Source organism: Myotis yumanensis, unplaced genomic scaffold (genome assembly GCF_028538775.1).
Source record: "Myotis yumanensis isolate MYYU_CA2020_CCGP unplaced genomic scaffold, mMyoYum1.0.hap1 SCAF_16, whole genome shotgun sequence".
In the NCBI taxonomy this organism is placed as follows: domain Eukaryota; kingdom Metazoa; phylum Chordata; class Mammalia; order Chiroptera; family Vespertilionidae; genus Myotis; species Myotis yumanensis.
The window spans coordinates 10,028,681-10,170,985 of record NW_027223767.1 but is presented as its reverse complement, the minus strand read 5'-3'; the positions used below and the strand labels follow the sequence as shown (position 1 = coordinate 10,170,985).

At 50.4% G+C, this 142,305-nt stretch overlaps 3 protein-coding genes and 1 long non-coding RNA gene across 7 annotated transcripts; 1 reads left to right on the top strand and 3 right to left on the bottom strand.

Moving 5' to 3' along the window:
• Positions 1–42,006: 42,006 nt before the first annotated feature.
• On the bottom strand, positions 42,007–49,536 carry TMEM238L (transmembrane protein 238 like). Its single transcript, XM_070394211.1, has 2 exons — positions 49,057–49,536; positions 42,007–43,001 (listed from the first exon to the last, which is right to left on the bottom strand). The coding sequence occupies exon 1, from the start codon at positions 49,415–49,417 to the stop codon at positions 49,178–49,180; it is 240 nt and encodes a 79-aa protein (XP_070250312.1). The 5' UTR covers positions 49,418–49,536; the 3' UTR covers positions 42,007–43,001; positions 49,057–49,177.
• Positions 49,537–59,337: 9,801 nt separating this feature from the next.
• PIRT (phosphoinositide interacting regulator of transient receptor potential channels) lies at positions 59,338–77,183 on the bottom strand. 2 transcript variants are annotated; one of them, XM_070393920.1, is made up of 2 exons: positions 77,066–77,183; positions 59,338–64,978 (listed from the first exon to the last, which is right to left on the bottom strand). In XM_070393920.1, exon 2 carries the CDS (start codon positions 64,943–64,945, stop codon positions 64,538–64,540), a length of 408 nt encoding a protein of 135 aa, XP_070250021.1. In that variant the 5' UTR covers positions 64,946–64,978; positions 77,066–77,183; the 3' UTR covers positions 59,338–64,537. The 2 variants fall into 2 exon arrangements, with proteins under 2 accessions (XP_070250021.1, XP_070250020.1); XM_070393919.1 differs by having other exon boundaries at positions 77,070–77,183.
• Positions 76,268–103,820, top strand: LOC138994189 (uncharacterized). Of its 2 annotated transcripts, none has more exons than XR_011468401.1 (5): positions 76,268–76,307; positions 89,765–89,853; positions 94,487–94,601; positions 97,351–97,423; positions 103,540–103,820. It is a non-coding gene; the product is annotated as an uncharacterized lncRNA (long non-coding RNA). The 2 variants fall into 2 exon arrangements; XR_011468400.1 differs by lacking the exon at positions 76,268–76,307 and adding an exon at positions 76,379–76,465.
• On the bottom strand, positions 90,037–99,790 carry LOC138994187 (ADP-ribosylation factor 2-like). Of its 2 annotated transcripts, XM_070393917.1 has the most exons (4): positions 99,643–99,790; positions 98,512–98,622; positions 94,541–94,665; positions 90,037–90,192 (listed from the first exon to the last, which is right to left on the bottom strand). In XM_070393917.1, exons 1-4 carry the CDS (start codon positions 99,788–99,790, stop codon positions 90,037–90,039), a joined length of 540 nt encoding a protein of 179 aa, XP_070250018.1. The 2 variants fall into 2 exon arrangements, with proteins under 2 accessions (XP_070250018.1, XP_070250019.1); XM_070393918.1 differs by lacking the exon at positions 98,512–98,622.
• Positions 103,821–142,305: the final 38,485 nt, after the last annotated feature.

The window sequence follows — 142,305 nt, the reverse complement described above, 5'->3', positions numbered from 1 at the left end:
CCTGATGTTAGGGAAGGGATACAACCCCTTAATTAAGTGCCAGGCAGGTAGTTAAGCTACATAATCTTTACTCCCTGGAATGGAGATAAGAAATGCCCTAACCTTTGTAATAGAAATTGACAGGATTAAAATCGGCTGGTATAAATACGGATGTAACAAGACAATAAACATCAGATCCTCATCAGTTCCTAACCAGAACTCCGACCAGAACTTTGGCTGGAGATCCTGGCTAGAGGTCCTGACTAGGCTGCTGATCAACTGAAGGCTGTCTTCGTGTCATTCCTTCTTCGCCGACTTCGTCCACACCTTTGGGGACGCCTGGACCTGCTGGGGTTGGACCCCAGCACTGCCACACCTCCCTTGCAGCAGTGATAACAATGGCAATCAAATCATTAATTGTGCAATGAGTTGTTTGGGTCCTTGTAGCCCACCAGCCTGAAAGCCCCCTGAGGTCTGTGCCTGTTTGTTTCCTGTTGTTTTCTCAGCTTAGGGAACACAGCGAGTGCTTGTTAACGATTGCTTCATGAATGAGCCAAGGCATGAACAAACAATTCTAATCCTCAGAAGCAATTCCCATCCTTTAGATCAGCGGTTCTCAACCTTGGCTGCGCATTAGAATCACCTGGGAATCTTTTTTAAATCCTGATTTCTGGGCCTCATCCTCCAGAAATTCTGTTTCTTTGTTACTAATGTTGTTGCCCCACCCCATAACAAAGAAACAGAATTTCCGGAGGATGAGGCCCAGAAATCAGAATTTTAAAAAGATTCCCAGGTGATTCTAATGTGCAGCCAAGGTTGAGAACCACGGCTTTAGATGTTTATATTCCCAATGTTCAGGTGCAGAAAGCAAGGCTCAGTGCGGCTAGGTACCCGGTCAGAGGTCACCCAAAGTCACAGTGGGGACTGAATTTGAAATCCAGAGTTTTCTGATTTCAAAGGCGAGGCTCCTAATAGCCATGACTCAGATCCAGCTCGTGTGAGATGGGAAAATTCTTATCAGAAAGGCAGAAGGGAATAACTATAACTTAGTTAAAGAGTAATTTTCTTTGCAAGACTAATGATTGCAGTCAACAGGAGAATGGGTAAACAATCAGTGATATATTCTCATAATGCAATAGGACTAGCAAAAAGGGGACATGAACTCCCAAGAACATGTTATCGCATTGATATATTGCGAAAACATTACGCTGAACCAAAGAAGCCAGGCTCAGACAAGCACACCCTGTGGGGTTTGATTGATGTGAAACTCTAGAACAGGCAAAAGCATCTCTGGTGAACAGCATCATGTCAGCAGTGGCCTCGGGTCGGGTGGAAGCGGACTGGGAAGGGGCAGGAGGCGACTTTCTGGGACGATGACAATGTTCTCCCCTGGCGGAGGTTTCAGTTACTCAGGTGTGTTTGTATTTGTCTGGGCTCAGCATATGTATGCATGAGATTCGTTAATTTCTCTGTTTGCAAACTTTATCTCAAAAAAGAAACTCTTAGGCACATATTGAACTCCAGTGAATGATAAACACGCCCAAGGGCTGGAGGTGACGTGCACTAACATCTGCATCTACTGCAGAGTGCGCCAGAAATAAGAGGGGTTGTTGACGGACAGAGGGATGAATCGATGGCCAGACATGTGATGAAGCAAGTGGAACACAATATTACATGCGGATTTCACTGCATAAGACTTTCAACTTTGCTCGGCTTGAAATTTTCATAAGAAAATGTTGAAAAAAAAAGTATGATAAGCTGAAAATGTATTTAAAAATAGCTAATGTTTATTGTAATCAAGAAAGCAATCTAAAGATGAAGGAATAAAAAAATCACTCGTTGTTGTGCATGGGTTTCAAGGGGATGACAGGCAAGGAGGATGGTCATAGGGGCTGGGAGAGGCGGGACCAGGTGGGACTCCATCTTGGCAGGCCCTGCAAGAAGGGGCAGCTGGTGTGGCTCTCTTCAGGCTAGAAGAGGCTCCAGGATTCGGGACCAAGCACCAAACAGCAGCCACCTCCTCCCCGAGGCATGGAGGGTGGCAGGGTTAGCCCTCGGAACTTGCTCACCCATGGTCTAGTGAGAAACAATGACATTTTTCTTTAGAGCAGTGATGGCGAACCTATGACACGCGTCAGAGGTGACACGCGAACTCATTTTTTTGGTTGATTTTTCTTTGTTAAGTGGCATTTAAATATATAAAATAAATATCAAAAATATACATCTTTGTTTTACTCTGGTTGCAAATATCAAAAAATTTCTATATGTGACACGGCACCAGAGTTAAGTTAGGGTTTTTCAAAATGCTGACGCGCCGACCTCAAAGGTTCGCCATCACTGCTTTAGAGCTAAGCAGAGAAAAGCCTAGAAAGTTTTAGGAGTAAAGACAATGAAGATGAAATGCCAGGCTTATGTTTTGAATTTGATCTAGCTACTTCCTGGGACTGCATGCTGACCCCACCCACTTGGCAGGAAATTCAAGGCTGCCTTCCCTCCAGGGGCCACTGAGTGTGGGCCTGCATGGCTCAGGCGTGAGGCCTGAGGGAGTGTTAACGCAAAAAAAAACCATTGAAACCTGTAAAGAATTTTTGTGAGTTTATTTGAGCCAAACTGTCGACATATGCCGGGAAGCAGAACCTCAATGAATTGAGATTGTGCTCCGGAGAATGGCAGGGTTACATCCGTATTTATACATGAAATTCATTGGTGACAGATTTAAGGAGGTGGGATTAAGCGAAGCAGGTGGGGGGGGAGGGACCTCTGTGATAGGATAAAAAGTAAAATGATGGACACATACTTAGGTGGGTGCAGGATCAATTAACATGATAATGAAGGAATTTGTAGTATCTGTCCTGGCACCCAGAACATTTGGTGGTGCCCCAGGGGCTCCAGAAAAAGGTAAGTTACAAGTTACCCAGACATTTCAAGGGTATGTTATCTTAGAGGCAAAAAGGCAAATGGGCTCAGTAAGGATCAAAGTTGATCTTGTCAGTGAAGATACTGGCCTAGGACATAACTGCCCACCATAACTGCTTTTAGTTCAAGTTTAATTTCAGACCATCCTTTGTGGTTATTTTAGGTCTCCGAGTCTGCAAAACTGCCATGCAGGCCTCTCCTGAGCTTGTCAGGTCAGCATGTGGCCCCTTTCGTCCACAGGAGGAATGGCTGCATACATCCGCATTCCAATCCTGTCCCCACCATTCGCTGGTCACATGGCCTTGGGCACGTCACAGAACCTCTCCTGGTTGAATAGACCTTCTCCATAACCGCCTTGTCATCTCCAAGGTGGATCCTCAGCTTCCCTGTGTATTGACTAGTGGCTCCTTCCATGGCCGGTCAGGTCTTCCTCCTTGAAATACTCGCTCCCTCAGCCACAGGACCCCGGTCCCTCACAGCTCACTCCAGCCACCCGGCCACTCTTTCCCAGCCTCCTCAGCTGCTGCTCCGCTTCCCAGTCACATGCCAAACTGCCCCAGGGCTCAGTCTTCAGCTCTCTCTGCTCTCCCTACACCCAACCCCCAACCCCCAGGCGGGATTTCACTGTGAGCCCCACTAAGCCAAATTCTAAATGGCACCACCAATTCTCCCAGTTACTCCAGTCAAAATCCTTGGAATCATCCTTGACTTATCTTTCTCTTCCTACTTCTCTCAGCAACAATCCTGTTGCTCCCACATTGGGAATAGATCCACAATGGGACCACCCCTGTTCACCCTCGTGGTTAGCACTAATGTCTCTCACGTGGACTCTTGCATTTGTGGCCTAACTGGTATCTCAGCTTCCGCTCTTGTCCCCCCAAACTCTGTTTACCCTACAGTAGCTGGGAATGTTAAAAAAAAAAAAAAAAAAAAAAAGAAATCAAGACTCTCTGAATCTCAAAACTTTCCAATGATACCAGAGTCAAGTCCCATGTCTGTATCCTTCCCACGAGGCCCATGACCTCTCTGATCTCATGTCCCACCTCTCTCCCCTTTGCTCATTCCACACCATCCCTACCGCGACCTGCCAGCTGCTTCTCCAGCCTCCCGGGTGTGCTCTCACCTCCCCCGAGATTTCCTTTGGCTGCACCGCTCTCTCCGCAGGTGGCTTGGTCTCTCACTTCCTGTAGCTTTCCTTCAAACTGCTCCCTATCCTAAAGACTGTACGACTCTCAGCAACTGCCCTTGTTCACTTCCTATCCCTTTACCCTGCCTTATGCTTCTTCTAAGCACTTCTCATTGCTTGATTTTGGGTATTTATTTGCTCATTTTAAAATTACGTCTCTTCCTACTTGAATGAGAGCCTCATGAGAACACAGACCTTATGTATTTTACTCATCACTGTGTCCCCAACACCAAGAACAGAGCCTGGCACACGGGGGCTGCCATGAAAGAGGTGGAGGAGGAATGAACACGTGAGCTGACACCTAGCTCAGTGCTGGCCTAGCAGACGCACGCACAGTGCGATGTTCAACCATCATGACGGTCCTTCATGGAGAAGAGGACGGAAGTGCTGGGGGGAGGATCCGATTCTGGGCCGGAAGCTGGGACCTGAGTGGGGAAAACCTCCATCCCTTGGGCAGTTTCATCCTGGCCCTAAGTCAGAAGTTGCTTTGCTGACCTGGAAGCTACCATGTGTCACATGATCCGGAAATGACTGCCCCTACTTCCTGGTAAACCCCTCTGCCCTCCTGCCTAAGCCCCTTCCCCACTTGGCTACTGAATCCATGTTTCTGCCTGGGGAGCATTTCTTTGGAATGACCCGAATGTGAAATGGCCCAGTAATGGCTCCCGGAACCCGGAGCTCTCGTGGCTGCAGGACCGGCTATTACCAACATTTCAGAAGAGCCAGTGAAAAGGCAGTTATCAGGAGTCCGCTCGCTCGGCTGCTCTGAAATCAGCTCAGCTTGGCTCTTGGCCCTTCTTATCTCTGCAGGCAAGTACATCCAGCCCTGGTACCACCTGCAGGAAGTGAGCCTTTGATCTCTATGGGGAGACCTGCTTTATGGCTCTTTTAAAAATTGCATTACATTCTAAGTGTTTTTAAGACATCACGGCCTATTCATTTCTGATAAAAGGAGCAGATTCATTCATCAGAAAAGACATTTTGTTGTTGTTGTTGTTAATCCTCACCCAAGGATATTTTTTCCATTGCTTTTTAGAGAGAGTGGAAGGCAGGGAGGTATGGGAAGAGGCGGGGGGGGGGGGGGGGGGGGGGGGGGGGGGGGGCGGGGTGGCGGGGGGGGGGTGGCGGGGGGAGACATCCTTGTGAGAGACACACATCGATTGGTTGCCTCCCGCAGCACGAGCCCCGACCAGGGTGCGGGGATTGACCTTGCCACCCAGCTATGTGCCAGCTCTAACCATTGAACCACCGATCAGGGCCCGAAAAGAGATTTTAAGTTCTACAAGCATACAACAAACATTGAGCCCTACGTGGTGGATAATGTAGTAACTGTCTGATGAAGTCCAAATACCAAGACGAAGAGGGAAGAAGATTGAGGAACACACACAGGCACACAGAGGGGAGTGGGGAGGGGAGAGAGAGAGGAGAGAGAGGGAGAGAGAGAAAGAACCGTTCGCTCTTGGGGAAGAGCAATCCCACGGGGCCCAGCTGATGGCTGATGGGCATCACTGTTGCTTCTCACCTGGTTGGGGAGCTGGGAGCTGAGGGCAGAGCAAGACACTTCCTTCCTTCTCTTTCCTTTTCTTGGGCTTCCGGGTTATCTGGGCAGAAGGTAATTTGCCAGACAGATCTGGGCAGCAGCCTGGCCCCACTCCCAAGCTGTATCCTGGGACGGGCAGAGACAGGTTGGTCCCCTTGTGAGTTGCAGGCGGTTACCCTGAAATCTGAGGTGATGTGACATGTCAGATCTCAGAGTGAGTTGGGGGGCAGGGTCCCCCAGAAGCCTCCGGTCCAGAAACTCAGCTTCTCTCCCCTCCCACCCTCACCCAAAGCAAACACTGGAGACTATCAAGCTCGCTCCCTGTGGGGAGTGGGGGGTGGTGATTCTCCAGGGATTACTGCTGAGGGGCCAGGGTGGGGGCACAGAAGGGATCAAGTGGCCGAGGTGGCTCGAACTCTGGGGGCCCCACCCCGTCTTCAACCAGAGCAGGTCCACTCAGTTTTGCTTCCCATCACACAGTATTTTACGAGGTTACTTGCCACCCAAAGAATCCCCACCGACATGACATCTCGCCAGCTAACATTTATGGAGCGACGGCCACGCGCCAGCTTCTCCCTGGTGGAGCTGGGCGTTGCCCACCCGAGGCTGAAACTCAGCGTCACAGGCAGACAATTGCGTAAACAATGCCAATAAAGTAAGGTTATCCTATTGTTAAAAACCGGGTGGGTGGTGGGATTGACCCTCCTTTTGAAAAAATATGTATTTTTATTGGTTTCAGAGAGGAAGGGAGAGGAGAGAGAGATAGAAACATCAATGATGAGAGAGAAGCATTGATTGGCTGCCTCCTGCACACCCCACACTGGGGATGATCTGAGCTCACAACCTGGGCCCCAAATTGGAATCGAACCATGACCTCCTGGTTCACAGGTCAACGCTCAACCACTGAGCCACGCCGGCCGGGCCTGACCCCCCTTTTAAGAGCTGGTACTTACAGATCTCTGTGTATGCCTTGGCACTGGGGAAAGTATGTTAGGCATGATCTCTGGGTGCCATGGCAATGTGGTCTGTTTCCTTTCCATTTTGATTTATTTTTGCAATGAACCTTAATTACTCTAATAATCAAGAGGGGAAATGCTATTAAAATCAAAATGATGAACCTGAGTGCTGGGAGAGGTGCTGGGAGCTGTTAGGAGCGCTCCGCAGGGACCTGCCTTGGGCTGCTGCTGATTGTACAGGGAGCATTAGGGAGGCCCCGTGAGGCTCTGCTGTGCTCAGAGGCCTCCCTGCCTCCGCCTCCATAGGCCCACCCTGTGCCAAGCTCGGGGAGTGTGAGCTGATCGGAGGAGCCGGCCCCGCCCCTTCTCCGGGCTGGTGGGGCGTTTCCCCAGCACATTCTTCTTTCTGCTTTGCCCTTGGAGAGCTGGTTACTGGCAACACAAGGCCCTTTCCTCTCAGGCTCCAGGAGCTGAGCATTAAGAAAGCCTTGCAAATGCAGTAATTGCTCAGAATGAGCATTAATGTCCTATTAAAAAGAGGCAGCTGTTGTGGCTGTAACCTCTAATTCAGCAGTTTCCTGAGAACCATGCTAATGTGATCTGAGCTAATTTCCTCCTTGCTACCTGGGGCCCAGAGCAGAGCTATCGTGGCTCCTGCCCTCCGGTCCCTGCAGAGGCACAAGAATCCTGGCCTCCCTTTCCTGACGGGGTGCTCTGGAGGCCCAGGCTGCCGCTGGCGTCCATCAATCAGCACTCTGCTGTTCACTTCCACTCTTGTGCTTGACATTGAACCAGGTCCCAAGAGGCGGGCTTGGGGAAGGGGATGGGCACTGACTACGTCTTGTTAAGTGCCTTTGAGGCATTTGACATTTGTCTAAAAAGCCAGGACAGCCCTAGCTGGTTCGGCTCAGTGGATAGAGCATCAGCCTGCTGACTGAAGAATCCTGGGCCTGATTCGATTCAGGGCGCCTACCTCGGTTGCAGGCTCCAACCCAGACCCTGGTCGGAGCACATGTGGGAGGTAACCAATCGATGTGTCTCTCTCTCTGTATCTCCCTCTCCCTTCCACTCTCTCTAAAAATCAATGGGAAAATATCATCGGCTGAGGAATTTAGAAAATAAAAAGCCAGGACAATTGTGCTAAGAAAGGACAGGATTGAAGGGGAATACCCTGCCGATGTCCTCATTCATTTATTCATTCTGGTGTTTGGGGGGTACACCTCGAATGAGACGGCGCTGGGTCCGCTGTCATGGAGCTTATATAAACCAGGGAGGCAGACACTGAATAAGCAACTGCACATGATTTATTTAACTGCCACGGCAATACCTGTGATGGATGAGAGAGTAAAAGGGGAGTGGTGGGTCTGACCCAGCCTGGGGCCCAGGAAACTTCCCGGGAAGGGAGGTGTGAGGGATGAGGGGGACCAGCAGGTACCGAGGAGGGAGAGGCTTGCAGCGGAGGCAGAGTCAGTGCTGACTAAGCCACGCGGGAGGCTGGCCTCGCAGGAGGCTGGCCGCGGAGGTGGCGGGTGGCGTCCAGGAGGCGTGCTGTCCCCTTGCCTGCGCAGTGTGGTGGGTGCCCCACGCCAGGATGGGACCGGGAGCGGGGTTCAAGTCCCACTCTGCCTCCCTGAGCTTTGTGTCCCCAGAGGGTTACTCACACGCCGTGCAGAACGCACTATGAGCATCTGGGCCTCAACTCTCAGCAGAAAACCCTGCAGATTGTTCAGGTCCTTTCCAGGGCGGAAACCCTGTGGGCACGTAAAGTCCAGGTCTGGGCCTCCAGGGGTGCGGGGGGCCACCACAAAGGGGCCACCATGGTGGGCGGAGTTGGGAGGGTGGGATGAAGCGAGGCCGAGGCAGGCCAAGGGCTGAGGGTGTAAAGGGTGACCCACATGTGGCCACGTGTTCCTTCGGGCCCGCAGCTGCGCTGCCCCGGCCCTGCCCTGCATTGGGCTTCTCACCCACCTCACCCTGCAGTTCCCTGGGTGGCACATGCACCTGAACTCTAGTCAGGGAGGCTGCTGCGATGACTGAAAGAACTAAGAGTTACTAGGGTCCTGGTGGCGGGACAATTTATAAAGATGCTTGTTTGTGTTCCCGAGGAAAGGGAGGGTCCTGCTGTCTGAGTAAGAGCTCCTTTGCCTCGGGGGTTGCTACAAGGTTTGTGCTTCAAGGAAGAGAACACATGGCCAGGCACCGTGGAGGGGACCCCAGGTTGCGTCTGATACTAGGGACTCAGGGCGAGGGTGACCGTTTCCCAGGGGGTGACGGGCTCCCTTTGAGAGGCACTGCTTTGGGGCAGGTGTCCCAGCCGGGCCCTGCTGACCTCTGGGCTGGGTGATTCTCTGTTGTGGGGGCTGGGGCGGGGGGATGGCTCCTGTGCATGGTAGGATGTTGGGCAGCATCGCTGGCCTCTACCCAGCAAGTGCTTCCAGCCATTGTGACAACCAATGCCTCCAGACATTCCACCTGCCCCTGGAGGTGGGGGCGGGGGGCGCTCACCTGGTTGAGAACCCAGCTCTAGAACGCTGTCCCAGGGGTGGGGGTGGGGACATTACTCTGTGGGGAGCTGGGCAGGTCCACTGCCCCTACTTTTGAGCCCACCACCTGTTTTTGTAAATACAGGCTGACTGGCCCTGGCCGGGGGGGTGGCGGGGGGGTGGGGAGGGGTCATTCGGCTGGAGCGTCATCCTGATAGGCCAAGGGTGAGGTTGTTGTTGTTGTTGTTGTTTATTGATTTCAGAGAAGAAGGGAGAGGGAGAGAGAGATTGAAGCATCAATGATGAGAATCATTGACCGGCTGCCTCCTGCACGCCCCTGCTGGAGATCAAGCCCCGCAACCCAGGCATGTGCCCTTGACTGGAATCGAACCCAGGACCCTTCAGTCCCCAGGCCAATGCTCTGTCCACTGAGCCAAACCAGCCCGGGCGCCAAGGGTGAGATTTTGATCACTGGTCAGGGCACATGCAGCAATCAACTAATGAATGCATCAATAAGTGGAACAATAAATCGATCTCTCTCTTTCTCTCCCTTCCTCTTTCTCTAAAATCAATGAAAAATGTAAATAAAAGCGAACTGGCACACAGCTCCGGCCATTCACTGATGTGTTGGCTATGCTGCTTTCTTGCTATGATGGCAGAGTTGTTTGCAAAATCTAAGGTATTTACTATCTGCTCCTTTAGAAAACATTTGCCGAAGGGTCTGGTGGGCTGTGCTGAGGTGTAAGGGCCCAGGCTTGTCCCCTCCCCCACAGCCAATATTAAAGAGGAAGAGTGGGAGCGCGGGGGGCTTCTGGCAGAGGCTGCCGCGAGGGGGTCCCCAGGCTGCAGCTGGACAGACGGAGGAGGGCTCCTGCTCTGAGCTCCGCCGGGTTTTCTCCGTGCCCGGGGCGGCAGGCTGCCGGCCAGGCTGGGGATTTTCCACATGACCCGCTGTGCTCACCTGGCTCATGACCAAGCTGTGCTCACCTCGCTCTGACCAGCCCCGGCCCTGGCTTATCTGCTGGGTAAACAAGGGCTCTGCACGCAACCCCGGGGGAAGGAGCCCAGCCGGCAGGTGCTGGGGTGGGCAGGCCACAGGATGCCCGGTGTACACAGCGTCTGGGTCTGCTCCTCCAGGGGGCACGGGGCCACGGGGGCCCTGGGAGGAGGGAGGACCGTTCATCCAGTCATTCACTCTCTCACTAGATGTCTTTGGAGTGCACCCCCTGAGTGCAGGCACTGCCTGAGGGGCACAGTGAAGACACCATCCTCGCCCTTTAACTCTCCCAGGTTTGGGGAAGTAACCAAGGAGGGAATGGTTATTCGAGAAGCACAGGGGAGATGGGAACACAAAGCAGGCCCCTCAGCTGGCCCTGGGGGCCAGGGAGGGCTCTGAGGAAAGACACTCCATACCTGCTGAGAGCCATGCCTCTCTGTTCCCTACCTCTGACAGGCCAGCTTTGAACCCCAGATCCGTTCCTAGGTGCTTGACTATGAATCAGTTCAAATCTATGCCTGATCTCCGCACCCCCTTGGGCCCAGCCCTCTGCCACCAGAGGGCCCCGGCCTTCTCCGTTTCTCATGCACAAACCTCCGGATGCAGGCTGCCTGCAGCCACTGGGTGGGCCAGCTGGGCTGCCGCTTCCATGACTCACTCCTGCAGCGCCCGGCCACCCTCACCTTTCTCCGGCCCCTTTGGATGCCAATCAAGGCCACGGAGATGCTTCTCTCGCCTGTGCAGGGCGGTGTGGGTGGCGCGGACTGGGACTGTTCAGGCCGCCTGTCTGTGTCTGGCCGCTTTCAGGGCCGCACAGCAATATCTCTGCGTCTTCACTGCCTGGTCCAGCACCGCGCTCACCTCGTCCAGCAAGAGTTCCAGAAGCGCAGGGACGGAGGGCCTCCTAGCAGGAGCACGAGGATGCACAGGGCCTGCGGAGCTGGCGGTGGCCATGCCAGTTCTTCGCGTCTGTCGGGCACCCGTTCACTGCGCGCTGGGAAGCGGAGCCTCGTCACTCCTCGCAGAAGTGGGGAGGCCAGCGGCGTGGGTGCTCTTCATCAGGCAGGGTTCTTTGGTGAGAAGCAACAGAAAGTGGCGTTGGCTCATTTAGCCAAAAGGACACCTAGAGGCAGGGCGTAGGGGAGGCGGTGGGAAACGGAAGGACCGGTTCTCTGAAAGCTCCGCCTTTGCAGGAGCGTGACCCTTCAGGATAGCCAGCGGGATGAGTGACTGGGATGAGTGACCTGTGTCCCTCTGCACGAGGCGCCAGTCTCGGGGACAGTGACGTCCTCTGGGTGCCCACCTCTCAGGCTGTCTGAGGACCCAGGCCCCTAGAGGTTCTGCAGGCTCACAGTGCCCAGCCCTTGACTCATTCATGTCACTCCCTGGGCTCCCCCACCAGCCAAATCCGCATCTCCCCCTGGTGCCCCAGTTCAGGTAGCGACACCATCGTGCCCTGGTCATCTCGACAGGACCAGGCAACCCTTCCTCTCCAAGCCTCCAGCTGAACTTCACGCCCACTTCCCGGTAGCTCTGCGGAGGAGGCAGGCCCTTCCCATCTCCTCTGACCGATCAACCGCAGCCTCTCCTGAGGGTCCGTCTTCAGTCTTGCCCACAGCCAGCCAGCTGCAGAGGGATGTAGGCTGAGATCTGATCACACATTCCCGCCTTACAAAGCTGCAGTCGGGGCCTGCCTGCCTGCCCACGACCAAGGCACTCAACCTTCATGACCTTGACCCGCCCTAAGAAATTTAGTCCACAACTGATTTTAGGAGGAACCTATTTCTATAACTGAAACAATTTTTCCCAGAATCAAAACCCGAGAATTTTCTATCACTTTTTAAAACTTCTGGCCAGACCCACTAACCTGATTTCATGACCACTAGTGAGTCTAGGTCTGTTTGAAAACCCTGGTTGACAGGATAGCAGAGCTCCTCTGGCCGTGGTGAGGGCCCGTGGTACCCAGCGTGCTCGTCCCGGGCCACACCTCCTCCCACTTCCCCCGGTGCCAGGTTCTTGCCAGTCTCTGTTTTCCGAGTTGCTTTATATGTCCCATGCTGGGCCTCACTATGGGGTTTTGCTCACCCCACATCCTTTGCCCAAACTGTCCTCTCTCCTTCCCCTCCACTTCCACCTCATTCTTTTTTTTTTTTTTTTTAATATATTTTTATTGATCTCAGAGAGGAAGGGAGAGGGAGAGATAGAAACATCAATGATGAGAGAGAATCATTGATCGGCTGCCTCCTGCATGCCCCCTACTTGGGATTGAGCCCGAAACCCGGGCATGTGCCCTTGACTGGAATCGAACCCAGGACCCTTCAATCTGCCGGCCGACGCTCTATCCACTGAGCCAGTCATTCTTCAAGACTCAGCTCATCTCCTGAGTTAGGTCCGAGTCTCCTCTGTGCCCTCAGGGCACTGGCATCTGCTTAGGTGCAGACCAGTGTGGGGACCGCCTGTCCAGCATCACGCGGTTCAGACCCAGTGTAGGCCGTTTGAATGGGAGTCTTTGAGGGCGGTGTGGCAAATCTTCCTTAACCCCCAGTTCATTCTTATTCTTAACATTAATGTTAGATCCTTCTGGTCTGGAAATTGCCTGCTCCTCCAAGCTACAGGCTGTGCCCTTTATTCATCTACACTGTGTGGTAATGTCTGCCCAGCATCTGGCCCACTTCCTATGTTTGGGGTTTCCTGCCATATTGTCCTGACAGGAGACAGAACGGCTTTCTCACTAAAGCTGAAAGGTCCGGTACTAACCTCCCAGTCCTTGAAAGGGGACATAGGCATGTGGCTTAGTCGCAGCCAAGCTGTCTCACCCTCATCAGGAGCTGGTGACCAGAGAAGCAGGGACAGGGAGAGTGGATGTGGTGGTGGCACCTGCAGGATTCAGTCCCCAGAGGCGACAGTGTGGCAGGATGAGCTGGGGAACCCAGCACGGGCGGCCGGAGCCGTGTGACTGGGTCCTGGCCTCCCTTTGCGCTGCCCATTTCTGAAACCTGGCTCCCCAGTGTTTGTGACCATCCAGGCACCTATTCAATGTCTTCTCAGTTAATGACTTTGCTCCTTAAATCAACCAGAGTTGACATCTTTTGCCACTTGCATGTACAAACCCTCACAGACACCTAGGACCTTGCAAAAATAGTCACTGTTTGCTGGTGCAATGGATCAATCTGTCTGAGGCTCAAAGCGGCCATTCCAGCTTTTACCTTCACCTCTTTTAAGTCCTCCCTTGGTCCTCACTCTGAGCAGCCAACCCTTGACCTTGGCCATCTTTCCAGCCAACGAGGCAGAGACATGACGTGTGTTTCTTCCTTAGGGAGACAAAGTTCACCCGGGCCCATCTCAGTGATGGCTGTGGTTCAGGGTGTGACAAGTAGGCGGGCTGGTGGGGGTGGGGAAGGCGGCTCCCCCTGGAACAGTCCCAGCCAAGCAGCAGTGAGCATACTTCCTGGCACTGGCTCACTAATGAAGTGTATCTGATTGTTCTCTGAGGGCAGGGATTCTTGGGGGGGAAACACATTTCCTCCTCATTGATGATCATCTCCCCGCTTCTAAGGATCCCAAGCCAACCACCTGAGATCAGTGAATTAGACTTATGGGTTCATCAAAAAGAGAAAGCCAATGGGCGGTGAAGCCCAGATGGCACCCCTCACTGTCAGTGGTAATGATGGAGGTGGTGAAACGAGAACATGGAATGACAGTAGCCTCCCCTGCAGGGTCTGGCCGCAGCTGGGAGGCGCCCTCCATGGAGCAATGGAGTATTGATTGTTAAAGCGACTGTTTGCTATGTGGGCACCAGTGAGATAAGCCAGTTAGGAGAGTTGATGAAGCACCGGGAGTGACAACAGCCAGGGGCAAGACCCCACCATCTGTAGGCCTGAGGGACAAGGAGATGGAGCTGACACTGGAGACCGGGGAGGATGGTTGTAGGAGGGCTGCTGACCGAGGCTGAGGCCTTCAGCAGAGGGACACAGCATGGCCACCAGGCAGCGGGGGTGGAAGATAAACACCCTGACCTCTTTGCCAGCCCTCTGGTCTCCCATCAGCGTTTCTCATTGACTGAACCCAGTTAGAAGCCAGAGGGCAAGGGAGGATCGATGTGGTCCATGAAGTCCACCTCCTGGAGGACAGAGGGGGGCAGAAGAGGTGGGCAGCGAGGGGAGGCCCAGCACCGTGGCCTGTACAGCACTTCCCAGGGGCTGCATGAGCACCTACACAATAGAGCAACTCATGCTGCATATACGTAACTCATGGACTTCTTGGAGGAAGCTTACGTACTATCATCACACTATTTCACAGGTAAGTAAGGTGAGGTTAAAGGGTTTGTCCAAGTCAGTGTGAGAGTAGCTCAATCCCAGGCAATCTGAATTCAGACTCTGTTCTTCACCATTATGTTGAGCTGTCCAGGAAGGTAGCCTTTAGCTTTACATGCCCTTTGAAATACAAATTAGTGGAAATTAAGTAGTATTAAAATCCACTAAGTCCCATGAGCCATATTGCAAATGCTCACTTCCTACATGTGGCTAGTGGCTATGGGCTACCATTTTGGATGACATGGATGTAGAACAGGCCTATCCTTCTAGAGAGTTCTACCGGCAGCTTGGCTCTAGACCTGGACCCTGGCACCTGAACCCTCTCAACATCTAATCCCTTAAAACACATGGACTCGCGCTGCGCTCCCATTCGAAGCTGCGGTGCTCCTGAGGTGGTCAGGACAGGGGTCAGGCCAATGTTGTGATTCTGGGGGCATTTCGTTGCCTTCTTGATGGCTGTCATATTGCGGTCTCCAGCGCAGCTCAGAGAGATAAACCTGAGATAGATTTATATATGCCATGCCCTTTTCACGTTCTAAAATTCCTTTACTGTCCTGCCTATCTTTACTTTATTGTCCCGTCTCCTATTTCAATACCAAGGGCATCCCATAATAAGCAGCAGCATGAAAAGGGAAAGAGACAGGAAGAATGGATGGCGCATCAGCATTCATCCGCACCCCGCGTTGGAGATGCTTGTCCTTGGGGCTCATGATGCCGGCGTCCTGTGATATACAGCATCTTTCCACCAGCTTCCACGAGACACTCCTCGGCTGGATTTAACGACTCCCCAAACCCTGACACCGATATATCATCTCCTAAATGCCCAGCGTCAGTAGATGAGATGAATGCTGAAGATGATATAAATCCCAACTATCAAATAGGCTAAAGGTGAAATCTAGCTCTGTCTAGACTGTCAGGACATTATAAAAAGGAAAAGGAGTCATTATCAGATGACCTTTCCTACACACGAGGAGATGCAGGGTCTTAGAAATCTATAAACCACTCTTGGAGAGGAAGAAAACAGTTATAACTCTAAACCACTTGTAATCCTACCTCCCAGCAAACACTCTTGCTGACATGTATGTGTACATTCCTTCACGCGCAGTCATTATACACTGACATGCAGAAGGCGACATTGCGTACGATCTTCTTTGTTCAGTGCATCCATGAACATTTGGCACCCCATTAAACAACAGCAATAACTCGCTGTCATTGTTGCTTATTACGTCTGGAGTTCTGTGCACTTCACGTGTGTTGTCTCAGTTCTCACAACAGTAACGGTAGGATGGGAACCATTGTTACTCTTACTTTACAGATGAGGAAACCGAGGCACAGAGGGAGCAAGCATCTTGCCTAAGGTCACACAGCTAGTTCAGTGGTCGAACGAGGACTCTCACAAATCTGTCTGACTCCCAACCCCATGTCCTTTGTGCTACGACACTATTTCCCACAATGTTTAACTGTTTCAGCTCTGGAACGCATTCTCTAAGGGAGTTTCCCCATAAGCCTAAAATGGAAGGCAAAGGGGTGGCAGCCCCCAGTGTCCCCGCTCTTGTTCCCTGGCCCTCTTTCTCTCCTGCAGTTCCCCCACCCACCACAGGCCACCACTGAAGCAGCTGACGGAAGCCTGGGTCGTGGGAAAGGCCAGCTTGGAAAACTCTGTCTCCACTGGCACAGGACTCACCCCGACAGGTACAGCATCATTAATGCAACCGACCGCCACCTGCTGTGATTCGCAACCTGGATGATAGGTTTTGTGCACATTCTCGATTTTTTCCTGGATAAACGTCTGGAAGTGAAATGTTTGGGTCAAAACTATGCCCGTTTTGACACCACACTCTCCTTTGGAAAGACAGCACCACAGAGATTGTCACCCGCAGAGCCGGGTTCGCACGTTCTGTCCACACTGGATATGAACAGCGTTTAAAATCGACTTTGCCATGGTTTTAACTTACTTTTTCAGTTACTAAAAAATAGACAGTGTAAAGTTTATTGACTACTTGCCTTTCTTCATTTGTGCGTATCATAGCCTTTGTTAAACTTTGAAGTTCCTACTCTTACAGTGGGGCCTTGTCTCTCTGCCGGGTTACGAGCCAGCTTCAGATACCCCACCGCTAGTTGGTGCAGCGAACGTCACAGTGAACGCCACAACATCAGCCCAGCATCACATGTCTCACTCGTTCACTTCTTGATTTGACATACGAGTAATTTGAGTTACGAGTTCTGTCACGGAACGAATTAAACTCGTAAGTCAAGGCCCCACTGTAGTTTTTTCTTTTTTCTTTCCAGGGCAGTGCTCTTTGATGACCTGTCTGTAAAATTTACTTATACTGGATGTCCATTAATCTTGATATGTGACTTGGCCTCCAGACTGTCATTTGTTCGTATGTTATACTTATGTGATGTACAATATGTCATTTGAATTTTCTTTTTTATTTATAACGCTTCTGATTTACAGAGTCTTAATTTTTAGAACATGGAGGGGCCAGGTAAACGTTTTCCTATATCCTTTACTTATTCTTAAATCTCTTTAATCCTCTCAATGGATTAAGTCCTTTAATCCATCTGAAATTTAATTTGGTGTATTGTGTAAGGAAGTGAGTGAGCGTCCTTATAAAACCATCTCCCTTATTTTATTTTCTTGTCTGATTGCAATGGCGAGACCTTACAGAATGATATTAACATTTAGCACAGTGGTTCTCAGCCCTGGGCGATTTGCCCCACCGGGAACAGTTGGCAGTGTGTGGAGATGCTTTTGGTTGTCACAACTAGTGGTAAGAAGGGAGGTGTGTGTGCCACTGGCACCTAGTAGCTGGAGACCAGAGAGGCTGCCGCACATCCTACAATACAGGACATTCCCCCACAACAAAGAATTTCCTGGCCCCAATGTCAATAGTGCTGAGTTGAGAAATGGTGGCATTAGCAAGTCCCCTTTGCTTCTTGTCCTTTCCCCACTGCAAACAAGAGCTTGGTTCACTGCGGACAGTTTGCCTGATGTCTCTGGGCCGATCCCTCTAGAAGAATTCTGCAAATGCATCGCTCTCACAGGCAGGCTGACGGGACAGTGCCAACAAGAACAGGTGCCGGGGTCAACATCGAATGGAGAGAAGGAAGAAAAGCAATGCAGACAACAGGTTGCACATCACAGTGTGGGTTGTCGCTTTTCCCATCCGAGGCATCTGTGCTCCCCTCCTATAAATTCTCTCCTGGAACTTAAAGAGCATCATGGGTCACCAGATGTATAGGGTGTCCCAAATTCACGCAAGATTTGAATTTTGCGTGAGCATTAACAACAACAACAACAACAACAACAATAACAAAAGCCTAATTTTACTTGGTTTATTGAATCAGATTCTAATATCTATTGCCCTTTGATTTCAATCCCTTCAATTTGATAAGCATTACCAAGTACCAATTATGGCCCAGGAGCAGGGACAATGAAGACCAATGAAGACCACGGCTTTGCGTATGTGCCAGCAAAGCCGTGGAGGCCATTTACCCGATGTGCTATTCCATACATAACCCTATACTGTATACTTTATGAATCAATAAAAAATTTACAATTTTTAATTATAAACCTTTTTTTTTTTTTATCAAAATTACTTCTTGCGTGAATTTTGGGACACCCTATACTTTGCAAGGACATGGACATGAGTCACGAAGACCTGGGTTCCGATTTCAGCCCCATCGCTTGCTGCTGCGGGAGGCCTGGCTGAGGTCCTTTCCTCCCTGGGTCTCTGAGCCTGTTCCCACATAACACAGACTCACGTTGGGGTTGTGAAGTCCGTGCAAATGCCTAGCTCAGTGCCCGGAGCATAGTAGGTGCTTATCACACAGCCCCAAGGAGTCCCAGCTCATGCAGCTAATGCTGCAGATATCTCCTGCTCAGGTCTGAGACAGCCCGGGGAGCCCAGAGCCAAGAGAGGTGACCAGCCATGGGGACTGGGCCAGGGCTCGATGCCAGTTGCCTTTTAAATGCTCACTGCAAGACTATGGGATGTATAATTTTATCTTTGTCTTTTTATAGATAAGGAGGCTGAGGGACAGAGAAGTTAATGCCCTACCCAAGGTCGCTCAGCTAGTGCGTGGAGGCTGGGTTTTCTAGCCCTGTGCTTACCCCCTCAGTCATGCTGCCCCCGACCCCCTGGGCCTCAGCCACCCAGCAGCTCAGCGGAAGGGCCCCAGTCTGGCCACCCCCACCTCCAAGTGTTTTTTCTATAACTCTTCTCAGCCAGGGCACTGAGCACCCACACTTTTAGCCTGAGCCCCACGGGCAGCACTGGGTGCTGGTTGAGAAGGGGTGGCCTTTCACCTGCAGCTTTTGCTCGAAGCAGCTGCCACCAGTTGGCAGAAAGAACCCTCTGCTCAGAGTCCGTCCCCAGAGGCCCTGACACTTTCCAGCATCCCAGCACTGTCCCCAGGGAGCCCTGATGGCAGCCCGACTGGCTTTCTGATGTGGGGAAATGTACTTAACCTCCCAGGGCCTCAGCTGGCGTCTGGGAGGAGATTCAATTACATGGTAATGAGCCCGAGTCCTGCAGAGCCTGCAGGCCTTCTAATCACCAGCCGGAAAGCACAGCCATCTAAGAAAGGGCAGGCCTCCCAGCCAGGCCCCATCAGCCTGATCCTGTGGGACTCCCGCTCCGGGCTCAGCTGCGGGCTGCGGGGGAGGGTGGCCTCTGGGACAAAGGTCTCTGCACCCAGGGAAGCTGAGTCTGGGTGAGCTGAGCCTTGGCCGTGCGCAGGAGTGGCCTGGCTATGACACAGGTGGGCAGGAGCTCTCATGACTGGATCTGAAGAGGGCGAGTGAGGCGCTGCGACCCAGGTGGTCCCAGCCTCCCTCTGGGCGGGAGTCCCACGGCCAGCACTGTTCTCAGAGCACCCTGGGCTCGGCCACATCCGGGCTGAGGCTGGGCCCTGTGCACGCAGGGCATGCCATTGATCCTCACAGCAGTTCCGTGCCTTCCACCTTTTACAGGCTGAGGGAACGGAGGCTCAGGGAGTCAGGGAGCTGTCCCACAGGGACATGCAGCAGGACCGGATCTGACCCCACTTTGGGGATAGGGTCAGAGGTATCAGGGCGCAGCTGTATGTTCTTGTGAGTGTCCATCCTTTACCTGTGATGTGTGCCGGGATGTCGCTAGGGACTGACGCCCTCCTCTGCAGAGGACGGAGGTGCCACTAACACCCATGTTGTTCTCCTGGGGCTCCGGCCTCCTGCGGGGCTGATGGTAAGAGTGGGTGTCAAGCTATCGGCCTCCTGGGGCCTGGCGTTGGAGGGACAGTCTGAGCAGTGGCTGCCACTTCGTGCATCTGGGCCCCCTCCAGACAGAAATCCCACCGTCTTCTCCTGTGGAGCAGATTGTATTTTCTGAAAATGGCCACAGCAATCTTCAGTTCCACAGATGCTTCTAGAACCTTGCCACTCCCCAGAGGAGGCGGGGGCTACTTCTCCTCCTGTTGAGATGGTTTCGATGGCTAGACTATGGTGAGAGAGAGGCGATGTGGCTTCCGACACCGGTCCCAGGAGGCAGCACAGCTTCTACCCGGCTCTCTCTGGATGCTTGGCTCGGAGCACAGCTGCCGTGCTGGGAGGGAGGAAGCCCAGGCCACGGCAGAGGCCACGTGGACGTGTCCTGGTGGCCAGCTCAGGCCTCAGCCAGCACACACAGGTCAGGATTCCAGCCTCTGCCTCCGGCTGCCCCAGCCGACGCAGAGCAGAGCAGAAAGAGGTGTCTGCCGAGCCCCGACCAATTTGCAGGTCCCCGAGCAAAATAAATGACGCTGTGCTTTTAAGCCAGTGAGTTTCCGAGTCGTCTGTTATGCAGCCACAGCCACAGCCACAGCCACGGGGACATCCTGAACTCCCTGCTTCCCGGGACAGCCCATCATGGCCACACACAGGGCTGCCCACGAGGACGGGCAGGTGGTGGCCGGCACGGGCCTGGGAGCAGCTCGCTAGCCTGCACGGGGGCCTTTTCCGTACGTGGCCTTTCCAGGGGGCACCTTTCCTTTTCTCCACAAAGGCACTCTATGGGCTAGCTGCTCCCTGCTCCCAGATCTTAAATTCCTGGACCATTTTTCTTCATGTTGAATAAAACCTCCACCTTTAAATATCCGCTCATTCGCTCTAATTCCATTGCCTGGGTCCACGTGGAATCAATCTCGTTTCTTCCTGGTGTTTGGATGGTGGGGGACGTCCCCAAAGGCCTGCCTTCTGCTTGTCTGGCTAAACCTCACGGTTCATCTCACCCCTCTCTCAGAAGGAAAGGCTCTGAGATTCTCTGCCACCCTGGCTGCCCTCCCGCTTCGCTCGATCTCCGGCAACACCTGGCTCCAAACTGGGCAGCTCTCCCTCGATGGGGTCTGCCTGCGTCCTAAGGGCAGGCTGCCGTGTTTTCCCGGTCTGCTTCGAAGTCGGTTCATCAGGGCTTGGTCACTGGCTGTGGGCGGGGACTCCTTGCTGCCCAGGGCACAGACGCACCCCCCGTGCCAGGAGGCCAGGCCTGAACTGGCCTAAAAGGCCCAACTGCAACGGCCAGTGTCACACTCAGCCACATTCCAGTTCCCGTATGTTTCCATTGCCCCCAAAGGAGAGGCGGTCCCCATTAGGCGGTTTTCCTTCGTTCCCCCAGCCTCTGGCAGCCACTGAACTGCTTTCTGCCTCTACGGACTTGCCTACTCTGAATATTTCATATAAACACAATGATCAAATATGTCATTTTTTTGGTGTGCGTGTCTGGCTTCTGTCACTTAGCATGTGTGTTTTGAGGTTCCTTCACTTTGTAGCATCTGTTGCCACCCCTGGTCCAGTCAGACTGGTGGGCCCTGGCCCGTGGTTGGTCCTGCCTGGCTGCCTTCTGCCCGGGAACTTCAGAACTGTTTGGGCCTGGATGTTGGGGTCGGGCCCCAAATCCATCTTTCCATTCTGGATGAGGAAGACGGATGGAGAGCAACTTTTCTGATCTCGGCTTCTCTCTTGGCTCTGAGAAGGGGCCAATGGGTGCTTGGGCTGGGGCTTGGGTGAGCCCCTGCTTAGAGGCGGGTGTAGGGTGAAATCCTTCCTGGCCTCCTCACTGAGCCTCCCAGGCGAGGCGGGAGCCAAGCTTTGGAACCCCGGCTGGGTCAGAGAAGACCCCTTAGTTCTTTTACTTCCTGGAATCTCTGCCTCCCACCCACAGCCAGCAGGATTGGCCCCTGAGAAGAAAGGTCAGTGCCCGTGGGACACGCCCAGCTCTGGGTGCGGCCGGAGGTCTCCTGGGCAGTGATAGGCGTTGCCGCAATGAGACGGGCCAAGCTTGCTCAGACATGCAGGCATCTGGTAGACCAGAAGCAGCAGAGAGGATAGGGAGGCCGTGGAGGGGAGACCGAGCACCACTGTGGGACTTAATGCCCTGGTCCCTTTGTTTGCCTCGCAGAGAGAGACCTCTTTCTACTTTTCTTCTTCTCTGTTTATTTTTCTCTCCGTTTCACTTCCCCCTTTTCCTCTGCAGGTCTCACTCTCACTCAGAGTAAAAGCCAAAGTCCCTAATGATCTGCTCTTCTTCCCTCTGACTCATCTCTTGCTGTCCCTTGAACCACCTCAGGACCTCTGCAGCTACGTTCTAGTCCTCCCTTCTCCCGGATACCTGCGCGCTGCCCTCTCACTGCTTCCCGCCTCTACTCAGCTGTCGCCTTCCCTTCCCTTCTACCTCAAGTTCCAATTCTGCATCCTGTCCTTTCCTCACTGTTTTCTCTGAGCATTAACTGCCAGCTAGTGAGTACGTGTATTATTTTTTATCTTGTTTTCAGTCTGTCCATCCGACTTGTCTGAAACTCCCATGAGGGCAGGAATTTTGTCTTTTGGTTCACTGCCCAGTACCTAGAGCCTGGCACGTAACTGCTGGATAAGTATTTGCTGAGTGAGTGAGTGAATGCTCTGCAATCATGCCCAGGGGACCTGAAGCGTTGATGACAGTGCTGTCTCCTCGCCTGGGTGTGGAGTTGAGACGAGGCTTGAACGCACAGCCACCCCGGCCAGCCCCAGCACCACTGGCTTCTATGCGGGGTTGGCCATAGCCGCTCCTGCTTGGCTGGGCAGGTCTGAGGGGGTGGGGCAGGTGTCTGACTGTAGTCTTGACTTTAACCTAGACTTTATCAAGTACAGAAAACATTTCGTGACTCGACCAGATGAAACTGGAAGTTCAGGAAATGCTGTCTCCCGGTTTCCATGTGGCCAGTTCTGGGGGCCACCGCCTCTGGCGGCATCAACTGCTTGACCTGAGACCTTTCTGGGTGCTTCCTCCTCTGAGAGGGAGGGCAGGGAATGGGCTGGGGTTTGGGAGGTTTTCCGAGTTCTTATATCTGATGTGAGTGATAAACAGCTTCTGATAAGCATGAAGGGGTCTTGTAACCCTGGAGGGGACTTCAGGACCCCGGGACTCCATTTAATGTTAGTAACTCCCTTAATTATTTAGAAAAGAGGTTTGGTCCTAATCCGGATAAACATGTGTTCCTAGGTACTGTGAAGTTGTCAAATACATGTGTGTGCCTGTGCCTGTGTGTGTGTCTGTGTATCTCCGTGTGCATGTGTCCATGTGTGTCTCCTCATGTATCTGTGTGTCACTGTGTGTTTGCATGTAAGCATGTCTGGATGTGTGTCTGCATGTATTTGTATGTATGCATGTCTGATATGTCCTTGCATGTGTGTGTATATATGCATGTCTGGATGTATCTGTGTATCCTGCATGTGTTTTTATGTAAGCATGTCTCTGTGCCTCTGTATATATTTGTATGTAAGCATGTACACGTGTCTCTGCGTGTATTTATATGTAAGCACGTCTCTGTATGTGTTTGCATGGAAGCATGTATGTTTGTCTCTGTATGTGTTTGCATGTAAGCATGTCTGTGTGTCTCTCTGTGTTTGCATGTAAGCATGCCTATGTATTTGCATGTAAGCATGTTTGGGTGTGTCTCTGCATGTGTTTGCATGTAAGCATGTCTGCGTGTCTCTCTGTGTTTGTAAGCATGTCTGCATGTCTCTGTGCATTTGTATGTAAGCATGTCTCTGTGTGTCTGTGTCTCTGTGTGTTTGTATGTAAGCATGTCTCTGTGTGCCTGTGTGTCTGTGAGTGGTCTGGGTGTGCCTGCATAATCGGGGAGATGGGCATCAGAAGGACAGTTCTGGATTCTCTGACATTCGAGCCAGTGTCTGGTGTGGGTGGTGTTTTAGTGGCAATACAGCTCCCTGAGACTCAAGTTTAATTACTTTATTCCGTTCTGTTTTATTTCTCTAAACAGTGGTTTTCATCCCTGTCTGCACATTAGCCTCCTCTGGAGAGCTTTATAAAATGCCAGTGCCGGGGAGTACCCCGCTGGTTAAACCAGAGTCTCTGGAGGTGGGATCTGGGCACTGGTCTGAAGCCTGCAGGCGACTCAGCTGCAGCCAGGCCTGTGCTCCACCTTCACCTCCTGGAGGTGTGCGCAGGAGGGGGCCGTGGGGACCTGAGGCACCTGCACTGAACTTGGAGCTGGTGTTAAACCATCTTTGACCTTGAGCAAATTACTTTGTCTTTCTGCTCCTCAGTTTTCTTTCTTGGTAAGATGAGGATAAGTATGCCTTTCTGCCTGCCTCCTGTCCCTGGTTTGAGGTCTTTTATGTGAAAGGGCTTTGTAAATTTTGAAAGGCTGCATGAATTATTAGCATTATTACCATTACTTGTGTTAGCCCTTTGTAGAGACCAAAAGCCGCTAGAGGTGGGTGCATAATTACAGCAAGGTCGCAGTGAAAGAAAAGCTGTGAGGCATGTTCTGTTGTGTGTCTGCTCTGACTCCTGGCGACTTTGAATGAGTGATGTGGCATTGTTACTTGAGGATTTAGCCTTGCAAAAGTAGCCAAACGCACTAATGCCTGTGCTTGTAGTTCCAGTATCGGACACTAGATGGCGTCTAATCCACGACATGGCCAGGTAAGGCAGCGATTTTCAATCTGGTGCTGCAAGAATTTTTAAAACCTTCAATACCTGACTATTTAGGCTAGAGCACTGGCCTCTTTTCCCTTAGATTGTTAAATTGAAAAAAAAATGACAACAGCCAACACAATAATAGCTGTCTGGTATGAATGATTCAAAATTATGCCCCCCCCCCCCCCTTTTTTGTGGTCAGCTTGGCAAAACATATTTTTTGGTGTGCCGCAGATGAAAAGGGTTGGAAATCGCTGGGCTAAGGTATCATTTGGGGACATGTTTTGGCCCCTTGATTAAAATATTACTTACTGACATAATCGTTTATATAACAAGGTAAGATTTAAATGCCCTCTCACGCTGCACAATGGGTGATGGTTTCCATTCTTATGTTCCTCCTCTGCTGCCACTTCTGGCTGCTGTAACATCAACCCTCCTCTGGGGCCCGGAGTGGGCTCTGCGCTGGGACTTCAGGGCAACATCAAATGCTCTGTGCGGCTGGCAGGGAGCCAGGGAGAGGCCTGCTCAGCTCCTGGGAGGCTTAATTAGCTTTGAGTTGCTCTTCTGTGAGTCTGGCCTTCTCTGCCCCGCCCTTCCCCTGGCTTAAAGGAGAGAATCTCGTTCTCTGCTCCCAGGGGCCCATTTTTTGCAAGTCACTTCAGCCTCCTTTCCTTTCTGTGACCAGGAAGGAGAGTGAGAAGGAGATGGCATGGCGGTCCCTGGAAAAGACGACGGACACTGTTTCTTTCTGCAATGAAGGAAGGGTGACTTTGGTAACGAAGCTAAATGATTCATTCCCGATGTCTTTGAGACTCACCCTGTTCGCACAAACAGCGGTTCTCAACCTGTGGGTCGAGACCCCTTTGGCGGCCGAACGACCCTTTCACAGGGGTCGCCTAAGACCATCCTGCATATCAGGTATTTACATGACGATTCATAACAGTAGCAACATTACAGTTATGAAGTAGCAACGAAAATAATTTTATGGCTGGGTCACAACATGAGGAACTGTATTTAAAGGGCCCGAAGGTTGAGAACCACTGGCATAAAATAACTCAGTACTTTCACAGAACCAACCCAGCAATTTTTATGAGGTTTTCTCCAAGAACCCAGGGTGTTTGGCTTTCCCCTCTTCCTCCGTTTGAAAACACATCTGAAACACACACCATTGTGGATGCTATGGCTCAAGGTGTGTAGGCACACACACAACTTTTACAGCAACACACAAGAACCAGCAGAGAGTGCCTCTGGGGAGGGGATTCGGAGTCTGAGCTGGTCCGTGTTCTCATGCAAACTCTTCAATGCAGGGCTGCTCGGGGATCCGTCAGCTGATTCACTGCAGGCTCATTCCACTCCACCTGACCTTAAAGAGCAGGTGTAGAGGGAAGGGGTCGCCACTCACCTCACTGTCCCACTGACAGCCCAGGCCCTCGCGGGTTTTTTTTGTAGGCTTGGGGGAGCTTGGGGGATGGAGTGTGTGTTTTCCAGATGAGGCACTTAGATAGGGAGCAAGGAAAGAGGTCACTGGGAACTGTGGGATGCTGATCAGGTGACGTCCTCACTGGCCCAGGGGGAGGACCAGCTTGAGTGGGGATTGGGTGGAGCTGGAGGCGGGAGAGCTGCTTGGTTTGAGTGGAGGAGGGGCTCCATCGTGTCTCTGCTGTGAACCTCTCTTAGGCTTCTGGACTCTAGAACAAAGGTCTTCACTGCTGTCCTTTATCAGGTTCCCCTCCCAGCTCTTCCCACCGCATCTCCTTCCCTGCCCTGGGCATGTCCCTGGGATTATCACCCCACTCCCTGCCAACCCCCTTTTATAACCCCATCCTCTCTTTCCTTCTTCCCAGTACCTCCCTTTAAATCTCAGAGAAACCCTTCCTTTCCCGGGCAAGTCCTTCCTTCTCTCTCCTCCTGTCCTTTCACATAGACCACGATGGCCCATTACACCTGATCCTCAATCACCCACAGGCCAGGTCTCCCTCCTCCCAGGGCAGGTGGGTCCTGACCTCCCAACCTTCTCAGTGGGCAAAGACGAGAGGCAGAAGCAAAAACAGTTAAAGTTGCATTTCACAATGGTCCGGCCATTGGTAGCCCACCTCCTCGTGTTTAAATAAGAGCACATCTGAATAAAACGGGAATTTAAATCAAGGTATGCCGGCTTTGCCTTTGGTTCCAGCCACTGTGGGTGGCTTTCTAGAGCAAGATTTTCTGTCTCATTTGACTTTGCACATGCTGTTCCCTCTGCCTGGGTCACGGTTCCCTTCCCTGTCCCTTCACTTCTATGATCCCTATCCTTTTACAGGGTTCCCTTTGGGAATCTCTTCATCCTGGTTCACACGTGCCAAACATTTATTCAACTCATGAATGAGGTGTGGTAAGTTATTACAGCAATGGTCCTCCATTTATCCACACCTCACTGTATCTGCTACACCGCACCACCAGGAATGGCTATGGCATGGTTTGGTCCATTGGATGATAACAAATGAGATATACACAGAGGTTCCAAAAGCGTTTGCATATTGGTGCTGGCTGCCCTCGGAGTCCAGCATCTACTGCAAGCATGTCAAACTCAAAGGCTAACACGGGCCAAATAAACGAGGCATGTGACCCTCGGGCCACGAGTTTGACACGCTTGACCAGGCTAGCCTGTTGGATGATGAGATACAAACGGTCCAGTGATCCCTCTTGCTCCGCTCGCTGGTCAGCTGGCCAACCACTGAGCATGCAAATGAGGCCATTGTAGATTATTCAGGTACCAAGTGTTCTGCCAATAACTACTGATGTGCAAGCAAACCTGTGGTGCTTAGTCATGCCATCCCAGACCACAAGCACGTCGCAGCCAAAACAGAACCAGGAGCTAAATAAATGGTTCTTGTTTTAAGCCACTGCATGTAGAGTTTTGTTACACAGCTGAAGTGAACTGATACATAAGGGGATCAGCAGAAAGAAAAATAGCTGCTTCGCTGAAGACATGAGAAATTGGGGTTCATACAGTAAATGGAAAATGAATGCTGAGATGAAACTGCCAATTCAGTGTGAAACTGGTTAATATCCAACAGGGCAATAAAAAGTAACCTGAGTCGCCTCTGTCAAACACTCAGAGATGGTCGTGTTTAGGAAATGAAAGTGCAAGTTTACCTTCAGTGAATGTCATGGAATAGGTTTCAGAAGGGCTGGCTTGCCGAATATAAAACAGCTAGAGGCCCAGTGCATGAAATTCGTGCACTGGCAGGGTCCCTAGCGGCTGCTGGCTGTCGGCTGCCAGCCGGGTATCCCCTCCCGTCTGCTGGCACCACTGGCCAGGGCCTCCCTCCCTTCTCCCAGCCACCTGCCAGCGCCAGGGCCTCCCTGTCCCTTGGTTAAACTCCCAGAAGAACTCGGGTTGAGGGGATAATTTGCATACTACACTTTTATTATATAGGATGAGCACTTAAAGGAAAAGACTGCAAAATCGCCAATGTTGTCAAGGTTAGCCTTTTCATGGTGAAAAACATCCGTTTTCTCAGACTGTATTAGTCACACCCCAAAGGTCACGGCCTATCCTCAGGCATCAGCAAAGCAGAAGTCAAGGATGAGTGGACTTTGTTAGGGGGTCCAGAGTACAGAAAAGAGTCAGGGCTATGATGTGGGACCAGGTCAGGCAAGGCGTACCTGTCGTTCCCGCTGTGGAGCATAAAGAACCCCATCATGCTGGGATCAGAAAGTGACTGTCAGTTCTTGTGTGTGTGTGTTTTTTTCCATATATTTTTATTGATTTCAGAGAGGAGAGGAGAGGGAGAGAGATAGAAACATCAATGATGAGAGAGATGTCCGTCTGTGAAGTCCCTCCTCCAGGCTGTGGCCTCCTCCAGGGGCCTTGGGTGAACATGTGTTGAATGAATGGACTGTTTCCTCATAGAAACAGGGCAGGGCTCCCCATACGGGGCAGCACCAGCCCCTCCAGCAGCTGGTAAGCAGCTTCCCAGGGGATTCCCACAGAGCGTTGCTCTGGAGCTGCCTGGGCCGCTGCTTTGGCGTCTCCTCCCAGCTCTGGCTCAGTGACAACACACGGGTAGTTAGAGCTCGGGCTGGGTGGGCGGGAATATTTACACCACGGGATTCGGCAAACACTGCAGGTGAGGGTTTGGGTTTCCGAGAGCCAGTTTTCCCCACACCACCGAGCCCACTCAACTCTGGCTCAGGAACTAGTGTTTGAGAGTTGTTGGCTTAGGATGGATCCGCAAACCGAGCCTGCGGCCTACTCTTGTACCGCCCAAGGGCTGGGAATAGTTCTTACATTTTTTAAAAATATATATTTTATTGATTTTTTTACAGAGAGGAAGGGAGAGGGATAGAGAGTTAGAAACATCGATCAGCTGCCTCCTGCACACTCCCTACTGGGGTTGTGCCCACAACCAAGGTACATGCCCTTGACCAGAATCGAACCTGGGATCCTTGAGTCTGCAGGCTGATGCTCTATCCACTGAGCCAAACCGGTTAGGGCAGTTCTTACATTTTTAAAGGTTTGCAGAAGAAGGAGGAGGAGGAAGATAAGGAAAAGCTTAAGAGGACATGAGGAGAGAAAGAGGAAGGTGGAGGAGAAGGAGAACTGGCAGAAGTCACAGGTGCCTGCAAAGCCAAAAATGTTTCACATCCGGCCTTTTATGGAGAAAGCTTGCTAACCTCGGATCTAGGGCAGCTTCTTATCCCTGATTGCACATTAAAACCACTGGGGAGAACTTTTAATTTATTGGAAAATTTGGGCCCCAGGATGCCCGAGGTGGGGTCTACAGATGTGAAAGCTCCCAGGACTCACCCTTTTCTGTCTGGGTTCTAGGGCTCCTGGCCCTCACCCCCCTCACACCTTCCCTTCTCACCTCCATCCCAACTTCCAACTGGTCCCAGCACGCTGAGTGTTCCATTCCCAGTGTGAGGGTCTCTGAAAAGCATAGTTTTACCTGGAAACGAGTGAGGAGAGTGGGCAGGGCCTCGAGGTGAGCACGACGTGGGGCTGGGAGCGGGCTGGGAGGGATGCTGATAGCTGAGCTATGTTTTGTTTGCCCCTCACTCCCACCCCCAAACCTGGAGCCCACCAAAAACATTGGGCAGGAATATTATCACTAGTTGTGGGCCAGCTGGGTGGGGTAGAAGTTGTTCATCACCCATGTCTGAGGCAGGAGGGGTCTTTAACATTCTGTTTGCCACCTTCCTGAGGACGCTGGTGAGGGACGGGAGTACCGGGTCTTGGGAGAGGCCCCCCTCACCTGCCATATATGTGCCTGTTTGCTTCAAGATGTGACCACCTCAGAATGTGGCGGGTGGTTGACGAGCAAGCCCGATCCAGCCGAGGTCTTGGGTAGAACTTGTGACCCCGGAGGCTGCCACTCCTCCAGCAGCTGTGGAACCCCTGGGGCCTGCAGCAAATTCCTTTGAGTTGAGTGTGTGTTGGTAATTTTCCTTGGATAATAGGTTACTTTTTAGAAATAACTAAAATTCAAATAGATTGATACAACTCGGGGAAAATCCAACAATTTGTGTAAAATAAAGAAATGAAACGTACAGATGGGAGGCATAGCTTAGGGGTGAAGAGCATGGATTCTGGAGGCTCGACCACCTCCTAGCCCCGCAAACTCGGCCAAGTTACTTGCACTTGTGCCTTGTTTTCTGATCCGTGAAATGGGATCATACAGTTACTTACCACCGCAGAGCTGTTGTGAGGGTTAAATGCATTTACTACACACAAAGGCCTCGAATCTGCATCGTTATTATTGGAGTCCAAGCGCAGCGCGGGCTGGCTCCGGCCGCGCAGCAGCAGGGGTCTGTCAGGCTTGCATCCTCCCAGGGTGGCTACTTGGAAGGACTCAGTTGGATGCGAGTGTGGCAGCCTTAAGGTGGTTTCCAGACTCTGCCTTCTCCTTGCATTTGAAGAGGATGCTGGCTTAGCTCAGTTTGCCTCCGCACTGTCATTGCAGGCCCTGCCTTTCAGAGGGATTGTTTTGAGCTTGGTAACGCAGACTGGGAGCAAAGGCGGAGAGGGGAGTGTGAGGGCTGCAACCTGCCCCAGGACCTCCACATGGGGAAAGCCGAGGGCGGCTGAAACGGTTGGTCGTGGGGAACTTGAAAATATAGTATTTGACATTGGGCATGTCCTTGCCAATATTAAAGGATGAGGACAAGGATGAAGACTGTGGAAGGCTCACATTCCCCTCGTGTTCCTTAGCATGGAAAGGGAGGTTTGGGAGTGGAGGGTGAGAGGGGTGTGGACACAGCTGGGATGTGTGAACAGATGAGAGAGAAAGGAGGTTTCAAAGAAGTTTTGCTGTGGCCCACCTGCCTAGACCCTTTTGTAGTTTTAGGAAAGAGAAAATGTAAAGAACTTGAAATTTTAATTTAATTTATTACTTTTAAAATATATATATTTTTATTATTGATTTCAGAGAAGAAGGGAGAGGGAGAGAGATAGAAACATCAATGATGAGAGAGAATCATTGATCGGCTGCCGCAGATAAACTCCACTTGGTCGTGGTGTATTGTTCTTTTTACATATATTGCTGGGTTCAGTGAGCTAATATTTAATTGAGAATTTTTCCATCTATGCTCCTGAGGGTATTGGTTTGTAGTTTTATTATAGATTTATTGTAATTTTTGTCTGGCTTCGGTATAAGAGTAGTCCTGGCCTCATAAAAAGAATTGGGAAATGTTTTCTCCTCTGGTATTTTTTTTGAAAGAGGTAGTATGGAATTGGTATTATTCTTTAACTGTTTGGTAGAATTTTTTTAAAAAATATATTTTATTGATTTTCCACAGAGAGGAAGGGAGAGGGATAGAGAGTTAGAAAGTTAGAGACATCGATGAGAGAGAGAAACATCGATCAGCCGCCTCCTGCACACCCCCCACTGGGGATGTGCCCGCAACCAAGGCACATGCCCTTGACCGGAATCGAACCCGGGACCCCTCAGTCCGCAGGCTGACGCTCTATCCACTGAGCCAAACCGGTTACGGTGTGTTTGGTAGAATTTGCCTGTGAAAATATTTAGGCCCAGAGATTTCTCTTACAAATGGTTTTCAACTACAAATTAAATTTTAAAAAATTTTACAGGACTCTTGTTTTATCTCTAGTGACCTGTAGTCATTTCTGGCTTTTGTGGAATTGGTCCATTTGGTCTAAGTTGTCAAATTTATGTCCATGAAGTTAGTTGTTTGTAGTATCACCTTGGTAAGGGCTGCAGGGTCTGGAGGGAATACTGCTTTCATTCTTCATAACGTATATTGTTTTCTTTCCCAGGCTTGCTACAGGGTTATCAATCTTATTCTTCTCAAAGATCCAGTGTTTGGTTGCTTTGATTTTCTCTATTGTTTTCCTGCTTTCAATTTTATTGATTTCTGCTCTTATCTTTATTATTTCCTTCCTTCTGCTTAACTTGGGTTTATTAGGCACTTCTTTTGCTGGTCTTTAGAAGACTATGGATTATCCATGCTTATAATGTTGAGCCAAGGACTTTCTTTTCTACCATAAGCACTTAAAGCTATCAGTTTCCCTCTAAGCACTGCATTATCACACAAATAGGTTGTATTTTCTATTTTGTTCATAGTATTTTCTATCTCCCTTAAGACTTCCTGTTTGGTCCATGTGTTATCTAGAAGTCTGTTGTTTCATTTCCAAGTGTTATCTTTCCGTTACTGATTTTAAATTAATATGATCAGAGAACATGTATTGTATGATTTCAATTCATTTAAATTTGTTAAGACTTGTTTTATGATCCAGCCTATGGTCTGTCTTTGTAAATGTTCCACCTGTGCTTGGAAAAGATGTATATTTCGCTGTTGTTGGGTGGACTGTCCTGTAAATGTCAATTAGATTTCCTCGGTTTGCAGTTCTTTAGTCCTGTGCTGACAGAACTGAAGGCCATGAGCCAACTTTATACTTGAAATTTTGTTGATTTTTCTCTTTACTAGTCCTGTCAATTACTGAGAGAGGAGTTCAAGTCTTTTTAATATATTGTGAATTCGCCTATTTCCATTTCTCTTTTCAGTTTTATTGGTTTTAACTCATCGAAGTTCTGTTTTTAGGTACATACACATTTATCACTGGTCTGCCTTCTGGTGAGCTGACCCTTTTATAATTATGTAATGCTCCTCTTTAGCACTGGCTGTTGTTTGCTCTAGTCTGCTTCGTCTGTTATTGATGCAGACATTCCAATTTCCTTTTGGTTATGTTTGCATAGTATATCTTTTTCTGTTCATTTACTTTTAACATACCAATATCATATATATATATATTTATATCATATATATATTTATATGTCATATATAAATATATCATATATATTTAAAATATATATTTATCAACTTCAGAGAGGAAGAGAGAGGGAGAGATAGAAATATCAATGATGAGAGAAAATCATTGATTGGTTGCCTCTCCCATGCCCCCTGTTGGGGATCAAGCCTGCAAACCAGGTATGTGCCCCGACTGGGAATCAAACCCTGACCTCCTGGTTCATAGGTTGATGCTCAACCACTGAGCCACACCGCCTGGGCCCAATAATATTTGAAGTGAGTTTTTTGTAGACAACATATAATTGGATAATTTTAAAAAAATCCATTGACACAATCTCTTTTACATTTGTGTATTGGATTTAGGTTTATCATTTTGTTATTTGTTTTCTTTTTGCTCTCTCTCTCTCATTACTTGTTGAAGAACTTGCATTGTACTCTCTAATTTTCTCTGATGATTTATTCCTCCCCGCCCCACCCAGCCTTGGGATTGTTTTTCACACACACGCAGACCAATCAGTGCTCTGCTGGTCTCTGTGCAGCTCTCTTCTCTCTGAGATTTTGTTCTTTGAACTCTAGCTGTTTTGTTGTGCTTGGATTCTTACCTTCACCGCCTCAGCTCTGGGGGTCTGACAGCTTTCCCTGAATTCCTCCTCCCTGCACCCTGGCCTATACGTTGTGTATTACTGCTTTCCTTTGCCAGATGCCCACTGTCTTATAAACTGTCGTTTCATATGTTTTGTGTTGTTTCAGACAGAAGGATAAATCCAGTCTCTGCCACTTCATCTTGGCCAGAGTGAAACTTTATGGTTTCCTCTTAAGTAAGAGAGTCTCGAACTTTGGACTATGAAAGCCTCGCTTGGCAGAGCGAATATTAAAATGCAGATGCTCCTGCCAGTGGGTTTCTCACTGGGATCTGAGGAGGGAGCGAAGAACCTGTTTTAGTGTAGTGCACTGACCACGCTTTCAGAAGCACCGGCTTTAAACTTCCTCCCACCTTTGGACTGCACTGCCGTGTGCTCCACAGGTCTCAAAGTTCAAGTGCTCTGGACTCAGGGGGCTGGGTTCCAGTCTGACATCCACTTGTCACTAACTGTAGCCTTGAACTAGTGTCTCCACCTCTGTGGGTCCTGGGCCATGACAGCCTCGCAGGGTTATAGTACGTTCTAAAGAGCACAAACCATGGAAAGTGCTAGCACCTAGCAAACACTCAGTCCACGCTACATATCACTGCATGTGTGCTCTCCTCGATGGTTATAAGAACCCATTTTACAGATGAAACTGTGGTCTCCAAAGGAGGGTTAGTGACCAAGCCAGTGAGCCAGCAGGCTGCAAAGTCAAAACAGGAGCTCATGTCCGGCTTCTAGTGCAATGCCCTCTCGGCCTCACTGAGTCTGAAATACAGGAGGAGAGAGGGACCACATGAAGGTATGAATATGTGGTGTGTGTGTGTGTGTATGTTTGAGGGTATGTATGTGTGAATGTGTGAGTGTGTATGCATGCGTGTGCTTGCAATAATGAGGGGAAACTTTGCGTTACATTTTGTATGAGGGTCAAATCAGCTCTTAACGTCTAGCTTCGTGGGGGTTACCATCAAACCGTGGTGTTTCATATCACGCTAAGTCCTAGACTACACTCCGAATTAAGACCCCATTGCGGAGTTCCGTCCGTGGCGTCTCCTCTGTGCCTCTCATTCTGCTGCCCACGTTCAGGGGCTGGGAAGTGAATTGCGTGGGGGAGGGAGGTCTCTGGATTTGTGATCTGGTTCCTTGCGACCTCCCTCAGTCCTACCCTCCCGTCTACTCTAGTACAGCACATTCAGAAACTCTTCAAGTGTAAAGCTATTTATAACAGTGTCGGACCTATTTGTGGATAAGGCGAGTAACGAGACATATAACCTCAGGCCACTCAACCGGCTTACTGGGGTCAGGTTTGAAGTGCTGAACTGCTCATTTCAAGTAACCCACCCCTTCCATGACCCTTTCTTGCCTTTATGCTTTAATTCCACCTTCAGACCTTGTCTGAGTTCTCTTTGTAAGCGTCTTTGCTTTATGGGAAGCAAAGTATTCCACCCCCCCCTCTCCTTTTCTGTTTAATTCCATGTCTACCAAACCCATTTCAAAAATTATACATAAAAAGCATGAAGATTTTCACCATGTCAAGTAGGGCTTTGGAATAAAGGACAGCGGCAGTACAAGTGTTAGGGATTTAATGTAGAACGACATTGATGAGTAAGTTTGTAATTCATCAGGGCTCTTGCTGCTTGAGTCGCCTGTGGTAGGGGACACGGGGGCCGTGACTTTTAGGTGGAGGTAAGTGATGGGAACAACAGGTGGGTTTCACCTCAGGAGTCACCTCCCTGGGCCGGCGGTGGCTCTGGCTGAGCCTGGTGGAGGCCAGGGCACACCCAGCAGCTCGGTGACGTGAGCCTTGATTTCTGACTCCCTCCGGCTCCGGAGGAATGTGACGGGGGATGTGGGTCATGGACCAGGTTTGCCGTCACTGTTACGGAGTCAGCTTCCAGGGGTACCCACCCTCTCCCACCCCTGTGTGCTGGGATGCTGCAAACGGGGTGAGAGAGGGGAGCCAGGGACGAACTAAGCTGCACCCAAGTCTGTCCCAGAGCCATCCCCACGTGGTTGCCCCTTCATGTATGACGCCCAGCATGTGCCTTAAACAACGCTCGGGAGCGTGCAGTGGGGGCACTCATACTCCCAGGTGACAGAGAGGCACAGAATGGTGCCCAGACGCAATCCCACCCACCTGGCTTCCTGACCGGATGCTTTGGCTCCGTCGGAGCAGGTCCCTGGGCACTGCCAGCCCTTCGCCTTCACCCAGAGCAGCGGAGTGAGGCGGCAGGCGGCAGTAGGCTGGGAGTCAGAAAAGGTGGGCTCCAGCCCAGGCCTCGCCCGTGACAGACTGTGTGGCCCCGGGTGAGCTGTTGAACACCCGGGGGCCTCACGGCTCCTCCCGTGGAAGCAGAGCCTGGACAGGGGTGCCCTCTGCCTGGGAGTGGGGGTGTTCAGCGGGGCTGGGCTTGCCGGGCCATGGCCGGGGGCGGGGGTGGCTGGCTGACTGCCACAGCTGGTGGGCTGAGCAGTCCCGGCGAGAGTCACTCCAGCCCTGAGAACTCCTCCTCAGCTGTGCTGTGGGGCCCGTGTGGGGCTCTGCCAGCCATCGTGCGGGGGGGTGGGTGGGGGGGAGCAAACCCACAGGGAATGACGCCCATTTTACTTGGCGATTTGGAGACATTTTAACAGTAGCGAACAAGCACATGGAGCACAAGGTGACATTCATACAAATTTTAAAAATAAAGGGGGAACAATGGGGGCATATGCCACTCTTTGAACAATAAAGATAAATAAAAATAAATAAAAATAAAGAGGTCTTCATGAAATTCTTTGTTTGTGGCAGGTCTCCCCCAGCTCCACCCCCCATCCGCTTCTTCGCTCCTCAGCCTTGAGATGCCTTGGTTGACAAGTATCCTAAGCAACCGAGGCCCATCCCGCCTAGAGCAGTCGCAAAGCCTTGGGCACTGGAGGGGCAGAGGGCCCCATCACCGGATCCGCCTCAGCTCCACTCTCCCGCGGGCCTGTCTGACGGCTTTGCAGGCTGAGTGGGGAGAAGCCCTTCCTCAGCCCTGCACCCCGTTGTGGCCGAGCAGCGCCTTCCAGGATGCTCTGGGGGAAGCAGGGCTCACTGCCCGCTCGGCCGCAGACCCCCGTTAGCCAGGCCTCCCAGGGGCTCTGGCGCATTCGGGGGTGAGGACTGAAGACAGACTCTAGTGTTTTGCGAGAGGAGGAGGGGGTCTGCCGGGACAGACACGCTGGGAGAGCAGCCGCTGGAGGAGCAGCTGCAGTGGCGGCCGGCCCTCAGGCCTCGCCTGCTCCAGGCCGGGCCTTGGGAGGCCTCTGGGAATCCCAGGAGCAGAGGGAGGGAGGCGCATGTGGAAGGGGCGACGCACTGAGTGGGCTGGGGTGGGGCAGCGTGGCAAGAGCCTGCGGGCATGTTGGTCATTGTTTGACTTGTCCCTCCCCTCTGTTCACACAGGGGCTGAGAGCTGGACTCTCCTTCCACGTGGATCTCCCAGGTCCCTGGCGTTGTGGCCGTTGTAATGGATTGTTTTCAACGTTTTGAAACTCTAATGGAAGTCACACTCCATCTGTGTCTGCTTTTCGCCTACCCAGTTATGGATGTGTTTGATGAATAAATCATGGGGAAATGAATGAATTATTCCTTAGTGATTAGTCTTATATTCCAAGATGAGGGATATTTGGTAGAAAAATAATAAAGGGGAATCTTGATGTTGAATCAGCTGGGAAGGAACACAGGTCAGAGGCTCCTTAGGGTTTTCCCCAGCCCCATCGCCCTCCCAGCAAAAGGTGCCCGGCCCAGAGCTGCCAGCAGCCACGGTGCCCATGGCCCAGGGGGGCCACTAGGGGAGAGAGCAGAGGTTGACAGCCATTTCCCTCATCTCTGCGGGGAAGATTCGGGACTCCACGGGGCAAGAGCAAGTGGCGTCTGTGTGCGACTCACACTAGAGATCCCCGTCGCTCTCTCCTGGGTCCCTATGCCCAAGGCAGAATTTCAAAAACATTGGAAAAACCCAGGATGGAGGGCCGCATGCCTGCTTAAAATAACAGCTTTACAGCCCAGCGGGTCTCAAACGATGTGCGCCCCAGAACCCCTGGGGGAGCTTTTAAACACACAAATGGGCTCAACTTTCTGGGTCCCTTGCTCCGAAGGTCAGGGCTGAGACCATGGATGTTCATGTCGAATACGGCCCCACGTGACTCTGCTGCTGCCGCTGGTCCAGGGGCCACACATTTCCCCCATCCTCCCACCTCAGTTTCTCGCTTCTGTGGCGTTCCTGTCACCCTCACCGTGTGCCCCCACCATCTCACCCCTCAATGCCCCTGCCCCGGGCTCCCCTGGCTCCTGCCCCCTTTTCCCTACACCGGCTCCGACAGCCTCCTGACTGTCTCCCTAAACAATGGCAACCTTGGTTCTCCTGACAATAAAGTGCAGGTGAGACAGGAGGAGAGGCCAGTGTGCTCCCCCGCCACCCCCCCACCCCCCACCGCCACCTCCCAGGTTGGCAGGGTCACAGGCGATGGGGACCGTGCGGGCTGGCAGCACTCAGGGTTCCTCACAGCTGGCAGAGCCGCCTGGGGCTGGGCAGCGCAGCCAGACTCCCTGCGCCCTGGGAGACAGTGGGAGAGAGGGGTCACCCAGAGGGCAGCGTCCAAGCACAGGGTCAGCTGAAAAGGTCCTTCTGGTAGTTTCAGACTCGGGAGCGGTGCCTCGGAGTACCCTGAGCACCGCTAAATTAATTCCTCTGCTGCCCTCCCCCTCCTCTCCCCGCCACCCGGAGCCTCTCATTGGGTAGGTCTAGGATAGAGCCCCGGACTTCCCTGATAGTTACCAGCTGCAAGCACTAGAGGACCTCCAGCAGGGGCAGTGGACAGTGTCTGGGATCAGGGAGACTGAGGCCAGAGACGAGTATTTGCTGAAGAAAGGAATGAAGGGAGGAAGGGGACTGTGGGCTGCTGTGAAGATCTTGGCCAACACTCTCACCCAGGGAGCTGGCCTTCCCAGGTGGGTACAGGTCCCTGCAACAGGAAACGGAGCAGCGTTCCTGTAAAACCTCTCGTCAACCGAATGTCATTAAGTGAAGACTCCATTACCGTTAACTTATGTGGACAAAGGTTTCAGTGTCCCAGACCCAACGTGCCTCGCGTGCACAATTGAAACCCCTAATTACGTTCCGTTTTATGCTAAGCATAACCCTCCCAGGCGCCCTCCCGGCTTTTCTGGTACCTCAGGGCGCATCTTGCTAACCAGACACAGATAATTGAGATAATGCTCAGCTGCTCGCAGACACGGTTCAAAGCCACGTGGCTGGATGCTGAGATGCCCAGGGTGCTCCCAGGGCGGGGCCGCTCCCGCCGCTGCTCAGGGTGGCTGCCAGCTCACTGCACACCAAACACCAAGTGGTATTTTTGCTCCCCCCGAACCCTATAAAACACAGGGTATAACTGTATTTAGTTTCTAACAGTCTGAACCTTTCACCCAAATATCCCTGACAAGGAGTGATTTACTCTTTCATTCTCTCTTCTGCCAGGTATCATTCTGTCTACCAGGAACTAGTACAACCCAACTTTATGCTGGATGCTTCCAAGCGTTGAGACAAGGACCCCCTGTACCACATACAGATTTTTTTTTTCTCCAAAAAGCCGCCTAATCCTTCCTATAGCCCTTCTTCCCTGAGAACAGACGGGGTTGTTGTAAGATGAAGCTGAACATACGGTGTTGTCCCGGTTACCAGACCAAACTTGTCTGTCTGACTCCCTATTCCCTTTGTGTTGATTTTTACCCAGAAGGCTCTTTGGTCTCTCATGCAAATGAGTTTCTGGGCCGACCTCAGCAGTGGCAGATTCAGCTTGTGGTCAGCCAGGATGGGCCCCCTCTTCCCCACCCACTTTCATTTCACCGAGAAATGAGTTGAATTCTAGAGGCTTTAAGGCTCTACTGGTTGGGAGTGGGCTGCAGGGCCTGGCTGGACTCCCCCCCCCTCCCCCGCCCCCCCGTATGCCCATCTTCCCCTGGGTTTGTGGGCCCCTCTCAGTCACCTCTGTGATAAACTGTGGGAATGAGGTAGTGTGAGGTGTGGACTTCGGTAGTGGCAGGACTTGACTTTAAATAGCCATAGACGACAAAGGTCCTACAGTCCTGGGTCATTAGACTCTGAAGGGATGACCTAAGTGTAGCTCTATGTTTTAAGAACAGAGACGCGGTGAGGGATGTGCCCATGTTGGAGGCCGTGGGGTCTGAGACGGCCATGCCGAATCCACTGGGCCCTGGCGATGGGGAGGACTTTACTATAATCCTCTAATGCAAGGACTGCCTAGGACAGTGGTTCTCAACCTTCCTAATGCCGTGACCCTTTAATACAGTTCCTCATGTTGTGGTGACCCCCAATTTCATTGTTACAAATTGAACATAATTAAAGCATAGTGATTAATCACAAAAACAATGTGTAATTATATATGTGTTTTCCGATGGTCTTAGGCGACCCCTGTGAAAGGGTCGTTCGACCGCCAAAGGGGTCGCGACCCACAGGTTGAGAACCGCTGGCCTAGGAGGTCACTTTGCCTGTAAGTGGCAGAGTTGACTGAGGCCGGGCACTGAAAAAACCCCAATGCCTTCCAAGGACCAGACAGGATGAGGGGCCCCAGAGGTGGCCCTGGAGAGGAGTCGGAGGCTCCCTCGGCCAAGCCCCTGGGAGAGCTGTCTGGGAGGGCAAGTCCACATCTGCTCTGGCTCAGCTGCCCAGCGGAGACGTGCCCTCCTCCCTCTGCACCCTGCCTTGCCTGTGTGATGGGCACTCATGCCCTCACGGCGCTGGCATCCACAGTGACGCAGAGGAGCGTGGAGGCTGGTCAGGAGCGCGTTCCCAGGCACCCGGCACAGCCAGGTTGAGGCCTGAGGCAGGATGGCTCATGACTCACCTGCCGCATGAGCGTGCATCACCTCCCTCTGGCACAGAGGCTCAGCAGGGCTCTGGGGAGGCCAGTCAGGAGCTTATAGACAGGAAAGAGGACTTGCCTGGCGGCCTGGAGGCCTGGAGGCCTGGAGACCTGGGCCCCAGCCCTGGACCTGCTACTTTTCAGCTGCTTGAACTTGGAAAGGTCACTTCATCTCTGGCTTCAGTTTCCCCGTCTCTGAAATAGCAGGTTGCTCATGATCCTTGGTCTTCTAAATGTCCTGGGACTAGGAGTAGCAGTACCATCTAGGACAGTGGTTCTCAACCTTCCTAATGCCGCGACCCTTTAATAGTTCCTCAAGTTGTGGTGACCCCCAACCATAAAATTATTTTCGTTGCTACTTCATAACTGTAATGTTGCTACTGTTATGAATCGTAAAGTAAATATCTGATATGCAGGATGTATTTAGGCGACCCCTGTGAAAGGGTCGTTCGACCCCCAAAGGGGTCGCGACCCACAGGTTGAGAACCGCTGATCTAGGAGCTCATCAGAAATGCAGAGTCTCAGGCCCCTCCCCAGACTTGCTGAGTCAGAAGCAGCACTTAGCAGGACCCCAGGTGATCTGCACGCAGTGTGAGTAGTGCCGCTCTCATGGGCTCTAAGGTTGAGTCCAGTACTTGAGGCCTCAGTCTGTGCCACAGGGGTCCCTGGGCATTGTTCCAGCAGCCAGTCAGTTGCAGACCACACTAGGTCCAAGAGGGGTTGCCCCGATTTCCAATGCCTAAGTATGCCTTCCCAGTTCTAGCCCTTAATCAGGGTGCCCAGGAGGCTGAAGGTAAATTGCAGGAAGCCCTCTCGTGTAGCCCTCTCTGGTTTTCCGGGGGCACTGAGTTCAGTTCACCTCCTACTTCCATGAGCACAGCTTCACTCGGCACCCATTCTCGGCAGCAGCGGGAGGTGCCCGGGAGGTGCCCAGCCTACAGAAGCGTGCCCTGTGATTTGGGAGATAGTTCAGGAGCTGAACAAGCACACTATGTGGAGAACCACCATACGTGCACTTAGATTGCACGCTGACAGCCAGGCGGAAGGAGGAGAGGGAGATGTAAGTAATGTGAGACACTCCCTGGAGGGGAGTGTGATGTTGGGGGTCAGAATCTGCAGCTGCTGCTCAGCTTAGCTCAGCTCAGCTCCCCAGCCTCGCAGACGCAACATACGCTCTGGGCTGAGTGCAAGCCGAGTTTTTCAGGATTTGCATATTTTGAACAACGTGGTTGCTGCGAAATGAAAGCCAACTATTTATTGCATTTGTTCCCAGCAAAGAAATAAATGCATTCCATTTCTAGAATGAACAAACAACTGGGTGGGTCTTGTGAAAAGAAGTTATGTGGCCTCCGACACAGTGTCTTGCTAAGGAACCGCTGAGAGTGACTTTGGTTATAGGTGACTTTTCCCTCTGTGTGATGACAGAGCTGAGAGAGGAATTGCTTCCTCCCTGCGTGTGGGCAGGCAGGACACACGGAGAAATAGTTAACAGGGGAAATCAGCAAGTAAAGAGAGTCAAGGCAGGTTCTAATCTTTCTTTTCCTTAATGTCGTATCTAGAATGTTCTTTCATGATATCTCTTAGGGTGTTGAGACCAGTCTAATCCCCATTTTTTTTAAATTACTCACTCACTTGGCAAATATTTATTGAGGTTCAAATATGGGCCAGGCACTGTGTTTTGAGACCAGCCAGATTCTGAGAAGCCAGGCAGTGGCTGAGTACATAACTTCCAGAAGATTCCAGGGGGTCAGGCTAACCCATCTCCATCATGCCGGGCTCTCTGCATGCCTTCCAGGAGGTGCTGCGCCGAGTGCGGCATCCAAGGCCTGCACGGAGGCAGTGAAGCTACTGGGGAGAGGGTGACAGGGCTGGGAGTTTGAGCCTCGTTAGAAGACCACGCAGATGGGAACCTGTCATTGCATGTTTTACCAAAGGCCACGTCAACTTCTTTATTCAGATCATACCATACGAGGGCTGAGGCAGCGTATATGAGACACATACACTTTTAGGGTGAAATATAAATAAAAGGTACAAAAGTAGGCCAGGACACATAAATTATGGAGCACAGTGGTGAGCAGAGCACAGTGGTGAGCAGAGCACAGTGGTGAGCAGAGCACAGCCGATCAGCCTCCGGAGGGTGGCCCCCAAGTAGCTGTGGTGGGCTGCATCTGACTAGATGAAATTGAATGAAGATAAAAATAAAGTCCTGCTCTTGGGATTGAGAAATAAATAATACCCGGGCAGCATAGCAGAGGCCTAGCTTGCTTATCAGAAAACTCCCCGAGGGTTTCAGTTGCTGAGCTCCACGTGGGCCGACCGTGTGGCCGGGCTGTGCGTGCGGGTGGGGCTGTGTAACACCACCCAGCGTCCAGCACTGCGGAGCATGGCCTCTCGCCCAACACTGGCTGTGCATTTGCTTCTGCAAGCAACATGCTGACGTCTGCTGCCCTGTGCCAAGGGGATGGGGCCAAGAGATGGATGAGGGGAGCCCGCTGGGCTCAGCAGTCAGAACTGAGGAGGAGGAGTGCAGGGGTGCGGTGTGAGCAATGCTCAGGGGATCCCATGTGGACATCGGTGCTTGGTTCCAATCGCTAGTCTTTAAAAGGACATTGGCCAGAGGAGCAGCGGGGATGGGACTTCTCTGCTGGTGTCTAAGCCCTCAGCAGGGTTGCTGCCATGGGAGCTCCAGTGGGAGAACTTGAAGGCTGCTGGGCCCTTCTGGAGCAGGTGGGCACGGCAGGGGCGTCAGTAGCCTGGCACAGGGCGCCGGAGTCTGGACGGAGCCTGGCATCACGGCCGTTCATGGGCATCCCGGTGGCTGCTGGAAAGCTTCTCTGCGCAGCCTCTGGCTCCCCCCGCACCCTGGCACACGACGGGCCTCGTGCTCTGAGGCGTCTCCATCAGAGGGGACCTGTGCCGAGTAATGAAGACAAAATGATCAGCCTGAGACCTGAGTACGGCCTGTGTGCGTGACACGAGCCTGGTGCTCGGCGTCAGCTGGCCTGGGGTCCACTCTGCAGCTGCCCCCCAACAGCACCATTTCACGGGCCAGTCGTGACACCTCGCTGAGACTCGTTTCCCACCTGTGCTGTGGGGATTTATGCCCGGATCTCAAGAGCTGTGAGCACCAACTGAGATCATGAAAACGGAGAAGGTGTTTGGCCCAATAAATATTGAGGTGCCCATCAAATCTCAGCTCCCTCTCCCACCCTTTCCTTTCAGGCAAAGCTGATCTCGCTCTCTGGGTTGTGAATCCCGCCCCCCACCTCCACCTTGGACATGGCCAGACACCCCCCTGTTTTTCTTTGTGACTTTAATGTCCTCTTTTCCTCCCCAGTGGCCCCTCTCCTCCATTTAACATCCTGCTCAATTTTCTGTATCCCTTCCTCAGAAAAAACTCATGCTTCAAAAGGGCTATGCCACCAGTCTTGCTCCGGCCACTTCGTCACCCAATACTTTGAAGACTAATCTGCCCTCAGTCCTTAGACACCTGAGCAGCTGCTCTCATTTTTGTCCCCACCATCTACCAATAAAGTCTCATCGCCAAGTCCAACCCCCTTTCCGCAGGACACGACCTTCCTGACAGCTCTGGGGCGTTGGGAGGTCAGCGCCCCCGGATCTTGGTCTCGTGTCCTCCCTCATCCTCTTTGCCATGCCCCCCCCCCCCCCATTGCCCATTATTACTCCTGGGAATTCTCTCTGGGCTCCCCACCTGCCTTCCTTCTCCCAGTCCCCAAAGCAAACCTGACTCAGGGTTCTGACCTCGGCTCCGTGGGAAGTAGCCATGGCTAGTTCAGGGCAGCAAACTACATCTGTAAAAGGCCAGGTCGTCCGTGCTGCAGGCAAACAGTCTCCTCGACTCTGTCATTTCAGCATAAAGCAGCCACGCAGGAGCCGAGGATCCCAACTGTGTCCCAACAAAACCCACCTACTCACAGACACAGAGGCCAGCTTGCCCAGCCCGAGTGCGGACAGAGTGGGAACAAGGGTCAGATGCACCGGGTTCACCATCTGGCTCTATCGCCCACTCGTTCCATTATGTTGGGCACGCTACTTAGCCTCTGTGCTCCTCGATAGCTTATCTGTAGAAGGGGAGCGATAATCACTTTCCTCTCAGTGTTGTTGATAGGGTGAGCTGGGATAATGTGCCTCTTTGGGGGACTCTCAGGGTTCCTGCGACCCCCCCATTCCCCACAACACAATTTCTCCCTGTTTCTCACCCTCTACCATCTCCTCCGCATCCATGCCTACAGCCCCGACGTCCATCTCCAGGCCTGTTCTCCCTCCTGAGTTTAAAATCTGCGCAGTCGGTGCCAATTAGGTAGTTCTGTTCATAAATACCACTTCCATCTCCAACTCCGCTTGTGTGAAGGAAAATGCGTCATTTTAACCAAACCCGTGCCTTCTCCTGACCCCCCTCGTCTGTGGGCGGCGATGCTGTCTGCAGCTTTGAGGACACCGTCCCCTGTGGGTTCTGTCTGTCCTCTGTTCACGCTGTCCCTGCGCCTCCTCTCCTTCCCACGCCATCATTTCAGGTCACTCTCTCACCTGCCACCTGAGCTTCCCATGGTCTCCCTCTCCCCTGCCTCTCCTCTCCAGCCCATTCCGCACTAGACACCCAGCTACTCTCCCCCCAGCAAAGCCCTAAACCCATCCCTCTCCAGCCCCTCAAGTTAGCGAAGGCCCCTTCTTGCTTTCCCAGCGTCAGGATCCGCATCTCGTCCTCCAGGGAGCCCCCCAACCCCAGTCACTCCTGCTCACTCTCCCAGGACACTCTAAGTCTTCCCCTTCTGCATCGGCCCAGATGCCACCTCTGCCTGTCACCTCAGGACCAGGCCAGGCTTCTGACACCACAGGAGGCCCCGCCCCACCTGGCGGGAGGCTCTCTTCCTGGGCTTGGCTCTCAGAGCCCTTGCAAGACCGTGCTTATCTCGTGGCACGCACTTTCCATTTTCTGTGTACTTTGTGAGGTGTTGCATACCTGCTTTATCTCTCCCTCGAGAGTGCAAATGCCTCCAGGGAGAAATGTGGGCCCTCGCAGCCCCAGCACGAGGCCTCTCACCCGGCTCTCCTCTGGGCAGACTTGGCAGCTGCCCCGACCCCTCCCCTCGGTGGGCAGAGAGGCGAGTGTGTGTGAAGAGTCGCCTGGGGCCAGGAGCAAGCCTCCCTCACAGCTCAGGGCTCTGAGCCCACCATGCCGCTCAGCTTTGGTTGCTGGGATGGTGCATTTGTGTGGGTTTGTGTTTGGCATGTGTGTGGCAGGGAGAGGGGCTGTGTGTGTGTGTGTGTGTGAATAGGGTGGATGTGGTGTGAGGTTTTTATGTGGGAGTGCGTTGGTGTGTATGTGTGGGCAGTGGGGGAGGATCGTGTGCAGTGTGGGGGTGTTGACGTGTGTGTAGGGTGGGTGAGACTATGGGTGTGTGGGGAGAGTGGATCTGTGCACAGAGTGGATGTGTGTGGGTAATGGGAGTTTCAAGGGTGAGCGGCTGGAGAGGTAGGTGCATGAGGGGTGTGTGTTTGTGGGAGTGTGCACGTGTTTCTGAGGTGTATATGGGGAATATGGGTGTGTCACATGAGGGTGTGTGTGTGGAGGAAATGCTGACATATGAGTATGGTGTGAGTGTGTGTATTTGTGGGGAGTTTAACCTTACCCCTCTTATAAAAGGATGAGTCCTGCCCTGGCTGATGTGGCTCCGTTGGTTGAAGCATTGTCCCATGCACCTAAAGGTTTGGGGTTCGATCCCCGGTGAAGGTGCGTGCAGGAGGCGGCCGATGGATGTTTCTCTCCCTCTCCCTTTCTCTCTCTAAAATCAATGAAAGCATGTCCTTGGGTGAGGATTAAAAAATATAATAATTAAGAACAATAACAAAAGGACAAGGGTCCTCCCCTGGGAATCTACAGGAAGTGCCCAGCGGGTGGAACACGGCGCACACATAGCTTGAGGGATGCGCTGACCACTGATGACGTCTTGCTTGGTTACAGTTGGGCCGTAACAATGAGCCGCTCACCCCTGAAACTCCCGCGGCCTGGGAGCGATAGCAGCCAGGTCTCCAGCCCCTCAAGCTGCAGGCAACGGCTGTGGGGCCCCCTGCCCTGCCCTGTCCTCACTTATGTTTTGAGTAAAGGACCCTGCCCCTCACCCCCCACCCCGGCGTTCTTCTCCACTGAGGACAGCGGAACTGGCAGAGCCAGTCACAAACTGCCTAAGTCAGGACTGTGGGCGCAGGTTACGCCCTGGCCAAAGGGCACAGTGTGAGGGGATTGAGAGGTGCCGTGATCAGGAATATCGTTTAGCCTTAGAACCTGGGTTCCCAGAAAGCCTCCTGGGAAATTTCAGTAGATAAGAGCCAGCATGGGGATGGGTGCTGCCCTGCCCCCGCTCACTCTCCAGCCCCCTGGACGCCTCTGCAGAGCACAGTTTGAAACCTCTTCTCAGACCATCTCCTGCTCCAAAGGGAAGTCAGAGGACTTGCCCAGGGTCGTCCAGCGGGCGGTGGGCAAGTCCCATAAGTGAGCAGGCTCCTGAATGGCAGGGCCCAGCCCACACTAACCTGTCACACTCAGCCAGCCCCAGACGTCGCAAGGGATAGAGGGCCTGAGGGAGGCGAGACCAATGGGCCACTGGCTTTGAGGGTCCCGTGGAACACAGAATTTGGGGACTGAAAAGGTGAAAGTGAGGTTTGCATGATTGTGTTCCATGGAGAGTGCAGTGGATCTCACAACTTTGGACGGCCCTCTGCTCCTAGACAAAGCCCGGTGGTCGGGGGCGGTTCTCACTCTCGTATCTACTGCAAATCTTAACGCCATCCACTCTCCTGAGGATGACCATGTGCCTCAGAGAGGTCTCCCTGTGTAAGAACACCCTGGCTGCCGGCGTCATGACAGAGGTTTACTTAACCAGCACGGGTACGGCGCTGTGGGCGGCATCCCTGTGAGCTGCATGCGGTTACTAACGTCACCTCTGACCCAGGGGTGAGTATCAGCACCATCTCCGTTTCGCTGATTCGGAAACCAGGGCACAGAGAGGTGGAGTAATTGCTCCAGGTCACGCAGCCAGTAAGGACTAAAACTGGATGCACACCAGACAGCGGGGGCTGGGCCCATGCTCTTCACCGTGGGCTATCGAGCCTGTCTTTTTAATGAGAAGGACGTGCAGGGCAAGGAGCCCCACACTGCGGCCCCTGGTTGTGGGGGCAAGTGGCTTAGCTGCCCCCATGGCCTTGAACTGGTCATCATCATTGTCGTCGTCACCCTGCTCCCGTCTCTAATATTTATCTTCTAATGGTTCTTAAGATAAAGACCACGCAGGCGCTGACCTCTGGTGCACATGCCCTCTGCCCTGCGCTCCCCACTTCCTCCTCACCGGGACCTTTGCTCCAGCCAGCGCCTCTCCCTGAAACGCTCGCCCTCCTGTGCCTGCTTCTGCGCACGTTCCCACGTGAGGTGCTGCCCCTCTTCCCGGTCCTCGCCTGACCTGCTGACGGGTCCGTTAGTGAGAACTCGAGGTTACTGTCTGCCTCTCACCCGACCGGAGCTCCCCGAGGGTAGAGACCTCGTGTGTCTGACTCTCTGCAGCAGCCTGGTGCCTGGCACGGTGCCTGACACGTCCGGTGAAGGAGAGAACTCGTTAGGGAGCCCTCCTGTTTCATCATGCTCTCCGGGAAGGGACCCCGCCACCGCCAGTTTGAGGTGCGCCAAAGTCCCCCCAGTTGGGACTCTGGGTGAGCTTATTCACCCGGCATTACATGTTCACTAACAACCTTTGACATGGTTGCAAGGAGCCTTGTCTTACCTCCCCTAATTCCCATCTTTGCAAAAACAGGGCAGGGACTGTCCTCATTTTGCAGATGAGAATACTGAGGCTCAGAGCGTCATGCCACCTGCTCAGCGTCACCCGGTGAACCAGTGCTGCTCTGAGTGGGACCCAGGCACCCAGGCACGGTGACTTCTCTTTTCCGTTCATCTGCCAGGGCAGGACCACCCCACCCTCTGAAACCTCTTCAAACTGCTGCTCTTGTCCCTCAGTTCTGAGGGTCAGATGGAATTCCCAGAAAAGACACCAGGATTATTTCCTCCTTCCAACCAGCAATGACCTTTGCTCTTACACCCGGAACGCAGAAGGGAGTGCCCAGCTGCTCCTGAGCGAAGGTCCCTGTCCCCCTGGGGGTGAGGGTGGGGGGTGGATAACAATCTCCAACCAACGGGGCTTTGACTGCGGTCCCCTGGGAACAGCTGCCTGTCTCTCATTCAGGGTTTGAGGGCCAGACCAGCTGCACCAGTGGGGTTCCATGCCCATGTGAGAAATCTTACAATATTTACCTCGGGTGACATGTGGTCACCGGAGCCGCTGGCCTGGCTGGAAAGTGCAGCTCGAACAATGAAATGGCCAGCCCTTCCCGGCCATTTTGGGGTGCTGACTGCATGGGAAGGTGCATGAGGAGGCGGGGGCGCACTGAGAGTGGACGTGCAGGCAGGCCCTGGCTCTCCTGCATGTCTACCTGGGCAGGTGCAGGGCGGAAGCAGGTGAGAGGGGCCGTTCTGGGGGGTTCTGCTCTGTCTCCTCCCCCTGCACCCAGGCAAGGGCACAGGCAGCCTGTGGGGAACTCTCCCTGCTCTCCCCGTGCCAAAGGCTTTTCTCCGCAGCAAGGTTTGGGGCCAGACCAGCAGACCCTCAAGATGGGCCCCTTTCTTCCACATTCTAAGCTGAGGGACAACTTCCTGTTCTGGTGGCAGAACCCTCCATGGAGTGGAGAGAGCCGTGGGGACCCTCCTCTGGCTTCCTCAAGGACGAGGGTGCTCAGGGGATAAATACCTGCCCCGTGTCCTCCTGGTCCAGGGCCCAGGTGGGCAGAACCCTGTCATTGTCGTCCTCCAGCTGCTTGCCCATTCGGCCTCCAAAGACCCAAACCTGTCCCAGCTCATCCGAGCCCCGCCTCTCCTCCGGGCAGGTCTCCTGTGCACTCACCTGCTCCCTGGAGGGGAGGGGGGGTGATTCTGGGTGGGAGCAGCATGTCCCCGCTCCTCCGACTGCCAGCAGCCCAGGTTCACAGGAAGCCTGTGTTCCTTCTCCTCTGCCGACAGGCGCACTACAAGTCCAGTTTCTCAAGAGGCAGCCTGATGTTGAGGGAGTACCAGATGGTCCAGAACAGGAGGCTGAAAGCCATGATCAGGGACCCTGAGTAGACCAAGAAGTCCCAGTAATCGAGCGACGCAAAGATGCCCAGGAGCAGGAGCACCAGGCCCAGGGCGTCGAGCAGGAGGGCCAAGACGAGGAGGAGCGCACAGCGCCCGGGGCTGCATCTTCCCCAGGGCCCCCCCAGGAGCATGGCCCGGGAGCCCAGCAGCACTCCCAGGCCTGATTTGCATGGGAGGGTGGCGGTCCTGCCTGCTGCTGCCTCTCTCTCCACTGGGTGTGGGCAAATGAGCGAGCCTCTGTCTGGAGCCACAAGGAAGTACACGTGGATCTACCTTTATGAGCGCGGCAGCCAGTGGGGCAGGATGTTTCTTAACTGTTTCACGGCTCAGCAATGATCCTGACATCACGGTTTATGGACCGAGGCCAAGCAAGTTACGGGCACGGGAGGAGTCAGGGTGCCCGGGGCCGGCTTTGCCATGTCTGGGGACCAGGAGCATGGAGCCTGGGGCCGGCAGAGGCCTGCCTGGGTCGTACCCTCTGGCTCTTGTGTCCCGGCCAAGTCCTGCTAGGTTTCAGGACACGGTTTCTCCAGCTCGTGTGGTAGGGGTGCCCGTCGCTTTCCCACTCTGCCCGGTTCGTTCAGGTGGTCCCGGAGGGTGTGTGTGAAAGGCGTGGGAGATAGGTTACTGATATAAAGAGACTTTGGAACGTGCTGTAAGAGTGGGTCAGTATTAGCCAGAGAAGTGGGATGTGTCTTGCAGATTCTCTGCTCTGCAGACCCAAGGACCTGTGCCTCCTCCAGTGAGGCTCATCGGAGAGCACAGAGGCCGGGATGGCAGAGGGGGCAGAGGGCGAGAAGGGACTGCAGGCTCTGTCTGTGCTACACGGGGCGTGGACCGAAAAGCAACTCCAGGCAAAAGCCAGACGTGTTTACCTGGCTCTCTGTGTTTTCTGGAAGGACCAAGTGCACATTTGCTGTCTGTCCCAGAAACCCTGCATGTGCCCCCTCGGGGGTAGGTATAAAACGGGGGTCGCATCACCGTGACCACTCATTGGGTGTTCAGAGTGAACGTCAACTGAGGAAGAGGCGGCCACAGCCTTCAGCCACCTCCGCAGGCCCACAGACTGCTGCCCCCGCCCGCGCCCCGGCTCACGGCCTTGAGCTGGGCACCAACCCTTTCCGGGTCTCAGTTTCCCCACAACCGGAAGAAAAAATTTCCACTCTTTCTTTGCCTTCCCCCATGGATGAGAATAATAAGCAGGTGGTTGAAAGTCAGTTTCCTACCTGTAAGATACGAAGCTGGGATGAAGGGGAAGCTTGCCGTAAAAGCAGTGGGGGGAGGGAAGGCTTGCCCAGACCACAGGCGCGTCACTAGGAAGAACCGTTCAGTGGGCTTGGCATTCCTTGGCTTGCAGGTGCACAGCCTTCGTAATCAAGGACCGGCCTCCTGGTGCCCATCCCTAGGCCCTGATTTCCCCTCTGCATGAGGACACCAGTGATGGCGCACATAACGGCAGCCACTCCAGCACAACCTCAGCTCACTAGAGACATCTGCAATGATCCTATTTCCGAATAAGGTCGCCTCCCGAGGTACTAGGGGTCAGAATTTCAATGAATAAATTTGGGGACACAATGCGACGCATACCAACAGCTAAAAGGGTTGTTTGTTTGTTGTTGGAGATCCTTCAACTTCAGCTGTAGTGCAGATAGAAGATTTAGACTCGAACCAATCTTTCAAACAATGTAATGACAAACTCAGCGCCCCATGAAAGGTGGCCCAGAGTGCCACCAGGCACCAGGAGTGCTTCGGGCCCGGGAACACTAAGGCCCCCTTGGCTCTCTCTGTGTCACGGGAGACAAGCCGAGGAGGCAGGGCCTTCCTTCCCTGGGCTCGGCCGGCGCTCACCGCTCATCCTGGCCGGGGGCTTCCCTTCTGCACGTGGGTCACCCTGAGTGACGCCCACACATTTAGACAAGTGGGATTTATTAGTAAATTAGACTAACTGAGCACCTGCTACATGTCAGGCAGCAGGGAATCGCATCAAGTACAGAACCTGACATCATAGAGCTAACCCTCGAAGAAGGAGACAAATAATGAATACATGACTGATGTATTTTCCAATCATATTATACTAGAGGCCAGTGCATGAGATTCGTGCAAGGGGCTCGGACCCCGCAGCTGTGGCCCTCGTAGCCCTGGCTCATCTGGAAGGTCAGCCGGAAGGATATCTGGTCTAATTAGCATATTACGCTTTTATTATTATAGATGATTTCAGATTATGTATTTCCCTAAATGCAATGGAAAATACTACATATGAGAAGATAAATGGTGGTGGAAAAAATGAAGTTAAAGCTTTTTAAAAATGAAGATACTACAGAAACGAGGAAATGTGAGACAGGAGGCATCGGTTATGCCTTTTGAACCATGTACGCAGTGAATGGGGCACAGCTGGACGCCCAGCCCCCGCCTGTGACTTCCAGGTTTGGTCCCTTAGCGCCCCTCTGCCCCTCTGCCCCTCTTTCTCGGAGACTCCTCCGGGCTGCCAGGGCTGCGTCCACCGAGGCTCAGAGAGGTGTGTCCTGCTGCTGCTGCCTCAGAGCTCTGCCTCCTGGCAGCGGAGAGCTTGTCACTCCCTTGGCAAAAGCACCCTGAGCTGTCATCTCCCTGTGACGTCCCAAGGATGACAGCCTCTCCATGACCCAGATGCTGAGGGCAGGTGCTCAGCTGACCCAGAGTCACAGCTCCCAGGCCCCGCTGTATGGATGACAAGGCCCAGTCACCTCCCAAGGGCCAGGCTCCGATGCTGGGTGAGTCTAGCCACACCAGCCTGTGCCACTCACTCGCTGTGTGACCTTGGGCGAGTCACTTGCCCTCCCTGTGCCTCAATTTCCTCATTGTTAAACAGTCCCTTACGCCACAGCGTTCCTGTGAGGGTTGAGTTCACAGGTGTAAAGTGCTTAGAAGCTGCACTCTGTCACATGGACAGTGTTACTACTGTGGTCGTCACTGGCACCTTCATGTCCTTCCTGCCACGGTGCCGCTGGGGGGGGGGGGGGGGGGGCGCAGTGGAACCAGGCTGGGAGTGATCAGCCGCTGCTTCTCCTGCACCATCATTTTCTCCCCTTTATCAAGCTTGGCTTCCCTGGTTATAGCTCCCTGTCCCTTTGCCTCCCCTGACCGCCCTAGGTCCAATTAGAACATGCCAAGCCCGCTTTCCCCCCTGCCCCCATGGGTATGGACCACCCCTTCATACATACACATCCCTTTTTCACAGGGATTTGTTTTTCCAGTCCCCATTGGGCAGGTGTGGAGGGCTCCTGGCAGCCGGGACTGTCTCCTGGGGGCCACGGTCAGCCATACCGGAGCATGGCCGTGCATGGGTGAGAGGGCAGAGCAGATGGTAGACAGAGTGCACACAGCGGCCAGTTCCGTAAGGCAGAAAGGAGGCATTTATGGTCCTGGAGGACGGACCCCAAGGAGTGGCTGCTGACCAGCTCTGGAGGCCGAATGGTCTTCGGGTCTTCTGACAACAACCATCTTAATGGGTGAGAAGCAGATTCCTGTTTAAGGTGATAGTGACCTTTACAATGGTGCCCATCATATCTACGGAGGTACTTTGTTGAATTCTCCATCTCCCTCGTTAGGCTGGGTGTCCGTCTCAGACAGCGAGTGGCTCTGCCTTCTCCTGATAACCCAACACCCGGTGTTCACTCACTGGATTCATTGATAACTCCTGTCACCCCCAGTCTCCTGGAGAGCCCAGGCTGTCTCGGCAGGGTCCCCCACCTCCGCCCAGATACCTGCAAAGCCCCTCTGCATGGCCCGGTTCTGAGGAAGCAGCGCCCTCCCAACTCCGGCTCCAAGGCAAATCGTTTCCAGATAACACCTTGAAGCCCTGTCCCTCAGGGAAGTGGTTCCTGCACGCCTAGATTGTGTTGCCATACCTATTTGGCTTTGTCATCTGTGTCTGCTGGCTTTTGGCTCTAAACTCACTGCGGAGCACACAGTGGAGGTACCAGGGCTACCACTCCTGGGCATCTCCACCAGGATTCCTGCTGGGCTTGGTGCTCGAATCTGTCTCTTGCCATTTTTCTTGCCACCACCCACTTGCCTCAGGAGCAATCAGCTGCAAGCCTGTTTGCCAGGTCCCAGGGTTGAGTTGCTCAAGGCTCCGTGTCAGTGTCTGTGATCCTGTTCCTGTCCCAGCCCCAGGGCCTCTGCTGGGAGCCCCAGTGCACTAGCTTCAGGGCCAGAGCTGAAGGCCTAACCTCGGGGGCTCCGCCGGCAGCTCGGGCTCCGCTCTCTAGAGATGCCCAGAAAGTCAGCTATAAATGAGCAAGAGAAATATAGCTCCTGCCTTTAGGGAGCTCACAGTGGTGAGAGGGAGGAGGGGAAAGGGGCAGTTCACCACATGAATGCATGTAAACATATGACAGACGTGAGTGGTCCGTGGTGAAGGGTGTCCTTCTGATGAGATCATCAAAAGGAAGACGTGGGCCAGGCTTCCCTGAGGAGTTGATGTTTGAGATGAGATCCAAAGGCGAGGCTGAGTGAGGAGAGGTGAAGAGGAGGAGGCAACTTTTCAGGCAGAGTCAGGAACACATGCCAAAGCTGCATGGTGGCGGGTGGCACTGCTGCTGTGGCTGGGACAAGAGGAAGAAAGGAGTACAGAGCCAGGTTGACATCTTCCTCCTAAGAGCACTGGGAAGCCGCTGGAGAGTTTATTATAAAGAGGAGCCTGGCTGCTGTGTAAGAGCAGACTGGAGGGGCGAGAATTGGCATGTGATAGGCAATACGCCTGGTTGCAGGAGACCAGGGAAGAGGCGGAGCTGGTGACAGTGGTGATGGACGGAAGTGGATCTACCTGAGAGATAACCAGAGGGTGAAACTGACAGGACCTGGTGACCAGTTCAATATGAAGATGAGGGGAAGTGAGGGTTCATTGCTGAATGCCAGGTTTGTGTTTTGCAAAGCTGGGTTCTAACAGTGCCTGCTGAGACAGAACATACTAGAAGAGAGCCTGGCCTTGTCTGTGTGGCTCAGTGGTTGAATGTTGACCCACGAACCAAGAGGTCACGGTTCTATTCCTGGTCAGGGCACATGCCCAAGTTGTGGGCTCAATCCCCAATAGGGGTGTGTAGAGGCAGCCGATCGATGTTGATCTCTCTCTCTTTGATCAATGTTTCTATCTTTCTATCCCTCTCCCTTCCTCTCGCTCTAAAAAATCAATAAAAACATGTTTTTAAAAAAGAAAAAAAATAGAAGAGAACCTGGTGCGGTTGTAAAACCACGAGTCCAGTTTTGCGCATAATGCTGTGGATACATCGGTTGGAAGCTTTAGCGCTGAGCTAGAGACATGAACTTGTGAGTCAGCAACAAACGGGTGGTAAGGATGGGATTGCTCAAGTGTCCTTGAGACGGAGCGCAAGAAGAGAAGAGGATCTGGGGCGGGTCCCTGAGTGTGGTGGGCTGTTTCTGTTTCCCGCTACCCGCACGGGAAAACGACAGGTTCTTGAGCGGAGGAGCTGGGGATTAAGAAATTAAAGAAAGACCAAGATGCAGAAATAGATTTTAAGCTGGGGCCAGGTGGGCGCCATCCTCGCTGATGGAGAGGCGGCAAAGCGGCCTGAGACACACAGCAGGTTTATTTTAAAGGCTTAGATTTACATATCTAGTTCCGCCCCTGCCTGATTAACATGTCCAGCCTTATTGGGGAAGCATGTTCCCAGGGCGTGGCTGCCTATGCTCTGAGTTCAGCTGACAATAATAAGAAAATGCCTAGGTGCCTCCCAGGCGGCCCTCTACACCTGAGGATCTCCCGTAACCGCTGGGTCGAGTAGCATGAGCCAGCAAGAGACAGAAAAAGAACATCTACAGAGAGGAGGAAACCGCAAGCTGGTGGTATCTTGAACCCTAAGGAAGAGAGAGGCCGTTTCAGAGAGAACTGAGCGGTCAATTGTGTTCAATGCTATTGAAGGGTCAAGTCTGCTAACTTATCTTCCCAGGGCTAGCGTGAAGGTGGGGGCAGGGTTCTCAGCAAGTGGCCCTTGGCTTCCCCTCCCTTCTGCAATCTACCTGCCCATTGCTCCTCCCAGCCCATGGCTGTTGGGGCTGCAAGCAGTTGGGCCCAAGGGTTTGAGCAAGTAGCTGGACTCTTCGGAGACTGGCCAGGGAAACCGGCTGGGAAGTGCTACGGTAGGATGAGGAGAGCTGAGGAGTCAGTGATGGACAGTCCAGATCAGGAATAAAAAGCCCAGAGACCCTGAGAAAAGCCTGGTTCACAGAGACCTGGGTGCTGGCCCTGTGGGAGGGCTGACCCTTGAAGGGGGAAAGCCAACAAGGCTGTGTAGGCTGGGCAGCCTGTGTCCCCACACCGCCCCCTTCAGGCAGGCTGGTGTGGAAGTCACTCCGTGTGGGGAGAAGGGAGAGCAGGGGAAGAGGAAAGGGGGCATTTCCCACACACCAGCCTCTTCCCTCCTCTGCCCTTGCTCTGCCCTCTCTTTGCTGGAATGTCTGCCCCAGAGGGCCCTCCTGCAACTACACGCTCAAGTGCCACCGTCCCTCCCCCTTCTCCAGGCCCTCACCTTGTTTCGTGACTCTCTGACACCATCTTTTCCATGGGATGATGTCCTTGTTTATGGCCTGCCTGCCCCTCCCATAGGAAAACTCCGGAGAGCAGGACTGTGTGTCCGTTTTGTTATTCCCGCCTCCCCAGCGCCCGGTGCGGCTTTCGGGAGGTGCTCAGTAGCTGTTTGTTGAATAAATGAATGGAACAATGTTGTCTTTCAAAGCCCAACTGAGAATGGGCTGTATGACCACCCCAGGCCTGTCCAGTCTGGCCTCAGCCTCTGGACCTTCCTTCCACTCCCACTCAGGCTCACCTCATTGTGCAGCAGCCTGTGCGGCCACGCGGCGGCCACACCCACCCAGCCTGTCTCTTCTCACCAGCACCCGCTTTCCCAGGAGCCAGCACCCGCTCTCCTCACTGCCTTTCATCCTTTTGTTGGGGTGAACCTGCCAGCGGCTGCTCTGGCACACACATTCGGAGCCGCTCATTAGTCTGCTTGCTGGGCACAGCCCTGAAAGCAGCCACGCCCTCTCCCCGAGGATGGGCAGCCCCCACAGGCGTATGACGTGGGGCTGTTCGCTCTCCCAGTGCATGGGTGCCAGTGGGGTGTGTGGCAGGTGTTCCCAGAGGCATTCACTGGGGATTCTGACCTGAATTTTATGAGGTTCTGACCTGGATTCTAAGTGAAAATGTGAACTAGTCTGGGAAGAAGCTCCCTCATAATGACAGCGATGCTACAGGGAGAGTCCGCACTCTGTTACAAAATCGCTTCATTTCTTTGTTCAGAATCAGATCTATAGGTCCTACCTGAAGACTCTATTCATGGCTTTACCCGCTGAAGCATGGGTCTATTTTAACAGAGGATTGGGGATTCCTGTGTTATTCCCGTATCCTAAAATCCTCTCTCCCTGTGACAGAGATAGTAGCACTTCTGTCCGTTAGTGAACACCTACTCTGTACCATCAGCACTATTACAGTGGGGCCTTGACTTACGAGTTTAATTCATTCCGAGACCGAGCTCATTAAGGAGCTCGTTAACTCAAATTACTCTATCAACTCAATGCAAAAAATCAGCCGAGAGACAGCTGGTATCTCAAAAAACTCATTAGTCGGGACACTCGTAAGTCAAGGCCCCACTGTACCTTCTTTCGTCCTGGACAGGACCTGCTGAGGCATCACCACTCTCACACAGAACTGGAACCCTGAGGTAGAAATGCAAAGCTAGTCATGTGGTGGAGAAATGAGCTCTTATAGTCAGATTTTGAACCCAGGTGTGGCTAGTGCCAAAGCCTCCGATTTTTTCATGACTGTAACTGCTTTTAATGAAATGCTTACTTTTCAAGCCGGATTTGACGGACATGACAAGCCCGTTATGAAACTAGCTACCATTAATAGGAAGAGACAACCACGTCCCGTGGGGACTGGGCTTCTTGCTGCGGGGAGGGCGTGGGAGGAGATGAGTCCTCAGGAGAGGGGAGCTCAGACTGTGCCAAGGGACCCCACGGAGAGAAAGCTCGCGAAGACCTCACATTTGGGGGAAAGATCACTCTGGTGCAGGACGCAGAATGGGTTAGAGCAGGACACGCCGTCAGAGTCACCAGGAAGATGGGTTCCTCCGGCTCCAGTGAAAGCCGTGAAAGTGACAATGTCGCTCGTGTAGTTGCTGTAACAAGCAAACCCACCATTCTGGTAGCTACACAAAGTAGAATTTGCTTCCTGCTTATGTACTGGTCCAATGTCATGTCCTGGTCTCCAGGGGGCTTTCCTAACTGTCACAGTCAGCTGGGGGTGCTGTAACAAAACACCATGGACAGGGGCTTCAGCAACAGACACCGCCCACAGTCCTGGAGGCGGAGTCGGCAGATGTGGTGTCTGGTGAAGACCCTCTTGGCTGTGTTCTCCCATTTCCCTGTGGGCTCACACGGCCTTTCCTTGGTACATGGGTGGGGGGGGGGGGAGGGAGGAGGAGGAGAGAGAGAAGGCTCTTGTGGTCCTTCCGCTTGTCAGAATATTAATCCCATCACGGGGGATCCACCCTCAGGAAAGGCCGTGTGAGCCCACAGTCACCTATATAAGTAGGAATTATATTGGCTGCAAGTGACAGACCTGAACCACTGGTGACTTAATGTAAGGGCTTGTTTCTGCCTCCTGTGGGAGATGGGGCCAGGCAGTCCAGTGGCTCCCCAGATGCCCCCGGGGCGCAGGAGTTTCCCCGCCACCCTGCTATGCTCTCCTGGGCAATGGCTGCTATTCTCAAGATCTGTCCACAGTCCCAACATGGTCCCACCCATGGTGTCTGCACTCAGAGAAGGGGGTGAGGGAAAGAGCTCTGGCAGATGGGGAGTTTCCTTGTCCCACCGCGCACCCCCCCCCAACAATGAGTTTCATATGAATCTCATGGGTCAACTCCTGTCATAGGGAGACCGAGGAATATCATAGTTTAGCTGAGCATATTGCTGCCTCCAATAAAATGGAGGCACTATTCCCAGGAAAGATGGGAGGGAGGACATTAGACAGGGAAGCAGTAGTCTCTGACACTTTCCCCAGAACACCAGATTCTGGCGGGGGCAGCTTGCTGAAGGCTGGTGAACGGCAGGTGATGGAGAAGTGTGTGTGTGAGTGTGTGTGTGGGGGGGATTCCATTGGGGCAGGTTGCGTTTAAGCTGCTGGAAGTCTGAAGGTGAAGGTTTTTGTGGCAAGCAGAATAGTGCCCCCCCCACCCCGCCCCAAAGATGTCTCCGTCCTCATCCCTGAAATGTGTGAATAAGTTGCCTCACGTGGCAAAAAGGAATTTGCAGGTGTGATTAAGTTAAGGGGTGAATTGTGTCCCCCGCCAAATTCACACTGAAGTGCTGAGCCCAAGGACTTCAGAATGTGACTGTATTTGGAGACAGGGCCTGGAAAGAGGTAATTCGGTTAAAATGAGGTCACTGGTGAGCACCAATTTACATACCGGTGTCCTTATAAGAAGAGGGAATTAGGACACAGACGTGTACAGAGCGAAGGCCATGTGAAGGCGCAGGGAGAAGGTGGCCGTCTGCACGCCCTGCCGACACCTTGATCTTGGACTTCTAGCCTCTAGAACGGTGAGAAAACCAGTATCTGTTGTTGAAGTCCCCACCCAGTCTGTGATACACGTGGTGGCAGCCCTGGCGAACTAACACCAGGCTCTGGAAGTGGGGAGGTGGGCAAGGGCTATTGAGGTGACCCAGCCGGACCACCAGGTCCTTCTAAGGAAAGCAGGAGAGTCAGAGAAGGAGACATAGTGACGGAAGCAGAGGTCGGACTGATGTGGTTGCTGGCTCCGAAGGTGGAGGAGGGGGCCGCCCGCCAAGCAGTGTAGCAGCCTAGAAGCTGGAAAAGCAAGGAGCCCATTTTCCCAGGAGCCCCCAGCAGGAGCACAGCCCCACCCACATCTCGATTGGAGTGCCTCCTGTGAGATCCATTCTGGACTTCTGACTTCCAGAATGATAAGGTCATAAACTGGACACTAAATTTTAAATCAACGTTTAATTTATTTTTTAATTTGAACGACTACGTTGATGATGATTTTCTTTACAGCAGCCACAGGAAGCTGACACATTTTCTAACAGGCATTTAGACACCGAGGATCGATGGGGAGTCACCAGCACGCAGAACAACTGGAGCCCTGGTCCCGGAAGGAACCGTTTGGAGCAGGAGAGCAGGGAGGAGAGAGGGGTCTAGGGAAGGACCCACAGGGAGACACGTCCAGGAAAAGGACAGACCACACTGCTGCTTCTCGATGGCAAGGTCTCCGGACAGACGTGTGCCAGGGGCTGGGTGGGCCGGGGTGGCCCCCGGCGTTGTGTGCAGTCTGCGTAGATGAAATCCTCAGACAGGAGCTGGCCACAGGCTCAGGGTCCCGATGGGGCAGGAGGTAGGACCTGGATATACGACGACTTGGTTTAGCAGGGTCTAGGAGGCCAGGTCCAAGGCTCATCAGTGACTCCTCTCTCGTCTTGAATGGGGCAGGGAGGGTCTTTTGAAAAATGGGGAATAGGACAAATGTCCCACAGCACCTCTCCCTGCAGGAAGACTTGGAGTCCAGCAGCTCCAAGCCCTTGAGAAATGACACTGGATCTTGACTGCTGTCTGGTTCCGGGTACTCCCGCGAGAGGTGACCTTGAACTGTTGAGGGGTTATGAACTTGGCCTACAATGTGATGGAAAGGCACAGTAGCCAGGGCCAGGCAGTTCCAAAGCCTCCTGCTGGTCAGCAGCAGAGTCTGGCCTGTGGGACAAAGGCCGGACCAAGGCCCCCGCCTCTGACGGTGTCACTCGTGCTGGTGGTTGGAGACCCCCATTCCTGCCTCTGACCGTTCACGTGGCAGAAAACCAGGAGTTCAGGGGATGAGAACATGGGACCTCAGAGGCAGCTTTGGGCCTCAATCTCTGATCGGTTGCTTATGGGCTGTGAGACCTGGGACAAGCTCCTTACTTTTCTGAGCTGTGGTTGTTTCTCTGTAAACTGTGCTAAAAAGGACTGGATGTGGGGGGAGCGAAACCTATGTGAATGCCACCCGCTGGGTGCTGGCCCCTCAGAATGCTGGGTCTGCCTGGCTGCTGCCTCCTTGTGTCCCCCTGGCTCCTGGCCACTTTCCAGGGTGGTGTTCTGGGCCTCCGATTGCTTCATCCTCCCAGCCTGTCCCTCAACCCCAGCTCCGTTCTTACTTGTCCTGCCCTGCCATGACCCTAGCGCTTCTGTTCCCCCTCAGAAGCCTTTGGAGGGCTGACTGGGTGGGGTAAGGGGTGTGGCCTGTGGAGCCAGGCTGCCTGGATTCAGTCCTGGCTGGGTGTTGTCCTAGCTCCGTGTCCCTGTGCCTCACTTACTCACTTGTCAAGGGGAATGATGGTGGTGGTACCCCAGGCCCCGGGCATTTGGAAAGGATTAAGTGAGTTCATGCGTAGAGTACTTAGAGCAGCCCCTCGTACGTGGTAAACACCCACGGAATGTTTATTCTTTCCAGCCGGGCCCTTCCTCTGTTCTTCCAACTCCACTGCAGAATGTCTCTGCCAGGTGCCTCTTACCTCTCTCCTCCTGCCCCTTCTCACAACCCCCCACCCCGCCTTCCCCACTACCCAAGCCCCCTGGCACTCAGAGGTGTCCCCCAGAGGCCTCGCCATGCTCAGGCAGCTCCCTGGTCCACATTTAATACAGACACGCTTGGGGCTCTGGGTTAGTTTTCCAGGGGCCTCCGATCTTGGCGGGTGGAGATAGTGACGATGGGTGGGTGTGGAGGGCGGCGGGTGGGGCATCAAGACTGACGGTGCTGCAGGAGTGGAAGCAGGAATAAACACACTGCTCGCCGTGCAGACCTAGCACCACCCTCTTGTTTTCCCTCAGAGGACAGGGCAAGCTGGAACAAGCAGAAGTCAAGGACGTAGGGAATCTGGTGGGAGCCCAGTGAAGAGAGTCGGGATGCAGACCTAGAGGGGCAGAGAGGCTGGGCTGGGAGAAAGTGGGGCTTAGGAGGAAGGAGGAGGCCATGAGGAGCCCGGGAGCTGAACTGCCACCCTTGTGCTTGTTCCCGGGGACAGTGACAGGCTGGCTCGGGTGCTGCCTGCCCCACCCTGGACCACTGACTCATTCGGAAGCTGCCTTTCTGCCTCTATTGTGGCCTCCCTACTGGATGGATGGGATGGAGAGTAGGGTCATCAGCTCCTGTGAGGCCTCGAGGAACCATGCATGAAACCCACCCAGCCCCTTTCTCCTGGGCAGCTCCCGGGTCGGGGAGCAGACATGTGGTGATGAGAGGGGCAGCTTGGAAGAATGAATGAGTGGACCCAGTCCCAGGAATTCTGGTGGAGCAGAATGAAACAGCAGACACTGTTAAATAGAAGAAGTAGAATTCACTGGTAAGGAGCATGTTGAATACAATTCAACATGACATCAATTCCTTTAGGCCTCAGATTCAATTGCACTCTCCGGGGAGAAGAGCGATGGGGGATAATGCAATCCAGCTGGCTGAGCGCGGGGATGCTGGCCCTTCTCCGACCCGCGGGCATGACCGCGGTCATGTGGTGGAGCTTTGGTCAGAGACACGGCATCTGACCTGGGCTGCGTTCACAGGCCAGGCACACCCATACCTCAGGCTTCCAAGGGTGAGGCTTTGGCAAAACCCTTTAGTGTGAGGCTGGCGTGCTCCTAGGCCCACAGCTGTATAGGGGACCTCAAGGGGGTTGCAGGACGCTTGGGGAGCTGTCCTCAGGGCTTTCCTGTCTGAAAAACTAGCTTGAGGAGCAGGGAATGTGGGCAAGTATCGTTGCAGACTGCAGGGGAGTCCAGAGCTTGGACACTTTCTAGAGTCCTGGCTGTCCCCAAACTTCTTTCCACTAAGACATGGTGGTAGTGACATCCACCTGGGGCCTCCTCCCACAGCTCTGCCCAGACGACCAGCTTTCGGGCAGATGAGTCAAGACACAGGGAGTGTGGATTTCCATTGAGCTACCTGGGAGACCACCACCGCATTTGCTCCCCTGCGAGAAAGCATCAAGGAATGTAGGAATGACATGACAGGGCCGCTACTGAACCTGCCTTCACGTCAGAGAAAGGAAATGATCTGCAAGCCGGTCACTGGGGGAACCAGAACTACAGTTAGTGACATAGCACTTGCAACACCCCAGGGTTGATCCTGACCCCCTGGAGGTGTGGAGGGCAGGCGGGTGGGGCGTCATGACTGACGGTGTTGCAGGAGTGGAAGCAGGAATAAACACACTGCTCACCGTGCGGACCTAGCACCACCCTCTTGTTTTCCCTCAGAGGACAGGGCAAGCTGGGACAAGAAGAAGTCAAGGACATGGGGAATCTGGTGGGAGCCAGATGGGCTAAAGGACTCAGCCACACTGAATGAACGACATGACCATTCTGGGTGAAGCTCAAAGGCCACCAGCTCCCTAAACTCTGGCTCCTTAGGTAGGAAGGGTATGGGATGCCCTCATGTCACAGGTACCTGCCTTCATGGAATTTCCCATGATGCAGAGGGAACCAGGTAGAGATGCCTGGAGGTCTGTTGAGAGAAAGCTTGCCATGGTGACCAGGAGGCCAGAAGACTAAGGAGTGAAGGGAGTCAGCTCAAGCCCAGGCTGAGTGCAGGGCAGGACACGTTTCCCTCCCAGCTCCTTATCAGCGCTCTCCACTGGCCCAGGCCTGACCTAGGGCGGCGTGGTGGCAACCTGTCTCAGGTACCCCTCCTCGTCTGTCACCTGAGGGTCTCTGGCCTTGGGAGCACCTTCCACGTGGGTGCTGTCTGTTTGGCAGGCCCTCAGGAGACCCCCTTCCAGTCTCCCACACACCCCCGAGGCCCTCGGTGTGTCCTAGGAGAGCTGTCCTGAGGCACTTGGGGGAGAAGCAGCCACAAGGAAGGGCGAAGTGCAACATTTGGGAGGTTAGAAGAGTTTCTATGCAGTTTCCTAAATGTTCTCATGCTCCCGCCCCCATCCAGCTTACAAAGACAGTTCCTGCTGCCCTAGATGCTGCTCCTTCCTCCTCTTTGCTAGCTCTCATTTTCCTTTTGTTCCCATATTGAATGATGGGGACTCCAGCAACCTCTATGTCCTCTCTCAAGTCTGGGTTAGATGCCCCCTCCTGCTGCCACACCCACCCACCTTTCTCCATCAAGTACACAGCCCAGGGTATTGCAGTGCCTGCTGGCTGGGCTGTATCTCACATTTTGGGAAGAAGACTAGAGCAGGAATGTGTCTGTCTGCTCCCAGCCCAGGGCCTGGCCCATAATATATGTTTGCTTTTTTGGTGGGTGGGGGCAGGGAGACAGATTTTTGAAACTGAATTCCTTCTCTGGAAACCTACAGACCATTCAAATGTGGAGTTCTGTCCTCTTAGTTTTGATTCTAAATGGTGGTGAAGGAGAGAGCAATCTTATAGAATCCCTCCGAAGCTCATCGTTGCTGTTCTAGAATCAAGGGTAGGGACAAAGAGGATGTTAGGGCCACATGCACTTGTCCTTGGCTTGTTGGCAAGCTCATAGGGGAGAGTCGTCAAGGAGAAGAAGTCAGAAGGTCAAGGAGAAACTGTGACACTGCTAGCACACCCCACCGACTCTGTGAATACTGTGTAACTGAGACTTAACTTCCTCGGCTGGCTGACCCAGCTTGTCCAGAGGGTCATAGCTTCCCCAGCTCCTTCACTGTTCACTCTTTGGAATGTTTGATACTCGTGACTTGTCTGGTCTCTTGAAATGCAAGTCAATATCTCACCCATGAGCCGGGCTGGCAAACCCAGGGGTCAGAAGTCAGCCCCCTCTCCCCTCTTTGAAGGACCACTGTTGGTCAGTTTGGTTCTAGAAGGATGCAAATGTGAATCTAGCTCAGGCACTCAGCTCTGTAAACATGAGGCTCTCCTTGGGGCATAGCCCACCCCAAGGAATTTCCCAACATGCATAGCACTTGGCAGAGGGAGTTAGCTGAGTGACTCCTGAATGCATGACAGGGAATGGGAGCCATGAAAGGGGATGGCTGCGGGCAGGATCTAGGGGAGCATCGGTGATAAGACACTAAATGGATGCATCCAGCAATGCGTCCTCACTACGTGGAGGGTGGAGTCCCGAGCTCTCTCTTTCCCTCAGATCCTGGAAGTGGGCTTGCCTGGATCACTTTATGGCAAACCCCACCACCAAGGCGATGGGCTGTTGGATGTTGGTCATCAGATCTCCTCCTCCTGGTTGAGGTGCAGGACGAGGGGAGGCCAGCAGGGGAGGCCACCATCAGCGATTTAAGAAGAAGGACCGGATGCTCTGGAAGAACATGGACTTCTGCCTCTGCTTCTGTTTCTTCTTGATGATGGGCACCCACACCAGCCCGCACACCATCATCATGAGTCCCAGGGACAGGAACGCAGGCCCTATCATCTTAAGGACCTTAAGGCTCATAATACCCAGAGTCAGGGTGTAGGCCAAGCAGGTGATGGCCACGCCGAAGAGGAGGATGGCGCCGCCCACGGACATGATGATGATGGGCTTGCGGTAGATCTCCCAGTTACTCCTGGGGGCTTCGGTCCAGACAGACTCACTTCTGGAGCTGATGCACAGGGAGCTGGCAGTCTGGCTGGGCAGCAGGTCCTTGGATTCAGGGGACTTCTCGTCGACCTCCAGGGCTTTGGGGAGAGCCTCCATCGTCACAGCTCCTCAGGACCCGGCATGTGGGACCTGCAGCAGTTGGAAGCAAGGGCAAAGCCAAAGGGTTCGTCACACACCTTCCTGCTCTCAGCATCCGCCTCCAGCCCGGCCTCAGTGGAGGGTCAGACAGGGCTTTTGTGCTGAAGCCAAAGGAAAATCAGATGAGAGCCACATAAAATAGAAACCACTCAAGCTGGTATGCGTTCTTCTTGCCAGAGATAAATATTATATCATCTAATCAAGTTTTTAGTATTTAAAACTGGGAACAGCAGTGCCCATTAAGCCAACAAAATCAACAGTTGACTGATTGGCATCTTACTTTCAGACTCAATAGCTTTCTAGCTCTGTGATCTTGAGTGAGTTGCTTAATGTCTCTGTGCCTCAATTTTCTTATCTATAAAATGGGATAATACTACCACTTGTAGGGTTTTCAAAAGGGTTCAATGAATTAAGACATGTCATGCATTGGAACAATGTCTAGCATATTGCAAGCCCTCCACAAAGGGTATCATTTGTCCATTAGAGTAGTGATCCTTAATACATAATCGTGTGTGTGCGCACGCACAGGTGTAGTGTCTGCTAGTGCCAGGCTCTGCACTAAACACTCTTTCATCAAACTGGAACCTCACAACACCCCTGGGAGGTAAGCATCCTATTTTACAGATGAGAAAGCTGAGGCTCAGAGAGGGGAGGCAAGTGACCACAAGGTCGGATTAAACCCAGTCTGCTCTTCTCTGACAACACGGGCTACGTACCGGCTGGAGCCCATCTTTTACTGCAGCCTGGGATTTTATGTGCCCTGTCAGCACAGGACAGTGATGCCTCCAGTTCAGTGTGACCTTTAACATCTAAAAGACCCCTTTTCCCACCGCCTGTGTGAATCACATCAGATTCCCACCTTCCTGTTCTTAGGCCCGTAAGGGTATAGAGCAGCGGTTCTCAACCTGTGGGTCTCGACCCCTTTGGGGGTCGAACGACCCTTTCACAGGGGTCGCCTAAGACCATCGGAAAACAGATATATAATTACATATTGTTTTTGTGATTAATCACTATGCTTTAATTATGTTCAATTTGTAACAATGAAATTGGGGGTCACCACAACATGAGGAACTGTATTAAAGGGTCGAGGCATTAGGAAGGTTGAGAACCACTGGTATAGAGCGAGCCCAACTGCCTATTCCAATTTCTCACCTAGAGCCCATCAGTGTACCTCTCAGTCACCAGAGCTCTCTCATCCCCCAGTCCCATGGGGAAGCAGGTGGTCACCTGTGCAGAGCAATGCCAGTTGCTGAGAGGCAACACTCACCTGCCAAATATTCCCCCAGAGCCACGCTGGCTCAATCGCCATTAAGGTGGGATTAAACCTTTTCAGTCCATGATCAGAAAGGATGGGTTCAAGTGCAAATGCCTATAGGTTTGCAAGTCAATAAGAGATGAATGCTTTTAGACACTCTCCTGGTATTAGACACCCTCTGTGTGGGGGAGGAAGGGGAGGCCAGCAGAGTCCAGACACCCTTCCTGAGGTCATCGCCACGTGATCGCCCCGACTCCTCTTTGCATGATCTCCAGAGGGCCCGGGGCAGTGCTGTGCCCTAGACTGAGATTCCGTACAGCTTTAATCAAATGAGGGAGAGAACGAAGAACTTCCTTTCTGTCCCCCCTCCCACTGCCCCCTCCCTCTTTCCTTTTTCTCCCTCCCTTCTTCCCGTCCACTGGTCACCAACAACAAGTCCAGCTTTCCTTACAACACTGCTATACCCACTCCCTTCTTCCCGGAGGAGCCTGGTGCCTCCCTGGGCACTCTCAGGTGTGCTGCGCTGGGGGACCAGGCCGGCCACTCTCCCCTCTGTATCCTGGATCCACAGCCTCTCTCACTGCTTCCTGCAGGGCCCCTGCCTGCCTGGGAGGAGCTCCCCAAGCAGCGCTCTCTCCAGCCTCTGTTCTTCTCCTTCCTCCAACTGCCTTTGGCCCTTGGTGTCTTCTCCCCTCCTCCGCCAGGTTCCCAGAGGCCTCTGACCTCATCAGCCCCACTCAAACCAGCAGTCACTAATATCCCTCCTGTGAGTGGGATGGGGGAGATTTCTCATCACACAAAAAGTTTATTGGGAGAGAAAGTAGCCTATTCTTCCCAGTCACAATGGGTCCCCCTGACCCACCCCAAACAGAGTGAGAGCCAGACCCAAATAGGGAGCGGGGTGCATTTTTGGAGACTGTGGCACCAGCCCTGGTGAAAGACAGCTTGGGGTCAAGGAGATGGTGTCTGCAGCGGTGGGTCCCAAGCCCCAGCCCTCTGCACCTGCAGTTTCTTCTTTACCGAGGCACTTCCATAGACGGTCCGTCCCTTTAGTGACTGGGTTGTCCGTCAACACTTCCTACAATGTTAATTTCAGGCAAATCCCCTCAACATCCACCCCCTGAACCACCACAGGGTAGTGTTCCCCCCTCCCCAAAGCACATGTTCCCCCTGTCCAGAGCAGCAGGTGTAGGCGCCTCCCCTGAGGCAGGGAGGAAGGGGGAATGATGAAAATGCCATGCCTTCAGCATGTGGTGTTCATTCATAGACACTCATCTGGAGGAGGAGCTTGGGTTGCTGCCTCCAAAGACTGAGAAGTAGGATGACGTGCTTTGGAAGTGCAGACAGGTGTTCACCTCCCTTCAACCCCGAGGAATATTTACAAAGCTAAGCAGTCATTTTAAAGTGACCTCTTCCCCGGTGGGCTGGGGCAGGAGAGGGGTCACAGGCGTATTAGGAAATCTAAGCCAGGAGCCTTGTGTTGGTCATTGCCACCTGGTTCCTTAGGTGGGCAGTCTGACACCTTCAGGAGGGTTTTCTCTGGGTCGCCATTTCCACCGCTTTGCAGGCAAAGCCCGGAGCAGAGGGCTCGCTGCTCAGATGCTGCAGAGGTTATAATGGGGAATCTGGCCGTTTTCCATGGCGCTGGAGGAGAGCTGGGCTGAAGGAGGAAGGGCTGTGCCCCTGAGCTACCCTCGGGGTGTGAGGTGGCCACTGCATCATGAACAGGAAGCGGGCAACTGGGGATGGGACCCCTGCCAGGGATAGCGGTTCCTGGATGCTGAGGGGGGCGGAGGGACTGCCTGGCCTTGCTGGACTGCCTGGCGGAGGGATGCTCTTTATCCCTGTGAGGAGGTCATTAATGTATTCACAGTTTATAACAGCAGAGACTGAGGCGCAGAGAGGTTCAGGGGCGAGGCCGCAGCCCCCCACTTCCTCTGCGGCTGTGCTAGGACTCAGGCCACGGTCTTTGGACTCAAGGCTCCTTGCCCAGAGCGCACTGGTCTGGATGAGTCCGAAGGGTCCCTCAACTCTGACAACGTCTGAATTTTTTCACTGTGGGGCTTCATTCTGCAGTAAACTAGCCTCTTCCTGAAGATGAGTGCCGTAGATAAGTAATTGAACAGTGACTCAGCATACAGCAGGCAAATAAGGTCACTGTTGGTTTCCATAGTGTTACATTTATTTAATTTAAAGGACTATTTTTACTCTGAGATTATGTTCTTCCTTCCTTGTTTGGCAATGCTTCATTTTATGAAATGGCCATAAGGGAAGATGATCATTAGTTTTGTTAGTATCTGTATTTGCCAAGCTAAAAGGTTGACTAGCCTGTGCAGATGTCTGCCTATCTATTATTTATCTATCTATCTATCTATCTATCTATCTATCTATCTATCATCTATCTATCTATCTTTCTATCTATCATCCACATTTATTTAGCTATCATCTATCATCTAAATTCTAATGGCCCATGAAATCCCCCAAATGGGAACTTTTAACTTAGTTTACTTACTGCCCTGGCCAGGTGGCTCAGTTCGTTGGAGCGTCCTCCCGTATACCAAAAGATTGTGGGTTTGATTCCCAGTCAGGATACAAACGTAGGTTGTGGGTTTGATCCCAGGTTAGGGCATGTATGGGAGGCAGCCCAGTGATGTTTCTCTCTCACATTGATGTCTCTCTCTCTCTCTCTCTCTCTCTCTCTCTCTCTCTCTCTCTTTCTCTCTCTCTACCTCCCCTTCCTCTCTCTCTTAAAAGAAAAAAAAAATCAATGAAAAACATGCCCTCGGGTGTCAGGTGAGGACTGAAAATAAACCTAGGGGACTCACTCAGGAAGAGGTGTGTCCGTGGGATAGTGAATGGCAGGCAGGGTGTGGCCGTGGAATGAACACTGTACTGGGAAGAATCATTCCTTCACAGGCCCGGCAAGCACTTAACTTACTTGCAGTGTCCGCATGCGACAGAAAGATCTGGAAAGACTGCGTTTGAACCCAGTTTGCCTTTCTGAGCTCTGGGACATTGGGCAGGTTACTTGCCACCCTGAGGCTTGCTAGCGGCACGCAGGAGATACGGATAACAGAGTATCTGTCTCCCAGGGGTGGAGTGACTATCATCTCTCCCAAAACCCTGCTGAGTGTGTGACACATCCCAGGCGACTAAGAGAAGGCCCTGTTGCTGATAAAATTATTGTCTTTCTTGGTCCCTGTTTCCTCATCGGTCTCGCGAAGAGGTTGGGCTGAGAGACTTCTAAAGCTGCTTTAGATAGGCCCACGGGTGGTGAATCACAGGTGAATTCTGAGAATGCAGGCTCCCTGGAAATCACCCCCTGGCGGCAGTATGTGTTTTATAACTTTTTATTAAAATCCTAAAAGATTCTATATTTTTCTGATACCAGGGTTTCTCAACAGGGCCCTAGTGATGTTTGGGCCAATAACTCTGTGGTGGGGACTGTCCTGTCGTTGTAGGGTAGTTAGTAACATTCTGGGCTCTACCCACCTTTCAGCAGCGGTTCCCCACTTCAGTCATGATAATCAAAAACATCTCCAGGCATTGCTGAGTGCCCCTGGGGGGCAAAACCAAGCTGGTGAAGAACCAGTGCCCTAGGTAGGTTGGCCTTCCCTCCCTCCCTCTCTCCATCCTTGCTTGCAAACTGCCTCAGGGCCAAGGCTGAGTTTACTCACCCTCCACCCAACAGTGACCCAGGGTGCACAGCCTGGCCCTGCTGGAGGATTTGGCCTTGACGCTGCCTCTCTGTGAGGGACCCGGCAACACCTGGGAGCCGGTTCCCTGGGAAGAGACATGCTTTCGAGTTTGGATTAAGTTTTTGGGCCTTGGGTTGAATGGGTCCCTAGTCACCTGCAGTGGACTCAGCTGTCCACCCAGAACCTCAGCATGTGACCCTAACTTGGAATAAGGGTCTCTGCAGGTGTAATTAAGGTAAGGATCTCCAGGTGAGAGACAGTGGAAGGCCAGAGACGCGGGGCCCCCTGGACTACCCACAGATTTGAATGTTGGCTCAGCCCTTTGGGCATCAATTTCCAAAGGGAGAATATGTCCTACTTCCCTGGAGGCCACATTTGGAGAGTCAGGAGGCAGATCAGTGGGTGGAACTTATTTGTTGCACGCAGCTAGGAATGGGCACCTGCAGCTGGTGGGCTGGGCTGGACTATGCGGCCATAGGTAGGAAAGAATGACAATCTCCCCACAGAAAACCATGCAGGAGTCTCCAAACAGGAGGCTGACCAAGACAAGCCAGACACATTTTCATTGACATAAAATGAGATTTCATTTAAATAAACTTCAAAATGCTATAAGATGATTGATGTTATTGGAGGTTAGGATCGTAGTTACCCTTGGGGGGTGGGGCAGTGTCTGAAAGCAGGGGTGCATAGAGACTTTGGGGGTGCAGGTTCTGAGTATTGATTTGATAGTAGCTGGTGACATGGGTGTGTCCTATTTGAGCTGCAGACTTTTAATTGATTGCTTTCCTGTCTGTATGATAAACATCAATAAAATGTTTAAACAAAGATAATTAAAGGATATGACTTAATGCAATATGTCCCTTTCTTTAGATTCTGACTAGAACAAACCAATGATACAAAGACATTTTGGGATATTTTTGGGGAAGTTTGAATATGGATTGGATATTGGATGACATTAAGGATTTAAAATTTGTATTCAGCATGATAATGATATTGCGGACACATAAGAAAACATCTTTATAAATATTTAGATGCTTCTTGAAACAACATATAGGGATAACATATTGTGATGCTATGATCCACATGAAAATACCAAACTTTAAATCAAATATGACAAAATAAAATTATTAAATCTAGATGATGGATGTATGGAAGTTCACTATATTGCTATCCCTACTTGTATGTAGGTTTGCAAATGTTTATAATAAATTAGAGGCTGAATATGCAAATAGATGATGGTCAAACTATGTATAAAAATAGGACTCTGACCCACAATTTGCAGCAACCAGCCCAGGAAACCAACTCCTACTCTACAGACACCAGAGCAGGAAGCCAGCCTCTGTCTATAGTCAGATGTGTAGGAAGCCAGGCTGCTGTCTGTATGTCAGACCTGTAGGAAGCCAGGCTGTTGTCCATAGTCAGACCTGTAGGAAGCCAGGCTGCTGTCTGTATGTCAGACCTGTAGGAAGCCAGGCTGTTGTCCATAGTCAGACCTGTAGGAAGCCAGGCTGCTGTCTGTATGTCAGGCCTGTAGGAAGCCAGGCTGCTGTCTGTATGTCAGACCTGTAGGAAGCCAGGCTGCTGTCTGTAGTCAGACCTGTAGGAAACCAGGCTGCTTCCATAGTCAGGCCTGTAGGAAACCAGGCTGCTTCCATAGTCAGGCCTGTAGGAAGCCAGGCTCTGTCTGTAGTCAGACCTGTAGGAAGCCAAGCTGTCTATAGTCAGACCTGTGGGAAGCCAGGCTGCTGTCTCTAGCATCCAGCCCAGCAAGCTACACGGTAACCCAAGACAACTGACTTTTGACAAATGCACCAAAGCAATTCAACGGGGAAGGGAAAGTCATTTCAGCAAATGGTGCTAGAACCACGGGAGGTTCACATGGGGAGAAATGGGACTAGCCCACCTCACATGACCAGCAAATATTAATCAGGACGAATCACAGACATGACTTGACCATAAATGTAAAACTATAAAACTCTTAGAAGAAAATATCTTCATAACCTGGTGGCAGGCAAAATTCCTTAGACAGGACAGAGAAGGCAATAACCAAGACAGAAAAAAAATAAATCAATAATTTAGATTTCAGCATAATTGAAAACTCATTAAAAGTGACTAAGAAGAAAATGAATAGGCAAGCTATGGACTGGGAGGAAATTTTTGCAAAATATGTATTTGTTAAAGGATTTGTATCTAGAATACATAAGAACTACTACATTTGATTAATAAGAACACTAACAGCCTAATTTAAGAAATGGGCAAAAGATTTGGACAAGCCCTTTTCAAAGGAAGACAAATAAATGAACAAGAAAAAGTGCTTGAAATTGATATTCAACAGAAAAAAATGCAAATTAAAACTACAATGAGATATAGCCACACATTCACTGGAATAATTAAAATTTAAAATCTCATAATCCCGAACAGTGAGCTGTGCTACGAGAGCTCTCGTGCACTGCTGGTGGGGATGTAAAATGGCGTAGCCACTTTGGAAAAAGGTTGGTAGTTTCTTATGAAGTTAAACACCCACCTACCCATTAACCCTGCAATTCCATTACTAGATTTTTTTTTATACAAGAAAAATGAAAACCCATGTCCATTAAAGACTAGTTTAAGTATTCATAGCAGCTTTACCCATAATAGCCCAAACCAGAAAACAACCCGCATGTCCATGCGCAAAAGAAAAGATAAACAATGCAATCGGATATTACTAAGCCACAAAAAGGAACTCATTTTGGATACACACATAACATGGATGAGTCTCATGCTGGGTGAAAGAAGTCAGACGTACAAGAGTACATATATTATACTAGAGGCCCGATGCATGAAATTCGTGCAAGGGGCTCGGCCCTCGCAGCCGCGGCGGCTTGCCTTGGCCCTCGCAGACCCAGCTTTGTCCAGAAAGGTCATCCGGAAGGTTGTTTGACTGTCTGGTCTAATTAGCATATTATGCTTTTATTATTATAGATGTTTCCATTTACACAACATTCTAGAACCTTCTAAGAACTAGTCTAAGATGACAAAACTCCCAACAGTGGGGAGTTTTGTGGGGAGAAACTCACTGGAATTTTCTGAGGTGAATGAAAATGTCTATTTCCTGATATTAATGTGGGATACATGGAGGAGCTATTTGTCAATTTGATACATGAAAATTTGTGCATTTCTATGGGTGTAAATTACACCCCAGAAAAAATAACTGTAAAAGTCTTAATAATTGGGTGGGTCAGGGTGGGGAGCAGTTGGAAGTATAGCTACACCAAGATGGCAGAATGTTGATAATGGTTGAAGCCATATGATGAAACATGGGGATCCGGGGTAGGGGTGTGGGCACGGAACATCTTACACCAGAAAAGGAAAGTAAGGGTATGGGTGGGGTGAAGTGACCTCAGAATAAGGTTGAGACATTAAAGGGAAATCTGTAGGTTGAGGAGTCACCTGGCTCTTATGGGAAAGACTGTGTAACTGATTCTGAGGAGATTCTGAAAGGAAGAGAGATGCATCTTAGAGAAATTGGGAATTGGGGACAGAGGATAAAAGATGGAGATGGAGATGGAGATAGAGGTGGGGATGGGGATGGGGATGGGATAGAGATGGATGAAGTGGGAATATAGAGATGGAGATGGAGGTGGGCTGGGGACAGGGCTGTGGCTGGGGATGGGATGGAGGTGGAGATGAAGATAGAGGTAGAGATTGAGATGGAGGTGGGGGTGGAGAAGGGGATAGGTTTGGAGATGAGGATGGGGATGGAGAGAGAGATGGAGATGGAGATGGAGGTGGGAATGGGGATGGGATGAAGATGGAAATGGACAAAGGAGAGAGGGAGGCAGAGGGGGAGAAAAGAGGGGCAAGAATGACAAGAATTTTACCTTTTCTATCTTGAATCTGGACAGATTCCATTCCTTGAAGGAAAACACAGACTTTCAGGGAGCCAGAGGGGCCTGGACAGTGCAAAGACTGGTAGGCAAAGAAACACATCCAAAGGGAGGAACCCATGGAACTGTCCCCTAATCTTGTTATCACTGGTCTACTTGTCTGTGTATTTGTAATTGCCAGCTTACTTGGAGAGCCTGCCTACTTATATGGGTTCAGTGTTTGTGTGTACCTGTGTTCCCAGGTCGCCATTCCGCTCCCAGCTAAGAGCATTCACCAGCACGGCCACAGACACTTGTCAAGCAACGCCTGTGTGCTATCCTCTGCTGGGCACGGACTCACAGGCAATCCAGACGTGTCCTTCTCCACAGGGGAGCTCAAGGCATGCACACGTCCTCGCTCAGCCACATTCACTCACCCACCAGGATTTCTGAGAAATGAGGCGATGATATGTCCCAAATGAGAAAGGAGAGAGCTGGCAGGGAAACTGGCTTTTGCTGACACACTCATGTATTCATCCTCCAACACAGGGTCTGGCGGTGTGTGGAGCATGCAAGCTGGTGAGCCACAGTGAGTGTCCGGGATAACGAGGAGGGAATACTTTTCCCTCTGGTAGATTCTTGAGTGTCTGAAAGGCACCACTTCATGGAAATGGCAGTTGGAAGTGCAGTAAGTGAACTATTGCCATCGAGGTGACCGTATGTGCCTGGTGTCTGTCCTCACAGGACCAGAAGCCCTTGTTCCCTCCCAGACTCCTCGAGGGGCTGGGCTGGGCTGGGCTGGACTGGCTTCCCTGGCTTCCCATGCTCTCCAGTAGGCAGCTCCGTGCCTTTCTGAGGCCAGGACTCAGCAAACACTTGTTAAATGAGTCAATAATCAGGGGAGCTATGTCAGGAGGGCTCACCATTGCCACTGTCAGCGCCACCTCTCCTGTTTCTTTTCACCCAGTTGTCCACGATGCCCTTTGTTCTCCAGTGAGGGTGGTAAGACCGGACGGGCTAACGAGGGGGCGTGAGAGGCAGCTGTAAGGAGCCAGGAGGAACCCGCTGGCCAGCCCCCTCCTCCTCCCCTCCTTGGCCTCTAATGAACTGACACCTCACCAAGACTGGCTGCCTCTGGCTGACATTCTCAAAGTCTCCAACTACCTGAGTAGCCCCTCATGAGCAGAAGACACTGTACTGGGGAGAGTTGACATGTCCCACAATAACAATAACTGCCACTTGTCAGACTCTTATTATGGGCTGGGAGCCATGCTGCCTGCTCTTTCCACGTGGCCTCGTCTAATCTTTAGGCGCCGAGGAAGGGAGGGTTAGTACCCCATTTTGCAGGCTTGGAGGATCAGAGAGGTTAAGTGACTTGGCCAGAGTTACTCAGCAGGTGAGCAGCAAGCCAGGATCTGAGGGAAGTTTTGGAGCCTGTCTGTTCCAGTTTATCCTGCTCCCCTGTGGGACGGTTTTGATTTTCTTTTCAAATCAAAGAAAATGGAGAACACACTTGGGCCAGGCCCTGGCCGTGAACAGAACGGCAGGCGTGGCTGCCTTGGGTGGGGTTAGGCCTAGCGCTGCTGCGTGGAGCTGCTGAAGACGCGAGGGCTGACGCTGCAGCCTGGAGCTGACGCCAGAGGAGCAGCAGCAGGCCTGGGCCTGAGCGGCCCGAGTGCCTCCATCATCCAGCGGAGCGCACAGCGCCCGACACAGCAGCCCCTTCACGTGGCGCATCTCTGTGACCCTCAGAGCTCTAAGAGGGCGGTCTTCTTACGATCATTCCCATTTCCCAGATAAGGAAACTGAGGCTCGGAGCGGCCGGACCCCGAGTCCTGGGCTTTTATGCACCGTATCTACCATGCTCTCTCAAGGGTGGAGCCCTGCCTTCCCTCTCTTTTTATCCACTCCCTCCTTCCTAGCCTCCCGCCACCCCCTGTCTGCACGTCTTGAGCTCCTCCTCCCTTGAATCTGATGAAACGCCATCAGTATTAACAGGTTGCCGGATTTGGCCAATAAAATGACAAAATGCCCAGTTAAATTTGCGTTTCAGATAAACAGCGAATGCTTTTCTCGTGTGAGAACATTCCAAACAAAGCCCAGGACACACTTATGTTAAAGCTTATTTGTTGTTTCTGAGAAATTCCCATTTAACTGGCATCCTTGTCATGTCTCTGGCGGCCGATATCGGAGCGTCCCTGCTGTGCTGGGGCCGGTGTTATCTGTCCCTTCCAAGCTTCCCGCCCCGATAGCGGCCGCTCTATTCTGGGAATTGCAAGGACTGGAGCAGGGGGGTGGGGGGTACACCCTGCTCCCCAGGTCAGCTGCTGGAGAAGGCAGGGTGGCCACAGATGCAGGGGTGGAGGTCACATGACTTATTATTCCTGAGGGAGACCCAAGGTCGTTTGGTTTTAATTCCTGAGATGTCCCAGTGGAGTCCCTACAGCGCCCCGCAAGCTGTCACAGCTGGTGTCTGCCTTGCCCTCAACAGGACGCACAGTGACCGCCGCTCTCTGATAAAGGTGAGTGGGGCCCGTGCCTGCGCTGATAAAACAGAGGCCAGGGCATTTCTGAATACACTGCCCGGCACCAGGGCACAGCCACCATCTGCCACCTGCTCACAGACCTTCTTGGAAGCGCCTTCTCCAAAGGCCGCGCCCAGGCCCTGCCTGGCAACGAGGTGGGAAACCAGCTCAGGTGACGACGTCTGCTCCACCGGGGTCTGGTCCCAGCAGGCTCACCCCGCACGTGTGTATATGCTCCTGCCCGTCTCCCTTTCTGTGATGCAGATGCCCCAGCCAGCCCTGCACTTTGTTCTCCTGGCGCCTCCCGGGCGCCTGGCACCTGCAGCGGGAGGTGCTGAGGCCCAGGTGGGATGCCCAGGAGGCTGTCTGGGTCTCAGTCCCGCCGTGCACTCTGGGGTCTGAGGGTGATCTTGCTCGTCAGCGTCTGCCTGTTTTGCTCCTGCCTCTGACCAGGTTTGGGAATTGTGTTCCCTGCCCAGCTCGGCCCCCAGTGCTGGCCAAGGGTGGAGGCTGGATGCCACACCGCCCTGCTCCCCTCTGCCAGGTGCACAGCCGGGCAGCCCCTCCCCTGCCACCGCTCTGCCAGGACTCTCACTGGACTGGCAGCCGCTCACCCCTCCCAGGGCCCCTCTCCTCGGCCTGTCATTCACTTTGCCTTCCGACTCCGGTTCAAAGACAACACATTCTAAAGCAAAGTGAAAAGCAGCTTCCTGTTGGACATTGGAGGAAGGGCAGAGGGGCGAAGCTCTCCTTACTTACTGTCCTGCTGTCCCCGGGGAGGATGGGGGACCTGGGAGTCGCACGCGGCTCGAACGGGGAGGAAGCCAGCAATGAGTTTCTGTTCAAGTTCTTCATCCCAGGCGAGCAAGCCTCCCTGGGCCGGCCCAGGAGCCGGTGTGCAGCCAGTCCAGCCACTGAGCAGGCTCCAGCGGGGATGAGCTCACCAGGATATGGGCTAATGGCTTAACCCTTTGCGGGCTGCTGGCACAGGCACCGGGGATGTGGCTGCGCTGAGCTCTGCTCAGCCACTCTCAGATGAATCTTGTGAAAAATTAATGAAGCGTCTCTGCAGTGTGTCTTCGAGTTTTGGGGAGTGCGCATCAGGGCGATGCCTGCAGGCCTGCTTCTCCTGACCGGGCTCAGAGGCCAGGAGGCCCGGAGCCTCTGGGTCGGTGGAGTGTGTGGTGGGGATGGTGGGGATGGTGGGGCATGGGTGGGTTCCTCAGAGGCTCTGCAGCGCTGCCCAGATGGCCTTGACAACGGGGTCAGGAGCTCTGCTTGTTCTGGATGTTGGAGAGGACAGTGTAGATGTATTAAACATCCTTGGTTCCCAGGTGGCAACCCCGGGCACTTCCCAATGCTATAGGTGGGCACCACATGTGGCAAATACCGGGGGTCCACAGCAGAAGGTAAGGTGAGCGCACAGGGCCCCTCACACCCCACACCCAGACAGCTCTGACCTGGGCACAGCGCATGCTCACCCTTGCTTCCCCCACCCATCCTGATTTCCCCCGTGGGCTTTCATATCAGGGTGATAGAGAATAAGGTCATCGCTGCACTGGTAGGGAAGGGACTCCCATCGCTATGAACAGTTCTGGAACTGTGCTTGTAGGGCTGTGTGCGAGGTGTTGGTTGCCCATTCTCAAGATGCTGATGGGTACCCTGAAGCCAACAAAATTGTCCAAGATCCTGCACCAGCTGGCCCTGCCCTTCTCCGTGGTAACTGGGGAAAGGGAGGAGCTGTGGCTGCTCACTGGCTGTGAGCCACGGGCGAGGGAGGTCCTGGCCTCGGGGACAGTCATTGGGGGCTTTCCTGTGGTCTGTAGGGGAGGCTCCCCCAGGAGTGATCAGGGAAACAGGGACTAAGGAGGGAGAGAGCTCCTTCCATCTCTGGCATCTTGATTTCCGTGTCTGTGAAACAAACAGGAAATTTCCAGACTGGGAAGGCTCTGCAGAGGTTGATGTGTGATAAATGGCCAGAGAAGCAGACAGCTAACAGGGCCGGCCTGTCCACTGAGCTGCTGCGAGGGGTCAAGCTGAGTGGTTTTCCTGTGTCCTCCTCTGTGAAAGCGGAGCCTGAGCCGCCTCTGCTCAGGGGGCTCGAGTCCAGAGACTGTGACTGGAAGCTTCGAAGATGTTGCTTGCTTTGTTGTGGGCGCCTCAGCCTTTATGCTCACTCAGTTTGTTGAACCGATGGCTGGCTTGTGAAGGAGCCTGGGGTGAATTATTTTGCAATGCAAATAGTCAAATCATTTCTTTTCTCCTCAGTTTAGATGCCTGTGCTTTCTCCACTCTGCAGGGTGTGGCAGAAGTAGCCATCAGTGAGACAAAGCCTTATGTAGCACTTCCTCTAGGGCCCGCACAAGTCTAAGCACTTTATATGCATAACTGGAGGCCCAGTGCATGAAATTCAGGTACAGGTAGGGTCCCCAGAGGCTACCAGCTGGGACCTCCCTTTGTACCCTCCTTAGCCTGGCGCTGCCGGCTCACCTGCTCCACCATCCCGGCACAGTCCCGCTCTCCTCAGGGCCCGTCGGGGCCGGCAGCCCCTCCACTGCCACCCGCTGCCAGCACCGCATTACCAATGCCACCATGTTCCGCACTGCCCCCTGGTGGTCAGTGCACTTTTAACTCCCAGTCGGTCGAACTCCTGCCTGTGGGGACAATTTGCATATTAGCCTTTTATTATATAGGATCCTTCATTCATTCCCCCGGAAACCCTATGAGATGGGTATGTGAGGTAGATTGCTATCCTCATATTTGGTTTGAAACAAATTAACTTCTCTGAGCCTTATTAAAATGAAGTGTTTTTTTTAATGAGGATAGTAAGTGCTTAATGAGTATACTTATACTGTATATATTATATATTGTATGTAAATCACTGCACTGGTGGGGAAGTGACCCTTCATATCCAGTTTCTGCATTTGTGAGTTCAGCTAACCACAGATGAAAAATATTTTGAAAAGGTGCACTGTTGCTGGCATGTGCTGTGCAGAGCTAGGCCCACGATGGTTGCATCTGTGCTGAACATGTACAGACATTTTTCTTGCCCTTATACCCTAAGCAATGTAGTGTACCAACTATGTATGCAGCATTCGCATTGTGTTAAGTTTTCTAAGTAATCTAGAGATGGTTAAAGTATGCAGGAGAGTGTGCACAGGTTACATGCAAATATTGCACCATTTTATATAAAGGACTCGAGCATCCGAGGGTCCTGGAACCAATCTCCCGAGGGCACTGAGGCACAACTATACATATAGTGTGTGTATGTATGTATGTATATATATATATATTATACATGTACATATGTACACATGTGTGTATATATGTACACATATAAGTATACTAGAGGCCTGGTGCACAAAAATTTGTGCACTCGGGGGGGAAGGAGGGGTCCCTCAGCCCGGCCTGTGCCCTCTCGCAGTCTGGGACCCCTCGGGAGATAACGACCTGCTGGCTTAGGCCTGCTCCTGGGTAGCAGAGGGCAGGCCCAATCCCTAGGTGCAGCCTCTGGTTGGGCTCAGAGCAGGGCTGATTGGGGAGTTGGGGCTCCGCCCCCTGTCACTCACAGAGCAGGGCCAATCAGGGGTTTGGGGCGCTGCCCCCTGTCACTCACAGAGCAGGGCCAATCAGGGGGTTGGGGCGCTGACTCCTGTCACTCACAGAGCAGGGTGCATCAGGGGGGTTGGGGAGCTCCCCCGTCATGCACAGAGCAGGGCCGATCAGGGGGTTGAGGAGCTCCCCCCTGTCACTCACAGAGTGGGGCCAATCAGGGGTTTGAGGAGCTCCCCCCTGTCACTCACAGAGCAGGGCAGATCAGGGGGTTGGGGCGCTGCACCCTGTCACACTCAGGGCAGGGCCAATGGGGAGGTTATGGCTCTACCCTGTCACACACAGAGCAGGGCCCATTGGGGCAGGGGGGGGGGGTTGGGGTGCTACACCGTGTCACACACAGCGCAGGGGATTGGGGAGCTCCCCCCTATCAGGCACAGAGCAGGGCCCGTGGGGGGGGGGCGTGGGTTGGGGTGCCGCACCCTGTCAAACACAGAGCCGCAGGGCAATTGGGGGATTGGGGAGCTCCCCCCTATCAGGCACAGAGCAGGGCTGATTAGGGGGTTGGGGTGTCTTCCCCTGTTACGAACAGAGCAGGGCGGATAGGGAGGTTGTGGCCCCGCCCCCTGTCACTCACAGAGCCACAGGGCGATCAGGGGGTTTGGGCGCTGCCCCCTGTCACGCTAATCTTGGTGCCTGGAGCCTCGCTGCTCCGCTGATCCCGGTGCCAGGAGGCATATTACCCTTTTACTATATAGGATAGAGGGCTGGTGCACGGGTGGGGGCCGGCTGGTTTGCCCTGAAGGGTGTCCTGGATCAGGGTGGAGGTCCCCACTGGGGTCCTGGCCAGTCTGGGTGAGGGGCTGAGGGCTGTTTTCCGGGTGTCGAGTGACTAAAGCTCCCAACCGCTCCTTATTTTCTTCTTCTTCTTCTTTTTTTTTTATTCTGGGCCAGCTTTATCTCTGAGGCCTCGCTGCTGAAAACATGGATACAATGTTTCGGTCCGGCTGGGTTTCAGTCCCGCCGGTTTCTGGAGTTTTGTTTACCTTCTTATTTGCAACATAGTACATAGTTGGTTAGAGTTGTAGCTCAGAGGCCGGCAAGTGAGGCGGGGAACGTTGGAGCCGCAGCAAGCAAGCCTCATGCTCGCTTCAGTGCCTGGCTGCCGGCCGCCATCTTGGCTGACAGTTAATTTGCATATACTCACTGATTAGCCAATGAAAAGGGTAGCGGTCGTACACCAATTACCATGTTTCTCTTTTATTAGTGTAGATATGCAAAGTAGGGGGGTTGGGGCCCAGGAGAAAGTGTTCAGGGTAGAAGCTTTCCGGCTTCTCCAGAGCAGGACAGAGCAGGGGGCATGAGAAGCCAGCTGGGTCCCTGGGCAGTGGACTCTGAATGTCCTGGGAAGAGGGGCTGTTGCTGCAGTGGGGCTATTGACGTGAGCAAGCATGAGGACTGCCTGGGGGAGGCTCCCGGCCTCTTATTCAGAGTGCCACAGCCTCTCCAGCTCAGCTCTGCTCCCCTGACCCGCTAGCCCAATGTGTCACGCCCCGATGGAAGGACTGGTGACCAGCCATCTGGGTTAGCCCACGACAGACCGGTTTCCTGGGACATGACACAGGGCTTTTGGTGCTAAAACCAGGCCAGTTCCAAGTGGACCCAGGGGAACTGGTTACCTTCATAAAAACTGTGGAGCATCCACACCTCTGCACACCAGCTCTCTGCCTGGAGTGCCCCTTCTGCCCTCTTCATGCCTCGCTGACCCGCCCGATCATGCCTCCTGCCTTCTGCACCCTCCGCTGGGCCGGCTGGGTTCAATGCTCCTCCCTGGGCAGTCTGGTTGTTGTTCTGCTCTATTACACTTCCTGATGATTGTCTGCCCCGAAAAAAAAAAATTTAATCAACCTTCATGTAACCACAATCCAACTTCAATAATTATCAATGCTTATTCTTTTTCATTTGTCTCCCCCCTGCCCCCTGCACTACATTTTTATTTTTTAGCATTTTAAAGTGTCAACCAACGGTCATTGGTGCCAATTCAATGCCAAGAGAAATCCCCAATTTGGGTTGTGATGAAGAAGGAGATTTTACTTGGTGCCCAGCTCAACAGTAATACAGTATAGCTGTGAAAACAGCTCTGGGGCCAGGCCCCTCTCTGGCTAGACAGCCTTGCTCTGCTCTTTGGTGGTCTCCTTCACTCTGCCCTGGGTAGACTCGGCTCAGCCAGGGAGATGCAGACTTCCTTCTTTGGTGAAAAGGGACAATGTGCTCTGCTAGCCAGAGGGGAGCTGGCTGATATGGACAGAAGTCTCTGGCCCTGATCCCTGATTGGTCTGTTCTCATGCAAATGAGGGCTCCAAATCTTTGCAGTTTGATTGGCCCAAAAGGCACTGGCCTGATTGGTTAGAATAGAGCCACTCTGATTGGCCAGAACTGCATAGCTCTGATTGCATGGGGAAAGCTTCAATACCATTGGTTGAAATAGGATTCCAGGAAACCCTTATAAGGACCAGCTCAGATGGCAGACACAGAGTACAGGCAGGCAATATAACACAAAGGCCAGTGGTTCAGTGCAGAGGCAGGCAATTCAATGCAGGCTTCTCTGTGAAGTGCAGTTTTCAGGAGAGGTCCCTGTGCAAAAATGGCTGCTAGGCTCTGTTTTTAAAAATTTGAGCCCAGTTAGCCACCAGGAGTCCTTCTTAGTAGGTGTCTTTTTTTTCTTCTCCTTCTTCTCCAAGTTCACAAAAGCAAACCCCCAAACACGAGATGTTTAGCTCAACCTTGCAAGTGAAGACGTGTATCTCTAACAGATAAGGACTCCCTTCTTCTCTTTTTGGAAAAAGCAACCACAGCCCCATCATAATCATCATAATCGTCACACATGATTCACACGTTCCTGATTGTCTCAAGGTTTCCATAAAACAGGATCCTCACAAGTACTAGCCCTTCCTCCTAGTAGCCACATTTAAGTTTCATTTCACCTGTGGTAGCCACTCCCTCACACTATTTAGTCATGGATAATGCCTTAGGACATTCTGGACTTGGATGGCTGTTTCCCACATTATGAACTTGGTTGTCTGCTTCCTCATGGATCATTTTACATTTTCCTCTCTTCAGCAAGGACCTTGGCATGCCTGGATTTCCACTGTAGCCTGGGATTCTAGGCCAGGGCCTTGGTCCAGAAGAGGTGCCCAGTTGATGTGGAATGAGTGGCCAAGTGAACATTCACCAGCTACCTTACAATTAACAGAAGCCTTTTGCCTGCATGCCATTTGGTCCTCAGGATAGCCCCATGACACAGGCAGGGCCACACTTTGTATATGCTTCTCAGTTGTACTGCTGGGACAGGTCACTAGGACTAAAGACTTACATGCAGGGATCATGCCTGTCTTCCCCTCTCTGCCTCCAACATCTGGTCATGGGGATTCTCATACAGGGACTCTCAGATGAACTGTAGATCTCTGAGTCTTCTTCAGAGGAGGTCTCCCTGAGCAGGAGTTTCCACAGGGTCCTGGGTATCTCTTCCCAAGGCCAGTCCTAACTGTGAAGAGGGGGTCTGGGCCTGGGTACCAGCAAGGGAGCGAGCAGAGGTGTTGTTTTTGGCTGTGGGGCTACACATCTAATGAAGAGGTGTTTATATCGACACGCTTTCTTTTATGCTGTTTGCTCCAATGCCTTTTTGTCATAGCCTAAAAAAACGCCATGGGCAGCTTATTGTCTGAAACAAAACAAAACAAAACAAAAAACAAAAACAAAAAACAAACACCATCAACAACCAAAAGAAAACGAAACAAAAATAACAAAACCCCCAAAACACCACCACCCTTGGAGAATATGTTCAGAGTGAACATATTGCTTCCACCCCAATGACGCTTCTGTCCCAGGCTGTGCCCAAGGGCAGAGCTCGCCACAGAGACAGAAGTAAGGGAGGCAGGCTTGGAGGGGAGGGCTCTGCTCCTGTGGATCCGGTGGATGTGGGAGAGAGGAGGCCCCTCGGTCCACAAGCTCACAGGCTCCTTCTAAGGCGGATGAGAAGCGTTTGTTTCCACGGCCCAAGAGAGTCATGCAAAGCAATTACTCAAATCAGCAGCCCCAGGGAGGAGCCACCACCCGCCACCTGCTCTTCTCCCCTGTTAATCTTTGTCTCCTTCCTTTCCCATCAAGGAGGGGTGTCATGACCAAGGAGATGGGGCTCTCTGGCCCTAAGTGTCTCCTTGCATGTTCATCTTGAGAAACTCAGTTACGTAAAGGCTTCTCCCTAGCCAGCCCTTCTCTCTGGCTGGGTCAAGCATCTCCTCTCCAAGCCACATGGGGCCAAAGCTATGTCCCTAAGGCCATTTCCTCCAGCCGCCTCTATCTTTGTTTTCCCCTTTCTTCTTGTCTCTCCTGATGAGCTTTTGTCTTGTCTCTGTCTGTCTTCCTCCTTGTCTACTTGTGCCTCCCATACATGACAGCTCTCAAGATGTCCTAATTTCCCTGGGGGACATGCAAGGAGTGCTGCCCTTTTCGGTCATCCTACATATTAATTGAGCAGATGGTGTGGAGATGGCAGCCGGGCTGGGTCCTGTGTGGGGAATGGGGAATTTTATAATGGGGTGGGTGTGGGAGATGGGGGAGCTGGGGTCATGAAGGATGAAGGGACTGGTAGAGTTTACAAGAACAGGTCAGAGTGGAGCAGGGGAGGAAGGAACATCTCTTTGATATTCCCAGGGCGAGCAATACCTGCCAGCACCTGCCCTCCTTTTTGGGTGGTCTGTGTCCTTCAAAGGAGCTGGACAGGGGCTGGTTGGGTCTTCAGTTCAGGACCCAACTGCTTGGGCAGGGGGTGTGGTCACAGGGCACAGGTGGCCTGCTCCTTGGATGCGGCTGCCACCTAGTGGTAAAATGTAGGTAGTGTTGCTATCTGAAGTTTACTTCAATTATTTCTCAGTGCTCCTTGCCCAATAATAATCAGGCTCTGGCCTGGTAATTAAGACTGGACTTTAAGATGGAAAAGTCAACTTCACAATGTTTTCTGATAAGTAAAATCTCACAAAAATAGTCACCACAGTTTCAAAATTTCAAGGAAATAAGATTATATTTTGAATAATTTAAAAGATTCGTGATCTAGATTGGTAGCTGGGATGAAGGGAGAGGCTTCCTAAAGAAGGGATGGCAAAGATGAGCCTTGAAAGAAAAGTAAGAGCCAGGAAAAAATATGATGGAGGGAATAGAGGTTTCGTTGGTGGTGGTGGTGGTGGAGATGGTGGTGATGGTGGTGGTAGTGGTGGAGATGGTGGTGGTGGAGATGGTGGTGATGGTGGTGGTAGTGGTAGAGATGGTGGTGGTGGAGATGGTGGTGATGGTGGTGGTAGTGGTGGAGACGGTGGTGGTAGTGGTGGTGATGGTGGTGGTAGTGGTAGAGATGGTGGTGGTGGAGATGGTGGTGATGGTAGTAGTGGTGGAGATGGTGATGGAGGTGGTGGTGGTGGTAGTGGTGGTGGTGGAGATGGTGGTGATGGTGGAGATGGTGGAGATGGTTAGGGGGGTAATGTTGGTTTAAGAGGCAAAGTTGGTGATGGTGCTGTTGATCAAGAGTCAGAGGAAAACAGACCATAGGAAAGCAGAAACTTCAGTTTCTCCATTAATGATTTCCAAAGCATTTATGTGTAAATATAAGGAATCCAACTTAATAGCACTAGCATTATAGACTTTAGAACTGGAAGAAATTGCAGAGATATTATGTCTAATGTGTTTAAGCAATTTTTCTGTTACTATGTATACCGAGTCCCAGTTTTTCTTAGTAAAAATGCAGAGCCTTCCTGTGCCTTGGGCAATTAGGATGGAGCCTGGGTGAAGTCTAGTGTGAAGCTGTAACAGTCTGCCCAAGGGACTCCCAGCCTCGGTTGGTTCCCTCATCTGACCTCATCACACATGAAGAACCAGATTTCCTTCCTTCCTTCCTTCCTCCCTCCCTTCCTTCCTTCCTTCCTCCCTTCCTTCCTTCCTTCCTTCCTCCCTTCCTTCCTCCCTCCCTCCCTCCCTCCCTCCCTCCCTCCCTCCCTCCCTGTTTTGCTTCTTCTTTCCTTTATTTTTATTTATTTATTTTTTAATTGACAAACTGCTGAATCTACCTGCTATCTGCCAGGCTGGGCACGCTGGTGATTCAAATGTGAATAAGATTCTATTCCTGTCCTCAGGAGGCTGGCAGGTGAGTAGGTGTGAACAACTGTCAACAGAGGGTCAGGTACCAGGAGGATCTAGATACGGGCTGCAGCTACCCCCAAGGCTGGGTCTTCTCCTTGTCTGGTCAGCCTCCCTATCCCCCCGGGGGAGTCTGTGCAGGGGGATTGGAAGACCTCGCTGTGGCCGCTTCCTCTTCCTTTTTTTGCAGTCCAGGCTCCTGTCAAGCACTCTCCTCAGACCCCTGGGAACTTGGCTCCAGCTGCCCTGCCCCTCCATGGCTCCCTGCAGCCCCTGCCCCACTCGGCTCTCCCGACCGCCCTCCTGTCAGGAGGCTGCCAGGATGCCCTGCTGTGGGGCCACTGGGGAGTATGTGCTAAGCCTTAGCTAAGCCCCCAGCCCTGCATGCGCGGGCCGGTGGGCCCCCCTCTTTGCTCTTTGCTCGCCACGCCGGCCAGCTGCTCCTGCCCGGGGACAGTCAGCTTCGCTCCTTCGCTTGGCGCCTACGTATGCAAATTAACTGCCATCTTTGTTGCATATTGCCCTGATTAACCAATGAGAAGCGTAGCAGAGGTACGGTTAATTACCCTTTTTCTCTTTTATTAGATAAGATGAGATGCTGTAGGAACTTAATTCTTATGTCAAGTAACCATTGATAAAATTGGTTGTTATATGTCAGTTTGCTTAAAGTTGCAGGACCTACCAATGACATTAAATGAGGACTTGCTGTATTTTAAAATTACTACACCCTAAAAGAAAGGGGTGGCCATGAGATATAGTCCAGGCTAATGAAATAGAGAGAAGACCTGTAGTGGGACTTCCAGATCTTCCTTGAAGGGTGGGCACACGTGCTTGTTTGCCCTCCCACCTTCCTCTCTGTGACTAGCTGTGAACGGGACTATTATTGCTGCAGTGGCGGTCCAGGGGCAATGGAGAGGTGGGAGGATGGAACAGCAGTAAAGACTGGAACAGAAACAAAAGGAGCTTGGATATTGCTGATCCTGTGGAGACTACAATAGCCTGGACTTTCTATTTCTAGACTCAAGGATGGAAAAAATGAATCATTATCTGTTTTAAACCAGTGTATTTTGTGTGGGGGGATAGGGTGGAACGGGAGGTGTCTCTGTTATAGCAGAATTGCTAATTGATGCAACTTACATATGCCAGGTGCTGCTCTAGGTACTGGAGAAAAACATTGGAATGAGAAAGGGTTCCTGTTCTCAAGTTCAACAGGGAGAAGTGCCGGGTAGCATGGGACAGAAAAGGGACAGTTCCTCATGCAAACAAACACGCAACACTCGAACAAGGTTACAGAAGAAACTCACCAAGTGGAATGGAGCCCATGGAGCCATGGTTTGGCCTATTATGGTTACTGCTTTATCTCTTGTACTTAGAACAGAACCAAGGGTATTCAAATAATAACATATTCAATGAATGAAATAGAGATAGAGCATGTTTTCACATGAAAAGAAACTTTCCATAGAGAGAGGATGGTGATGGACTTCTTGGATTTCTAGGTGGGTTGAAAGACAAAGCAATGAGGCAGGGCACTTGGGAACCGGGCACACAGGGACCCAGGAGGTGGAGGCAGGGTGGGCAGCACATCCTGTGCAGTCATCTTTGTAATCACTTTCAAAGCACACAGGCCTTATTGTGGCACTGATTACTGAAGGCTCTGAGTGCTCAATTTGGCTTGAAAACACCTCTCCCCAAAGACAGAGCAGCAATTAAAGAAGGCAGGGGAGAACATAAACCCATTTAATTAATGAGGTCATTTGTTTTGTTGAGAATCTCACCAAGGCCTTTGAGGAGGGCCTTGCAGAGGATGATACCCCCAAAGGAGGGACGTTTCTGTGTAGCCCACAGAGGCCCCATCAAGCTCTGCAATGCTGATTGCTGGTTTTAATTGACACTCACTTGTCCCTTCACACTAATTTCTATGTAGGCCTGTTTGGCTCCAGCTGTCCTCTCTGTTGAGGTTCTCGAATGGATTGCACAATTTCAGCCAGTGTTTGTGACATCCTAGCCCCCTGGCCTAAGAATAGTGATGAAATAAAATAGCTGAGAGTAATTGGCCTGAGGCCAGAAGCTAGTGAGGGACACCTCTGGGATGTGAATATGGCTATGAGGGGCCCAAGTGTCTGCTGTACTAATGTGTCCCCACTTACCCCAACTCACCAAAATCACTGAAAGACAAAGACTGCAGTTGGAATTGTCACGAAAGTACCAGTACTGCTAAAGGCCAAGGGCCAGGAGAGTACCCCTGTGGTTGTCTTTTGTAACAAGTGCCCTGTGAGTTTTCAATAGAAAGTCAGCTAAGATAGAAAAGGAGGGATTTTAAAGTAGTTCAGGACATTCAGAAGTACATGACCACCTTCTCTTCCTTCCAAAGTAAGCTTTTTGTTCAACCAATCGACAGTGTTCAGTGAAGCCTAGCACTGTACTAAGTACGCTGTACTAAGCATAAATACACAAGTGTTAAGACACAGTCCCAGCCAATTTAAACATAGAATCTAAACATTTCTCAGGAATTAGTCCATGGTTAAACAAGCAAAACTGGACTTAGTTGACAATATTGCAATGAACAGTCTTTAAAGCCAACATTTTAAAGAAAAACATTACACCTACACTTGTTATGGTATGCAAATTCTCCCAAGTAATATCAACTTCATTGTTATCAATAAACAAGGTTTACTTTTCTTAAAATTCACCCCTGCAATTTCAATAGATTTTTTTAAAGGAACTTTAAAAGGTAAAGTAGTAAAAACGTGTAAAAATTTGGCCAACAGATGTCTGAGCAAAAGAGCTCGAGACTACTGAGAGAACCTAGCCCATCTCCAGGCCATTTTCATTAACATTTTGACAACATAAAGCATGTTTCCATATAAGACATTACCACCATCCCAAAGAGGGAGTCAGAACCATGGACAGCGGTGTAGGCTAGACATTACCAGGAGGGCGAAATTTTGCACTAACTCAGAGGCAATAGATACCAGGGGTTGGGGGAATTTTGTCCCCCAAATTAACCTCTTGATTCTCTCACAAACTCTCATAACTCACAGGTGTTAGCCCAAACAGGAAGTTGGATTGAGATACTGTACATGGTGATGATTCATTCCCAGGAATGAGCAAACCTCCTGCTTTGAGAGCGTAGAACATTCAGCACAGAGCAGAGAAGCCAGAGCAGCAGCCTCAGGAGCCTGAAACCTGAGAGGGTGATGCAAGGACACAAACATGACTGTCACCTTGCTTTCTTTTCCAGACCCTTCACTCGACTGTGGCCCCAGCAAAGAGCTTTAGCCTCATGCTGGGTTACTACCCAAAATGGTCTCCATTTTGCACCCCCCCCCCCAAAAAAAAGGCAAATCAAGGAAGGAACTAGCACAAGGGGAGGACTGGATAATTCTCTAGTGTTCATGTAGTCTGGATACTCTGGTGAAAAAGAAATCTGACTCCTTGAAATAAAGTGTGTTACACCGGGAAGTCTGGGCTAGGCTGCAGCTGAAGGGAAAAGTTCCAATTTGAACTTCAAACCTGTGGTAAGCAAGCGCCTTTTGCTCGAAAGCACTGAATAGTGAGCATTTAGCTCTGGCGGGGATGGGAAAGAATGCCAGTTCCATCCTTTTCATAGACTCTAAAGTCTAACAGGATCCCGGGTATGCAGAGACGCCAGGTCCAGGGCTTCACAACTGAACTTGGTCCTCATGCCAGCAACCCTTCTCCTTTCCACCACGAAGGTCACTCTGGCTCCTATGCACCCGACAGCCCTCAGGATTCCTCCCTCCATCAACTGTAGAGATGATCATCAAGGCTACTGAAATAGGAGGTAGTGTACAAAATGTAACGCTGGTTTTTCTTAAAATGCAACACTGGTTTTCTTATAGCAGATACAAGGCACAGTGTGAGAAAGCTGCCCCACGCCCAGCCACACATCCACACTTGCTCCTTGCACACACACAAGCAGCTGGTTTCGCCACGGTGCACAGGAATGAATTGCTTCCAGTCATTTCTAGTTCTTAAGCTGGTTGGAGAGCCAGTCCAGGCCTTCGTAAAGCCCGTCTCCACTGGTAGTGCTGGTAGCCTGAATGTGCCAGTTTCTCCGGCGGATGGACTGTAAGCCAAGCTTGTCTGTTATTTCTGCTGTGCTCATAGCATTGGGAACATCCTTGAAAGAGAATATTCAAAAGTCAGTTTATAATGTTGCGTTCATATAATGAAACACCATGCTCTTAAAAATATATATATCATTCTCTTCTCCCCAAACCTGCCCCAACCCACAGACTTATCTCAGCTGATGGCAACTCTAGCCTTCCAGCTGCTCAGGCCCAAAACTTTAAAATCATCCTTCATTTTTTTTCTCTCTCTCACTCTCACAACTCCACAGTAGGAAATCCTACAGGCTCTACCATCTAAATATATTCAGCATCGGACCATTTCTCACCTCACCTTCACAGCTACACCCTAACCCCACCACCATCATTTCTCACTTGGATTACTTACATAACCTCCTTATTGGTCTCCTCGCTTCTGCTCTGGCTCCCCTCAAGTCTATCCTTAACAGTCAATTTAAATCAGATCAAGTCATTCTTCTATCAAAATCCTGCAACAGCTCACTCTCTCTGGGGGCCAGAGTCCTTCTTTTTTTTTTAATTAAATCTTTATTGTTCAGATTATTACATTGGTTCCTCTTTTTCCCACCATAACTCCCCTCCACCCAGTTCCCACCCCACCCTCGGTCCTCACTCCCCACCCACTGTCCTCATCCATAGGTGCACGATTATTGTCCAATCTCTTCCCGCACCCCCCACACCCTTTCCCCCCCCCCAAGAATAGTCAGTCCACTCCCTTTCTATGTCCCTGATTCTATTACAATCACCAGTTCATACTGTTCATCAGATTATTTATTCACTTGACTTTTAGATTCACTTGTTGATAGATGTGCATTTGTTGTTCATAATTTGTATCTTTACCTTTTTCTTCTTCTTCCTCTTCTTAAAGGATACCTTTCAAGATTTCATATAATACTGGTTTGGTGGTGATGAACTCCTTTAGCTTTTTCTTATCTGTGAAGCTCTTTATCTGGCCTTCAATTCTGAATGATAACTTTGCTGGATAAAGTAATCTTGGTTGTAGGTTCTTGCTATTCATCACTTTGAATATTTCTTGCCACTTCCTTCTGGCCTGCAAAGTTTCTGTTGAGAAATCAGCTAACAGTCGTATGGGTACTCCCTTGTAGGTAACTGATTTTCTTTCTCTTGCTGCTTTTAGGATTCTCTGTCTTTTGTTCTTGGGATTTTAATTATGATGTGTCTTGGTGTGGTCCTCTTTGGATTCCTTTTGTTTGGGGTTCTCTGCACTTCCTGGACTTGGAAGTCTATTTCTTTCACCAGGTAGGGGAAGTTTTCTGTCATTATTTCTTCAAATAGGTTTTCAATATCTTGCTCTCTCTCTTCTTCTGGCACCCCTATAATTCGGATGTTAGTACGCTTGAAGCTGTCCTAGAGGCTCCTTACACTATGTTCATATTTTTGGATTCTTTTTTCACTTTGATTTTCCGGTTGGGTGTTGTTTGCTTCTTCGTATTTCAAATCTTTGACTTGATTCTTGTGATCCTCTGGTCTGCTGTTGGGAGTCTGTATAATATTCTTTATTTCAGTCAGTGTATGCTTAATTTCTAGTTGGTTCTTTATCACAACATCGAGGGTCTTACTAGATTTCTTGAAGATCTCACTACATTTATCGGTGGTCGCACCAGTCTTTTCGAGGGCCTTACTAAATTTATCGGCGGCTTCTAGACAGTTCTTTAAAGATCTTAAAAGTGTGGTTTTGAACTCTATATCCAGCAGTTTGCTTTCCTCCATTTCTGTCATTTGCATCCTGTTTCTTTGTCTCTGCATTTTTTATGCTTCACTGTGTCGATAGAGTGCCTTTCTGTGCTAAGTGTCCCAATTACCTGAGGTAGACACTCTTGGTGCACCCCCTTGTGGGCTTTGTGCACAGTCTTGTTGTAATTAAGCCTTGATTGTTGTAGTTATCACTGGGAGGAATTGACCTCGAGGCCAGTTGGTTGTGAGAATCAGCTGTGTCTGCAGTGGAAGAACTTCTGTGCTGGAGACACCCCTCTGGGGCAAGACTTGCTTCAATGGGGCTTTGGTGCTCACTGAGTCTCCCCCCTGAGTGTGTCTTTTATGGTTCCAGGGAGCTGCAAACTGGATGGTCCCACTCTGACCTCTGGGCTTCCTGGCTCCTGGATCTCTAAGGAGGTGCTAATCTAGCCTTTGCCTGCGGCTATTCAGCAAAAGCCTCCATGCAGGGTTTGGGTGGGGCAGGTGCCACGGGATCAACAGGGCAGGGCTAGCAGTTATGGCTGCTCTCAGTCTTGCCCTCAGAGGCTCTGCTTCTCAGTGTGCTGGTAAGGTAATCGCTGCAAGCCCCTCGGAGAGAAAGCTTCCCTCGGGTTCTGACCGATGCCAGACAGTCCCGCTTCACCTGTATGAGTCTGGGTCCCTAGAGACTTGCCCGGAACTGGAGCTCAGAGCCTGAGACTCCCTCCCAATTGAAAACGATAACTGCGCCCTCGGCCACCAGCCCGCTCCGCATGCACCTCCGCACCTCTCCTATGCTTTTCTCTTTCCTTCTAGTTGTAGAATTTCCACTCAGCCAGCCTTCCTGTGGTTCTGGATGCTGTCCGTTCTGTCTTTTAGTTGTATTTTTGAAGTGGTTGTGCAAGGCAGCAAACTCCGGTGTTTACCTATGCCGCCATCTTGGTTCTCCAACTTCCAGAGTCCTTCTGATGGTCTGTAAGGCCTTCATGACCTGAGCCCCCATGACTTCTCCAAATAGTCCTGCTTAGTCTTTTTAAATACAGCACTCAGCACATGTTACTATATTATAACACTTACTTACTTAGTATGGTTTTTCTTAGCCATCTCCCCTAAATAGAATGTAAGCTTCACAAAGGCAGGACTCTATCTCTTTCTCTGGTGTATCCCAAGTGCATAGAACTGTGCCTGGCACATAGCAAGCTCAAACTAAATTTGAATAAATCAGCACTAAAGAACAAGGTAGATCCGTTGTATTGATATGAAAGGTTGGTCAAAGATATGCTAATTGAAAAAGGCAGGTTGCCAAACAGAATGCAGACTATGATCTCCACAATTTCAATGTGAATATAATCATTTAACTGCTTTTATAGCAGTGATGGCAAACCTATGACACGCGAACTCATTTTTTTGGTTGATTTTTCTTTGTTAAATGGCACTTAAATATATAAAATAATTATCAAAAATATACATCTTTGTTTTACTATGGTTGCAAATATCAAAAAAATTCTATATGTGACATGGCACCAGAGTTAAATTAGGGTTTTTCAAAATGCTGACACGCCGAGCTCAAAAGGTTCGCCATCACTGCTATATAGGCATAGAAAGTTCTACCTCTGGAAAGAGGCAAGGAATGTAACAATGTTTTACCCTGAGGAGTGGGGCTACGTATTTCACTTCACTTGATATTCTGAACTGTTTGCATACTTATACCATGAACATATTCTGCTTTTATAATTAAAACAATAAATCTGTTCTTTTTTTTTTTTTTGAAAGTCCACTATGTTCACTAGTGAAATTCTGGACTGACATCGAACCTAACAGTAGAGTCACAGTTGAGTAAATGATGATCCATTCGCCCTTTAAAATCATGTTTACAAAGAGATGAATGACAAGAGAAAATGCTCCCGATGAATCTGAAGTGACAAAACAGTATGCAACACTGTCAAAACAGTACGATTTCCATTTTAAAATGAATATATTCATAGAGGAGAGAGTGGGAGGAAACATATCCAAAGGTAACTGTCGCTATCTCAGGCTGGTACATTGCACATGATTCCACCTTCTTTCCCATACTTAGTTCAGCTTCGAGTCCTGTTCTACACCGGGCCTTCCTCCCACTCTTTTACAGCTTATATTACATCTCCTCCTCAGTGATAGCCCCATGAGATCTAATCATTCCCTCCCTTGTCCACCCCCAACTCTGCTCCAGTGTCCCTGGCTGCCTTGTTGTTCCTAGAACCCTGGGGCGCCCTTCCTGCTGGACTTCAGGTCTCTGCTCAGATGTCATCTTATCAGAGAGGCATCCTGGCCCCTCCCCATATCCATTCTGCCCCTTCCCTGCTTTGCCTTCCTCCACAGCACTTCCACCAGACACAGTACACACTATGTACTCACTGACTCTCCTCCCACAGGATGTAAACTCCCATCAGCACAGAGAGTTTTGTCTGTCTTGTTCACTGATATTATCACCAATCCCTAAAACAATGACTGGAACTTAGATGCTCAATGAATATTTGTTGAGTGGATGAATGAATGAATATAAGACATATGCTATAAAGGAGGTGGAGGGAGAGGTTATGGTAGGGACTGGAGAGAGAGAGGCAGACATGTAATTTAAATATCTATTATTTTTAGGTGATCAACTAGCAGTAAATTCCAGTTCCAGTATTCAGAAAGCCAACAACATACCTGTTTATTTGCAAACACCAACAAGACTGCACCCATGAGCTCATCCTCCATTAACAATCTGGTTAGTTCTTCTAGGGCCTCACTGATCCGTTCTCTGTCATTACTATCGACCACAAAAATCACACCTGGAGAGGAATCACCAGCATGTTAGTCATCTGAACCTGGAAATGGCAGCTGTTTATATCTCCTTACAGCTTCTCCCTGCTCACATGTGTGTTTTCACGGAAAGCAATCCTGTGGGAGAATCTATAATCCCGAGAGTTAGGAAGTGTACTGTACACCAACTAACCTATCTTTTTCAGAAGCATCATAGCCCTTCACCAGATTATACAAAATATACAGAGAAATATACAAAGAAAAGGTTTTTAATCTCTCATTTTTTAAAAATACGTTTTTTGTTTATTTTAGAAAGAGAGGAAGGGAAAGAGATGGAAATATCAATGTGAGAGAGAAGAGAAATATTGGTTGACTGGCTCCTGCATTCCCCCTACTGGGGATTGAGCCCACAACCCGGGCATGTGCCCTGACTGAGAATCAAACCTGCAACCTCTTGGTGCACAGGACGACGCTCAACCAACTGAGCCACACTAGCTAGCGCAATCACTCATTTTTAATCACTTCATTTCTGCATCAAACCTACATAATAAAGTTCTAATAAAATTCTGGACATCAACATTCAGGTAAGTTTCCCTGGTTTGGCAATACTCTGCATACATCACACATCAGTGTGCCGGAAGGGTAATGCATTCCTAACTCTCAGGATTATATACAGGGTGGGGCATAAGTAGGTTTGCAGTGGCTTGTGTGGAAAAAAACATGCAGATTATGATTATTGCAATAGCTTTATTAGCCCTAGCTATTTTGGCTCAGTGGATAGAGCGTCGGCCTGCAGACCAAAGGGTAGCGGGTTTGATTCCGATCAAGGGCACGTACCTTAGTTGCAGGCTCTGCCCCAGCCTGGGCCCTGGTTAGGGCTCATGCAGGAGACAACCAATCAATGTGTTTCTCTCACATCGATGTTTCTCTCTGTCTTTCCCTCTCTCTTCCACTCTTCCTAGAAATCAATGGAAAAATATCCTCGGGTGAGGATTAACAACAACCCCCCCCCCCCCTCCAAACACACACACACACACACACACACACACACACACACACACACACCAATAGTTTTATTAACACTGTGTTTTATGTACTCACAACTGTAAACCTACTTTTGCCCCACCCTGTATCCTTCCATCTGATTGCTTTTAGTGACACCACACATGTGAGCAGGGAGAGAACAATGGAAGCTGTGTGTTGGTACCACCGGGATCTCTTCCTTTGGTTCATTTGTGTCCTTGTAATAAAACTGTAATGGTAAGTATAGCCCTTTCCTGTGTCCTGGAAGTCATTCCGATGAACCTGAGGGGGTAATGGGAACCCCAAACTTGCAGCTGGTGCCTGAAGTAAAGTTGCCTTGTGCACATGACCCATGAAGTTTGGCACAACTCCAGATAGCTGGTGTCAGAAGTCTTTGCGGCATCCCAGAGAAATCCCAGGAAGCCAGAGACAGGTTGAAGAAAGGTGCTGCCACACTGTATCTGAGCAAATATCGTTGAAACCTGCACAGACCTGGTGACTGCCACATTGGCTGGGGAAAGAGGTGGTACAAGGATCTCCCAAAGGAGGTGCCCAGGAGGACTCCAACACACCATCCAAATACAGGATGGGGGAGACTTTCTTAGCAGCAGTCCATGTGGCAATAATGGTAATGACCACGTGGGATTCAGGTGACAGTAAGCCCTCTCTCAGATAAGAATGTGGTTGCCAAAAGAACAAATTTGATCCTCAGCTGTATCAACAGCAGTGAAGGTAGCTTAGTTTTTAGGACATGGGTGATAAAAAGCCCACTCTATTGTATGTCGGTCAGAATATCCTGGGAATGTTATGTGGTCAGTGCCGGACCCCACATCCTAAAGCACAGGCAAACTGGAGGGATTAAGAGAATGACTAGGATGGAAAAGGAATCAGATACCATGTCATCTGAAAAATAACTGCTGTAACTGGGGATATTTTACCTGGAGAAAAGACTCATTGCGGGGACTGCTGATTGCTGTCTTCAGATATTTAAAGGGCTATGGCATAAAGAGAGATTTAACTTGTTTTATATAGTAGATGGAAGGTCAGTGGGTAAAATCTACAGTAAGTCAACATGATAACGAGTCAACAGAACTGAAGCAATGAGCTACTGAGGAGGCCCTCCTGTGACTGGAGGTCTTCATGCCCAGCTGAAGCCACAACTTGTGGGGACACTGCAGAAGGAACCCTGCTGGGAAGGAGAGGGTAGTGAGATGAGATGTCCTCTAGGTTCCTTCTATGAGGTCTCATGACTATATCTAGGAGGGAAAGCCAGTGCTGGCGCTCTGACCCATCCCTCCATGCTTCCCAGTCCTGCCACCCCCTCCAACAGCTGCTCCGGGCCAGCCGCTCCGGGCCAGCCCACTCCGGGAGACAGCTCGACAGCTGCTGAAGGTTTGGGGCTTGCACGTGAGTCAAAGCCATGTCTGTTATAGCACATCAGATTTTAAAAGTGCAAAACATTCAAAACTCCCCCCGCCCCCCAAAATATGAATGCTGCCAGCAGTTCTGGACCGTGATCATCACTAAGCAAACCAGGTTATCCAGAAATTTGAAGAGATCCTTAGAATCATTAGTTTCTAATGTAAAACAGACAAGGGGGAAGCCGGCATAGTACTAGTATCTCTTTGCCATTCCTAATAAAAATAAAGGTTTATAAATATTAGGTACCTTTTCATATTCTATTTTTATAGGGATCCCTATCTGAGAAACAAAGAACCTCGCATCAGACTGACTATACTTTTGCACTAAAAGAACCTAGAAAAGGTAAATTGACACATGAGTAACATACTGTAATTTGTTTTGTAAACGGGGGAGGAATATGTAATTATAGCATAATTATACTGCATCAAATACCTTTGGGCAGATATACAAAAAATAAAAATTGTTGCCTACAGGAAGGGACCTGGATGGTTAAGGGACAGTGATGAGCTGATGACTTTTTATTATAGACTTTTATTTCTTTTTGAATTTTGAACCATATAAGTACATTGCCATTTAATAAGTTAAAATTACCTGCAATCAAAGAAAAGTCCTCCTATGTGAGAACTAATAGACCATTTTATGCATTATCTATAATATAGCCCCATCTTTAAGAAACCAATGATAAGGAAATACAGTAACAATCTGGGATATTCATGCCTGTTCGTGTACTTGTAGAATAGTAGGACAGCAGGGAGGGACTGTGACCACACAAGAGGCTGGGATTTGGGATTTGGGGATTCAGCCCTCTCTGTTCATCTTTTTCTCTCCAGAGGCATGATTTTTAGATATTCTCACTAGATTTAAAAATGTTTAGTGAATTCAAATTCTTCAAAAACCGGTACCTCATCCAAGGGCACCTATAACTCTCAACCAAAGAATGAAATTCATCAGGATAACTATTTTCTAACCATTACTTGATTAAAAGGACTTTCCTATATTGGGCATTAAAGCCCAAGTACTTTTTTTAGGAATGCAGGGACCATTTCTCAAAAAGAAATCTCCCCAGTAAGCAAAAGTGAGCCATCAGAAGAGAAGGGATGACTGGCAGTCCAAATAAAGCAGAGCACCACCAGGGGCTTCAAGCATGTGTCTTTTTAAGAAATATATATTGTTATTGATTTCAGAGAGGAAGGGAGAGGGAGAGAGAGATAGAAACATCAATGATGAGAGGGGATCATTGATTGACTGCCTCCTGCACGCCCAACACTGGAGATCGACCCAGGCATGTGCCCTGACCAGGAATTGAACCGTGACCTCCTGGTTCATAGGTTGACACTCAACCACTGAGCCACACCAGCTGGGTTCAAGCATGCATCTTTAGATACATTTAATATAAATGGCTCCATGGCTGTGGACTGGGTAATCCTTACCTTTGCTGTCCTTGAAACAATGTCTCCACATAGGTCTGTGTTTACAATGGTTATTGACATCCCAGATGGTGAGGCTGATATTGTTATATTCCACCGTCTCCACATTGAAACCTAAATTGAAACGATGGAGACAAATTTTAATGATGACTCTTGCTGGTGGAACAATTCCAAATAATTTCAACTGACATTTGGCCAGCTTTAACATTTGGACTTTTAATTTACAAAGCAGCTTGCTAGTCAAAGATTTATAACTTACAAAACAGAATGTGTTAGTCAGCTTGCTCTCCCATTCAGCATGAAGGTGTCTCAGACCTTCCCTACTCTCTCCAACCGCCCCCCTCCCACTTTCCCCCTTTCCCGCAGCAAAAAGATCTTAACAGTGTACTTGAGAGCAAACAGAAGCCATTAATGGGACTGACTTCCACTTTCCGCCGCACAGTGTAGAAACGTTCCTCCCTCCCTCTTAGAGCCTTTCTCACCCAGGAATTTGGATCTAGAGGCAGTTCTCTAGGCAAAGATGAAGTTCTATCAAAACTGCCTTTGCAAAACCCTTAAATAGCCCATAAAGCACAGTGCTGGTTCACAGGAAGGCTGGTCTACAGCTTTGGAACAAATCAGATTCTTCAGTTGGACACCAGCTCAAGTAGTTGGCTCAAACCAGAGTGAAGAAAAAACAATCTCACTGCATCTTTAAGCACTAGGAGGTACTTGGAGTGGAAAGATGCTTCCACTGAGGACGGCCAGCTGGAAGGAAGACTGGCTGAGGAGGGAACAGCAGATTTCCAGCTTCCCTCTCGGGCCGAGGCTGGGACACATCCTAACTGAGAGGAACGGAGGGCTTAACTGCCCTCACTGTTTAGTCATTATTATCTTTTACTTTCTTGCCTAGCAGCTAAGGATAAATTTGCTTAATCTAAATGTGTTTGTATGACTCCCCTGTAAATCTAGGAATGTGCTGGAGACATTGGAGAGCAATTTGTTAAGTATATATTACCTGGTTTTGGCATCAAAAAGTTTACATTCTTGGGACAAACAAGATTTTCGAAAAGAAACAGTCAATAATATAAGCAGCATGTTAAGAGTTTAACAGACTAAATTGTAACTTGGTGTGGCCACAGGTTGTTAACATACCTACTGTAGGGACGGTAGCCACAACCCTTCCCAGCTTCAATTTATACAACACGGTGGTTTTTCCTACTCCATCCAAACCTAAAATAAGAATCCACACCTCCTTTTTCTCAAACAGACTTTCAAACAGTTTTTCAAAAACATTCCCCATGGTAATTGAATTTGGTTACCTGGGTGAAAAGAAAGGCAAGTCAAATAATTGTTCTTTGCAGAGCTATGCAAACATACATAAAATATAAGTCTCTATTAACGGTGGGTCCCAGTAAAACTTTTTAAAATCATTTTTTATTTTTCAATGACAGTTGACATGCAATATTATATTATATTAGTTTCAGTGATTAGGCATTATATAACGTACTAAGCGATCCTCCCAATAAATCTTGTACCATCTGACCCATACGTAGTTATTAGAATATTGTTGACTAGAGCCCCTAACTGTATTTTACATACCCACAACTATTTTGTAACAACCATTTGTATTTCTTAATCCTTTCACCTTTTTCACCTTTTCACCCATTTCCCCAACCCCCCTCCCATCTGGCAACTATCAAAATGCTTTCTGTATCTATAAGTCTGTTCTGCTTATTTGTTTATTTTGCTTAGTTTATTTTTCTTAATTTAACTTATTGATTTGAGAGAGATAAATACAGAGACAGGGGTGGGGATGGGCAGGGGGACATTACCTTGTTATTCCACTTAGCTGTGCATCCATTGGTTGATTCTCATATGCACCCTAACCGGAGATGGAATGCGCAGTTTTGCCATATCAGGACGACACTCTAACCAACTGAGCTACCTGGCAAGGACCAGCTTTTTAGTTGTTTTTTAAATTCAATTTAAACCATCTTAAGTACACTTTTGTCAATAAGGAGTAGGATATCTTTTCTTCAAAGGAAAACTCAATTAAGCCTTTTGATACCTGACTGAAAAATTATCTTTTCCACTGCAGCATCTAAGTGGGATGGGTAGAAGCCCAGTCTCAATGCCACCACTGTGATGGCAGGCTTTAGCCACCTTAAGTCGGGAAGCAGTGCTACAATAAAAATATCTAAACTCTCTTGAAATGAGAACTTAGAGAACCAGTTTACTTTACACATGTGCAGCAAAGTGCTTAAGGTAGGTTCAATATCAACATATCTTTGAAAGTTAGTTAGCTGCCTGTGGCTAGCAGACCATATCAATACCCAGAAAATAACCTAACATTTTTCAGAGGTGCAGAAATACGTACAGCATTGGGAAACTGCCCTGGAATCAGTGAAATGAACTGAGTTGAGGCCATACCATAGCATCCAATATTGACTATCACCTTATTCTCCATCAATCTTTAAAACTATTTATTGAAATATAATTTACATAGCTATAAACATTCAGGATAACTGTACAGTTTAATGAAATGTCATGAACCATGGGCTCGTGATGGACACCATGGAGGGGCGTGGTGCCCATCCTCCTTAGGCTGGCTCTGGGCTCCGTTTTCAGAGGGAGGAGGCGGCCCCCACTTTGCTGTTTTTTAATTAATTCAGGGAGAGGGACTGGGGAACCAGGTCTGGCGTTCGGTTGGTAACATTTATGAGACATTTCTAGATCTTGAACATCAAGCTCTTTTAAAGAGAAGGGAGGGTGGCCTACAGGGCTGACTGACCACAGAGAATGGCTATTCCTAAATTCCTCCGTGGGGGGCACTGGGCCGAGTCTTTTGCTTGGCTCTGCCCGACTGAACCCTGATAATTACCCTCTGACCTAGGAGGGACGGTCATAGCAGCCCTGTGTCAGATGGCTCAGCCCATTTGGCTTTCCCAACTGCCTTTCTAGATCCATCTTCCCTGTCCCTCCCCCCTCCCCAGCCTAAAGGGCGATTCCTTGTACCTTCCTACCATGTGCCATGTGATTTTGTCTCCTTCCAGGCCACATGGGCTTGGATGAGAGGTGGGCAAGTGACTGCTCCATTCATAGACCGATTCAGGGGCATCAGAAATGCTCTCTTGAGAATGTCACTAATACACACGGAAACTATAGTCAGCAATGGGGACTGAAACCAAAAGCTGTAACATGGAGAAGCAGGGGCAGCTAAGTTGGTCCTTGTGCAAAGTGAGTCCCTGACTTTTCAAGAGAAGGGCCAGAGACCCTGACCTTCCAGCTCCAGCCGCTAAGGCCCCCTGTACTGCCCTGAGGCCAACCGGCAACACCCCTGGGCTATACATCAGTGGGACCCAGTGCCTGGTAACAAGCATGCCTTATATAGAACACAGCACAGCCCGGGTAACCAGCCTGAGCAGTCCCGGTCACAGCCCTGGTCCCTGTGTCTTTAACTAACATCAGAAATGCTATTTTCAGATGTCTGTTGGCCATGTGTATGTCTTCTTTATGAGATGTATTTTCATGTTCTCTGCCTATTTTTAAATTGTTTTTAAAAAACAAAAACACCAATTCTAAAAGAAATAGTTACCCCTATGTTCACTGCAACATAAGTTACAATAGTCAAGATATGGAAGTAACCTAAGTGTCCATCAATAGATGAATAGATGAAGAAGTTGTGGAATATATATGTGTGTGTATATAGATATTACTTGGCCATAAAATAAAAGGAAATCTTGCCATTTGCAACATGGATGGACCTTGAGGATATTATGCCAAATAAAATAAGTCAGAGAAAGAATAATAAAAAAAAAAAAGGCCCAGTCTCTCAACACAACCACTCCCACGCCAAGGCCCCAAGTTTCCATATTTCCTTGGGCAGGTAAAGATGAACAAACCTCTTGCCTTCACCCACATTGTATTCCCTTCACTGAGTCATATTCTCTCTGTCATCTACTCCCACTCTGAGTGACTCACTCATGTCAACAGACCCAGCATCTTTCCTACCCTCCCCCAGGCTCCCAAGACTGATTCCTGGTGCAGTTGGGGATAGCGGGGGCAGCGAGTGATAAACTCCAGCAATTTTGCTTCAGTGTTGATACTACTGGGGTGGGAGCGGCAGGGGAGGCCCTGAAAGAAAAGGCACTTGGATTTCTGCTAAAGGCAATATAACATCTGGAAAGTAAGGAAGACATGGGGCTGGAGGGAAGGGCTGAGAGATGTCTGGATCTACATGGCTGGTGCAGTCCCACTGCCCATCCGGATATGGCTGAACATCCTTCTGAAGAGGGCCCCAGACTCTCCCCTAGGTACTGCCTGCCTCCGCCTCCCAAATACCCTCTCCTGTCTCAGCCCTGCCAGGTGTGCCAGAATGTTCAGGGTTGTGCGGGGGATGGAGGATCCACGGGGACAGCAATAGAGAATAATAAAACTGATGGACGGAACAGAAAAAAAATCATTTCTCGAGAGTGGTCACTGAGCAGTGAAATGGTGTCATCACTTGGGCAAGTCCAAATGATAGAAGAAAAGTCAGCAAACGAGAGAGAACTCACAGGCTCACTGTGGCCTGCCAAGGTGGAAGGAATGTTTGAAAGCACAGTGGCTACCCTCCTCTGATGTCCACTATGGCCAGAGGCAGCACAGTGTCCCCACTGCCCATCAGGACATGGCTCTGGCATTCACAGAGGGGGCTGCACCTGCCAGGTTCCCCCCAGTCTCTATACAAGACAGGTTCTGCATTAGGGTAGTTACCTGCTACAGGCTTCCTGTCTTCCAGGCCCCAGCTAGAAGGCGAGGGAGATAGGATCTGGATCCAGTCAGCGGATGCTAAAAGCCTTACTGTTCCTGTAGACCACACTCCCTTCCTCAGTGGTGGACCCCAAGTATAGGCGGGAGCAGGGCAAAGCCACTCAAGGTCCCCATTACCTCCAAGTACAAGAAAAATGTTGAGCTCTCCTGTCATCAGCCTGTGATCTTTGCACCCTTATGGGTGGTCTCCCTGGGAAAGCAATTATGTTTCTAATTCTTCCTCTTTATTTCCCAAAGGGCTCTGGGCAGATTCACTGAAGTCCTTCCTGAGCAGGACCTAAGCCAGCTCAGCCCTCAGCATCCGACAGCAAGGATTCAGGGCTGTTGCCAGATGCAAGTGTGGTAAATTACCTGGACCCAACCGCCCGCTGACGGGGAGGCCTCCCTCCCTCTCTCATCTTAAGTTTCTCACCCGACTCTGGATGGTGTGTGGTGTTTAAAGAAGGGGCTTTCTTGTTAGTTCTCTGGGGTCTGATAGGAACAGATCCGAGGCTTATCTTTGCACATGTTTAAGAAAATAAAAATGGAAAAAAATTTCTACTCCAATGGAACAGGCTGGGCTATTGTGAGCTCTTTGCCTGGTGATAAAGACATCAGCGTGGGCAAGACTGTTTGTAGACTGCTTCTCATGGGGACGTCCCAGGATGCTGGGAGGTGGGAGTTACGGAGTAGGACAGACCCCTGCAGCCTCCTTTCCTCTGCCTACTCCCATTCAAATCTGATACACTTTCACGAGCTGATAAAAGCCATAGGTCTAGCGAGGATGAAGTGGTAGGGAGGCCCGAGGCAACTGTGAGAGCGGGGTTTCGTTTTGAAGAGCTAGTTGTAGCCCTGGTCAGCTGTTTGAAGAGCAGCAGTGTGTTCTCAGCCTCGTTTTCTCTGCAACCCTGTCCTGCACCAGAGGCTCTTGTAAACTGCAGTCAGATCTCAAAATCTTTTCTACCTTTCTGCAGTTTCCACCACGAATGCAGTACCTTTTTTTTTTTTTTTTGGTAGTGGATGTTGTAAATAGGTTGTGTATGGGAGGAGGGGGGACCAAGCCTTCTCCAGCCCGAATGGCTTCCTAGAGAAAGGAGTGGTATCTTTGGAAGACGCCGCTCAATCCCCTCCAGTCCTGCTCACCTGCAGATTCTCCATCAAAACAACGCCAGGTGAGCAGTTGGCCACCTCAGTATAAATGAGACAAAGGGCCAGTGAGCGAGGAGCAGTCTCTTCCTGAAGTTCCAGTTTGGAGACCAGTAGATGGGGAGGGTAGAAACGAGTCCTCATTTCCTCTCCAGTAAGGACATGTCTTCCTGCATCCTTTCCTTTCTTTGGCCCGAGCGAGTTCTGAGTTCTCTAAGGCAGAGCTTCTGGCCTCACCTGCATGCTGATAAGCATCAATCCATGCAGCTACTGCGGGTGAGGATTAGGCGTTCAAAGGGGGCAAGCAGTCACCTGCTCCTTTGGGAAAAGCACCTCCCAGCTGAGTTCTCCGTGGTCCACAGTGGTCCTCTGTATCCTAGAGGAAGCTAGCAAAACGGAGGCAAACGGAGCTGATGGTAGGGACCAATCCAACAGCTCGGTCTTAGGGAGAACCAGGAGGAGGTGCAGCCTAGGTAGAGTGCAGAGCAGTTTTCTCTTCCTTTTCTCCCTTCTCTCTTTGGTCTACCTAACACTGGCCTACGAAAGCGTGGTCAGACGATCTCCACGCTTGCTCAGACAGGTTTATCAAGATGCCGTCTAGAAGCCAGGCCTGCACTCCTGAATCTGCTGGCCACGAGCCCTGCTAAGATACACACCCCATCCCCGCTATAGAATCTCTAATGCCCCTCCTCATCAAATCTTAGGCTAAAAAGTTTTAAATCATGTCAACCGGATCATGCTTGCTTTATGTGAGAATTATTTCAGCAGAATGGATACAAATTTTCAAACCAGTCTTTCCATATCTATGTATCCTATATTAAAAGTGATAAAGTCATGTTTCTGGGGCATATTCAAGTGGCTGACAAGTAATCCGATCTAATAAAAGAGAAAAATGGTAATTTGCATACGACCGCTACCCTTCCCATTGGCTAATCAGAGCGATATGCAAATTAACTGCCAGTCAAGATGGCGGTTAACCGCCAACAAAGATGGCGGCTAATTTGCATACTGCAGGCAGGATGGGACAGCGCTATTCTGCCTGCCCCACCGCCATCCGGGCCTGCTATCTGTGACCCTGATGGCGGGGGACCCCTGTGCAACCTGACCCAGGGCTGGCAGGCGTGACCCCAGTGATCTGCCACTGGCCAGGCCCCCAACCGGCTCTCCCTCGGGAGATCCCCAGGCACTAGCGGGAACTGCTGCCCGTCAGCCAGCAGTCACCCCCCAACAGGCCCTCCCTCCAGGGATGAGCAACCGGAGATCCCACAGCAAGAAAGGGCGGCCTGCAGCCAGCCCCTGTGTGCGCCTGCCTTGGGATTGCTGCGGCGATCACGGAGCAGGAAAGGGCGGCCTGCAGGCAGCCCCTATGTGCGCCTGCCCGTGAGATCTCCAAGGAGATCACAGAGCAGGATAGGGCGGCCTGCAGCCAGCCCCCTTGTGCACCTGTCCCTGGGTAGCCCTGGGGATCCCACAGCAGGAAAGAGTCCCCCACCCTGGCCACAGCTCAAGGGAGAGTACAACATGCAGTGGAGGCCAGGAGCCTTAGAGATCAACAGAGAGGGGCGCCTGCTCGAAGCCTTCAGGGTGTGGCTGGGGGTAGGCCCCCATCAGACACAGACACAGACACACACACACAGACACACAGACACACACACACACACACACACACACAGCGCCTACTCTGAGCTTCCAATGTGGTTGGGAGCAGACCACCAGTGGACACACACACACACACACACACACACACACGGCAACTGCTCGGCGCCTATGTGGCGGGGCTGGGGGCAGGCCCCCAGCAGACACACACACACACACGGGGATGGCTGCACCGAGCCTCTGCTGCCAGACTGTGGCCATCAGTAGGACATCCACTGAGTGATCCCGGACTGAGGGGCAGGCTTGGCTGAGGGAACCCCATCCCCCAGTGCACAAATTGCGTGCACTGGGCCTCTAGTTATTTAATAATAGCACATTGAGTGCATTGTAATTATTCTTGCCATATGTAGTCAGGTAATAGTATCCAACGGAAATTTCCTACCAACTTGCTGTATCCAAAGTTTTGTAAAAAGTTGTAGAAGTTGATCTTTTTTATTTTATGTTCAAAAAGTCTCTTTTTATAAATATTATTTATCATACAATGTATATACCTTTGAGTTAACTAAGATTATCCTATCTAATAAAAGAGAAACATGGTACTTAGACATACCTCCGCTACCCTTCCCATTGGCTAATCAGGGCGATATGCAAATTAACTGCCAGCCAAGATGGCGGCTGGCAGCCAGGCAGCTTGAAGCGAACAGGAGGCTTGCTTGCTTCAGTGATGGAGAAAGCCAACGTTCCCCGCCTGCCGCTGCCGGCCTCTGAGCTTGCAGTTTGAAACATTGTTACAAATATGGAAGCTAAACAAAAGCCCAGAAACCTGCTTTCAGCCAGTCGGGCTTCAGCCAGCAGGACTGCAACAGTGTTTCAATTATAGAACCCAAACAAACCAGATACCTGCTTTCAGCAGCCGAGGCCTCAGAGCTGGAGCCAAGCCTCAGAGCTAAAGCTGGCCTAGCATTTAAAAAAAAAGAAAAAAAGGACAGGTTGGGAGCTTCAGTCACCCGCCAGCCTGAAAACAGCCCTCAGCTCTTCACCCAGACTGGCCAGGCACCCCAGTGGGGACTCCCACTCTGAAGGGGGTGTGACCAGCTGCAAACAGCCATCATCCTCTCATCCAGGCTGGCCAGGCACCCAAGTGGGACCCCCACCCTGATCCAGGACACCCTTCAGGGCAAACCAGCCGGCCCCACCCATGCACCAGGCCTCTATCCTATATAGTAAAAGGGTAATATGCCTCCCAGCACCGGGATCAGCGGAGCCGCGAGGCCTCCCGGCACCGGGATCAGCATGACAGGGGCAGCAACCAAACCCCCTGATCACCCTGCAGCTCTGTGTGTGACAGGGTGCAGCGCCCCAACCCCCCTCCCCACCACGGGCCCTGCTGTGTGACGGGATAGAGCCATAACCTCCCCATCGGCCCTGCCCTGAGTGTGACAGTGGCTGCGCCCCAAACCCCTGATTGGCCCTGCTCTGTGGGTGATAGAGGGCAGCGCCCCAACCCCCCCTCCCCCACAGGCCCTGCTCTGTGTGTGACAGAGGGTGGTGCTCCAATCCCCCTATCGGCCCTACTCTGAGTGACAGGGGGGAGCTCCTGAACCCCCTGATAGGCCCTGCTCTCTGAGTGACAGGGGGGAGCTCCCGAACCCCCTGATGGGCCCTGCTCTGTGCGTGACAGGGGGCAGCGCCCCAACCCCCTGATTGGCCCTGCTCTGTGCATGACTAGGGGTGGCATCGCAACCTCCTGATCCGCCCTGCTCTGTGCATGAAGGGGGGTGGCGCCCCAACTCCCCAATCAGCCCTGCTCTGAGCCCGACCAGGGGCTGCACCTAGGGATTAGGCCTGCCCTCTGCCACCCGGGAGCAGGCCTAAGCCAGCAGGTCATTATCTCCCGAGGGGTCCCAGACTGCGAGAGGGCACAGGCCGGGCTGAGGGACCCCTCCCCCCTCCCCCACGAGTGCACAAATTTTTGTGCACCGGGCCTCTAGTATATTATATAAATATAAATATATATATATATATCTACACTAATAAAAGAGAAACATGGTAATTGGCATACGACCGCTACCCTTCCCATTGGCTAATCAGCATATCCTTATGTAAATTAACTGTCAGCCAAGATGGCGGCCGGCAGCCATGCACTGAAGCGAGCAGGGAGACTTGCTTCTTCCAGGAACTGCAGACTCCAACATTCCCCGCCTCACTTGCTGGCCTCTCAACTGCAACTCTAAGCAACTATTACTATGTTGCAAATACGAAGCTAAACAAAACCGGCTTTCAGTCAGCCCCGGACTGCAACATTGTATCCATGTTTTCAGCAGCGAGGCCTCAGAGCTAAAGCTGGCCCAGAATAAAAAAAAAAAAAAAGAAAACAAGGAGCAGTTGGGAGCTTTTAGTCAACTGCCAGAGGGAAAACAGCCCTCAGCCCCTCAGCCAGCCTGGCCAGGCACCCCAGTGGGGACCCCCACCCTGATCCAGGACACCCTTCAGGGCAAACCAGCCGGCCCCCACCCATGCACCAGGCCTCTATCCTATATAGTAAAAGGGTAATATGCCTCCCGGCACCGGGATCAGCGTGACAGGGGGCAGCGCCCAAACCCCCTGATCAGCCCTGCTCTGTGCCTGATAGGGGGGGAGCTCCCCAATCCCCCGATTGCCCTGCGGCTCTGTGTGTGACAGGGTGAGGTGCCCCAACCCCCTGCCCCCACGGGCCCTGCTCTGTGTGTGACAGGGTAGAACCATAACCTCTCCATCGGCCCTGCCCTGAGTGTGACAGTGGTGGCACCCCAACCCCCTGATCAGCCCTGTTCTGTGGGTAATAGAGGGTGGGGCCCCAATCCCCCTCCACGACCTTGCTCTGTGTGTGACAGGGTAGAGCCATAACCTCCCCATTGGCCCTGCCCTGAGTGTAACAGGGTGCAGCGCCCCAACCCCTTGATCTGCCCTGCTCTGTGTGTGACGGGGGGCGGTGTCCCAGCTCCCCTATCGGCCCTACTCTGTGAGTGACAGCGGGGAGCTCCTCAACCCCCTGATAGGCCCTGCTCTGTGAGTGACAGGGGGCAGCGTCCCAACCCCCCTGATGGACCCTGCTCTGTTAGTGACAGGGGGCAGCGCCCCAACCCCCTGATTGGCCCTGCTCTGTGAGTGACAGGGGGCAGCGCCCCAACCCCCTGATCGGCCCTGCTCTGTGCGTGACAGGGGGTGGCGCCGCAACCTCCCCATTGACCCTGCCTTGAGTGTAACAGGGGGCGGTGCCCCAACCCCCCAATCAGTCTATCCTGAGCGTGACTGAGGGTGGCATTGCAACCTCCCGATCCGCCCTGCTCTGTGCATGACGGGGTGGTGCCCCAACTCCCCAATCGGCCCTGCTCTGAGCCTGACCAGGGGCTGCACCTAGGGATTGGGCCTGCCCTCTGCCACCTGGGAGCAGGCCTAAGGCAGCAGGTCGTTTTCTCCTGGGGGGTCCCAGACAGCGAGAGGGAACAGGCCAGGCTGAAGGCCGCGCCCCCTCCCCCCAAGTGCACAAATTTTTGTGCACCGGGCCTCTAGTATATATATATATATATATATATATATATATATATATATATATATATATTTGGAGAAAATATATTTCATCATGCAGTTTTTTTCTGTTAAGTCATTAAAGAGAAGGTCAACTTAAAATGGATACATTGTACAATGTGTGGAGTTTCCAGATTAATCCTCAGGAGGTCAAGGAATATCAAGATCTGAATGTGGTAGCTTCAACTCTCACTCTTAAATTAGTGGCCCAAATTAAGTTCATTTCCTCTGTTCGCCAAGCAAGATAATCTGACACGTCATGGACAGTAGGCCTGATCTACTCTAGGACTTTCTTACAGGCTTACTTTGTTCTAAAACAGCTTCTAACAAAGAATTTCCAGTTTTAGAAATAAGCAATTTGGGCAGTAATTCATTTCATAGACTCTAGCACTCCCAATACACAAATTAATGTCACAGACACTCAAAGATGTGGCTCAAGGCCAGCAGACCACGATGTTGGCCACTGACTCAATCCTTTCCTCACCCATGTTTTCAGCTCCATTTACTGGGAACATAGCATTTGCTCTACTGAAAATGAAACTTGACTGGAAATGGCTCTGCCCTGCTAGCTCTGCTGGAGAGCTAAGCCACACAAGGGCCAGGGTTGTCAGGAAGAAGACATGGTGTCCCCTGAGCTCTGGATTGTCTGGAACAAGTGTCGTTTAAAGTTTTAGACTGGTCTGGGCAGAAAGGACCCCCAGTGGGCATGCTCTAGGTCAGTGGTCAGCAAACTGGCCCCTTGAGTGTGGCTCTTCCTCAAAATACCACGTGCGGGCGCGTACGGACAGTGCAATTGAAACTTCGTGGCCCATGCCACGGGGCCAAAGAGCCGCATGTGGCTCGAGAGCCGCAGTTTACTGGGAGAACTTTAACCAAATGCACAGGGAAGTTGTAAAATAATCCCTGTGAGCCCTCCCTGTTCCTGGTTTACTTGTAGAAAGTCTTCCTACTAATGGGCCAAACGTTGTCCTGCAACATCATTACATTTATTTAGAGCTTTTGGGTGGAGGGGGGAGTATGGGGCTTAAAATGAGTAGTGTTCACAAGTACAGTATATCTCCCACACTTAAAGACTGAGGAAGAAGGAATCATCTTAGCTTGCAGGGAAAGGTAAGCACAGCATTCTAAAGCAGGTCTGTACCTTCCACAAAATAGTGGACTAGATAAGCACAAGGAGGGGACTTTTATTTCACTGATCATGCAGAGTGAGCACGTGTTGAAGGCAGGGAACAATTCACTTCGTTTAGGGTCTTGAGCAAATCCAGGGACAATCCCAGGCCATCTTTACCTTGGTCACTATGTGTTTGCAAATAGTCCATTTTCAAAGTCACGGGAGCGACTGAAAAAGAAATCCCCCAAACACAAAAAACAGATGAGGGTCTGCAAAAAGTCATTCATCACAAAATCACTAAGAGCTTCTTGAAGGCTTTTTGAAACTTTCCACTATGCACTTGCTATGAGATGAGCATGTCACAAAGGGAAATGGTCCCAGCTCCATGCATTGATAAGCAGGTTCCAACAAATATGTATCATTGAGTTTTTCCTGCCTTGTGACAAGGAGGTTTGCGAAGCAGGGCAGGGAAAGCAAACCAACAGTACAACAACCAATTTCCTTGCTTGGTCTCTCAGACCTACAACACAGTGAAGAATTCTATAAGTGGAAAGAGTTGTCCAAGAAAGGTTGAAATTTGAAATTTATATGCACTGTAAAGCAAGCAACTTGTAGAACAGGCACTGGGATTTAAAACAGTGGTAAGTCTGGTTGACAGTCTTAAGTGTTGTATATACATACTTACGCTCCTTCTTCTCTTATGAGAGCCAAGAATTTTCTCACACGGTATTCAGGATCCATCTAAATACATCAGAAGAAATATAGACGATGGTTAATGGTGCCTTCTAATAACTATGCACTTACTTCATGTCAAGGAAATCCTGAGCTTCAAATCCCATCAGTGCTCTGCTGAGTCACAGAAATGTGCTACCTGTTCCTTGACCAGTATTCTGATACACAGGAAGCAGATTGCATCATTCAAGAGAAGTGAATAGGATTTCCTAGCATAGAGAATTATTCTATTCAGGTTCCAAGTGACCCAGCTAGTCATTCACAGGCACCTCAGCTGCATGCTCCCTTAGGGAGAGTTATGTGAGGAGACAGCATGCCCAAGAAGACTAGTGTGAGAGCAGACGGTGGCCATTCATGGGGACTTAAATGGCATCCAATTCATAGGACTCATCTGAAGCATAAAAGTGAGACCAAACTTGAAGAAACCAACCGCTGTTGCAATTAATAAAAAAAACTTACGCTAAAACTAAAAAAATTAAGAGTGGGACTGACTCCTCTAACCCAGGGTAATCCAAGTCTACTGTGATAAGAGTGGTGTCATGAGTCTAAGAAAAGATGGAGGAGTTCTGGTTCAGGCTCTAGGTTCAGGTCATTATAATTAATTATTAAGTTTCATTTTATATTCATATTTAACTAATTTATTTAACTGTATTCAATTTTCATTGGTCCACCAGAGATGTGAAGTTATCTAAAAAATGCTCGTTAAAAACATCTTTAATTCCTTGAGATGAATTTTTATTGTAAGAAACACACCTAAGTTTTAAAAAATGTTCCAGGCAGGAGTCTGTTTCCCAAGAGGGAACTCCCTGCCCTCCAGGAATAGCTTTCAAATGCTCAGTGCAGCTGTGGGTAAATGTGCAATTGGATTCCTCCTCTAACTACCTTTCTTTTTCTTTCTTTTTTTTTTTTTTTTAAAGATCTCTTCTATCCCATAAGTATAGAAGTTTCAAATGTATCAAAGTTAAGAGGTCAGACTACAAAGGACTAAAAAAAAGTGTGAATAGCTAACAAAAGAAACATTTTTCTTCTTTGGGAATAGAATTACATATGAATCAATTGTCAACTTCTTTAAAAAAAAATGGAACTGGCTGGAGCTCAGTTGTAGTCAGTACTTGCAGGTCTTTGCCCATTAAATATATTTAATATGTGTGAGCAACGACTTACTGACTTGCCTGTAGCTATGGAATTGAAAGTCAAGAGAAAGGGAGGAAAAAAGTAATCTAGATAAATGACTTTATTCCCTCAGGTGACATCCAGTCAGAGCAGACCCTCGGCACTGTGCAAGTTTTAACAGAATTGTGTATAGTGAACAGAGAGGTAACATGACATATATTCTGCTAGACTACATGCCTCTTCACTTAGGCTCAGTCTCTCTAAGGCAGATCTAAAGAGAATTCACTCAGCTGCACGAAATCCATTTGACATGAAGGGGTTCAAACTCAGAGGCCTATGAAGTGTCAGTCGCTGAAGATTAGGCCTGAGTGCCCCACTCTCACTTTCTACCCCACATACACAAGAGACATTAACTTGATCACTGACCTGCAGGCATGAAAGCAAGAGGAAGGGGTAGGGATTGGGGAGAAAAAACCCGCATAGTTTCTTCTATGCAATTATTGAAAAAAAGTGTGTTGAAAGTAAAAAAATGAAGAGCTGATTATCTGACAGGTTTATCTTTTTCCAAGGAAAGAGCCAATACATCTGTATATGCACTTTGACCAAGAAAAATCCTAAGCAAAGTGATTAGTCTGTAACTTTAACTTACTGCTCAAAATGGGAAATAAATAAATCGGCTTAAAAGTAGTCTGGCTGACAGTTCAATAGATTAAAGTTTAGGTTCCCAAAAACCACAATTTTATTTTAAAATAAATTCACCAGCAAAGATTAAAAAGCATTCATTTTTGTCTTTCCAATCTGTTAGTGGTCCAAGAGCCTGTTTCAGTTGTAACTGACACCACCACCGCCACCCACTGCTCACACTGATCAAGTGGCAGGGCTGAGCAGTAATACATATGCTTAGAATGTAGCCTAGGACCTCAGTAAATTCAAGGCAAGTTTACCGAGCAGCTTACTATGTGTCTGCCTCTGTTCCAGGGGCTGGATTCAATAGTGAGTGACAGCCAAGGTCCCTGAACTCACTCACAGAGCTTGGTAAGGATACATTTATTATCTAACTAGATAAGCATAAGACACAGGATGGGTGTGTGGAGGGGTAGAGTTCCCCAAAAAAGAGAAAAGGCAAGTGGCCAGTAGACGTGAGAAAGGCCCAAAGAAGTTTCATCTTTGCCCGAGCAATAGCCTGGAGCTCAGTTTTCCTGTGGGTGCTTAACTATACAGTAGTTTGCATGACATTTTCAGAAGCCCAGGCCAGGGGACAATAGACAGAGCCCAAGTCCAGTCTGCACAACTCAATTACTCTGTCTCTTAAAACAGCTTCCCAGGCCCCTGTTGGTGTATGTGTGGTAGCTGCCTGACCACTGATGGACAACATCATCCCCCCTCCATCACCTAACTGCCTGTGACCCTGGATAACTCACTGACAACCTGTGGGACATTCAGTACCATCCTCTCTAAAATGAAGGGCAGCAGAACAATTGCTCTTTGAAGTTCTTTCTAATTCTACAATCTAGTGACTCCCACCCAATGTTAACACTTAAAATAGCCCTAGCTGGTTTGGCTCAGTGGATAGGGCATCGGCCTGTAGACTGAAGGGCCCCGGGTTTGATTTCAGTCAAGGGCACATGCCCGGGTTGCGGGCTCGATCCCCTGTAGGGGGTGTGCAGAAGAAGGCAGCCGATCAATGATTTTTTCTCATCATTGATGTTTCTCTCTCTCTCTCTCTCTCTCTCCCTCTCTGAAATCAATAAAAATATTTTTAAAAAAACAACTTAGCCGAAACCGGTTTGGCTCAGTGGATAGAGCGTCAGCCTGCGGACTGAAGGGTCCCAGGTTCGATTCCGGCCAAGGGCATGTACCTGGGTTGCGGGCACATCCCCAGTGGGAGATGTGCAGAAGGCAGCTGGTCGATGTTTCTCTCTCATCGATGTTTCTAACTTTCTATCTCTCTCCCTTCCTCTCTGTAAAAAATCAATAAAATATATAAAAAAACAAACAACAACAAAAAAAAACAACTTAAAATAACTTTATAACCTTTTCTTCTATTTTTGAATTTTAAGAAGTGGTAAAGAAAAGTACCAATAAATTATTGTTTGATCTCAGGCTACTAATATCAACTTGAGTTCAGAAATAATATAAGGAAATTATAACAAATTAAAACTTTAGCAAACAGAAAGGTATATGAAGTTTCTATATCTGAATTGTATGGAGAAGGACGTGACTTACCTGCAGGGACATCTCGATCAATATTAGCAGCTTCTTGATTCCTATCCAGGCCTTCTTATCTTTTACTTGCTGTGCAATTATGGTACATTCTTTATCCTTGAAGTTGCCCAAAAGCTATGAAAACAATAAAAGTAATGAAAGCACTATTATAGTGAATTGACAATATTAGTTAATTCTCACATTTATGCTTAAAAGAACAATGATAAGGACCAGTTGACTGGTTCAAGTTGACAGGATTCTCTCCTATTTAAAAAAAAAATCTAACCTGACCTTTCTAAACCCATTAGGTGTAGTAATGAAATTGAAAATTGGTACCCTAAATCCTGTTTTCCTATAGGCCTCTATTATAATTTAGAGGTATATTTGCTGGGGGAAAAATAGCTCCACCATTAAGAAATGCTCCACCATTAATGCGGCAAACGTACTTATATGTTTTACGTTGACTGTAAGTAGTAGAGCCACCTGTTACTACCCACAAACAATGTGTTAAGAAATATCAGTTAAAAATTTTAACATTCCTTTCTAGAAACAAATCTATGTGTCAAAGCAGACTAAATTTAATTCTCTTATCCAACTGGCACAAATGCTGCTCAAGAAGATAACCTGGAGACATTTATTATATAAATAATTTCTATTTTGTTGGGGGTATGCCCCAATTTTATGGGTCTTGAGGATTTTAAGGAGCCTTCACACTCGAACAAGACATAGATAATATTTTCTAACAGATCTCATCAAGTCACTTGAACACATTTATATTAATAAAAAGTTTAATGAAGGATTTATTTTTGAAATTAAAAACTTTGTCATTCTCAAAAAGACTGAAGAAAACATTTTCATATTATGAACTTGATTATAAAACAGTTCCTTTTACTTCTGTAACTTTCATGAAGTTCCTAAGATTTTAATCATTATCCCAATTTATTAAATAAATACAAGTAGGAAACCAAGATGGCTGCATAGGTAAACACCGGAAATTGCTGCCTCCCACAACAACTTCAGAAATACAACAAAAAGACAAAATGGACATCATCCAGAACTACAGGAAGGCTGGCTGAGTGGAAATTTTACAACTAGAAGGAAAGAGAAAAGCACACTGAGACTCAGAGGAGCTGTGGAAGTAAAGTGCAGAGGTATGGAGGCTCGAGTGTGTGTGCACGCACGCAATAAGGGGCTGGCACCTGAGGATGCAGCTGTTTTTTTGAATTGGGAGGGAGTCAGAAGCTCCTGACTGCTCAGAACTCTGGTTCCGGGAAGTCTCCGGGGACCCAGGGCTCATACGGGGAGAAACTGGACTGTCTGGCAGCAGGCAGAACTCGGAACTTGAGGGCGGCTTTCCCTCAGAGGTGCTTGCAGCAATTACGGGGACACTGAGACACAGGGCCCCTTAGGGCAGGGCTGAGGAACAACCATAGCTGCTTGCTCCGCCCTGTTGATTCCAAGACCCCGCCCCACCTAGGCTGGGGCAGAGGCTTTTGCATATGAATGCCCTGGCCCTTTGCAACCTGAAAATTACCTAACAAATTGCAGGTGGGCCAGACAGACCCAGAACTTACAAGAGAAGGCCCAAGGCCCCACAGCAGCTTGCATTGCTTTACAGCTGGGCCTCATCTGGGCACCTCCAACCCCACCCGCCCCCCCCCCCCAAAAAAAAGGAAGGGGAATCTGCAGATCTCTCCATAGCTCCTGCTGGGCAGCCTCAGGAAGAGCCTAAATTAGCACCTCCTTAGATCCAAGAGCCAGTGTACCCAGTGGTCAGAGTGGGACCATCCACATTACAACTCCTCAGATCCATAAGGGACACACTCAGGGGGCAGATTCAGTGAGCACCAAAGCCCCACTGAAGCAAGTCTTGCTCCAGAAAGGTGTCTTTAGCACAGAAGTTCTCCCACTGTAGACACAGCTGATTCTCACTGCCAATTGGCCTGGAGGTCAATTCCTCCTAGTGATACCTACAACAATCAAAGCATAACTATAACAAGACTGTGCACAAAGCCCACAGGGGGTGGTGCACCAAGAGTGTCCACCTCAGGTAACTGGGGAGGCAGAGCCACTGGGCCCTATAGGACGCCTAGCACACAAAACCACTCTACCAACACAGGGAAGCATAAAAAATGTGGAGACAAAGAAACAGGTCACAAGTGACAGAAATGGAGGAAAGCAAATGACTGGATATAGAGTTCAAAACCACGTTTATAAGGTTTTTCAAGAATTTTTTGGAAACCGCTTATAAATTTAGTGAGTGAGACCCTGGAGGATATGAAAAAAGACCAACTAGAAATTAAGCATACACTGACTGAAATAAAGAATAATATACAGAGATCCAACAACAGACAAGAGGATCCCAAGAATCAAGTCAAAGATTTGAAATACGAAGAAATAAAAAATACCCAACTGAAAAAGCAAAAAGAAAAAAGAATCCAAAAATATGAAGATAGTGTAAGGAGCCTCTGGGACAACTTCAAGCGTACCAACATCCGAATTATAGGGGTGCCAGAAGAAGAGAGAGAGCAAGATATTGAAAACCTATTTGAAGAAATAATGACAGAAAACTTCCCCTACCTGGTGAAAGAAATAGACTTACAAGTCCAGGAAGTGCAGAGAACCCCAAACAAAAGGAATCCAAAGAGGACCACACCAAGACACATCATAATTAAAATGCCAAGAGCAAAAGACAAAGAGAGAATCTTAAAATCAGCAAGAGAAGAACAGTCAGTTACCTACAAGGGAGTACTCATATGACTGTCAGCTGATTTCTCAACAGAAACCATGCAGGCCAGAAGAGAGTGGCAAGAAATATTCAAAGTGATGAATACCAAGAACCTACAACCAAGATTTCTTTATCCAGCAAAACTATCATTCAGAATTGAAGGTCAGATAAAGAGCTTCACAGATAAGAAAAAGCTAAAGGAGTTCATCACCACCAAATCAGCATTATATGAAATGCTAAAAGGTATTCTTTAAGAAGAGGAAGAAGAAAAAGGAACTCTTACCATTTGCCACAGCATGGATGGAACTGGAGAGCATTATGCTAAATGAAATAAGTCAGTCAGAGAAGAATAAATACCACATTATCTCACTCATTTGTGGAATATAATGAACAACATAAACTGATGAACAAGGACTGATCCAGAGACGGAGAGGCATTGATTGGGCTGACGGTCCTTGGAGGGAAGGTAGGGGAGGGTGGGGGTAAGAGGGAAAGATCAACCAAAGGACTTACATGAAAGCATATAGGCCTAACTAATGGACACAGACAACGGGGGGCCGGGGTGGGGGGGTGGGTTGAGGGCATGAGTGGGGGGGGGATAGGGAGTAACGTGGGGATAAGGACACATATGTAATATCTTAATCAATAAAAAATATATTTAAAAAAAACAAATACAAGTAAATGGGCTGAAAGCTACTATGAATAACTGCATTTTCTATATTGATTACCATCTCTGCCCTCACCCCACGTTTCTGGTCCTTGTAATCTAGGTGCATCACTCATGCTGAACACAGAGTGCCTCATTCCTGGCAGTTCGTGTGCTGCCCACACCGAGAAGAGGGAAATTCACTCTAATTTATATTCATCTCTCGTTCCCCTAAATCATGAAAACAACTGAAGGGAGAGCCCCGGTCCCATATTCTAGGCTAACATAGGAACTCAACGCCAGGTGCAAAGTCTGGCACCCCTTAGCATTATTTCTAGCCCCAACTCCTTTCTTATAAACGGTGAGCAATCCATTGACTCATTTTCACCTCCAAAGCTTCCAACAGCTGCTCTCCTGTGGCAATGTTGGGCACGTGGATGGTGGTGCTGAAAGCGATAAGCAGTTCCATCTGCTGAAGGACATCTTTGTGGCTAGTGGTCCCAATAATAAGAAGCTTGCGGCCCTGACCACAGAGAGAAAATATGTTAAAATGCACAGCATAAGCTGATTCAAAAACTAGAGTAAGCCTGGACAATACCCATTTCTTTAATCGCAGAAATGCAATTGATTAGGCAATAAAAAAATCAGAATTTTCCTCTTGAAATTAAAAAAGAATAATCAACGCCATGATTCAGAAAGAGCAACACTTCCTTCAGGACAGGATTCAGAAAGAGGCAACAACTCTTTCTCCTCATTCACATCAATAAAATAGTGGCTTAGTAAATCAGGAGGACATACAAGCCAAGACACTTCAGTCCATTGACTCATTTTCACCTCCAAAGCTTCCAACAGCTTTCCCCTCAGCTCCCTTGATTTCCACAAATCCCAACCTAAAGAAGAGTTCTGGCGAAGCAGAGGACAGACCTTGTCTAGATGCTCTACTGGGTGTCCAACAATTCAATGAATTCTGACCCTAATTAGCTGGAGTAAGCGTCAGATTCCACAGATTTAAGGCTCATTCCCACTAGATCCTCCACAATTTAGATGCCAGTTGTAAGTCTTGAGCCACCCATACTGCTGATGAACCACAGCGCCCTCCGCAGGCTCAGTAATTTGTTAGAGTGGATCTCAGAAGTCACAGAAACACTTAACTCATTTACTAGTGTATTATAAAGGATACAATTTAAGAACCACACAAGGCAGGGTATAGGAGTGGAGTGGGGCATGGGTGCACCACTCTCCCAGCACCTCAACTTTCAGCCCTTCTCCCCTCCCTGGAGGTCAGGCAGTGGGGCTAAAAGTTCCAACCCTCTAATCATGCCAGGCTCTTTCTGGAGACCAGCCCTCATCCTGAACCTGGGGGGAGGGGGAGACATCCACAGCCTTCTCATTAGCATACACAAGATCCTCTCATCACTGTGGAAGTTCTAGGGTTTTAGGAGCTGTGAGCCAGGGACTGTGGAAAAGACCAAATATTTATTTCTTACTCTGCCACGCCACTTAATTAGGAGTCCACACTCCAGGGGTGGTAAAGTGCTTCAAATATTGCTGCATAAATCTGCCCCAGAAGATTCATTAACTGAGCATAGAGGGTTGTTTTGGTACATATTTAATCATGTATAATAGTTATTTATACACACATATACATGTGCGTATGCATGTGTGTATACATATATGTGTAAGCATGCATATACACACATTTGTGTAAATATATCCATAAACAAGGCATAACAGCCCACTGGCTATATTGGGCCCACAGGCTGAGTGTCACTCATCCCCACTATCCTTGTCACACCTGGGCAGGAGGGGTCCTGCCCTGGGCCGCAGGCTGGAGAGCAGGGGTCAGCACACTTTTCCTGTAAACGGTTTAGGCTCCATGGGCCCCGATGTCTCTGTCCCAACCCTTCTACTCTGCTCTTGTAGTTAGTGTGAAGGCACCTGAAAGAATAGGTGTGGCCGTGTTTCCATAAAACTGTATTTATAAAAACAGGCAGTGGGCAGGGTCGGCCCAAGGACTATAATTGGCCACTAAAATCAGTGGGGCCAGATCTACTCACAAATTTTTCAATGACATAAGCCAATAAATTCCCTTTCCTCCCTTAAACCAATCTGAGAGGACTTTCTGTCTCTGGGAACAGCCCAGCCCTTACGGATAACATGGCAGTAGAGTGGGGCTCAGACGAGCCTGCTTTGGAGCAGGCTTCTCCCACTTCCCTGTGCATGAGCCACCTGGAGGGCATGTTGAAGCAAATCATCTCTTCCGATCCAGCAGGGCTGCGGTGGGCCCTGAATTTGCATTCCTAGCAAGCTCCCAGGTGAGGCTGGTGCTGCGGGCCGGGGACCACAGTGGGTGTGGAGAGCTGTCCTGGCCCAGTGTTCTCAGGCCTCAGCAGCATCAGCACCGGGGGGCTTGTTAAAACACAGGCTAGTGGCTCCGCACCCAGAATGTGTGATTCAGTCTGGGGCGGAGCCTGATGACTTGCGTTTTTTACAAGCTCCCAAGGGATGCTGGTGCGGCCGGTCCTGGGACACCCCTTTGAGCAGTGATTCTTTGGAGGACCTTCTCTCTCTTTTTACAAAATCCTCACCTGAGGATATGTTTTTATTTATTTATTTATTTATTTATTTATTTATAGAGGAAGGGAGACAAAGAGAGAAACATCTATGTGAGAGAGAAGCATTGATTGGTTGCCTCTCGTGCACACCCTGATCAGAGATTGAGCCCGAAACCTAGGTATGTGCCCTGACCGGGAATCAAACCTGCAACCTTTCGGTTTACGGGACAACACTCAGACCACCTGAGCCACCGGCGAGGGCTGGAGGATGCTCTCCTGACCCTCTGCTGGCTGGGCCCCTCCCCACAGGCGAAGCGTCTATGGGGCTGAGGCCCATCCTCCTTGCTCACTGTACTCAGAGAACCAGGGTCTCAGAGCTGCTTGTCCAGGCAGCCTGAGCCGGTGTCAGGGCCTGTGCTGCGTCTGTGCACGGGGCGTGGGAAAGGCGAGTGCATGGATGTGTAGACTGGGGAGTCCGCACACTGTGTGAGCCTCTGCAGTTCAGGGTGGAGCCAGGGTTGAGAAGGACTGAGGAGCTGGCACCAGAGCCCAAACAGGCCTTCTTAAGGGGCAGGTGGCGTTGCTTCCTCCCCTCGGACTGCCCTGTCCAGGACCAAGGCCATAAGCAATGAGGGGCATGCAGGAGTCCTTCCTTACCTGTGCTTTCACCTTCCAGGTTTCAGTTACCTGTGATCAACTGTGGTCTGAAAACATTAAATGGAAAATTCCAGCAGTAAACCATTCACAGGTTTCAAACTGCACGCTGTTCTGAGCAGCGTGATGAAATCTCTCGCTGTCCCGCTCCATCCCGCCTGGGACGTGAGCCATCCCGTTGTCCGGGGTCTCCACGCTGTAGCAACTCCTCCCTGTCAGTCGCTTAATAGCTGCCTCGGTCATCAGACCTACTGCCAGGGCACCACCGTGCTGGCTCAGTCACCCTATTCCGCTGAGTAATGGCTCCAAGTGCAGGATGGAGGCTGGCCATTGGGAAAATGCCACAGAGAAGCTGCAATGTGCCTCCTTTGAGTGAAAAGGAGAGGGTCTCGACTAAATAAGGCATTTCATCATCTCACATCATCACAAGAGGGAGGGTGAGTACAGCACCACAAGATACAGGGAGAGGCAGAAGTAGGTTTACAGTTTCTCATATGGAAAATAATACAATGATTAACAAATCATAAGACAAGAATACTCCCCATGTTCTGTGTACTCACAACTGTAAACCTACTTTTTGCCCCACCTGTATTTTGAGAGAGACCCCATTCTTATAACTTTTATTATAGTATATTATTATAATTGTCCTACTTTATTAGTTATTGTTTTCATCTCTTACTGTGCCTAATTTATAAATTAAACTTTATCATAGGTATGTATATACAAGAAAAAACAGCACCCACTGGGGGTCTTGAAATGTATCCCCCATGAATAAGGGGGGGGACGACCATATTTAAGTTTGAGCCTTGACTCTGATACCTATTTACTGAGTGACCTCAGGCAAGTTACTCAACCTCTCTGAGCCTAGTCCCTGCATCTGCAAAGTTGAGACCATGCCAGATAGCAACTTCATTGGTATTTTGGCAAGGGTAATGCAGTAAGGTATAGAAAGCATTTAGTGTAAGTCTTGGCACATGACACAGGTTGGATATTATTGTTCTTGCTGTTCTGAGTCCTTGGGGGCTGCATGTCTTTTGTGACTGCCCTTTCCTTGGGTCACAGAGCCGGCCAGGCGTCCCTGCGCAGGGTTCCAGCTGCTCCCCGCTCCCTCCTGCTCTCCTCCGTGGGCCTGGTCTTGCAGGACACGAGGAAAGGACTTCAGAAGACAACCTTTTTTTTTTTTTTTATAAATGGCTAATCTGAACTAGTAATTTCATAGGAAAATAGCACTCCTATTTTTGCTGCTATAATTAGAAAGCTCATGAAGCTACCTATTTGTGGCCCAGACAATGACATTTATTGAAAACAGTGCACCCCTAATTATTTGACCCTTGCCTCTAATTTTCAAGGGTTTAATTATGTTTTTATTGCTCTTGTAATTACTTTTGGTGCAGCTAAAATATGAATGCTTAGGGAGGCCCATACTCTGGTTCACATTGGTGTGTAGGCAACCTGTGCATGAGTGCCTCTCCGTGTGTGTGTGTGTGTGTGTGTGTGTGTGAATTCCAAACTCCAGCAGCGGCAGTGATAACACAGCTCATTATTTATTTGTGTCAGGCGTTATCATGGAGAGCATGGCTGTGGCTGGAACTTCCTATGATAACAGAAATGTCTTCCATGTGCTCTGTCCAGCACATAGCCACTTGCCACATGTGGCTCATGTACATTTTTAATTGGTTTAATTTTAGTTCATTTCAATTTAAGCGGCTGCTTAACCCAAGTGGCTACTGCATGGACAGTGCAGGTTAAGAAGGTACTTGCCTGTTGGTCTTCACAGCCCCGTGGGGAAGGGGGGTGTCACTGTGGGACAGGGGAAGCAGCATCCGGTGGGTGCTGGCCTGTGGCGGTGCAGCATGTGGTTGTCACGTCAAAGGATTTAAAGTCTGTTGCAGAGGGCATTCCCCGTGTTTCCTCAAAATAGCTCTGCCCTCCCGCCACCTCGGGGGTTGCAATCTGCAGTCATGTGAATGAAGGCAATAGCAAGAGCTTGTGTTTTTCTATTACAGACCACGATCTGCCCCACCTTCCCAAGTAGCTGACACAGAACACTGCTAGAGCGAGAGTTTTGGTTTTGCGTTTGGAAGGAACTATTAACCTCTGACTAATGCACCACATAAATGAAAGGCAGGTTGTTACAAAGAGGGAATATTTGAAATGTCCGTAGAAGCGAAGGGTTGAAATGCTTCGTGTATGAAAGGGTCTAATAAGTTACTCGGGACCGGCAGGCTGCCTGCTGGGCACTGGGTGGCCAATCGGAAAGCCTGCCACGCTGAGAGCCCCTTTCTAGGCTGTATCTTACCTCTAGCACGCATGCCCCACGCCAGGGGTGAGTTTGTTCCCAGGGGACATTTGGCAATTTCAGGAGACAGTTCAATTGTCACAACTTGGGGCGGTGACGGTACCGGCACCTAGTGGGTACAGCGTAGGGATCTCACTAAACATCCTACAATCACAGGACAACGCCCACAACAAACAGTTATCTGGCCGAGAATGTCAGTTTTGCTGAGGGGGGGAAACCCTGTTCTACGTTCAGCAGCCCCAAGTGTGGGTGCTGGCCCAGTCCTGCAAGCCCTGCGCGGGAATTTGTAAGAATCCTAGGGTCTCAGGCCCCATCCCGGACCTACCCAGCCAGAATCTGCATTTTCACAGGACACCCGGAAGCCTGGGGTGGCTTTATCACCTGAGCAGCCCTGGTCCGTACTGTGAGCCCTGCGCAGTGGTCTCATCCGATGGCTGTGGGTCGGCCCATCCTCAGGCTGAATAACAGCTCAGTGTGGGATGTGATGTCTCCATAGCGGTCCTCATGATGAAACCAAGCCCTTAGCCCTCTCCCAGAACACGCAGGGCTGCAGAACACACAGAGAAACTTGGCAGTTACAGCGCCAGGGCCTCCTAAGTGAGAAGGAAGAGAAAGCCGCTGAGGCGCAGGGGAGCTGGGGGTGTCGGGGAGGACCTGAGCCACACGAGGGTGCCCAGCGAGACTCGGTTAAGGAAACTACAGCTGGGAGAAGGTCATTTAATTGGGTCGTTTGAATTACCTGGAATTTTGAGTTCTCCGTCAATTTATTTCATTCCATTAGATCCACGTGTTTAAAATGACTGCTTCTCTGGGACCTGAGGAAGCCCAGTTAATTCGCGAACCAATATGAAAAGATAAACACTCTAATATATTGAGGGCTGCTGGCAAAACACTCAGGCATCTTTAAATATGTCGGCGGAAACTCAGAGCGAAGGCAGAGCCATGCCCTGGGGCGGACCTGGTCAACAGACCGGGACACCACTCAGTTTGACCTTCCCGCCCAGTGTTAAGAGGATGGATTTCATGATGTCGCCAAGAACTCAAGGCCCACCCAGATGTGATGTAACTTCCTGTTATTCGAGTATTCAATAAATCTGCTTGTGGTGTTGGCTCTCTGTGTGTCTGTCCCTCCACCAGAGGGCAGATGCCACACCGGGTCCAAGCTTTTATTCTATTTTTGTGTCTGTCTTTTCATTTTTCCTTAATCCCCAAAGCGCCTCCTACTTAATAGAACCGGTTCACGTCTCTCTCTCCGTGCTGGATGCAGAGAAGGGAGGCCGCCGACATATCTGGCTGCCCATCATGGGGCGAGTTGGAGGTTAGGCATTTTTAAGGGATCACTCCAGAGAATTGGACCGCCACAGAAAAGGAATAAGGTAGGGAGCGGATTGCTGCAAATTTTATTAACTGGGTATAAAGCTTGGGAGATCAAGAGACTCAGAAATAGTCTCCACTCTAATATGGGCTTTAAAAGCTCTCTATATATGTCATCTGTGTATTAATCTGGTCTTTAAAAGTATACCATTGATTAATAATGGAAACGGAAATTCGGCTGAATTACTGAGGTTTTTCTCCGGGAGAGAGCGGCGCGCCGTTTTTCCGCCTTCCTCCAAAGCCTGCACCTGGAATTTCTGTGTTTGCCCGGACAGCAACTAGATTTTCACGGTGCCACGGATGGATTGAAGGTCTGGGAGGGATGGCGCCTGGAACTTTTCCGCGTTTCCCAGATGGAAAGAGGTGTCTTTTGAGCCTCCTGCGGCCCAGGGCGGCCTGGCTAGCTCAGTTGGTAGAGCATGAGACTCAGGGTAGTGGGTTCGTGCCCCACGTTGGGCACCAGACTAATAGAGAAAAACCGAGGAAGGACAAAAAAAGCAACATTCAAAATTCAAAATGGGCCTTACAGACTAGGGGTAAGCAATGGGGAAACGCCAGGCTTTCAATATGAGGAGAAGCTGGAAAAAGGCTCAGAAGGACACAAAGGAAGACGTGACTCAGCAAAGATGCGCTGTGTCCCTGGTGGGAAGTCCCAGTGTTGTTAACAGGTCAATTCTATAAAATTAATCCATAAATACAAAGAAATTCCGGTAAGAGCCCTCAGAGCTTTCCATGGAATTTTCCAAGCCGAAGGAAGACATTCATCTGGAATATAAAAAATGTACAAAAACAGCCTAGACATTTTAAAAGTGGAACCAGCTATTTAGAGGGGTGGGGAATACATAACAAAGTTATAATAATGGGCCCTAACTGGTTTGGCTCAGTGGATAGAGCATCGGCCTGCAGACTGAAGGGTCCCGGGTTCGATTCCAGTCAAGGGCATGTACCTTGGTTGCAGGCACATCCCCAGTAGGAGGTGTGCAGGAGGCAGCTGATCAATGTTTCTCTCTCATTGATGTTCCTAACTCTCTATCCCTCCCCCTTCCTCTCTGTAAAAAATCAATAAAATATATTTTTTCAAAAAGTTATAATAATGGGAACAACACGGATTGATGTTTAATGAGCCTGAGGGCTAAAAGGAGTAGAATGAGCCCGGGTGTGCGAGGGGATGTGGTGGTGATGACAGCAGGGTGTCAGGCAGCGGGGAGGGCGGGCGATCAGCCCCCCTGTGTTATTACAGTGAAAACATGAAACAAAGGTCCCACAATGGGAAATCAATGCAATTCACTTTAAGATTATACATCCACCAGGTGACAAAAAACACATTGGTACAGGGAGAGGTTCATGATATGCTGTTAAATAAAAAAAGTAACACAGCTTATTAAACAATGGGCAGTGTAGAAGGATCCACATTTGCTAAATACATACACATATATGTGTGTTTATATTTACAAAAGTCATAATGCAAATGTGTATCCTGTCCCATGCTCTCAAACCAGCTTTAACGGAGGCCCTACACATGTTGTCAGTAGCTCCCGCACCTCCACTTGGCTGGGTTTCGCATTGAGCCTATGTCCCAAGCTCCACGGCAGCATCTAGACTTGAAGCCTGGCTCCCACGTGACTCCCCGGATTACCCTGAAGTCGACCACACTCCCTGCCTTGGCTTCGGGGAAGCCAGGGTTACAACTCCTCCCCGTGTCCCCTTTGCCTCCTCCCCTCTCTTGTTAGGTCCTCCCCACTTGGTCCAGCTCTCAGACGAGATCGGGCGCGTTCAGGGTGGTATGACCGTAGACAGGTCCAGCTCTCAGAAGTCAGAGACGAGTCGCTGAAAAGCCAGACCACGTAAAACTCTACCAAGGCGATTGGGAAGGACCGCAACTACAGAGGCCTTGGATCCGCATTCCCATCCCTTAGGTGGGGAGTCCAGGAAAATCCTCCCAATCCGAGCAGACACTCACCCTTTTCATCCTCCTCACAAATTCCTGGGACTGAGAACGAGGTACCCGCATCTCGCAAACACTGCGCTTGGCACACCCAGCCCTACCCTCAGGGCCGGCGCCAGTTCTGCCCGGTGCTGTCCCGTTCCAGTGCCCCCAGACCAGGGCAGTTAGCAGGACACAGCGCTTCTCTTCCTGACAACCCTCCAGCCCACTACCGCCTCAGCGTTTCAGGGAAATGAGGCCAGGAACACAAGGTGGTGGGACCCTGATGCAGCTGGTTATATTCTAGAACAAATCCTTCACATTGCTTCTGAGGAGCCTCCCAGCCTGCTGGCCGACGGAGCAGGAATTCGGGGGCAGTGAGGATGGCCTATGGCAGTGATGGCAAACCTTTTGAGCTCGGCGTGCCAGCATTTTGAAAAACCCTAACTTAACTCTGGTGCGGTGTCACATATAGAAATTTATTGATATTTGCAACCATAGTAAAACCAAGATTTATATTTTTGATATTTATTTTATATATTTAAATGCCATTTAACAAAGAAAAATCAACCAAAAAAATGAGTTTGCGTGTCACCTCTGACACGCGTGTCATAGGTTCGCCATCACTGGCCTATGGCCTCACCCATCTAAGTGGGCCAATAACTAAAACAGAACTGGCAGGGGCCCCATGCACAGGAGCCATGCTGTGCTGTGTTTTCAAAGCATTGTCACCAAATATGAAAACCACATCTTATAAGGCGAGTGTTCTCAGCTTTCACTGTCACATTGCAATCGGAGCATGCAATTAATGATGGTGCCTCGTAGCCAGCTATTAGTACGAGGAAAGTCCCAATTGTCATGAAAGAGGCAGGCAGAGCTCCTGAGTGGGGCTCACCTGAGGAGGGAACTTCAGGATTTTTCTGCCGAGAGAACTTTGAAACTGCCTCTGCTAGGATGCGTAATTCCAAAAATAAAAATAAATAAAAATTACGGATTTTCCACGGAGGAGGGCTTCTCTTTTCAACCGTAGGGCTGTTGTTATAATGGTAAAATTGCCGAACAAATTCAGCTTTAGTACACTCATTAGTGACAAGTGTTTGTGTCTCAAAGCAGTTCTAGGGGAAACTCAGGGGTGATGATCGAATCGAGCATCAGGTTGGGGAATAAAGAGACTTGGGCTCTCCTGCCACTGGCTTATGGGCCTTTATCCAAACCTTTCTCATTAAACCTCAGCCCCTTTATCTGTAGGACCCGGAGAGCCTTGCTGGCCTGCCCTAGGCTGCTGCCCAGAGCTGGGAGTTAGCAGGTGCACAGAGGTTTGCAATTATTAAAATGCAAAAATACTTCAGACTGACTGGCAAATACCCGCCACCCAAAGCCCCCTGCCCCCACCCCTTGCCCAGCGCCTGTCTCCTGCTCTGGCTACAGGCTCCTTCCCCTGGACTCCCCATCATTCATCAGCCAGGGTTTACCGTGTGGCCCAGCAGGGCCTCTGACATATTAGGGTCTTTTCTGAGTCGCCTGCGCCTCGGACATGCTCATGGCTAAATAGTTTAATTACTCTCCCTGGCAGGTGGCATGTACCCTGGGAGCAGCATTCCCCACGTTATGTATTGGCAGCTGTTTACCTTTCCAACAAACAAAGACAAGGCAGTGTTAGAGTTTTCCATCCGTCTCTGTTTCAGCCAGTGAGGGCCAGCACTGATTACTGGCCATGTCCACCGATACACAGGTCTGCCCTTGTACCTCATGAATAGAAGAAAGTCCCATTAATGGGCAACTCAGGCAAGGATTAGATTCAGAGGGCCTTGGCTTTGGAGGTCATTAGATTTCATCCTGCAAAGACGATTTGAATACTGAAAGCAGGTAAATAAGATTGTTTTCAAGTACCCAAGTCCCTCTTCTGATGGTGGCCACTGAAGTGCTTGTGATGATGGCCGGACAAGCCAGCCAGGACTCTTCACATCAAGGACAGCGGGAAGACTGCGTGTCCTTTCAAAGGCCCCGGGAACATCCCTGTCCACCTACTGTAAGTTACTGAAGACTCACAGTACATAGCCTGCCCCATACGAAAGCAAGCTTAATATCTTTGACTGTCTAGGCCGTATTCATTCATTCATTCATTCATTCATTCAATAGCAGTTATCAAGACTTTGCTCTAAGCCAGACATCTGAGCTAATTGCTGCAAATAAAGGCATCAGAACATCTGTACCAAAGGAGCTTCCAGTCCGTAGCGAAATAAACACAGTAACAAAACGTGTGTCTATAAATACAGCAGACAGACAAATGGTTTTACTGGATACTTTTTGGTCCTTTTCCCCTGGCCTCTTTTTCTAAAAATATATTTTTATTGATTTCAGAGAGGAAGGGAGACGGAGAGAGAGATAGAAACATCAATGATGAGAGAGAATCATGGATCGGCTGCCTCCTGCACGCCTCCCACTGGAGATTGAGCCCACAACCCAGGAATATGCCCTGACTGGGAATCGAACCGTGACCTCCTGGTTCATAGGTCAATGCTCAACCACTGAGCCACATCGGCCCGGGCTCCCCTGGCCTCTTGGTGGCCTCAAAGATATTTCCATTATTTCTGGAACATCCACTGAGCGTGACTCTCACTCAGCTTCTTTTTCTACCCAGTTAGAAGTTGGAATCCCCTGGGATCTGTCCTAAGCCCCTTTCTTCTCACCCTCCAGGCTCCTTTCAATCTATTTCTTTCTTTCTGTTGTTCTAACAACCACCTCTCTCGAGGGCAGCCCTCTCCTCTACACCCGTATGTCCAACAACCCAACATGTTCCAAACCGAACTCGTTGTTCTCTGAACCCTGTCCACCCTAACCCGTTTCTATGACAACGTCCTCCATGTTTTATTAATGACATTACATGACAATTAATGACATTAATTGTCAGCGTGACCCTGACAATCCTCTGGCATTCCTGTTCCTTATGCTTCATGGCCAGCTGGTCATCAAGTGCTGCTAGTTCTATCTCCTCCGGGTTTTGTGAGCATTTCCCCCACTTCACAGCCACCACTCATTCAGATCTGATTCGTCTACAGCAGCTGTTACTTGAGTCTGCTGAGCCTGTGAGCCTGCTGAGCCTGTGAGCCTGTGTCCCTCCTCCTCTGAGACCGGCCCCATCTCCTGAAGCCACATTTGTATGACGAGGTCTTGAGCTTCCTCTGCAGCTCATTTCACGAGTGGTCAACTCGCTGACTCAAACCCGCTCAATTGAGTTCTTTCTCCAGGAATTGGAATTGGGACTAGTAGACACTGTGTGTCTCTCCTTGTGGCTAGAACTAAAATTTAGAACCTGAACTTGAGGCTGTAGGGTGACCATTGTCTCCCCTGTTTGGGGGGAAGCAGAGAAAGAGAATCTGCAAAGAGAGAAAGAGAGAGAGAAGCAGACACACAGAGTGGCGCAAGCAACAAGTGGAGAGAGACCCACTCTTGGACTTCCAAAGGCATCAAGGCCCTTCCTGATTCACTGAATTTCTGGGTAGCCATACAGAGAGTCCCCCAGTTTACCTGAGCTCCCTTGAGCTGCCTTCTATTCCTTATAGCCAAGTAGTTTTAGCTCACACCGTGTCATTGCCATGCGAATTCCACCCCACTCCAGGCTCCCATTGACTTCAGGACACAGCCCCAGATTCCCAAGCAGCCAAAGGCCATGAGGAACTTTCTAGGCTTCTGGCCTCTCACCGCTTTGTCCGCTGTGCTCCAGTCAGCCCTGAAACTTCCAGTTCCGGGTACGCCATGCTCTCTGCTGTCCCCCCCCCCCCCCCACCTCCCTGTCTCCCCCCGACACCACCACGCTCCTTCCTAGAATGCCCTGCGACCCCCGCCACCTACTGTGCTGGCTCTGCCTTCAGGTGCCACATCAAGGCCAGGTCCTCAGGAAGCAGCTGCCTTGCGTCCAGGCCAGGCCTTGGCCTCTGGAGGGGCACTCCCTCCACACCCTGTATTTTCATTTTATTTTATCTTTCAATTTCATTTTATATTCAATATTATTTAGTTTCAGGTGTGCAGCATAGTGATTAGACAATCATATACTTCACAAAGTGTTTCCCCCAATATTTATTACTAGTTTGTGATCCTGTCACCTAGTCCCCCAACCCACCTCCCCTCTGGCAACCATACTAGTAAGTCTGTTTTCTGTGTCTATGAGTCTGTTTCTATTTTATTTGTTCATTTATTTTGTTCTTTAGATTCCACATATTAAGTGAAATCACATGGTATTTGTCTTTCTCTGTCTGACTTATTTCACTTAGCATAATACCCTCTAGGTCCATCCATGCTGTGGCAAGTGGTAAGATTTCATTCTTTTTTTATGACTGAGTAACATTCCATTGTGCATATGTACACTCATCTATTGGTGGGCTCAGTGTATTTCTTTATAACACTCCCTACAGTCCCCTCTCCGGCCGCACTTCAGCTCCGGTGGGCAGGCCTGCTCTATCCCAGCGGTGTGTCCGAGGATGAATGATTGCTGGTCAATCATGGAGAAGGAGCAGCTAAGTGCACGAGAGCCAGGGGAGGTTTTGTTCAGGAGTTGGTGTCTGAGCTGAGCCTTGAAGGGCAGGAAGATCCCATTGGAGGCTCTCCCAGGAGTTTAGGGCCGTGGATGGGGTCCATGGGGACAGGCCTGGGCTTTCAGGTCAGTTGCTCCTATAAATGTGGGACTCCTCCCAACATCTCGCTTGAAAGGGCTGGCGTGAGGATCAGAAATGGCAAGTATAGAGTAGCTGGCGTTTCTTTTCAATAAATGAAAACGATTATTATTTCCTTTAGGTCAAAGCATACACAATGCTACGGGACCTTGAATAAATCATTCCAACTCTGTGAGCCTCATTTTCATAAGCTATGCCATCGCTTCCCTTCTCTACCGCATTAAATTAGTATAAGGATTGAGTCTTCTGAACTCCATAATCCTCAATGCAGTTGCTGCTGTTATTATTATTACTGATTGTTATAATTGTCAGACCTCGGGCCCACAGTGAGGTGCCTTTCCCATAAGAACCAGGCAGTCATTCTTTTCTTTTGAAAGCTAAGCTGCGAAATATGCAAAGTCACTAGAAATAGACAGAATGATTCCCAGACCAGCACCATTTGAATGTAACTTGGTTGAATATATTAACATAGTAAAGAAGAGTGTGTCAATCACAGAATGGAGGAACAGAAAATGTCACAGAGGAAAACAAGGGCTCATGTTGGCCTCTGCCGGGGGGAGGGCAGCTCAGCCAGCGGAAGGGATGCGTTTCTGTTTCCAAAGATAAGGTGTGGAGGGGTCCTGAAGATGCCAATCATTTCCTCCCTGCTCCCTGTGGACGAAAGGGGCCACATGCTAACCTGACAAGCTCAGGGAAGGACTGCATGGAGGTCTTGCAAACTCTAAGACCTAAAGTAACCACAAAGGATGGTCTGAAATGAAAAGTTTAACTAAAAGCAGTTATGGTGGGTAGTCACGTCCTAGGGCCAGTATCTTCCCTGACAAAGTCAATCTTTACCTTAACTGAGCCTATCATCTTTTTGCATCTGCAAAAACAGATGCTTGAAATGTCAGGGTAACTTGTAACTTCCCTTTTTTTACGGACCCCTCAGGGCACAACCAAATACTCTGGGGGCCAGGACAGATACCACAAATTCCTTCATTGTTATTATTATCATGTTAATTGTTGACTCTCCTGTACCCACCTCAGTGAAAGAAGTATGTGTTTATCATTTTACTGTTTATCCAAGCCCAGAGGGTTCCCGGCTTTGCTTGCTCCCGCCCCTCTCATCTATCACGGATGGATTTCATGTAACCCACTTAGGCCTCCTCCTTTGATCATAATGTATAAAACGAGGTGAAAAACTGCCATTCTCTGGAGCATTATCGAAATACGTTGAGATTCTGCTTCCCGGCAATTGTCCACAGTTTGGCTCAAATAAACTCACAAGATTCTTGACAGGTTTGAATGTTTTTACATTAACAGATCCTACCCAACCTCAGCCCAGAGGTGGCAGGCCTTTCTAGCAAATGCCCCTCCCTGCTGGCCCAGTCCCCCTCTGCTGACCATGACTGGCAGAGTGAACCCCAACTTAGAGCTGGGCTCAGTTTCTCTGTGTTCTGGGGATCTGGGTCAGGAAGACCGGTTCAGCTGGCTGTAGGGTCACCAAGCTGGAAGGTTGGAAGGTCACTGGGACAGAGGCCTCCATCTAGGGATGGCCGTGCTGAAGCCTTGTGCAAACAGAGGAGCAAGCAAACACTGTCTGCAAGGAGAGAAGAATAAATAAGACGCATGGAGAGCAGAGAAGGGCCAGGAGGGGGGAGACAGGAGGAGAGGGAGAGGGAGAAAGGTCCACTGAGTTTTCTGGTTCTGTAGTCTTGCTCTGTTTCTACACAGCCTTCCTTTTCCACTTAAGCTCCAGTGAATGGGGTACATGTTCCATGTAACTAATCTGTGTCTAAGGTAGAATTTGAGCCATCGGCCTTGACTAGCTTTCCTTGGGAAGGTCATCCTCATGTGAGTGGGATGGGTGGCTCAGGCGGAATAGTCAGGCGAGGATGCAAGCCCGGGCCGGCCTCCCACTGCCCTCCAGCGCCACGAGGCCAGCAGCTGCTGCAGGATTTGTTCCCCATGTGCTGTATTAGTTTTCTCTTGCTGTTGAAACAAATTAATGCAGCCTTCGTGGCGAAAATCTGTACACTTCCTACTGTGGTTCTGCAGGTGGGAAGTTCTACATTGCTCTCACTGAGCTATGAGGAAGGGGCTGGCTGACCGCATTCCTTCTGGTGGTTCTAGGGAGGAATCCATCTCCTTGTCCTTTTTCTGCTTCCAGAGGCTGCCCACTTGCCTTATCTTGTGGCCCCTTCCCCCATAGTCAAAGCCAGCAGCACAGCAGCTTTCTGACTGCTTCTGTGGGCATTCCTCTACCTCCGACTTTCCCTTCTGTGTCCCTGCCACTGTGGAGGCCTCCGGCTGTAACACCGGGCCCACCTGGGTAAGTCCGGCTGATTTCCCCACTTCAAGGCCAGGGATCGGCAACCTTAATTTCATCTGTAGCCTTAACTTAAGTGGGTACATTTCACAGGTTCTAGGGATTAGGCCACGGGCATCTTTGGGAGGGCACCATTCTGCCTGCCAGACGTAGCTTCACTAAAGGGGAGAAAGAACAAAATGTCGACATACAGCATTCTCTGAAAATACTCGTTTTGGCTTAGGAAGGAAGCTTTGATGCTAAATGAATAGGCTTGTGAATTTTCTTTCTCTGCTTGGGACATAAGACCTGAATCCATGCTTGCGGTTCATAGTTCACTTCTCTGTTGTACTTAAGTTTCCTTCACTAGAAAATTCAGGTAATTATAGTATCATTTGGGGGATTTAAATGAAAATCAAATATGTTTTTTTAAAAACTTGATAAACGCTTATTTTCTTTCCTTTTTCTTTCCTATCAGATCTTGACAGCCTGGCAGCCTGAGTGGAATTTTCCGATAGTGCTTCTCAGTGAGAGGACTTGCACTGGCTCCCGCGGGGACGTGGGGCAGGAACCTGGAGCGGGCATTGCACCACGGCCATGAGCTTGCTTCTTCTCCACCATATTTGAGGTCTTTATATCTTGGGAGTGTGAACCCCCACAGGGTTTCCCTTTGTCATTCTTTCCTCTCAGCCTGAAATGACAAGAGCCAGGGAGCCCAGGGAGGGATGTGTGGGGCTGCCAGGTGGGAGCTGCCGGATGGTGATTTTCAGGGCCCTGTGATGGGAGGAACGGGAGAAGTCCCAGTGGACTGCATCCTGGCCATGGCTCAGAGCAAGTTTCTCCCTGTCCCTCCGAGCAGCTTACTGTTCCTTTAAGGCCTCACCATCTATAAGTGCGTGAGCTCTGTGCACACCTGGACCACAGTCCTAGGCTTCTGAAGGGAGCACTTTCCTCTTTCATGTCTGATGGAGCTGGAAAGCCATTGCCTCATCGCCCTGGTATACAGAGGGGGTTAGTGAAGGAGCCACTAGCCTGGCTTGTAATGAAGACTCTGCCAGGTGTAAATGGTGCCCCTATGGAACCGTTCAGACGTCAGGGACTCTTGACAAAGCGTCCTGGAAACTTACTCCTGTTGTAGCTGGAAAGGCAGCCTGCTAATCGGGCAGCATGGCTCCTTCCAAACTTCCTTTTCCTCTCCATGTCAGCCACAGCACCCTGTAACCTCAGCGGCAGCTCACGCAGCATCCCCACAGGCACTCACACTGCTTTTGACTCTTGGGTTCCCGGTGGAATCTCAGAGTCAGACATGCTCGTGTGCAAATCCCAGTTCTCCAGAGAGCAGCGGCCACTTCACCCGAGTGTCAATCCTCTCGGCTGTGAACTGGGACTCCTGGCCGTGTCCTAGGATTGCCATCTGCTTAAAGTCTCCTTGCACAGGGCCGGACCTGATTAAGCACTTGGGAACTAATCCCATGCCTTCCTTTTTGGGTTCTCTGCACCCAATGCTTGCATGTGCCTTAGTTAAAATCAGTCCCCTCTTTTAAAAACCTGGTATTCAATTACAGAAGGTTCTTCTCAAAGAGGGTACCCATCTTTTCTCTACCATTCCTCCCGGGGCACCGCAGGCATTTGACTTTCCAGGTTTGACAACGAAGGAAGGAGTGCGCTCTGGGAGGCAGGCTGTGGGATGGCACCACGGGCACAGGGAAGGCAGGCAGAGTCAGGCTCAGGGAAAGGCAGTTTCCGGGTGGGCAGACCCCCGCCCTCCAGGTGAATACATCACAGTAAAGAACGGCTGTGCCCATCAGGGGAAGGGCTGTCAATTCTGAATGTCAGCAGAGACAAATGCTAGCAGGGTCCACCCAGCACATGCCAGGGAAGAGGGAGCCTTCCCAGTGACGGACGTTCTCACTCAACCGGGCAGAGCGTGGGGTCCACACACTTCATATGTCTCAGGGCCCATGGGCAACACCATCCCCCTGTGAATGGAGCGCGGGGCTGTCCCGGCCGATGCCTTGGGCAAGGGGCTATCACCTCCCCTGTTCTGATTCAGGGACCCCCGCAGCCTCCAGACGGCGATCCGGCTTCTCTGGGGGTTTGCTCCAGGGTAAGAGGGCTGCTCCTAGGCGCTTAGGTCTTGGTGTCAGGAACTTCTCACTGTGAAGGACCCAGCACCTGGGTTGTGTACGTCGGTGCCTGTGCTTGGTGAAAGTGTCTCTCCTGAGAGACAGTCCCTTTTCAGGTTTTGTCACCTGCAAGTATCAGATTCCAGACCTGGGATCACAGAAAACTCCCCGAGGTAAGTAACAGCAGCTCGGGGGACATCTCGTGAGACAGTCTGCTGGCCTGTCCTCTTCGTGACAACCAGCTGGCATCTCAGAAGAGAGGGCATTTCACCTGTTGACACCAGGAATGCTCTTGATGTCACTTGGTACCACCCAGGGGCATGTTACCTGGTGGAAAGATACTGGGACTTAGAACCAAACAGACTTCGGTTCCATTACCTCCCCACTGCTTTCTATCTACATGACCTTGGACATGGAACTTAACAGTGCTGGCCACCGGTTTCCCCATCTGTAAAATGGGATTCCTCACGGGGCTGTTGAAGGATGAAAGTGACAATGCTTAGCAACTGTAGCCATGACTTCCCTGTGCATGGAGAGGGACTCACTGGATGGGGAAGATGACAAGGTATGGGTCTTCTATTCCATTACCAGAGGCCCAGTGCATGAAATTCGTGCAAGAATATGATCCCTAGGCCTGGCCTGAGATCAGGGCCATCTTCCCTGGCTACCCACAGCTGGCCCCACCCCCGCTGCCACCCACCCCTTGTTCCCTGTTCACCATCGGGCTATCGGAGTCTGATGGGTGGGGGATGGGCCCAAGAGGCCAGCCATTCCTGCCCACTGGCTGGCCCCGCCCCCCACTGTGGGTTGCCCTCTGTGTGTGGGGCAACTGGTGGGGTGGGGGCCTTGGCCTGGCACCACCCACATACCCTGCCACCCACCTCTGGTTCCCCATTTGCCATCAGGCAATTGGAACCTGCTGGTCAGGGAAGGGGACCGGGAGGTGGTCAGTGCCCCTCATAGTGACTGGTTGAGTGGTCATCTGGTCATGCCACCATTAGGGTCAATTTACATATTAACGTTTTATTATATAGGATAAAGGCCCAGTGTACAGGTTGAGGCTGGCTGGCCTGCGCTGATGGAGGCCCTGGATCAGGGTGGTGGTCCCTGCTGGAGGGCGGGGCTGGCTGGGGCGAGGGATTGCGGGGGCTTTTCAGGCTGCCCCCCCCCCCATCGGGGTGGGGGTTCCCGCTGCGGGGCAGGGCTGCCTGGGGTGAGGGGCTGCAGGTGGTTTGCCAGCTGGCCCTGCCCCCGATTGGGGTGAGGGTCCCAGCTGGGGAGGGGGGCTGGGTCGGCTGGGGCATGGGGCCATGGTGGTTTTGGTCTCTGGTCATTCTGGTCATTCCGCCATTTTGGTCACTTGGCTTTTATTATATAGGATATGCTGGGAATCTATGACATCAAAAGTCTAATCTAGTCTAATACATAAGCTCCAGACTCTGCTTCCAGAACTTCAATCTATATCAGGTTCAGAAATCAGCAGTGAGGAGGCACTGTGATTGCTTCCTCTCTCATTCCCACCCAACCTCCCTGACTCGCCAGCAGGCATTTTAAGGCCCTCCTGTGTCAGGGTCACAGGTGGGGCTGAGCGGAAACACAGAACAGGTGTCTTGCTTGCTGTGGAGGGTGTGCACAGATGGCACTCTCCCCAGGGCACTTGTGTGGATTCCTCAGGGAGCCCCCAGACTGCAGCCCTGTGAGGTGGGTGAAGTCATCACATACATCCGATTCCTCCCTCTTGGCACCTGGGTGCCCACGGGCACAGCCTTGGCCCGCTGTTGAGACCATTTCTCCATGGCCAACCTCCGTCTTCCTCTTCCTTATTAACAGATTCACTTGTACCCGATTATAAAGGCAATACATGTGACAACAGAATATTTCTAAAAATAGTGGAGCACAAGATAATTAGTCAAATTCCTGCCACCTACCACCCAAATATCCATAAATCAATGGATGAAGAAACAAACTGAGACGTACCTATGAGTACACTCAACAATAAAAAGGAGTGAACACCTGATACGCACGAGGGCATGGCTGAGTCCAAAACCAGTGAAAGGAGACAAGGGAAGGTACATACTGTCTGTTCCATTCACATAAAATGGTCAGAAATGCACACAGATTCAAAGTCACAGGAAGCAGAGCAGTGACTGCCTTTTGATAAGGGAGCAGGGAGGGTGGGAGGGATGGGTTTCAGAGGAGCAGAAGGAAATGTTTGTGGATGAGGGATGTTCATTATCTCTACTGTGAGGTGGTTTCATGGGTGTATCCCATTGTGCCCTTTAACTGTGTATAGTTTATTCATGTTAATCATATCTGAATAAAACTATTAAAAACTAGAGGTTCGGTGCATGAAATTTGTGCACTCGGTGGGGGGAGTGGTGTCCCTCAGCCCAGATTGCAAGAGGGTGCAGGCCAGGCCGAGGGACCCCACCAGTGGACGATCCGGGCCAGGGAGGGACTCAGGAGGTTGGCCAGCCAGGGAGAGACTGCAGAAGGGCTCCAGGGTGTGTCCAGCCCATCTCTCTCAGTCCCAATCGGCCTGACCCCAGCAACAAGCTAACCTACCGGTCGGAGTGTCTGACCCCCACTCCCACCCCGGTGGTCAGTGAACGTCATAGTGACTGGTTGACCGATTGACTGTCTGCCCCCTGGTGGTCAGTGCACGCCATAGCGAGCGGTTGAGCGGCGTTAGCATATCATTAGCATATTACGCTTTGTTTGAATGGACAACCAGATGACTGGACACTTAGCATATTAGGCTTTTATTATATAGGATTCTTGCCATGTGAAATATTTGGATCATTTTCTTCTAGCACCGTGGTGGGCAAACCGTGGCTTGCGAGCCACATGCAGCTCTTTGGCCCCTTGAGTGTGGCTCTTCCACAAAATACCACGTGCGGGTGTGCACATACAGTGTGATTGAAACTTCGTGGCCCATGCACAGAGGTCGGTATTTTGTGGAAGAGCCACACTCAAGGGGCCAAAGAGCTGCATGTAGCTCGTGAGCCACGGTTTGCCGACCCGCAGTTTGCCAACCACTGTTCTAGCAGATTCATGGCTGGTTCCTGCTTCCAGGCTTCCATCTGGACCCTGGCCACAGGCCCTTTGTCTCACCCTCAGTGGGAGCGCAGGTTGCTTGTAAGACTGACTCCATAAACTTGACCCTGCACCCACCCAGATCTTCAAGAAGCTTGCATTCAGTGCCCCTAGCAGTTCATCTTTTGTTTTGATGGAGGTTCATTCTCACCAGAGGATATTTTTTCCACTGATTTTCAGAGAGTGGAAGGGAGGGATGAAGGGGGAGAGGGAGAAACATTGATCCCTTGACCCTTGGGTGAGCGGGCTGATGCTCTAACTACTGAGCACACTGGCCAGGGTCCTCTTTGTCTTTCTGGAGGGGGTGTCCACAAAGCACCTTTCTCCTTCATCTCACCTGTGTGTAAAGAGCAACCCAGAGAGAGTACTAATCCCTCTCCTCAAAGACCTCGTCACCTCTCATCTTGTCCTCCCCCTGTGAATCCAGCTTTCCCGTTCATGGCTGGAAACTGGATGGAGGCCTAACGGGAGCAGCAGGAGCCATGCCAGTGCCCTTCGCCAGGCCTGCACACCTGGCCCAGCACCTCCAGGTGGGTCTACTTGGCTCCCATGTTCTCAGCTTTCATGGGTATATCCAACTGTGTCCTTTAACTATGTGTCCTTTCTGAGGTCTCAGAGCTGACACTGAGACAGGAAAAGTCTCATTTCAATAGCCTGTTCCACTTCACTTTGCTTCATTAGGGTACAAAGACATTAATTTCTCCCCAACGTATTTTTAGAGGCATTTTTATCAAAAGGCAGCAAACATTTTCTCTGAGCATTGAGGCCCTAAGCAGGGGCTGCTCCCCTTGAGGATGCACAGGCACCTGCTGGAAGATGTGCAGGCCCTTTTGTTACTTTGAGAACACCAGACAGTGGGTGCAAATATTAGTACCATCTGCATCCCATTCCTGAGAAGGGAAAATATGACAAGCGCCAGGAAGATGCATATGTGCCAGGCACCACCCAGACCTGGTGCTGCGTAGGGACCAAGGTGGCCCTGCCCGAGTGGATTACCTGGCAAACTGGGTGATTGGATGGCGACCTGAACACAGGTGAGGCATGAGCTGGGGCCAAAGGGCTGCATGGCTGCCCTCTAGAGGCATCCTTCGGGAAGGCGTTGGGATTGGACAGTGTGAGAGTTAGCCGCTCTCCACAGGAGCCAGGAATAGCGCCTGTACTAAGATCCTCTCTCGGACACCACCAGCATCAGGATGGATCAGATCTAGTCCCTCCGCACCAGTCAAACCACACCCTGGTGGAATGTGAGTGATGGGAGTGGAATCGTCCTTATCGATGAACCAGGGGCCTGTGAAAGGCCCTGTTAGGATTTAGAACCACAGAGGATGATAGAGGAGAAAATTTAAGGAGGAAAGAAAGGAGAGAATTGACCAGGTTTCCCCGTCTGCACCCCAGTTCCCAGTGCCCTAGACGCTGGGTGAGGGGTGCTGAGTCATATAGGAGAGTGAAGTTTTAAATGGGGTTGAACCAAGGTTTAATAATAGAAAGTGCCTAGAAGTCTACAAAACTGGACCCAGATTTCATGAAGAGCCAAGCGGATTTCTGCGGACCACAGCTGGTAATGAAAAGGTGGAGGGTTTACCATGTACTATGAACTAAGTGTCTTATACAACCTCATTCAGTCCTCACTATAACACCATGAGGCCAGGGCTATCAGTAACAGCCTCCTCTTTGCGGATGAGGGAACGAAGATACAGAGAAGCTACATAACTTGCCCAAGGTCATCCAGCTTGAACATGGACTTCAGCTCTCCTGGCCCTCGGCCTATTGTGCAGCTTCATGAAGTTTCCCACAGACCATCTGAAGAGCCCAGGTGCTGGAGAGAGGCCAGAGATGGTGGAGAGGAAGCTGGGGTCAGAGGGCGTGGGATCACTGGGAGGATGGCGATTTTATTGCGTTAATTAAGGGAAAATCACAGGCATCTAAAGGAATTACTGCTGCTTCTGCGCTGTCCTGGCGCTATGGGTGTGTCTCTATCAGCACGTGGAGCCGGCGGCTTACGTGCTTACCTCTCCTGCAGGACTGGAAACGTGTCATAGCAGGACCGCACCTTAGTCATATCTCTTTCACTCTGCCCGTTACACGGCACAGTGATGGCATATATTAAACATTTAGTACGTGTTTATTGAGTGAAAGTAAAGGGGGAATGAATTCTTAATGATCTTCAAAAATTTCATTTTCCCACAGCCCATTTAATTTCAAAGAAACTAAGTTACTTTTACAGTATCATGACGATAATAATGATAATATTAATAATTGCATTCACCATGTGCTGAGCACAAGATGCACACTCTGTGCCACATACTTTATGTTGAATATACATACATATATATACTTTATATTGAATATATATACATGCATACAATTTATATTAAATATATACATATATACTTTACACTGAATATGTGTACATACATATACTTTATATTGAATATATGTACATTCATGTATACTTTATGTTGAATATATGTATATATACTTTATATTGAACATATATACATACACATATATTGAATATATATACACATACATATATACTTTATATTGAATATATACACACATATATGCTTTATATTGAATACATATATTTTATATTGAATATATATACAAATACATATATAGAGAGAGAGGAACTCAAGCTTTGTGTCACTAGTAGCCCTTTTGGTTTCTCAGGTGTGGCCACAAGGTGGTGCTGTGACACCATTGTCACCTCTGTACTTCTCTGGGGTAGTGAGCAGCTTGGACCAATTCTGAGGGGCTGTCAGGACAGCTGGGGGCCTCCTGGTGATTATGATGGCCAAGGCGGGGGCCTTGCCCCAAGCCCTGAAGTTGGGGTTAAGGGTTTTCCAGTTTAGACCCAGTACAGAGCCTTTGAAAGGACCCTCACTGAGCCAGGGTGCATTTTCTCCCTATAGACATCTGAAAATTATTCACTTAGTTTACCAAGAAATGATTGAGTCTCGACTCTCCCCACACCCCCTTTGTCTTCACACCCTCTGTTTTAGACTAAGTTGGAACTGGGCGAGGCAGGAAAACCATTAGGACTAATTCTCACATTCATGAAAGACATGTTTAGGCATTTAATGTTACATTCAAATAAGACTAAACATAGGGACATTACGTTCCTCCTGATGTTAAAATTGTTCATTTGTTCCATGAAAAATATTTAAATTCTACCACTATTTTTGTACC

Bases quoted from the DNA above. Each gene is read 5' to 3' on its own strand.
- TMEM238L (XM_070394211.1), bottom strand. From the start codon at position 49,417: ATGCTCCTGGGGGGGCCCTGGGGAAGATGCAGCCCCGGGCGCTGTGCG.
- PIRT (XM_070393920.1), bottom strand. From the start codon at position 64,945: ATGGAGGCTCTCCCCAAAGCCCTGGAGGTCGACGAGAAGTCCCCTGAA.
- LOC138994187 (XM_070393917.1), bottom strand. From the start codon at position 99,790: ATGGGGAATGTTTTTGAAAAACTGTTTGAAAGTCTGTTTGAGAAAAAG. The intron at 98,623-99,642 runs GTATGTTAACAA...GTTTCAATTTAG, and splicing joins GGCTACCGTCCCTACAGTAG to GTTTCAATGTGGAGACGGTG. The intron at 94,666-98,511 runs GTAAGGATTACC...ATTCCTCTCCAG, and splicing joins TTGTTTCAAGGACAGCAAAG to GTGTGATTTTTGTGGTCGAT.